General features: G+C 38.4%; 2 protein-coding genes across 3 annotated transcripts; one reads left to right on the plus strand and one right to left on the minus strand.

Moving 5' to 3' along the window:
* Positions 1-10,696: 10,696 nt before the first annotated feature.
* Positions 10,697-81,601, minus strand: AGTPBP1 (ATP/GTP binding carboxypeptidase 1; the record flags this gene model as incomplete). The annotated part of the gene is made up of 26 exons (XM_080638310.1): positions 10,697-11,972; positions 22,543-22,703; positions 28,133-28,309; positions 29,910-30,041; positions 30,385-30,514; positions 31,903-32,083; positions 32,795-32,948; positions 35,257-35,401; positions 36,030-36,117; positions 37,660-37,808; positions 37,898-37,984; positions 38,293-38,376; positions 41,811-42,520; positions 43,132-43,248; positions 44,237-44,331; positions 46,577-46,754; positions 47,197-47,405; positions 48,831-48,868; positions 50,334-50,427; positions 52,337-52,468; positions 52,742-52,888; positions 53,265-53,328; positions 53,717-53,784; positions 54,317-54,447; positions 67,456-67,523; positions 81,434-81,601. Coding segments are annotated over 26 exons (3,885 nt in total), but the record flags the coding sequence as incomplete, so codon positions are not given.
* Positions 81,602-89,523: 7,922 nt separating this feature from the next.
* On the plus strand, positions 89,524-115,915 carry NAA35 (N-alpha-acetyltransferase 35, NatC auxiliary subunit). 2 transcript variants are annotated; one of them, XM_080636721.1, is made up of 24 exons: positions 89,524-89,603; positions 90,351-90,427; positions 90,736-90,869; positions 91,663-91,696; positions 94,104-94,218; positions 95,332-95,406; positions 96,643-96,810; positions 97,636-97,702; positions 98,407-98,450; positions 99,026-99,076; positions 99,892-99,975; positions 101,788-101,902; positions 102,407-102,585; positions 103,508-103,567; positions 104,689-104,795; positions 105,025-105,091; positions 106,335-106,433; positions 107,756-107,934; positions 109,600-109,736; positions 111,132-111,199; positions 111,447-111,587; positions 113,908-114,030; positions 115,100-115,180; positions 115,797-115,868. In XM_080636721.1, exons 3-24 carry the CDS (start codon positions 90,746-90,748, stop codon positions 115,854-115,856), a joined length of 2,178 nt encoding a protein of 725 aa, XP_080492847.1. In that variant the 5' UTR covers positions 89,524-89,603; positions 90,351-90,427; positions 90,736-90,745; the 3' UTR covers positions 115,857-115,868. The 2 variants fall into 2 exon arrangements, with proteins under 2 accessions (XP_080492847.1, XP_080492848.1); XM_080636722.1 differs by lacking the exons at positions 89,524-89,603; positions 90,351-90,427 and having other exon boundaries at positions 90,808-90,869; positions 91,252-91,696; positions 115,797-115,915.
* The last annotated feature ends 3,808 nt before the right edge of the window (positions 115,916-119,723 follow it).

The raw sequence follows: 119,723 nt of genomic DNA on the forward strand, positions 1-119,723 counted from the left end.
CTTGGTGGTGGAGTGCAGTGGAAGACTTAACTATATGCTCCATATAAAATTGCACTAATGTAGTAATAAAGCTGCATTCAAGAACTCCAGAGCTGCCTGCACAGACTCTATTCAGCACCCATATGCTTATAAATGATGCAATCTGTATGTGTAATTTTTTTTTCCTTGCATCTGTGCCTCATTCACTGCAGGAAAGAGACTCTATACCCTTACTGAGTGACTATTTGATACGCTGTTTTATCCCTATTGTCCACTGTAGGGTCTCCTGCCTTATTAACTTCACACTATTCAAAATATTCTGAAACCAAAATCCCCAAGTTCCTTGCAGGACTCTTAGAAACAAGGGGTTTTTTTAAATACAGTGATGCTCATCACTGTATTTCTATTTAGCAAACTCAAAGTGTTTAAGTAAGAGGGTGGGGAGGTTCCTCCATTTTTTTTGCTGAGACCTGGAGTGTTGGTGAATTTAAGATGCAAAATAACTACCAATACTCAAGTGCCTTATGAGTACACTCCACGCATTCAGAACCAGCTCCCACTCCTTTCAAGTGTTTCAGTGATCTCAAGTCAGGCATTCAGGAGCTCATACTCACCAGCTCTGAGAAGCCAGGAGCAGGGACCTGGCTAACGCCACAAAGCAGAGGCAGTGGTGGACATCAAATCTAGATCTTCAGGCTGGCATTAACAACTGATGCTTTTTTGGTGTCTGATCTGTGCTTTAGTTGCCATGCAATTCGCATGGTTGACAGAAAGGGATCCTTCCTACCTACATTGAGCTCACTTATGACGTACTCTTTCCCATGTCACTAGCTCATAGTTTTCAAAGGCATTAGATGTTAAAACAAGTTAGAGTTAATTTTTTAAATTGCTTCTACAATCTGCTTAAATTTAGATTGACATAAGTTTGCATTGAATTTTAAACAGGCATATTTTGAAGTGAAAAATTATGCTCTGTGAATTTTTTAAGTTTCATTTAAATTAAAAAATCTGTATATAAGTCTCTACTTTTGCAAGAATAATAGAGAGGATATTCTCCAAAAGGAGAGTGCTTACCAGCTGAACATAGAGTAAACTGCAAAATTCATTGAGCTCACAAGTCTTCCCGCACAGAAGTTCAAGGTCAGACATCTGAAAAATAAAAACTTGTTCTGCAATACTGTCCATAGTTTTGGAGAACAGTAACATAGACAAAGAGGTTAGAATCAAGGCAGACAGACTATCTCAGAGCCAGGAAAAGGTTTAGTAGAAGCAGAAAAACGAGTATACCAGTGCCTACAGGATCAGGAAATTTGTGGGTACAGTGCAGGACTACTGTACGGTCTCTGATGACCACTGCTGAACAGGAGCTCGTGACCCAGGGATCACTCAGAATAACCTGTGAGAGTAAATCCAAGTTTATGAGGTTGCTTTACAGGAAAACAGGCCGAAGACATGCAGTCCATTAACTTCAAGAAAAGATTGAAAGAAAACTAGCTTCCACAAAGAAAAGATAACTTCGTTGTAATGATTTATGAACAGTAAGCAGATGAAGACAAAGTGAGATCAAGTGCTAGATATCAACAGTCAGATACATTAAAACTAGAAAATGGGATTTTTCCTTGTCAATCATCAGAAGTAATAATTAACAATTTAAGAAGTTTCCTCAGGATTCAGCAGCTCTCAGAGTCTTAACTCGGGGCAGAACTACAAATACTGCTCTCAGCCATCACTGATCAGCCTAAAACAGCAGCTACGTTATGACCCTTTAAGCAGCACTAATGAAAGTAATCGTGTCTCTTGTCCTGAAAATCTATAAAGTCTATGCTAATTTGCAAGCAAATCATATGCATTATACTTAAAAGTAGTGTCAAAATTAGCTCTTTTGAACATTTACTGCATGGTCTTATGCTACTCTCCCGAAAGTTACAAAAACATGGATTAATGCAGATCTTTCAGGTTTCCCCAAAACAGGAAACTTGCAGAACCTTCAGGCATTTGAACAAAAAGTACAGAAGGGAAGATTTGTGGTGTTAGCTGTAATTTCTTTCCAAGACAGCATTACTGCCAGCCTGCAGGTCAGACTATTCTGAGTGCTTCTGTCGTCCTCGTCCACTGTTTTACCAGCTTAGATTTCTATCTGTTAACTCTGAATTCACTATGGTGATTTAACGGCATCACTAGCACACCTATTAAGTCTTAACAGGCGTGCTGGATTTTTCCTGTCTTGTGACTGTAGCTATTTCCACCTAGAAATACAAGACCTGGCCTGTGGCCAGCTATTATCTCAGACACAACAAATGGAATATTTTGTAGGATAGAAAAAATGTAGCACAAGACCTTCACAGGGATAAACATGTCACAGCGCTTCATTGAAGTGAAGATATTAAACAATACTGAAAACAGCGACAGCATACATGGGGTAAAATATGATCAGTTAACGAAGGGGGGAAATACCTCTATCACAGCAGGGTTTTGGACAATTTCTGGTTGCTAGGAGCTATTTTGTTCTGACTAGGTAAGCCAATAAATAGCTCCTCATATCTTTCCTAGAGCTGTCAGCACTGGATAATGGCAGAGATAAGGTTACAAACCCTTCCCCTGGTTCAGTAGCACAGGTCCCCTGTCTCTTCCAGTCTGTGAGGAAAGAAAATTGTTCATCTGGAAATCGTGCCAGTGCATAGAAACATACTGGATATTTTTTCTATAGCAATATATCTTATTCTAGGTTATCACCTATATTCTATAATATAGGTATACCTATAGTATACCTCATTCGTAGATTAATCACTGACTGTTCAATAGATAAAAAACAACAGCATAAATTATACCAGAGGAAGAAGGTACAGGAAAACATTATTTTAATGATTCCTGGTAGCATTTCACGGCCAATACCTACTGAAGTACATCTCCTCCACCACTTCATTAGGACAAAGCCTGCCTCATCATTAGAGACATCTCATTCAAAAAGAGCAGTCACGAGGGAAATACAGTACAAATACCTCTAGTTGCCACTAATAGGGCTGCCTGGAAGGGCTCCTGCTCACAAACAAGGAGTGACATTTTTTGTCTCCTCCAACACTGCCACAGCTGCAGTGTGTACTTGCTGGTGTTTATTTGGTTGTAAGATATTAACTGGCAGCCAGATGTGTATGGTGAAAATAACAAAATTTAAGATGCATACACAGTAACTCTGTGCAAAAATAAGATATAGCTGCTCCCCGGAAGAGTCTTGCAGCTATGAAACATGCTACACTGCTGAATGCCATATGGACTGCTTTTTCACTTCTTTACAAAATTTCTCAAGGGATTATTCTGATAACCGGCATCATGTGGGGATGTGAATATTTCACATATGTAATACTATCGGGCAACGTGTTTTTAGTGTACTACCAGTCATCATAGCTTTTATTATAGCAATCAATATTTTATACCCTTACATGATGTATTATAACTGCCCTTCCCAATTTACAAACCTTGGGCTGGAAAATGGTACATTTCTTTCACAGTATTGACCTACATTATGAATGAAGCTTTAAAGTACATGTCTAAAAAGAAGAAGAAAAATGGGCTTGGGTTCGTGCTACACAAGGCTCTAGCCTTGAAGTGTCGGGTGGTGTTTTGTAGGAAACAGTACCTCCTCTTTTGTCAGTATACCAGGAAAAATATCTTTCCTTTCAAGACAGTACTGAAATTTAGTTAGCTTAAAAATGAATTATTTTGAGAACCTGAATCTTAGAATTCAGAAATAATAATTACTTTGTTGTACCTAAACTGTGTCACATCCCCTCTCCGTTTGTTTTTTTGAGGCACTAAAACCAGGTACATTTAAGATACCTGAAATCTCTTTGCCATCTCCTTAATTTTCAATCCATCACCACTTCTCTTTCTCTTTTGGCATAGTTTAAATCCTTAGCACTTAGAAGCATATATTGCTTTTCAGCTGGGAATGAGAAAATGGCTTTCCAAATTTCTTGAGAATTACTCAGCCCTCAGCAGACACATTTGGCTCATGTCTCTTTCTGCAAACCTCAGAGCTCGATTAACACATAAGGCTTTCTGCACCTAAGGCTGGGGTCTCAGACACATTCTTTCCACCCTCAAATTTGACACATACTTCTGAAGTTTTGTTGAAGTACTCCATTTGTATTATTCCATTCACATGAGCACCTGATAAGGGTGATGTAAATCATTACATTTAACAGTGATAACTTTTTGGATCTGGGTTTACGGTGATGATCTGAACATATAAGGCAGACTTATATCCCACTTTTGTAGGGAAAAAAAATTGCTTTCTCAAATTGAGATATTAATGATACAGCTGGCAATAATTAAAGATCTGTATGAATATAGAAGGGAGAATGGTAGAAATAGAACACAAAGGCCATAACCTAAAAAGATGCAATTACTTGGGGATTCCTAGCGCTCTTGCTCACAGAAACATACTGAATAATCCTGCTTCTGCAGACTCATGGCTCTGTTCCTGAAGGGCTAGTATTTTGTACAATTCACCCAAGTGGGTTTATGAGTGGTTATAAGACATGTTAGGACCCTTCTTTTGGGTCTGTTTGTTCACAAGTCTTATGCTGGGTGTAAACAGGATATACACAACATAAAAGCATAAGGCAATTACCCACTGGCTGGCATGTATGAAACACAGCTGGGATTTAGTGAGCTGCAAGGCAAAGTGCTAGTAGTGTGCTAACCAGCCCAAGAAGGCTCTGGGGGCCAGGCAGGCATTAGTGGCACAGGCAGGGTGGACTCTGGTGGTACGCTCAGCCCCACAGAGAGGTGTCGGTTGCCCACACACTGGCACTGGTGGCTCAGCCTGGAGACTGCCACCCAGATGTCCTCTGTTTTTTCCCTCAGATTTTTAGGCTGGTGTGTCCGCTCTTAAATTCGTGACTCATTGGTGATCACACCTCAACAACCCTGCTCCTACGTCCAGCCTTACCTTTCATACTTCTGCGGGGATGCTTTCACTCAGCCAGCCTCCACCATGGTGTGGGGGAAGTTCACAGCAGGGATTGTAGAGGGGGAATTTCACAGGCAGCCAAGGTGCCCCTTGGGACGTAACTGCCTCTGTTACCCACAGAATAGAACCAAAGGAGGCATTTCCTCTGTCCATCTTCTTCAATTTTCTTTCACAGCCAGCGAGTGCTTTGTCCATAGCCACCTTGCCCTGGTGGACAAGTCACAGAGGAAGGTGGTCACTCCTAAGCACTAACCTATATTACCCTTAAGATTGTCAAGTTGCAATTTATCTTTCTCTCTGAGCACAGCTCAAAGGCAGAGGAAAATCTGCCCACACATCATTAAGGTCTGTGAGGTGGACACAGCTACATGAACAATGTTAAGGTGAAGACTTCTTCCTCTCCTGTGAATAACAGCATTTTCTCCACAACAGGGAGCTGTGTGAGCGGAAATGCCAAATGAGTCAGCTTCCTTATAGAATTAGCTGACCAGGAGCCACCCCTGCTTGCGTACACCAGATTTGATCTACCTCCCTATTAAAATTTGGTTCCTGGTGCTTAGCATAAAGGGATTTGCGTAGTTAATATCTTCCTGAGCTCACTCATAGATCTGAAAATATCTTTTTTTTAAATACAGTATTTTAGACATTCAGACTTTGGACTAAAGGAACAAGTACCTGAGATACAAAGTAATGAGCTACTGTATTTTAAACAGATGATTTGGGGCTCCTTCTTTCGTTCTGGAACACACACAAGGTGTACATTTGATAACAGCAGAGTTTTTAAGTGGTCATGATTGATGTGGTTTATAACAGAAAGCACTGTCAACAGTGAAGTCAAACCCAAAGGAAGAAGAAAAGGACACTGGCTAATCTCAAGGTAAGGGACTGGCTTGACCAGACTGGATGCTTTAAAAGAACAAAGTGACCTAGAGCTGATGTGTATTAAATTGAACTTGTGTAGAAGTGTACACAAGTGCATGACCCATGCAAATTAAACTTGTTCCTTTTGTAATTATACACAAACTATAACAGCAAGGTGACTGTTGCAGAGCATCTGTGAATTTTGCAATGGTCTTTACAGAACAAAAAAACCCAGACATACATTATTTTGGAATACAGTCTGACCCAGTTTAGGACTTTTCATATGGCAGCTTACTGTACTAAATTAAATTAAGTGTGCTGCTGGATCAAAGCCAAGTACTAAGGCAGATGGTTGGCTGAGGGCTTGCGTGAGACACTGCATTCCAGTGTCTTCACAAAATGTACAACTGAGCCATTTTAATCTGTGGGGTCAGCTGGACTGCTAGTATCACTAGTAAGATTTATGTAAATATGCTACAATTAAGAAAATATTATACAGAATGTTAGAGATCATCTGTCTCCCTTACTCTGTGTTTCATGCCTTATTTATGCTGAAATCTTTTCATGTTCATTTTCTTTTGGGAACGAAGTGAGCATGAATACAATGCTGCCACCTGAAAGCAGTTTATGTTGCCTGAATAATTAGCTAGAAAAGACAACAGTTATGATTTAACCTTTAAAGGCTAAGTGAGACAGACTTGCTACGGAGCGTGGTCTGCAACCAATCAAGTGATGAAAGACCACCCTAGTGAAAAGTAGTTCAACTGTGAAATCCAGTAGCCTCCTAGAGCTGTTTCAGGTGCTAGGGTTAAAGTTAAGAAGACTGCAAGCTGTAAATGAACATGAGGTTTGGATTTCAGCCTGTAACGCCTTTCCTGGAAGGCAAATAATCTTGTGTGGCTCTCAAGTTTTAAGGGAAGCAAGACTCTTGTTCTGTAAAAACTAACCCCCTGCCTTGGCCATTTCCTGGCCATGGACCTACATGTTCTGGGGGTAAACCTCATTATGACCTTGGCAGCTTTTCTAATAAGCTTACAATTTATCTTTAATTGAGACACCTTATGCAGATCAGTTGTTAGAAGAAGACAGATTAAGCTGGAAGACTTCTGCAATAGTATTATATCGGTTTTTTACTCCCGTAGCCTTTTTCAGGGGGAAAAAATCCCAAACAAACACACAAAAGAAGTGAGTAGTAGAGTCAGGTATTCTCTAAATACATGACAAGTAAATCTAGACATTTTTCTTTTCAAGTGTGTAAGACAAAAGATAAGTAACAACAGTCTAGGGTTTGGAATAAAGTTCTAAGTCTGTACTAAATTGTGCAACACCTTTTGTACATTTAATATCTTACTTTCTTAAGTCTGGAGGGACAGTGCAAAGAAGAGTCCTATTTCAGGTCATTATAAGTCAATCTCCCACTCCATATTAACAACAGTATTTCATGTATGGAACTAGTATTGTGGAATTTCGTTAGCCAGGTTCTTATTCCACATTCAGGCCAGTAAAAATTTACAGTAATGCTATGTGGTGCTGCTAGTTTAAGTACGTATTCTTCCAATCTACCATGAAAAATGATGCATGTTAAATAACCACCTTCCAAGAAATAAGGGCACGTACTAAGCACAAACATCTCACGCCAAGAATGCTACATAGGCAGCAAAAAAGTAGCAGCTGGTTGGCATTCAGTAACCACATAATTTGGATCAACAAATCCTATGGTGTGCTGCTTCCTTTGTTGCTAAACCCCTAATTTTCAGGGATGATTTTTTCTGAACTGCTTCAAAAACTGCGCTAACAATATTATATTTTTTACAAAAAAAAAAAAAAAAAAAAAAAAGATTATTTGCACCTGACTTTTTATAACGGAAGAATTAAGGGCATCTCTTTCATAGCTATGAAGTATTTTACAGAGACTAAACAAATTCTATATATGATGCTGTTAAAAATATCCAAGCCATCCAGAATGCAAGATAATGCATTGTTTACTAGGTGTCAAAGCTGTTGAGCATTTCATATTTTGAAGCCCTTCTTTCAAAGCAATCTACAGTTAGTTTATTTAAGCAAACAAGAGGCCACATCTCTAATGCTTTACATCATGATAACCTTAGAAACATTAAGATCGAAAAAAGATATCCTTAGACTAATTTAAGAGTGACTGTGACTTTTATACACCCTGCAACAGTTTGGATAACAGAGTTTGTGAAGGAAGTTGTTCAACTTAAACTAACACAACAGACATAGTTAAGTAACCTGCATATGTAGTTGCAAAATTGACACTGATGATTCCTAGTAACCACTTGCTCATTTCAGACAGCTTCAGACAACCAGAAGATCTGCTTGTATCTTAAAAGCTTTCCCTCAAAAACATTGTCTCAAATCTTAAAATTGCTACTGCAAAAATATAAATAGTAAAAATAAATTAACCCTCAACTGCAGTCTGAGTTGAACTGCAAAGGAATTACTTACTAAGAAATTAACCTGTGGCTTCCCCAGATCAGATGAAAAGTCTATTGGCTGTGTAGGAGGGAGAATGTCACCAAAAGACTCCTTTTCTGTGTGCTCTGTAATGGCTTTTATTGTGGTTTATCCAAAGTCTTCCGAAGTTTTACACACATTAATGAATATTAAAATTTTTAAGACAGTTATAATTCAGTTTACTGAGATGCAAATGGTACTGTAAGCCTGCAGCACACTGACTTTGACAGAGAACAAAAATATCCTACTTTTTGAAATACACCCCAATTCTTACAGGTAGGTACGTTGCTGCAAATGCTATGACAAGAAATCCTTAAACATTACTAACCAATAATAGGGAAGCAAACTGATTGTAATTAATTCTTTATTAAGTACTTTTATTAATAAGTATTGTTACTTGGGCCATGCATAACAACACTGTAACAATTGTATCTATCACAGCATTACAATAGGAACTATCTGAAACCTTGAATTTTTGCATTTTGTGAACAGTGTTTACTGCTACCGCAGTCTTACTGAGATTCAAACCAGTTCTCCCTGATAAGTCAGGCTGATAAAGCAATCCACCTCCGAAAACAGTCAGGCAAGATTTTGGCACAAACTGCAGTAAGTTACATTACACCAGGGTATGTCACCAGTGAAGACACAATACCAAAATTTGTGCTGCAACTTGAATTATACCTGGGAAGAGAATAAAGTAATTCATCATCCAGCAATTATTTAGAAGCAAACCAGTAAGTAACAGATGTAGTTAACAATCTTGTTATTACTGGAAAAAGATATAAGAATATGTTCTCTTCCTAAATAGAATCAGTCATGCTTATAGTAAGAGCATCATTTAAAACCAGAAACACACTGGATTGCCAATGCATAGAATAAAAGTCAATTGTGCGGACAGGCTATGCTAGGTGACTGATCTGTGACAGTTTAAGAAGCTGTCATTCTTTGCTATCCATTCTGCCCATTTATTCTGGATGAATGCCATAGAAACAGAATGGAGTGTGTGCTCAAGCCTCAGCTATTCCATTTTCATCTAAATGTCAGGGTCAGGGGGGGAAGTAGACTGCGTGGTTCTGATTTACAGCCTGGGCTTAAACCACGACACCCACCAAAGCAGGTAAAAGGAAAAACCGGTATGTGTCTGCCAATACCACTGCAACAATGGCAACGTGTAGCAGCACAGTATAAACAGTCATATGAACAGTCTGAAGCTGCTACCACTGTGGTAGTCCTTCCCATGAACCGTCATCCCTGTGAACACAAACGGAGACTCTGCCTTTCAGAAGGCACGTTAAGAAGTGCCACAAAATGTGTAAGAGGTAACAGCCTTTGCATCTTCAAGAATGTGTAAGGTCAGGGCAAACCTTCACTCTTGAGTCAAAACTCAGACCCACACCTGCTAGACTGACATCCCGCATAATCAAACGCATACATTTACTCTTATGCACAAGCGCATTAGAATCTAGTGCAAAAACACATTATTGTTTTAGGAGAGTTACTACTAAACTGAGCCATTATAAAAGTTATGAATAACTCCTTTGACTAGACAAAAAGCTGTAGGAGATATGAGAAGAACAGACATGCATATTTACTCATGATGAAAACATGGTTTTGTACTACTAAGTCACAATTCTTTTTAAAGGAATGAAGTACATTTCTAGTCTTGCCTGTAGTATGAAAATAGTGTCCCAGGATTAATACAGGTTCATATGAAAACTAAGGAGAAATGTAAGTAAAAATTATTTATGTAAGGTACTGAAGTACAAATCCTCAAGGATGAAAATTCCTCTACACTTCCAATGCAGAGGGCTCCTCTTCACCAGGGTATTAAATAAACTTTCTTATTTATTGTATGTAATTCATGGAACACCAGCAAAGATAATTTTCACTAGAGAGAGAAACTTATAAAAGGACAAGAATGTAAATGTTTCGTTATACCCTTACATCTCAAATCTGCGTGAATATTAATATAAATTTAAGCCTTTAAACAAAAATACAGTAGCATACCCAAGGAATCAAAAACTCTTCCCCAGTTTCAGAATCAGGATAGTATGGACAGGCATCACCAAACAATGCTGCATTTGAAACAGCAGATCCTGGTCAAAATCTGTCTCCTGACTGAGAATCATTGATAACTTTCTTTCTTTAATCCTTCTACCAAGGGAACACTTCCCCTCCAAAACACAGTTTGATTTGCAACAGTAAACATTCACAAAGCTCTCATCAGTTAAAAACCTGTGATAACTTAGAAGTGTTATTCTTCATGCTTTTAAAGCCCTTGCACATGCAGCAGAAAATGTATGCCACAATTGGGTCACATCAAGTAAAAATAATTTGGGAAAAATATTTTTCACTGCAAAACATGTCAGTTCTGTAAAGAACAGGGTACAACTTCATTTCTCTATTAGATCTTATTCTAAGCAGAGGCAAGAGGTGATGAGAATTAGCAGATGACAGGAGATGAAGAAGTGTAAATCCTGTGCCTGGCAGCTTGACTTTAAACATGAATACAGAGTCACAGAACAATTATTCAGGCTGGAAGAGACCTCAGGAAGTTATAGTTCAATCTCCTTCTCAGAACAGGGTTAACACTGGATTGAGGCCAGGCAAAAGATGTTTAAACCAAAATGCACCTTCCTTCTTAGAGCATTTGAATTGGGTATATAGTTAATGTGCCCCCAGTAAAGTGAATGTTTTCTAACTACATGCATATTGAACGAGAAAAATGGAGCAACTGGGTAGCTGAACAGTGTACATATCTAACTGGTTCTGGTAGTCATGTACACTTACAAAACCCAAACCTCCACATATTAAACCATGCCTATTTAAAGGGATTGAGTTTTATACAGTGTATAGTTCTTACAAGCACAGGCTGTATTGATCAGTGTACAAAATTCCTAAACTGAATTCCTAAACTGAAATCACTTAGTACTGTGGCAGAACAATATAATTCTCAGAAGCAAGTGAAACAATTCATACATCGCTTCTGCATTTTTAATTTAGTAATTATTGAATAGTTCCAGAGCAGGCACCACATTACCTCAAACACAATTGAGTATCTTTGAAATAATGTGAAAAATAACCTCTTCACCTCAGTATAAAGACATACATATACAGACACATACATAAATTAATTTAGAAAATCTGTACATACGTATTTTTCAGGAAGCAACTCAAAGAACTATACCACAAAAAAAAAAAAAATCTGTACTCTGAAACACCATAAATTCTAATTAATTTTTATGGAGTCAGGGTTTAAGGACATAAAATGCCATGCGGTGATACTTAGTAGAAAATGAACTGGTTAATATCTATTCAGTGCTGAAAGAAAACACAGAACTCCTTAAATAAAGTAAATGCCAATTTATCAGAAATATTTATTGTCTTTGAGCTAGGCACACCCCAGTTATCTGTGTTTTCTTAAGTATATCCCCATGGTAGACAACATCATGGAAGTATTTGACTACAAAAGCCAAGATACTTCCTATTACTGGCTGCAAAGCTGGTTCAAGAAAGGAGTATCCTTGTTGAATCTGAGTCTGAAAGTCCATCTTCCTGATTAGTTGCCTCACAATCACCCACATTATCAGCTAATTCAATGTCTTGATCATCATTACTTTCGGCACTGTAATCAACTTCCTCAAGGAAGCGAGGTTCATCTTCATCCAAAACATATGTAGTGGGGCTAGAACGAACAAAAAGTTGCATGAATGATGTTAAAAGTTTTACTTGGAACATAGATTCAGATCATGCCCAGTCCATACCCTGATATACAAAAATCAAGAAACTATCACAGAAAAGGGGCAGCTTACCTGAAATAGTATTGAGTTTTTAATTGCACGTAAAAACAACTGGGAACTAAAATCAAGTTTGTAAGACCCTGAACTAGTCAGACATATAAAATTCATTATAGAAACATGCCAAGACAAATTAGATACACATTACAGACCTATGCTAATAGCTTGTAAGGACTTCATATAATTACAGCAGGATCAGAAGCTGTTGTAGAAGCATACAACTACATAAAGAAACAACAGTGGCTAAAGGATATAAGAAAACCCCTAAAAAACAGGTAAGAATCTAAAAATTCCATTGGGAAATGTCTGTATTTTATGAAAATACATTTTACTGAAAAGCATTGTGAGCAATTACACTGTACCTATCAGAGATCACAAAATAAGGAGTTATGTTTATGCCTACAACTAAGATTAAATTCCTATATGAATCACTGCACTCAAATCAGGTCCTCACACACACGCACACAGCTAAAACTTGATTTTTTTTACGTTAAGCCTTGCAACTCAGAGGCAGCAGATTTAAGGAACTGAACCACTGCCTACAGAATGGTCTTTGCTCTTTAACTAGTGACAAGAGGACTAACAGCTTTAGTGTTAACTGGAGAAAGGTTAAAATACAACTTTCTGATCTTCTCCCATCCTTAACACAGAGGAGAGGAAAAAAGTATGAAAGGAAGAGGAAAGAAAGCATTTTCCAGATCCAGTTTTCTAACCTCCCCTGGGACATATGAAGGTAACTGCTTAAAAGCACTAAGTATTCCTAAATATTTAATAAGTAATTTTATATTCAGATTAAGTCCTAAAAAGTTTTGTAATGGATTTTACCTAATAATTGAATCATACAGAACTCACACAAAACAGTGAGAATGTTCTTACTGAGAAAGATCACAGGGTACTTGTAGAAATGTTTGCATAGTAATTTGATGGGTTTTGTCTTAAGACACACAACAGCCTAGTCTGGCTGTGGCTTTATAATTAAAAGAATTTATCACTGCTTCTTTTTAAAGGTCTTTTAGGAGCTTAAGTGGACCACGTGAAAACTGCAGTGCAATCTATTTTCAATATACATAAATTTCACGGTATTCTTCCTCTACCTGTAGCCTCAATGACATTCTATACTGTCACATTTCGCATTGTTGACAGTTAATTCAAATACTGGCAGAAGAAAAATTAAGAAGAATTGTTAGTGCCAGCTTAGGGAAAAAAAAAAAACCAAAACCACACACACACACAAAACCCCAAAACCAAACCACAAAACCATAAACAGGCCAGAAAGCTTAAACCAGTAATAAAATTAGTTATCAAAAATTCAATTCAGTCATGGTCTCTGGATTTACATTTAAAACAATCTGAATCATGGCTCACTAAACAAGCTCTTACTCATTAAGCCATGCAATAATGAATGCTCCACAAAACTAAATGCTGTTAAAGATTATTTAAGCTGTAACTAGGGCAACAACCCACTATGTTGGTTAATGAACTGGTGCTTAAAACAAATTTGTTTCCATTTAGGAGAGACAAAGAGTGAGGAAAATAACCAGTATCTTTGCTAAGATGCCAATTTCATTTTACAGGTGGGGAACTCAACATACTATAAAAGATACATGCTTTGCATGAAGAACCTGTGGTAGAAGCAGCAAAGGAATACAGTTTTCCTGTGCTTCCATCCTATGACACTTTCTCCACTAGGGAGTCACTACCTACCCACACTTCTACTAAGGAAAAAGAAGTTGGAGGAAAAAAATTTAAATTTTAATTTATTTAAAGAACAAAAGGAAAGGAACTTCATCAAATGTATCACATTCCAACAAGTCCACCTTTTTTTTTTTTTTTTGCAACTTCTGCTTCTAATCAGTTGACACAGATACTGATTTGTTTGCTATTATATGCAAGAAATCCACACTGCAACTGCAGGACAGATTGTGTAATTCAATTCACAGGAAATTGAGCCATTAAATCTGAATGTTGGCCCAATATTAGCTAATAATTTTGAATGCTGAAACAGAAAACTACAATGAGCTATGTGAATAACAAATATTTTTTTAACCACTGACAATGGGATGTTAAAGTATTGTAGTAGGCACTTATAAAAATCCATGTTAGTGAGATATAATACAGAATAGTAAAGCTCTTAAAAAAATTATATCCTCTATTTAATAAGTGTCATTATTTGGAAATGAAACTCACATAGTTGATCCAGTTAAAAAAAAAGGCAACAAAACTTATTTTAAAGAAAAAAAACAGAACAGGACACATAAGCAAACCACATAGTTCACCTCTTTGAAGTGGTTTGTAAAACCATACAATACATCCTATTTTATAGTCATAAAACCATACAATATGTCCTATTTTATAGTCTTGAAAAACACACTGGTATAAGTATTCAATATATATATTTATGTTTGTATAAATTTATTTCACTTATTCATGTGTGTGAATAAGTAAATGTAGGAATGCCCTGACTTCCAGAAATTCAGCCACTGTGCACACTCTTGAAGTCAGTGTGTCAGATGTAACATATTTGCACTTGGATGTGTACATTCAAAACTCTCATTTGAAACCAAGGGTTGACTTTCACAGACATTTCCCATTTAATAAGAAAAAAAATTAAAAAATTACTTTTTATATTCAATAAAAGTGCCTCTGGAATATATGAACAGATCTTATTTTCAAAGCTACATAAACGTTTAACATAAAAACTGGCTCTGAAATCTGCCTCATAATAGTCCTAGCTTTCCACTACTATCCAGGACAATACACCACAACTTCTCAATCATTTATTATTGAAAACAAATTATTATTATTACACATATTAAATTTTTTTTTTTCACTTTCCCTTTCATGAGCCTTAATTCCTTACAAAATGGTACTTTCTACAGTCAAAGGAAAAACCTGTGTTACATACCACTCATGTATATTTGCTTTCCCATAGCATGTCTTCTTCTGACATAGCAAACATTAACCACGGATATTTAACCTTCCAGCAACCTTTATTCTAATGATTAGCATGAATCTGCAAAGTGCAATTATTACTTCACTGTTTTACTGAGTCTGGGTCACAAGAAATGTAGAAATCAAAACACCTGAAAATATTTCTTGCCGCTTAATCAAATTCTTTATTCTTCTCCCTGCCGCTCCCCACACTCAGCATATCTTGCAACAATATATTTTTAGCTGTCGTCATGCTGATTCTATGGGTTTTAATTTCCTAACTTTTCCCTTGGGCTGTTTCTAATTAACTTGCTCAATAATCCCTCTTCCTCTACTGCTAAACCTCCTACTTTTCCTTTTAAAAGGAAACCATTATTTTTCTCAGGTTAGCAGAGGTTGTTTATCAAACAGCTACAGTTCTGTAATGTAAGGGATAACATAATCTCTATTTTCTTTGAAGTCATGGCAGTTAAAAGAGAATACTATATGAAAACCTGAAGATTTGCAGATTCTATTCAAACAATACGTTAAGGGTAAAAAGATGAACTCCTAGATACCTGATACAATCCTGTGGTCTTCATGTTTATTAACAACTTTAAGAATAACCCTTTTATTTAAAAAAAGAACAGTATTCTCTACAGCACCTGCCATTGAATATATAAATGACTATAATTTTTTTCTAAAATGTCTTTTAATTCTTATTTTTTAATGACAATACCTTACTATGTTTTTTCTTATTTACATCAATCCTCCAAACATATTAAAAAAAAAACAACACATAACTTTTTTTTTTTACTAAAATTGTATTTGTCCCTTAAAAGAGATACTTGGACTTTTCATTATCCGTAGTGTTTCACACTGTTCCACACAACATCCTTATCTCTAAACTAGAGAGATGTCAATTTGATGGATGGACCACCCAGTGGATAAAGAATTGACTGGATGGCCTGTCCTGGGTTCAGCAGTAGCAGTCATTTTTCTTAGTCTTAGTAGCTGGTGCAGTGCAGTGTTTTTGACTTTCAGCCTGGGAATAGAGCTGATAACACTGATGTTTTTAGGTGTTGCTAAGTAATGTTTGCTCCAACCAAGGACTTTCTAAGTCTCATACTCTACCAGGGAGAAGGGGAAGCCGGGAGGAAGCAGAGACAGGACACCTGACCCAGACTAGCCAAAGAGGTATTCCATACCACAGCACGTCATGCCCAGTGTATAAACTGGGGCGAGTTACTGGGAAGGGCTAGATCCACTGCTCGGGTTGAGCTGGATATTGGTCTGCAGGTGGTGGGCTATTGTATTCTCTCCCCTTGTTATTTCCCTTATCATTATTATTGGTGGCAGCAGTAGTGGTTTGTGTTATACCTTAGTTACTGGACTGTTCTTATCTCAACCCATGGGAGTTACATTCTTTCGATTCTCCTCCCCATCCCCCTGAGAGCAGATGGAGGAAGGAGGGAGGGGGGGAGAGAGCCAGTGGCTGCATGGTTCTGAGCTACCAGCTGGGCTTAAACCACGACGTGGCCACATGCGAACAATTGTGGTCAATGGCTCAATGTTCAGCTGGAGACCAGTGGTGTCCCTCAGGGGTCAGTGTTGGGACCAATCACATTCAACATCTTTGTTGATGACACGGAGAGTGGGATTGAGTGCGCTCTCAGCAAGTATGCCAACGACACTAAGCTGTATTGTTCAGTTGACACACTGGAGGGAAGAGATGCCATCCAGAGGGACCATGACACGCTTGTGAGGTGGGCCTGTGCAAACCTCATGAAGTTCAACAAGGCCGAGTGCAATGTCCTGCACTTGGGTCAGAGCAATCCCAGGCACAGCTACAGGTTGGGCAGAGAATGATTGACAGCAGCCCTGAGGAGAAGGACATGGGGGTATTGGTTGACAAGAAGCTCAACAGGAGCCAGCAGCACGTGTTCACAGCCCAGAAAGCCAACTGTATGCAATTTCCTGTATAGTTTGTGCTCATTATCTCCTAGCCTGTTATCAGACACCGCTGGAAAGAGCCGGGTTCTGTATTCTTTACAATATTCTGTATTCCTTACCTCCCTTCAGGTATTTGTACACTTTGATAAGACACTCCCTGAGCCTTCTCTTCTCCAAATTAATAGTCCTGCTCTCTGAGCCTTTCCCCGCTCTGGGGGATGCTTCAGTCCCTTTTATCAACTTAAGGGCCTCTCTCTGGCCTCTCTCCTGTATGGCCACATCTGTACTGTACCTCTTCTACTGGGGAACCAAAAACCAGACACAGCACTCCAGGTGTGGCCTCATCAGCGCTGCAGAGAAGAATCACATCCATCAACCTGCTGGCTACACTCCTAATGAAGCCAAGGATACCATTAGGCTTACTAAAGTCAAAGCAGGCAATTTCCACTTCATTCCGCACATCTACCAAGCCAGTCATGTCATTGCAGAAGGTTATCAGGAAGCATGACTTCCCTTAGCGAATCTTTGTTGACTATTCACTATCTCCTCCTCCTTCATGTGGCTGGAGAAGCTTTCCAGGACTAGCTATTTCATCACCTTCCCAGGGATCAAGCTGAGGCCAACCAGCCTGTAGTTCCCTGGGTCCTCCTTGCTCTCCTTGAATATAGGAATGACATTTGCTTTCCTACAGTCTGCAGGCACTTGTCCCAGTCACCATGATCATTCAAAGATTATAAACAGTGGCCTCACACTGACATTAGAGCGCTTCCTTAGGACTCCTGGGTGCACCTCATCAGGACCTGTAAACTTAAGTAAATCCAGTTTGCTTAAGTATTCTCCAATCTGTTCCTCTTCCACCATTTCCTGGGTTCAGCTGTAAGAATTATTTTTTCCCTTCTTACTACTGGTGTGTAATACCAGCTACTAAGTCTTCCTTGCTCCAGATTTTCTCTAGTCTCTGGGTCCTTAGATTACTGGAAGTTGGTCTTGCTAGTAAAGACTAGGGTGAAAAAGGTATTCAGTACCTCAGCCTTTTTCATGTCCTGTGTCAACAGGGCTCCTACCCCATTCAGCAGTGGGCTTACCTTTTCCTTTGTCCTCCTGTTCCTGCTTACATACTTACAGAAGCCCTGCTTGTTGCTTCTGATATCCCATACCAGATTCAGCTCCAGGTGGACTTTACCTTTCCTAACCATGTCTCTGCATACTCAGACAGTGCCTCTATATTCCTCCCAGGTTACTTGTCTCTGCTTCCACCTTTAAGACACTTCCTTGACATGTTTAAGTTCTGACAGGAGCTCCTCATCCACTCTTGCAGGCTTCCTGGCATCTTTGGGTAAGCTCCTGCTCATGGAGATGGACTGCTCTTGAGCTTGGAGGATGTGGTCCCTGAATATTGCTTGCAGGATGTAGTCCTTGAATATCCACCAGTTTTCTTGGGCCCAATTCCAATGTGCTCTCCTCAAGCCCAGGGTTGTGATCTTTTCCCTGCTCCCTCCTCTTAGGAACATGAACCTGAACTCAATCAGCCAAGACTGCCTTCTGTGTTCACTTTCTCAACCAGCGCACCCTTGTTTGTGAGTACCAGATGCAGCAAAGCACCTCCTCTTGTGAGTTCTTGTGTCACTTGGGTCCAGAAGTTGTCCTCAATATCATCAATCCAAGGACATCCTGGATTGTTTATGCTCTGCTGTGACTGTCTTCCAGCAGATGCTGTGGTAATTGAAGTTCTCCAAGGGGACAAGGGCTTGCAAACAAGAGGCTGCTTCTAGCTGTCCACAGAAGGCCTGACCCATTTTTCGTATTTCTATACTATTCTTAATCTCCTGCAGAGACTCGCAGCTTCCCCAGATGTCTATTTCTGAATTTCATTTTTGTTTGCCATATAAAATTTTTACCTGAAGTCTAGACTGACTTTTCTTTGTAATTTAAGGCCATTAATCCTGGTCCTGTCTGCTCTAGAGAGAACAGACTCTTTGCATCTGTATTCCTGTATTTGAAGGCAGCTATCATGTTCTTTCCTCCTCCATTGCGTAGTTTTCCTTTTTTCTTTTTCGTTTTGATAAAGGTCTTGTGAGACAAACTGTAAGCATAACAATTGATTTTATTTGCCATAGTAGGACTTCCTCTATCATAAACATGGAATTTCATCCTGTGATTTCTCTCAAGAGCTTTACAGTATAAAATATTGCCCCTTGTTCTTCACCTTTATGTCAAGGAATATATCTACCCGAGGTGCGTTGTACAACTTTTTTAAAACATCTATACACTTCCTTAGCAGTTACATTCTTCACTTCTCAAATTTTGGCCTCTTTTGTCAACACTTCCGCCTCATCCCAAAGAACAACTGAAATGTCTGTCAGACAGTAAGCCTCTCATATATATAAGAATCCTAACCAGATTACCTTCAGACAACACATATTCAGAATCCCTGGTAACATATATAAGTCAATACACAAGAAATTGATTTTTTTTCCTCCTTGGGCTGATCCCTGTCCATGAGACAAAATTGACTGTATCTATGTTTTCCTATTCCAGGAGTTTAGGGCAAGACAGCTGCCTTCCACAGTTACCTGATCTTAGCCCCTGGCATAACTGGGTGAAATCAGATTTTCTGTGCTAATCTCTCTGTAGTGTTTCCCATTAAACTAATATGCTCCAGAAATGGAAAAGCAGGAAACCAGTTTCTAAAGCAAAGCAGGTAATTACATTAATTTATTCTAATGGACAACCAATGCAAGGAATAAAAGAAAAAGAATTAAAGACCATTAGCAACAACTAAAAACATTGGTGTTATCAGCATTGTTCACAGACTGAGAGTCAAAACCACAGCATTGCACCAGCTACAAAAGATTAAAAATGACTACCACAGCTGAACCCAGGACAACAGCTTAACCCCCCCATTCCCCCCCCGCCCCTTTGTTTTTTAAACGCACTACAGAGATAGTAGAATGTAGAAGAGAAGGGAGTCCAGGAGGCCTGGTCAATATTAAACCCCACTCCCTCCAAGCTCAAGACCAGTGTATCCCCATGATGAAATCAGGCAAAGGAGGCAAGAGACCTGCATGGAGGAGCAGAAAGTTCCTAGTAAATTTTAAACTCAAGAAAGAAGCGTATGGGATGTGGAAAAGGGACAGATTGAGTGGAAGTGCTACAGGAACATCATCAGGGTGTGCAGGGATGTGACAAGGAAGGCCAAGGCCCACTTGGAATTGAGCCTGGCAAAGGACAACAAGGAGGGCTTCTACAAGTGTATCAGCCACATAAGGAAGATTAGGGAAAATGTGGAGTCGCTGCTGAGTCAGATGGGTGTCCTGGTAACAGAGGACACAGAGAAGTGCTAAGCCACTGGCCACCATATTTGAAAAATCCTGGCAGTCAGGTGAAGTTCCTGATGACTGGAAAAAGGGAAATATAACCCCCATTTTCAAGAAGGGGAAAATGGATGACCTGGGGAAATACAGACCAGTCAGTCTCACCTCTGTGCCTGGCAAAATCTTGGAGCAGACTCTCCTGGAAGGCATGCTAAGGCACATGAAAAACAAGGAGGTGGTTGGTGACAGCCAGCATGGCTTCACTAAGGAGAAATCCTGCCTGACCAATTTGGTGGCCTTCTACGATGGGGCTATGAAACTGATGGACAGGGGCAGAGCAGTTGACGTCATCTACCTGCACTTGTGCAAAGCCTTTGACACTGTCCCACATGACATCCTTGTCTCTAAACTGGAGAGACATCAATTTGATGGGTGGACCACTCGGTGGATAAAGAACTGGCTGGATGGCCGCACACAAAGAGTTGTGGTCAATGGCTCAATGCCCAGCTGGAGACCGGTAACGAGTGGTGTCCCTCAGGGATCGGTGTTGGGACCGGTCTTGTTCAACATCTTTGTAGGTGACATGGACAGTGGGATTGAGTGCGCCATCAGCAAGTTTGCTGATGACACCAAGCTGTGTGGTTCGGTTGATACGCCGGAGGGAAGGGATGCCATCCAGAGGGACCTCGACACGCTTGTGAGGTGGGCTGATGCCAACCTTATGAAGTTTAACCATGCCAAGTGCAAGGTCCTACACCTGGGTCGAAGCAATCCCAGGCACAGCTACAGGTTGGGCAGAGAACAGATTCAGAGCAGCCCTGCAGAGAAGGACTTGGGGGTGTTGGTCGATGAGAAGATGAACATGAGCCAGCTGCAGTGAGCGCTCACAGCCCAGAAAGCCAACTGTATCCTGGGCTGCATCAAAAGGAGCGTGACCAGCAGGTCGAAGGAGGTGATCCTGCCCCTCTACTCTGCTCTTGTGAGACCTCACTTGGAGTATTGTGTGCAGTTCTGGTGCCCTCAACATAAAAAGGACATGGAACTGTTGGAACAAGTCCAAGGGAGACCCACGAGGATGATCAGGGGACTGGAGCACCTCCTGAATGAAGCTAGGCTGAGAAGGTTGGGGCTGTTCAGCCTGGAGAAGAGAAGGCTGCGTGGAGACCTCATAGCAGCCTTCCAGTATCTGAAGGGGGCCTACAAGGATGCTGGGGAGGGACTATTCATCAGGGACTGTAGTGACAGGACAAGGGGTAATGGGTTCAAACTTAAACAGGGGAAGTTTAGACTGGATCTAAGGAAGAAATTCTTTACTGAGAGGGTGGTGAGGCACTGGAATGGGTTGCCCAGGAAGGTTGTGAATGCTCCATCCTTGGCGGTGTTCAAGGCCAGGTTGGATGAGGCCTTGGGTGGCATGGTTTAGTGTGGGGTGTCCCTGCCCATGGCAGGGGGGTTGGAACTAGATGATCTTAAGGTCCTTTCCAACCCTAACTGTTCTATGATTCTATGAAGGCAGAATTACTGAATGCCTTCTTTGCCTCAGTCTTTACTGCTGAGGATGGGTCTCAGGAATTCCAGAGCGCAGAGGTAAGAGAAAAAGGCTGGAGAAAGGAACACCTCCCCCTCGTTGTAGAGGGCTGTGTTAGAGATCAGCTAGACAGACTTAACACCCATAAATTCATGTGCCATGATGGGATGCACCCACAGGTGCTAAGGGAGCTGGCAGGTAGTTAATCTGCCACTCTCCATCATCTTTGAAAAGTCACAGAGAACAGGAGAGGTGCCCTGTGACTGGAGGAAGGCCAGTGTTACTGTCATCTTCAAAAAGGGCAAGAAGGAGGACCCAGGAAGCTACCAGCCAGTCAGCCTTGCCACCATCCCTGGAAAGGTGATGGAACAGGTCATTCTGGAGGTCGTCACCAAGCATGTAGAAGAGAAGATCTGACAGTAGAATCTGGACATTACAAACATGCTAATCCTGTACTAGTGAGCAAATGATACTGGGGGATCCAGCCATCACTGAATGATAGATATCTATACATCACAACTGCTCTTTATACACTTTTAACCACTTCCTTAAGACACTCTTTTATTGTTACTCCTATTATTATCACCATCGAGATTAGACTTCACTTTTCATTGCTATCTGTGAATGCCAAGCATGAACACAAGTTCTAGTCTTTCTCAGTTCTCCAAATTCCAGTAACAAAGTGCAATTTTCCCTTGGGGAGAAAAAAAAAAAAAAAAGGAAAGAGTAGTAAGCATAATAAATGTGTGTTACCTTGTCACTTTACAGCTTGACTCCATCAGCTCATTTTCAATATCCAACAGACTAGAAGGCAGGCTGTATTCCAAAGGTGAGGACGTTCTTTTTAAACGCAGTAAGCCAACACAGAACTTTGCTCCCATCTCCTCCAGTTCTCTTGTCCCTATCTGCAATCCCTAATTTAAAAATAAGATTTAAAAATACAAAATAGGTATATACAGGTGGACCCACAGATACTGCAGAATTACTACTGAAAACACAAATTGTTATTTTATTTAATACACTTTCTTGTTATAGAGACGGAACAAATAAGAACTGTAAAGTAAAAACCTTGAAAAAATATCAGAGAAAACTCAGACAATAACTGCAGGATTCCTCTAAGGCTGAACAGACATTTCTGGACACATCCATATTTCTTTGGAGCTTCTTAGTATACACATCAATATTAACAGGATTTTACCCAATGACATTGGAAGAGAGACTGAGATCATGTGCAAGTTTAAAAGCATACATTATAAAAATCTGAGACAAAGTTTATAAAAAGGAATTTCAAATACAAGATTGTTCAACAGAGGCTCCACCAGAATGAAGGTGAGTAAATTCATACTGTAGCTGTAATCAAGTTCATTGCTAAGTTGGACACAAATAAGACTATTTAAGGCAACAAAGTTACTCCTCGACACAAACATCTCTTGCCTCCTGTAATGTAGAGGCTACGTGTATTAATTCTGAAAGTGTACATCCACACATTTAGTAACTAAAAACAACAAACATGAACTATCAAAAGCCATAGCTGTTTTCTAACTTGAATGATAATATACCACGGCATTTTCCTCTGCAAAGGGTATTTAGGAAATAGAACTTATATGATATTCTCCAAGTTTCCATATGGGATAAACTGTCCCTTCAGATAAATCCGTATTTCTAGTTTAGCCAGCAGTGCAGTATGGAGAGACAGATTCTCTAACCTCAACTACTATGATGAAGAGAGAATGATATTCTAGATTGACCCCCAACAGTTACGGAATTGGCTAGTACTGACTGCATATTCACTAAAAATTCATCGCCACAACCGAACTCAATCTTCCCCTTTGAAACTTCTGTATCTCAGGAGAATATGAAAGGAATTTAGTTTGGATCTTCTAAGCCTCTTAATGTAAAGGATAGCTAAAAAGGAGCTTTGACAAAACAAGCAGGAAAGCAGGAGAACCAGTAATTGGTAGTAAGCTAAGTCATCAAGCAGGAAAATACGTAAAGCAAAAAGAATGGAGTAGGATTTTTTTTTTACTATAAGCCAAAAAATGTGCACACGAGCTGCCACACTGACACTGTATTTTAAAATGCAAGATTTAAAAGGAAGCATTATGTTGTTCCAGAAATGGTACAGTCCATACATTCTTCGTGCAGTTCTGTTTTGCACAGTTAAGTGGAAAGTTTGATTTTATTTCTCTTGTGAGTTTTTTCCTTAGTAGTCTTCAGAAACAAAGTGGTTTTCAGCAACAAGAATGCTAAAGCTATATCCACTATACTAAACAGGGTCATCCTGCAGCCAAAATGGTACAGAAACCTGTTAGCAGTGAACAAGAGTTGGGTATTTTAGTATTATTGTTAACAGTAATACTACTTACCTCTTTTATAATGCTTTTGTGCTGTAGGTTTCAAAGCACTTTATTAATAAAGGAAGAATTATCCTCACTTTACTGATGGAGAAATGGAGGCAGAGAGGGTTGAAGCGATTTGCACAGTGTCTCACAGCATGTCACTGACCCCGCTGGGAACAGAAATCAGTCCTCCTCACTCTCAGTGCAGTACCTTATCCACAGAAGCCAATTTTATGTTTTTGTTTTGTATTTGTTTGCACATCAGAAACATTCGAAGACCCCAATCATAGCTGGGGCTCCACTATGCTAATCACAGGAAGACACAGCCCCTGGCCCAAAAAGATTAAAATAACATTAAGGACAAGAGGCAACAAGTATGCAGAAGAGGAAGAAGGGTAACAGTAATCTTACTGTTACACAGATTACTAATGTGCACAAGTTGATGGTTCAGAAACTTTTCCAATCATTTACTTCATCTGCTGCTGAAGAAGTTATCATTAGTTGGCAGATTCCTTATAGACAATGTAACAAGTGTATCTAAGTCGAAAACAGACAAGGGTACAGTATGACAGTGCAAAGACAATTGTTAGAAAGATAAATAGCGTGTGCATGTTCTGTGGCTGCTATTTTCAGCACAGCAGAAAGAGGATATAACTAATAGGAGACCTAAATGCATTCAACTGGAGGTGGAAAACTGTGAAACTTCTGGACAATAAAAGTTCAAACTTGCTATACTGAAAGGCCTACATACTTGCAGTAAAAGCCCATGCCAAAACAGATCTGCTTCTGTTTTCTTTATATCATAATGGAGAATGTAACGCCACACATCTGAGAAATACTGAATTTCTTAATCCATTGGTATTCTTCCATCAGCCAATTCTCTTCAATTCCATGAAACAACAGACCCAAATTCTGTTTCAGGAAATCAACAGTTGCCCTAAGGGACCTGAGGTGAAGTTCATTTTCACTGAAGCCTTCATTAGACTCCTCTTCTTGATCTCCCGATCACCTTCAATTGTTGCTTCAGTACCTTTAACTGTGGCCTACTGAAATCCTTCAAATGTCACAAGCATTGTTTAGAAGCACAAAGCATGTGTAAGTTGCTGGGTTTTGGTTGGTCTGTTTGGGATTTTTTGGTTGGTTTGTTTTTTTGTTTTTTTGTTTTTTTTTTTTAACATGCACCGGATTTCATTCCTTTTCCTTTACATTTTATACAACTGTCTTTTTTCTAGACTAACATTTCAGATGTCTGGTTGAAGTCTTCCTTACTAACCACATCATGAAAATACATAAATAGAGTGTCTCGGGATGAACTTGCTACCTGAAAGCAAAGATGCAAAACAAAGGCACAACAGACTGCAACCTCAAATTGAGAAGAATTTTCCTGTCATATTACTTCATAAATTGAAAAAAGCCATACAAAGATTTGGAGAAGCTAGTTGGACAGTGAAATATCATCTTCTTGTTCTGCTTTCTTATTCAGCAAAGGCCACAAAGATATGGTAGTTTCTGAGAACTCAATCTAGAGATTGAAGAAGCACAGTAATGAACTCAATCTAGAGATTGAAGAAGCACAGTAATGGACAAAGTCTGTTGACTGAATCATTGTCTCCTCAAGTCTTCTCTTCATGTGCGTCATATAATTGCCACATAATCTTTTCAATTAACTTAATTATGCAATGTTCCCACTGATTTCAGCTTTCAGGTTGTTTGAATTATTGAAGAAATTGTTCTTTTGTCTGGCATCTTAATTATCCTCCATAGGAGATCTTGGCGCATCTTTTCATCTGAACACTTGCCTTTCAATATCTTGAATTGCAGATGACTAACCAGTATTTGCAGCACTAATTTTCAATGCACCACAAAGACCCCATGCAAGCACTTTAAACAAGACTGCTTCCAGAAGTAAAATACAAGAATAAAAAGAAAAATTGATGTTCTGATATTATCCAGCTCTGGCAAAGACTCAGCATTGCTTTCACATAGGATGGTACCATTGAGTAATCCCCTTTGTGATACAAACAAAATTCAGTGATAATGCTAACCAGGAGACAGGGAAAGTGCTTCAGATCTTTACGCAAAACACACAGTCCAGTCCCTCAAATCTGAGCTGTCATATCCTCTGTGGTGGGAAATAGGAGGGGAGGGAGTTGTTACAGTTTAACTCCTGTCTGTGTTTTGAAATAATGTATTATGAAATGTGTCTCTAATTTATACTGCAAGTTTATCCAGAGTTGCTGGTTCCACACCCTCCACAAAAAAAAGCAAAAAAGACTGCACTGTTTCATCTCTTTGACCTTCTCATTAGAGAAACATTGCTCTTTTCTTATTCCACCTACGCATCTTGGCCTTTTAGGTACACTTTCTTAATAAGTCCGAGCTTCACCACAGTGAAGGAAAAATGAAGAATTTTTTCAGTATGTTCAGAGGATGACTAAGACCTCACAAATTGTTTTATTCGAAATAAAATGAATGACAGAACCAAAATCAGATGTCAACATGTAGTTTGTATTATATAGAAGAATGTTCTTCCCTTTTAAGTAAACAATTTTCCCACAGAATTCAGCCATTTTTCCTCTCCCTTACTGAAGAAGGGTTTTGCAGGCTAAGCATCTTGAAAGTTTGTCCACAAAGTATCTTCAATTCACCTTTCTGAAGAACTTTCTGTAGCAACACTGCTAAATCCATTAAGGTTCATGTTTAAGAATATGCTGGAAGTTTCAAGAAGCAAGTTGGTGAGTCATTATTTTGAAAGCTCCGTAATTATGTCAATCTGAGGAATAATGAAATATTCTTACAAAAGCAGGAATGCTTCTGTTGTTAATTGCCAAAATTAACTCCTTCAGTAGTTACAGAGGTACTGAAATGCCTGCCAAAATACCTGTCTTCCTTCTGTCCAGGGAGTTAAGCATTGGTACTTGAGTATACATTAATACATTAAATAACACCTTGTTCTAACTGTTTGGGTTTTTTTGCTACTGCTCTGCTCCCTGCCTTCTCTTGATTCCAGTCTTCTGACCCTCTTTTTGCCAAGCACCTTATATATTTGACGATGTGGTCATTTGCTTGATTAGCATTCCTAAACTATTTTCAAGCAGAGGAAACTGGAACTTCTTCCACAAATGGTAATTTTGAAAACTTGCTTCAATATGTATCCAGTGACAGAAGTTGAAGATCAGATGTTAGGGTGGTGGTTCTCCCTTTTTCCCCCTACAAATATTTTCTTTGAAGTAACTTTTCTACCAGTGACAAACTATAAGCAAGGTCACCTTCTGTGTTCAAATATTCAGCCCTGTTAACACTTGAGGAGGCAAACTGAAAACAAGTTTTAAGTCAAGAAGTCAAGCAACTATGATATAGTTATATATATATATATATTATATATATTATTTATTATATATATATATAATTATAATATATATATATATTATTTATTATATATTATATATATATTATTATATATATATATTATTATATATATATATATATATATATTCAAATATGCATAATTTGTAGTTCTGGTACCTGGTATGAAAACGTTTTGATTTATAAGCCTGTTTCTGCAACTACACAGGAAAATTCTGCAAGGGACACTACTAAATATCTGCTGAAGAACCATAAACAGTCATTTGCCATGTGTAAAGGAAATCTTTATTCTAGTATTGCCATTACTAAGCAATTTAATAATCTACTGGAAAGAACTATTCAGGTTTTTTTAACTACATGCATACTACTTATGTGTTACAAGCCATAATTAATATTAAATAGTGTTAGAACAGCCAATAAGCACAACATATGGCATCGAGGATGGTTATGTGACAGATGAAGACTATTATGCAACCTGTAATATTATATATTATGTCATTTCATTCCAACATTAGAGTACACAGACCTTAGAAGAGCTTTAGAAGCTTAAAGCAAGCAAGCAGGGTTACAGAACATGACACCAATCCAAATGAAAGAAATCATAAAGCAAGACCAATGTAACTGATATATTTTCTTACCTTATATTTGCCCTGGTCACATCCACATAAAGTGCTTTCCATTGTGTAGCTCCTTTGTACTCCTATCTCTCTCCAGACAACAACTCGCGCTGTTGATTCCTTAGACTTTTCCACTACAAAGCTGCAGCTGCCCATGCAGAAAGCTGGGGCAGTTTGACTCAGGATCTTGGGGAGTACCTACAGGACAGCAATTTGAAATATACAACAATTCTTTTATTCCACTTATGAAAGCAGGGGTGAGGGTAATACGCAATCACAAATTGTTATCAGAAAATTTTGCTGCAATTTGAATTAAGAAAATAAGAATAAAAACATTTCTCCATCTGAAGTTTTCATAGCCCAGTGTGTTCAAGTGACAACAGGTCTGCCACTTCCTGCTTACTAAGATAATCTTTTTCAGACTCGATCACTGAAATTTACTGTTAGTCATGTGGGTAAGAATCAGGATATAAAACAATTCTTCAGTTGATAACCATCTCCTCAAAATTCACCAAGCTAACTTTTTCCAAATTAAGTGTACTTCATATTCCATGTAATTAATTAAATTTAGTTTTAGACTGCTTCAACAATCCAATTTGCAGAGCTAAGACAGGCAGTATTTTATTAATACATAAAATTCATTCACATTTAGCAAAGGACTAGGTGCATATTTAACTTCAAGAATGTGAATCGAAGTTCAATGTAACAAATGCAGCTTTGGAAAAATACAAGAAACAGTTAAGCAAATGTAGGTATGTATGCAATGCTAAATTATTTCATTCTTTCCAGCTCTTATTTGTATCAGTTGAGCCAAAGCACATGGCTACTTTGAATTTTCTATTTCAGTAGCATATTATCAGCATAAGCTTGCCCAAACATTTCCATATGCATTTTTGAAACCCAAAAGGCTTTTTCTCAGAACTCTTTCTGACTTCTGTCTTCTGTGTGCTATGGTAGTGCAGGCTGAAGTGTTGAGAAGCAGAATGGCAACAGACTTAACACCCAGGAAATCACACAAAAAACAAAAATGAAGAGCAATAGATTTTACGTTTTAATGTGTATTTTCACACTTTTCAAGCTTAACTTTGGATCTTCCCAAAAAAGGATTTGGACGCATTAGGTTTTACAATTAGGACGCACAGGTTTACAATTGCCACAAGGCGGCAGTGGAGTTCTATGGGACAGAAGACAGCGGTAACACATTCTTTGAATTTTGGAATTTTTTGAAGCTTATACAATGTAGTGGATGTTGTTTGTGCAAGTTTATTACGTATATGTATTAGGGGTACATGCCTTAATTATGCATATTTATAAGAGGAACGTTCCCTATTTCCATACACAAAATTAAGTCTTTCTCAGAGCAATCCAGTATTTTATTTCCTGTTGCTAGTATATTGTTCACCATGCATAAATGATTTTCTCATCCAGTAGTTATAAATGCATGGAAACATATTTTCCACAGATTTACTATAATGGTAACACTGAACATAAAAAACCCAAAAAACCCCAAAAAACCAAACAACAACAAAACCCACATACAGGTACAAAGACCCCCGAAAATGAAGCACTCTACTAAGACTAAATCCCTAGTTATGGTAATACACAGTGTTGAAAGCTCTCAAAATACTTCCAAGTACACTTATGAGCTAAAAAGAGATCATTGTAAGTAAGTCTGCTTATGCTATAAAGTCACTATGTGCACACAATAATATTGGGAAGTTATTTGTAAATACAAGTTATTTGTAAAGCATATTCCAAATTCAAGTCAAGTGAAAAAAGATATAAATGTCAAACTTACCCTGTAACAAGGGTCTTCCATCAGGTCACAAGCAGCAGCATTAACATTAGTGTGCCACATTGTCTCTTTGATACTGCAGCCATACATAAATACATTCTTCTTACGAGAGTGACCATGATAATCACAATAGACCTAGAATAAATCATTTAGCAAAATAAACCCAAGGCATTTGGAATTAGTATTTTATAAAAGCAAGAGAAGAACAAATAAAAAATGTTATTTATACTATAACACAGCTCCTCATATAATTCACTGTGCATTAAGATAAAAACCATAGGATTCATTGAAGGAAGGTTTAACCTTCTATCCTAGCAAAGGAAATAGACCTAGATCTAAAGATTTGCAGAAGACCAGGTCTCCAAGACAAATTTGAGTGTGATGCAGCTCACAAGACCATATTAAAATATTTAGTTTACAGACTAGCTACATAAAAAAAGTTAAAGAGATTCAGAATTGTTTACACACACATACTCACCAAAGGTAAACGTTTTATAGCAGCCAGATATTGAAGTAACCCTTTAGCATGGTAAATAGTGGGATGCAGATCTGGATTTGGATTTTGCCACTGTCTGTTTAAATCTTCTCCACTTAAAGAGCAACGGTGGCTATTGCGGGGGGGTGGAAAAACGCATGATGTAGTCTGTATTATCATACTTTTAAATAAGCCTCCCCCCACCTCAAGTTTTCTTTGTCACCACTGCTTCTTTGGAAGAGTCTGGTAAGAAACAAACCAGTTTTCTAACATGCCAAATAATGTAAGTGTTCGGGGTTTTTAAAGCTATGTTATAAAAAAAAAAAAAAAACCTAAAAATAAATTAGAGGTAGCTTCCAATATGAAGTCAATTGTAATGTTTCTGAATTGCTGTTGAAACTCGACTTCTGATCCTATTCAAATGCTAGTTCAAAATCAGTAATTTCAAATATATGGTATCTTTACAGTTCTGGTGTTTTGATTTCTGTAGTATAAACACTAATGTCAACCAGAAATGTAAGACGTGAAACATGAAGGTGTTAAGAGAGAAGTAGCTGTGAGAAGAACAAACAAACAAACAAACAAAAACCCTCAACCAAACAAAAAAACCCAGCAAGCAAATAAACAACATCATTTCATTCAGTCAACTATCAACAAGAAATTTTAAAGTTGCAGAAATTCATGTTCAGGCAGTCATCTTCAATACATGAGCCTTAAGACTGTGTGTGCTGGGACAGATTTAATTTTCCCTGTACGAAAAAATTTCACTTGCATGCTGAATGATTTAATTCCAGGTGTTATGTTACATACATGTTTTTTACATATTTAAAAACATGGTTCTATTAAAATCTATAATTGGTTTGATTTTTATTTTATTTTGTTCATAAAACATCTTAAAAGACTATCCATAACTAAGTGAGAAAGAACTCAGAGTGGTATCAGAAAGTTCTGAAATATCCCTTGAGTTCATTAAGAAAGGTCAAAGAATTACTATTAATAACTTTAAAACAGGATACTCTTACCCTTTCTCTTGTATGCCTATTACCTTTCCCCCTTTTAATAACACTTGACAAGAGCTATTTCTGTAACAGCCTTCTAAATACTAAAATTTAAAAAAGCAAAATTACATAAAAAGCTCAGATACAAGAACTATTATTTTTCATGAGAACCATGAACTTGTTTTGCTTTTCCTAAAAGCAGCTGTGCTGTCATATAACACTCTACACATAAAGACTGTAATTCAGAGACAAATAAAATTCCATGTAAAATCACAAAGAAATTATTATCCATGAACAACTGAAAATACCTTTTATAAAACTGAAATTCATTGAGCAATGCATCTGCCTTTAAAAAGCCAAAAAATTGAAAAATCCTAGCAATTTTGTAAGTGTAGACTTTTTCATATTAAGTATTTTGTGTGTTTCTGAGATTAGATTGGATTTTTTTTTATTTACTTTTTTTAATAACAGATGCAATGACTTAGTAATACAGATACATATTTGTGAGTAAACTTATGCTTACTTTCCATTGATGACACCATCTGGATTGAGCATGGGAATAATTTTGAAAATATAAGATTCTCGTAAACATTGGGCACTTGGATTATTGCTCATAAGGTATTCCAGCGTTCCCTTCATAACCCAGCTTGCATTAGTCTCTCCAGGATGTACACGAGCAGATAGGAAAACATAAGGACGATTCCCTAAAAGAAGTACACATAAATGTTGCAAAAAACTATTCAACCTAAGTAAACCATTTGTTATTTGAAAAAAGAGGCAATAGTCAGTTTCACTTATTACAATGCAAAATACAGTATTTGGCAGTTGAGTACGATTGAGAATCAATATTATTGATGGAGCTTGCCAGAATATTGTTATATGGACTGCTAATCACAGAACTTTCACAATGGAACTTTAAATTCAATCATACAATCATATAGCCACAACTAGTTTGATAAGATGATAAGATGACTTTGATAATTTTTTTTCCAATAGCCAACAAAAATTTTGGGCTGTAGGAACAAAGCAGGAACACAGTCATAACTGAAGCGTACTTAAAATTGCAGTGGCTTAGATCCTGGCTTTGTGAAAGATTTCTTGACAAGCAAATAACCTGAGCATTTAGAGAAAAAAGTTACTCAGAAATCAGGTATTCTTTTCCAAGAAGTGTTGTCTGCCAAATGTAGCAATTGATTTAAAATGCATGAATATATATATTTTTACATATCCAGATATAAATATCCTTATTTGACTACCACAAATATTAAATACAAAGCAAATCCTGAATATTAACACCTCTAAATTTAATGTAATTAAACTTATTTTATGATGCACAACAATTAATATTAGGTTTTTTTCATGCAGAGCTAGTTTTACATTATTTTCAATTGATGAGAAATAAGAATCATACTTACTGAACTGACAGATATGTTCATAGTAATTAGACTCTGGCATGGCTGTAATAGTGACTAAGGGACAACTGTTGCCAGCCAGAGTCTCACAGAGAACATCTTGTCGAAAATATATCTGTTGCGGGTTGTGCATAGATTCCAGCTTCTGAAGATGCATCTTCATGCCAAAAATAATGAAAAAATACTTGAAATCTTTTGCAGTCACATATCACAATGTATTGCATCAATCTTTCTTTTTGTTGTTCTAAATTTTGATCATAATTTTGACTACAAAATATCATTCTCTACATCTCATCTTTATAAAGTCTATTTCTCGAACTGCTTTGAGGAAGATGAAGGCACAGAGCGTACTTTATTTTCTACCAAATGATACCATAAGGCCATGTGGAAGGTAAGAACCTCTGCTTCATTAAGGTTATCTGATCAGGGACTTTTCAGTTTTGCACTGAAATAATAAGTATAATAAGTAATGGGAGAAGCAACAAACAGGAACAGAAAGAAACAATCCTGATAGACAAGACGTAACAGAAACAATAGCAAAGACCAAAGTCTCAAGTCTCTTACTGAGACCATTAAGAATCTACAGGCAAAGCCTTGAAGAGAGACACACAAGGGACAAAGAAGAAATGAGAACATAAGGACTGGAGATATTCAAGGGAGGCCTGTGGGACTACACAAAAGCTTATGCACCTGATCCCTGCAGTCTGCCCTCAGTTACCTCTGTGCAGCCTCACTCTATCCTGTGCATGCAAGTGCTAAGTGGACTAGGTGCAACTAACAAGACAGGTGTGAGTGGGTTTTGGATTAGCAACTGGAGTGAGCAAATGTTTCAGCCTCAGTCGCTGGAGAAGCCACACCTCTTGGGAGCATCTCTGTGAGCAATGCAGACTTTATGTCCAAAGTGCCAGCTACTTCTGGCAAGCAGAGCTGGTGCCAGCAGCTGAAGCTGTAGGCCATGTAAGCACCCTTCAGTCTGCAGTGTACTGGAGTGGGTAAGGGTCTTGGTGTCCAGCCACTGCAGCAAGAACAGTGTGTCTCCCAAAAATTAGCTACTAGGGTGAGAAGGACAAGTGAAACAAGGGAATTGTCTCAGTGCCAGCACCTAGAGTAAGGACATGGGTTACAAGTCAGTGTGCCTGGTGCCAGCTCCTGGGGACAGAAGCAATCATATGAGCCTTCCCCAAAGCTACTGTGCAGAAGGGATGCATGTGCCATTTGCTAGCAAACTTCAAGATGGACTATGATTATGAGGCCACAGGTGGAGGCAGGGGTATCAAGTGGGCAGACAGTCCATGCTGGCATCTGAGGGGAACCACAAGCGTGGAGTCTGTATGAGATGAGTGTGCAAGTGCAGACATCTGTTTGCTACTGAGCATCAGGCTAGGCTAGCCTGCCAGTTGGAGGCCTGCATAGCAGGTTCAGAGAGACGGAATTCAGGCAGGGTTCTGGCATGGATGAGCCAAGCCAGTCATCCACAAATGTGCCTGTGCTTGTGATTCTAGAGAGGGGGTGGGTGTGTACTTTTAGTAGCAAACAGCAATCATTACCAGCTGAAGAAACGAAAGGGACTTGGGTGTCTGCAATTATCTTTTAAGCAAGCCCTGGTAGTGTTACACACAGGTGCAGTTGAAGGCAGCAACCTTGTCTGTGCCGGTTTGTGTAGCCAGCCGTGCTGGAGGCTGAGGGAAGTGCAAGTGTGTGTGTGTCTGTCTCTCGCAATCTGGGACACACAGACTCACTAGTGGTTGAACTTACAAGCAAACAGGAAAGCAGCAGCTGTGTCTACCAGCCTGGGACAGAGACCCCAGGTCCCTTGGCTGGGCTCCAGCAACAGGCAGAAGGAACTGCCAGGCCCCAGAGCTGCTGAAGGCAGCAGCCTTTTCTAACATCTTTTAACAGGCACCACTTCCAAGAGCAAGCAGGGTTTAGTAAAAACCTTCATTCAGTGCTCTTGCACACTGGCCTCTGAATTACCAAGTTCACTTTTACTGCTGCAACAGAAAGAACCAACAGACATTCAAGCCAAGAGTTCTGCTTAGTGCCAAAAGCATCAAAACTCTTCTTCACCAATTCATTATCCTAAAAACGTCTCTAATTGTCTTAAACATAGTAACTTGAATAGGTCAGTTATGAAGAGGTATGCGTAGAACAGCAGGATATGAGTCATTTGACCAAAACATAAATGCTTCATCCAATTAGCACTGATTCCAGTCAATTATGAATTACAATTCCCAGAAAGCCCATTTAGCCTGCAAGTATCAATTTTATTTTTCTGAGGACTGTTCTTTAAAATAACCTATACTCTTCACCAGTGTAAACACTCTTATTTTATGAAAATTCCCCATTTTAAAGAGCATTTTGACCTTTATAAAAATAAATAAGAATAATTCACTCATGAATGCTTACGTTTCACACTGCCCCAAAGTACAAATATTTTTCTATGTTACAGAACATAAACTTCTTACCTTTAAAGTTGAGTATGTATACGGATAATGGTAAGCAAAGTAGCAGACATCATCTTTATGTTGGAAAGTCACTGTGAATGTAATTGTGTAATAAGATTTTCCTTTCTGACCTCCAGCAGCAATTGAACTTCTTGAAAAGTGATTCCTAAGAGTAAAATGAAGGTAATAAACACATCAGAATATTATATTTTTTATTAGTGATTCTTCCTGAATACACATTTTAAGAGCCAGGAATATTTTTAGTGATTGTACTTTTCTTCTATGTGCATCTAGGTTAAAAACACTGGCTACCACTCTTTGTAAAGATACTTTATTATAGCAGTGACACACATTCATTGACACTGACCAAGAAGGGTAACGCATGGATATGCTATACTATCTCATCCTGTGTTCCAGGATTTGTGTACAATGATTGCACCACAGAACATAGAAGCCTAATCACAAGCATGTGATCCGTATTACTGGAAGTCACTATTAAGATTCCAAGTAAGCATGCACGTATACATTCTCTTAAAAGCTTCTCTAAACACTAAGCAGTTTCTAACAGAAGTATAAAAGATTATCAGCTTTAATATTAGCATTACGCTAATAAAATAAGACCCTATGCATTTTGATCACTTCTGTTGTTCTCAATAGTAATTCAGAAAGAAAACTCTGATCTCAACAGAACTACTAAAATAGAATTATCAAACTCAGAAGCAAACATTTCTCCTTAAACACTGTACCTCATATTAATCTTCAGTGTTTGCTGCATCTTTGATTGGTGTACTTACTTATAGTAACAAATATCTGTCCCAACACGAATCCAACATGGTCGAGAATTTAATGCTTCTTGAACAGAATACATGAGGGGCTGCATACCTTGAAGAAAAATTACATCTCACTTTAATACATAACATTAAACATCAAGATCTTGGCAGTAATAGACCACACCAACACTGTCAGTTTCCAAACTACCTATACTCATTTACTCACTATCATACAGTATATTTCATGAATGACTGGGTATTGTACACTCTTTCAACCAGCTGACAAAATATTCTTCCCCACTCTTCCCTCGTAACATCCTAATTTTCAGAAAATAAATTAAAGGAAGAAAAACAAATCAGACCCACAGCAGACAAAAATTAAATGTTTAAATGAAAGCTGTGGTTAGCATGAACAGTAATCTACAAGAAGCCTTGGGTCCCACTCCATCCACCTCACCATTGCCAAAGATTTCAAAGAGAATATAAAAAGTTGATACTATCCATTTACCTGGATAGCTGGAAAATAACTGATGTTACAGGACAATTATGTATTTTTTTAAAAATTAACTCTTTAAAGTTTGTATTTTTTTGAAAATATATTTGTAGTGAATTACTAATATGAAGTTAGAGTAGGAAATAATACATATTAATTGAACATTATTTACTAGTTACTGACTGTGTACTTAAACAAAACCAAAAGTATCAACTAAGTTTATGCAACATATGAATGAAGATCTAAGTGATGAAAATTAGTCAGTAATGTAAAAGCATCTTATTACTCGCCAAACTGCCTGGTATTCTTGGATTTTATCAATGTGAATTGCACAGTTGTGACAAAGAAGAATATGGTGTTACTCAGTTCCAATAGTTTGAGATTGGGGGTAGGGAGAGGGGAGCTTCTCCTCCTCCATCTTGAGAACAAATACCAGAAGAGCCAGGGAAAAAAAATTAAAAAAAAAACAAAAAAAAAAAAAACAAAAAACAAAAAACCAAACAAACCACGGACCAAATGGTTTTAAGCTGAATGACACACACACACAGCACCCAGACAAAGTGGCAGACAGGCATATTCACTAAGACAGTACTTTCGCATGAGTTACAAGCAGCAAGCACTACTCGCTGGAGACTGCAAGGGTCACATACGATGCCCAGCATTTCAAAGGAGACTTACTTTCCCTTCTCAAATAATGTGCCTCTCTTCCAATCAATGAGACAATACAGTTTGAGAATGTCTCCGCTTACTTTCACATCTGAAAATATACCTCTATTCAGAAAGGGATTAATGATGACAGCTGTCATTCTTCTTGTGCCTGTGTGGATCAACAGGCTTTGGTATCTATCCCCCTCTCCCCCACCACCCAATGAATGGTCTTAGGACAAATTTTAGCTGCAGCCACCAGTAATTTTCTTCTGCTTTTGCCTCCCTTACAAGAAAACTTCATTTTAAAAACAGACAGCCATTGTTTTAAGATACTTTTTTTTCTTTTCAACTGAAACTTGTTAAAACATTTTCTAGTAATGCTTTAAAAAAGAATCTGATCTGACAACATGAATATACGGCTGATCTCAGGGCAGAGGGAAGGAAACAGCTGAGCTGTCTAATACAGATATTTTTCTGCGTATTTCTTCACAAAGTATGGGAAATGTATCTTACCGTAGTTAAACTGACTGTTTGACTTTTCACAGTTGATGATGTTAAACCGGTAACCAAGGCCAGTTTTCATTCCACTGACTTCAAAGTAAAACCACTGATGATAATGATTGCTATTTATATCCGAGTTCAGAATTAGATCATATTCGTTTCTAAAGATTAACAAAACCAAATAAATGTTTTTTTAAGAAGCAGAAATAAAAGGCCTTCTGTGTGGAAAAAAAAAGTTGAAATATCTTACTTTCTGATCTGAATAACTTTGCGCAGGTTTCCAGATTCAAATTTGGAATTAAACTTCAAAACATCTGCTTCCTCTAGTACCAAACAACTGTAAGTAAAAAAAGGGACCAAAATGAACAAACTTAAATTAAAAAAAAAAAAAAATTAAAAAACTCCAAACTCATTAAGTTTATTTTAGCCCTCACTAGGTAATTCAGAAATTATTTTGAACCTTCCTCTAAATACAGCCTGGATAGCAGAAACGCTGTTACATTAGATTAAACATTCATTGAAGTCCGTCATAATAGTACTGCTTTAAATATTACAAATCATATCAGAGAGAAAGTAGAACAGGCTTAGTGTATTCACTGAATATAGTTTTTAGATAGTCTAAATTAGTAAGTTTAAAAAACTTACCTCACATTATCAAGGTCATAAACAACTCTGTCTATAATGTCATTTTGATGAATCAGTCTTTCAATATCTTGGGATATTTTTGTCCTACAATATCAAGCAGAGTGCTCATTTAAATTGTTTAATAGTGTTTCCAACTACAAAAGAGGAATTGCCGCATACGACGATGAAAACTACAAAGTTGATATGAAGACAGTGAGACAGATTTTCAGAGAGATCGCAGCATCACCCCCACTTATGTGCACAAACTGCAAGTGTTCTTAAGTTTAAACACCTGCATTCACAGCTGACTGAGTCCACTATTTGTACGTGAGGGAACTGAGTTTTCATGCACACAACGGGTTTTATCTTATGCAGAAAAATGCACCACTTCATACTTTATAGTAGAAGCACAAATTACTCAAACATTACTTATGTTAATGCTTTAATCAAGGACAGCACCTTATAACATTAGTAACTTAAATGAGTCCTACCATAACTAAAATTAAAGAGTTTTAGAGAGTAGGTTGTACAGTGAGTGTGTTAGTGCACTAGCTTTTCACCTCTGGAGATTTAGGTTCATTTATCGACTAGGTAACAAGTAAGAGTGAATTTGGTGATGTCAGCCAAATATCAGGTGTATGTTTATCCAGATCATAAAACCATTGCACAACTGGCAGTATCTAGGTCCTGGTTTGGAAAAGTAAGAATGTGTTGCAGTTCAAGAATGAAATATAGTGGCAGAGCTGTGTGGAAAAGCTTGCACAGCACCTGCAATAAGAAGAAAAGGAGGCAGATTAACAATGAATAATACAAGAACAGAGCAGTAAAGTACATTCAGGCTGAAAATTCTCTATTTAATTAAAATAAACATTGTTAACAAATGATAAAAAGAAGGTAAATGCATAACTCCAGTGCCTCTTATTAAATTAAAACTGGAAAACAAGCCACAAGTCTAATGTATTGACAAAATTGTAGAGGCTGACTCACCACAATCTATCTGATGAGGTTCCGCTCAGGGCAGAACTAAAGATTTTTGATCTTGCACTTGATCTTACAGAACTCCATAGATCACAGTGTGCCTCAGCTCTAAGGGGTCATAATACTTCGTATCATCCCAAGAGTTTTGCCAAGACAAAATCCATTAATATCAGGCATTCAAAACCCATAGTAATAATCAGTGTAGACAAAAGAAAAGAAATGGTATTCAAGATGCATATGAAAAGGAAAAGCAGTAGCTGACATTTTCAGGTTCCAAAAATCAAGATGAAAGAGAAGCTATTTAAGATAATTAAATGAAAAAAAAAAAAAAAAAAAAAACACCCACTGGTTTTGATGTGGAGCTCTCTGTTTATAGATTAGTCCTCTGTGGATCCTGATTTAACTGATAATCACTTCTAAGTGTGAGATGATTAGAAAAAATTAAAGTGTAGAGCAAAAAACAATCTAAAATTTCAGGAATAGAAAAAAGTAGGAATTTAAACCCAAACTTATAATTTTCTTCCCTAAAAGGCAGAATAATATAAAATACTTCAGTCACTCTCGATGACATTTTTCCAAACAATAATAACTGGGTGAAACATTTTGTGAAAATTACATGTTACTAAATGTAAATGAAAAAACAAAGGCACTCCAAGGCACAAATTCAAAAACATTGCAACTCCAAGCATATCAGAAGACTAAAAAAAAAACCAAAACATCCCACATCACATCTGTCTAATAAAAGTATAAAGAAAACCCACAAATGTCCCACCTCAGCCCTCCTGAACATTTTTTTAAATTACAAGGATGTATTAAGACAACCATTTGTTTTCTAAAGAAGACTTAGCTGAAAAACTAACTGCTTACATTAAGGAGAACACAAATCCCACTGAATGCCAAAAGTTCAGACACAGCTTTGTAGAAGACTGAAAAGCTTCTGCATGTCTCCTACCAAATTAATTTTCACCATCTTCCTATAAACTATAAATTCCTAAAAAGATTAAGCCCTTTATAAACAGGTTCCATTCTCAGAAATTTCTCACAGTGCAGTAATGAGACTGAGTCACTTGTAGAAAACTGAATTCTTGGAACAGCATACCTTAAAAAGGTGATGCAGGATTTTTTATTCAAGTTTAGCAATATTACCTGATATTTCATTCTTGTTTCACACAAGACCTAAAAAAGTTACTTTCAACACAGAAGATACAACAAAAATAAGAGATTTTCGAGTTAAAATAAAATATACTCCAGAATTAGAAATCAGCTTTATGTATAAACACTTGTGGGTTTCTGGTTAAAAGTGAGAATTAATACAGTGCTTTACATTTAAGAAGAATGAGCATCAGAATGCCAAATTCTATCTGGCTTCACTCTTTACTCTGGAAGATTCAGAATTACTAAGTACTACAAAACCGTCATGACAATTTGCAAGATTTTCTTCAAATGCAGTTCTTAGGTGATTTCTGATTCAAGGCTATCTCTTCGTCTTTATCAGAATCTTTCTAAAAAATAAGCTTATAGGGAGGATTCTTCTCTGACAACACTGAATGGTGCTTTCTAGTAACAGTATACTTATTGTATCACTAATGTTTCATCATTTGGCCATTTCTATAGAAAGATCACTTTTTTATGAGACATGTGAAACACCTGGAGGTTTTTAACTAGACAACCTAAAAACACTTCATTTCTTAATCACTTTAATGCTAAGCATAAATATGAAGAATCTCATAAAATTGGTTAAATTTATAAAGCTGAAGGCACTCAATCTAATAATTAAGCAAGTGGCAAGGTCTCATATCTACTCCTACATGTTCTGCTAACATGTTAATCTTTTTTTTTAGAACTTACTGTGCATATGAGCCAGCTCTTCATACTATCTCTGGAAATTATTCTTAAGAGTCACATCACCCTCCACCATCTTCTATTATCTCTTAGTGAAGAAAGAAGTGAGTGTGTTGCATTGCTTTTTGTGGTTTATTTTTCATTCTGTATTTATTGTGTGTCATTCTGCAGGATCTAACACAAACTGCATCCTCATCCTTTGTTACCTCTAAAATCTGTTATACTGCAATCACTAAAACCAAACATGTAAGTGTATTTATTTCTTAATTTTTCCCACTACATATTTTTGAAAGATAGCTTTGTTAGCAAAGAGAAGAGTTAAAATATCATTAAACTATTAACAGTCATATCTTTGTTAAGACCTGAAGAGAGCATTCAGGTAGGTTACTTGGTTTGTTTGCCTGGGCTTTTTGTGGGTTGTTTTGTTCTTTTACGTACTGCAAAACTTAAATGGGCATAATGAGAAGGCAGAAAGGGAGACTATAAATTAAACTTGGTATTGAAACTGAATTACAGAATTAACAATTACAGAATCAGACTGTGCTCTCGTTTATGGCTCTGCACTGACCAATGCCTACCCACCTACCTCCAAACCGCTTTTCACTGGAAGTAAATTTAGATGCCAAAGTAAACATTATATATGTGCCTGTTAATCTTACCGTAAAGGTTGTTTCTCAAAAGAATGAAAACAACAACAAAAAATGAGTGTGGTAACTCACCTTTGCACCCCATATAGCCTTTCCAGAATAGGCTCCTTAAATGGGGGTGGAATATGGCCAAAATAATCTGGATAGGCCACTTCTGAATATTCAGGAATAGACTTCGTGGTTTTTACCATTTCAATATAAAGATCACAGTCATGAACTGGTGATACATCAGAAACTTCAAGCATAACTTGTTCCCCTGGTGAACTAGATCTGGAATCCTCCTCCTCTGAATCCACTCCAGTGCAGCAGAGTTTTCCCAGGTGGACAGATGATCCTTCAAAGAGGCTACTTCCACAGGGTGAAACATGTTCACAAGGGTTACTACAAGCAAGTGTGGTAAGGCTAGTTTTGCTTTCTTTCCTTATTACACATGCTGTACTGTAATACTGATCATTTTTTGCACTGCTCTGCAAACTCATTCTGTCTAAGCCTTTCACAATTTCTTGGCTTAGACACTGGCAGGATGGAGATAGGTTTCTTTGATCATTTTGCTGATGTAAACTGCTGTCTTTGACACTGTCTTTCTTTGGTAGTTCCAGAAAGGCTGGCCTTCTATTGTATTCCTCTGTCAATGCAGGACTGCTCTCCTTCAAAGCATCTCCTTTTGTTGACTGTTTTGTTTCAGTAGAGTACTCCTCTCCCGCTGTAGGAACAACAATAGGTCCACTCAGATTTGCATCAGGTATAAAAGGCTTTGGTTCCTTGGAAACTAAATCACATTCCTTGAAAAATAAAAGAGAAAAAAAATAAAACTATTAAAAAAAATTAAAAAAAAAAAAAAGTAAACCATTCCTAAAGTTTCATTTGTATCAGAAACCTCTTTCATCATTTCTGAGATATGCTTTGCAATAGTCCAAATAAGTGTAATTTAAAAAATGACAGTTATTATATTTTAAACTTACAAAAACGTAGCAATGAAGTTTTAACTTTTACAAGAAGATAGTGTCAAAGTGACAAACAAGTAGTTCATCAATATCAAATTATTAACTCAATGTAATTCTACAGATATTTTAACCAACTACTTTAAAGAGGTGCACAGCATTTATGGAAATACCTAATACAATGAATCTTTGTCAAAATCCTATGTCCTTTGTTACTTTCTGCTGTATGCCATAATAAGACATCAGAAAAGTTTTCCTTTGTATCTGCCCACAGTCCCCTTCTCACACAGATTAAAGTAACCAGTAACATTTAACTAAATAATTTTTTAGCACTCTCATATGCACTCTTACTTTTTGGCTAGAGGAACTATCCACTCAAAAAAAGAATGTCGAAGTGTATTCCAGAGACAACCCATCATGATGAGGAATGTCCTGGGAATCATATACTTTACCTGAAAGTTTTCTAAAAGTTCTGGAAAGAATCGTTCATACATTTTCAGTTCTTCTAAGGGTCTTCCCAATTCCTGTCTAGGTTTCAGTTTATTAATATCAGTCTCAATATCGTCATTCTGAAAGAGCACCGGAACAAATTAATCTTGCATCCAGAATTAATAAACTTGTAAAATAATTATGTTTACCTTTTACTTCTGACATAGCCATGCTTTAAAAGTTGAGTATCACTCTTTTAAAACTAGCTGAACTGCACTTTTCACCATGAAGGTTTAAGCAACTCAGTTTTATTATCACGCCAAAGCTTCTATTTCAACAGAACTGCTACAAACATCTCCATTTTCTTGCTGTCATCCAAACGTATTATACACAGACATCAAACTACATGATAATCCAACTACTGCAGTCTCAAATGTGGAGATTTCATCTGACTGCAGTGTCAAAGGAGTAAGTGCTTCTGTAGAAGATACTCCCTTCCTAAGGGCTTATGACAGCCTTGAATATAATTTGCCATTTCAGTCCACGGACACACAATTCAATTAACTCCTGAGTGTGTGCAACATAAAAATACAGAATAAGGTAGTTGTGACCAAATGTCCTTTGATGTCCTGATCAGCAGCAAACACTTTCCAAAGTGATACAACAGTGCAAAGTCTGGTCTCTACCTCTACAGTTGGATGACTTCAATATTACCTTGCTAAAACACTTACCTAGTCAATCCCAGTACAGACTGATGGAAAAAGTTAGAGCAGCTACTGCATACTAAGCAGCTTAGGTGGGAAGAGCAGGCTGAGAGAAATACAAGTTGTAAAAAGAATACTGCTAAGAGTTTGCAGTTCTGCTCCACTGTACTCCTGTCATACCAAGTGTGAAGCAAATCGGTTTTGATAAAAATCTTGAAACAATCTGAACAATAAATGCTGATATTTTCAAGAAACATACACCTTTGGTTTCAGGAACTTTTTTAATTTTAGAAGCTGCCCTGAAAACTTCCTCAAAGTCATTTTAACGCTGAAAACATAGCTGTATGCATGATTCAAACAATTAAAAAAAAAAAAAAACACTGCTATGTCTGATTTTTGCCTGTTAATTTTTTCTCATACCAACCTTGAAATGTCGGTCCTTATCATCATTTTCAGTTTCCATTTCTGATTCTGTTTCTGCATCATCGTTATCATCACTTTCATCTACTACATCATCCACTGTGACAAAAAAAGTTTCAAGGCAGATTATATACTTAATCCTATACATATGTTAAAAAAAAAAATTCTATCTTCCAGGTTTTTCTTTTCTATTTACCACTTGAAAAAAAAACAATGTGAAAAACAATGAGTAAATAGTAAATATTAATCACTATTACCAGATTTACAAAAAAAAAACAACCAAAAACAACTTGCTTGTTTGACAATAGTGCAGACTCAATTTATTACATTTCCATACAGTTTTCAGTCAAAACAAAGATCTCTGGTTTAAACAAGCAAAACAAAAATCAAAAAACATCCAACACCCGAAAAAGCCCTACCTCAGCAAGTCAGGAGATAGCCATTAGTAATACTTTACAATGTGGATATGCCAAGAATATCTCAGCACCTCTTGAGGACAGCACAAAATGAGACAGCTCTCACATCTTTTCCCAAAGTTAGTAATAATGACCACATCCAAAAATAATTGATGTCTTCACAGCTTTTAATCATACTAGCTGGTATTGACCTAGTATCAGGGAACAGTGGGACAAAGCACCCTCTTCACACTTTTTGTTTTGCTTAAATGGTGCCTACTAAGCAAAACACTCAAGGAATCATCACTGCAGCTACTTAGTATGACATGTTGGGAACTAAATTTTACCCCCAAAACATACAGCAAGATGTTATTTTTTTTTTATACATGTGAAACTATTTGCACACTAATGACTAATTTCTACTTGAGTTAGAGACCAAGTACATTGAAGGACCTAGGATTTCCTCTTTCTTTAACAAAAAACAAGAAGCAAACTAACTGTTTACATGACTGATGAAAATTGAACTAACACCCTAATATGTGAAAGTGGGCATTAACTGCTTGTTTTGGCAGATATTCCTTACTAGTGGCAGATTTTATCTTTTTCTAGAAAATGCATGCAGTTTGAATGCTGGGGTTTGGTTTTTTTTTTTTGTTTTTTTGAGACTGTTTTTCATGCAGGAAATTTGCTGGTTGTCAGTAAAAGGCTCACTTGGATGTTTACAAACTATACTGATTTTCTAGTGTATTCACAATGATTACACATATTGCTTTTACAATGCTGATTATATAATATTATACTTTTAATAAACTCAGAGTAGTACCCATCCCAACATACTACATGTCTTTTGGTACACAAGTTTGCCATAAAACCAAAATCCTGTGTATCCTATTTCCTTAGGTTTTTCATTTCTTTTTTGATAGATAACAAACCTATCAAAAAAACCCAAACTATCAGTAGTCTACTTCAAAATAGATGCTACAGAATATAAAAATTACTGTACTAAGTAGAGGCTTCATTTCCATTGAATTTTGGAACACACTTCTAAATCCATTTTCTACTTTGAAGACAAAACAGAAACTCTAAATTCCTGCAGTTTGAGTCTGACCCACTTGAATTGAGCTAGACTCAGTCAGAAAGCTGTCTTCTTTCAGACCTACCACATCTGTTTCAGGAGATATTATGAACAAGAAAATATCAAAAAGTCTGACTTTGCCTCTTTATTTTAGAGTAAGTTTCTAACAGCAACTTCATCAGTTGCTTTCCTAGGTACAAAGCTGTTTCACCATATCTGAAAATGCATTAAACATTAATTATCCAAAAATATTGAAAGGTGCCAAAAAATGGATGAACCTATTTCATACAAAGCAGCATACAAATGTTTTGCAGACAAGTGTTGCCTAAGAGGCTGCAACCATCTGAGAAAGCAGTTCTACCTTTTTCATCATACAAATGAAGGAATAACCACAGTAAACAAAAAACAACAATGCTTCAAAACAGCACATTAATCAAAACTCACTACATCCAACTTATCAGACTAACAGAAAGAAATAAACGAATATACATGCCTAAAAATTGGAATGTACACTACATGACAGATCACATGGGAGAATGTATATGATAAGCAAGTTAAAAAGAGAGCCCATTTAAGTTTGTTGGCTAGTATTTACAACCTACACTTCAGAGTTTGACAAAAATCACATTTTTGCTCCTGTTTTATTTTTTGTCTCTCAGAAACACAACCACATATGTGCGGACAAAATTTTCATCTGTTAAAACTTAACATTATAAATTGGCACTCCACACGAAGAGCCACAGACCCCTTGCTATCTGAGAAGAGTCTCAGAGTCCAAGTTTTAGTGGAAAACACCAATAACTGAGATTGATTTTACCTTACATAAAGCAATGTTAGACATACTCAAAGACAAAACATTACAAAATTACCATACCATCAGGAGGCAAATTGTACAGTTGAGCCACAGGACCGCTGGCAGGAATAACTGGGAGTTGGAAATGGAAAGCACTTTTAATAGTTGGTAATGGAAGACGATTTTTAGGAAAACATTTTCTCATTATTAGGCTGGATGTGTTCACAAGGGGATCAAGAGTTCTTACTGCAAGGCACTCCTGTTAACAGGAAAATAATGAAGAAAAGAAAATAATCTCTCAAACTAATAGTGAAACTACATTTGTTTTACAGATTTCTAGAATTCACTTATAGTATTTTGTTTACAATAATTTTTACTAATGTCTTCTTTGAAGGCCAAAAGAATTTCAATCAGCTCAAATTCATATTTTTAAAATCTTAACTTCAAAATTAAGACATTTTTAAAAATTGAGATTGACAGCCCCTCCCAGAGACAGTCACAGCCAAATAATGGCAAATATTAATCTAATTCTCTACTCTTTCATTTCACTTTAGTCAAGTACAGAAAATAATCCTTAACCCCATAATCAGGTATGACCATAAACATAATAAAAGAACAATGACACATGTGAGGTAAGGATCTGTTTCTTAAGTCAAGGAGACAAAAACAACACCACAAAAATCCAACCGAGATGAACTTACTTGTGAGGTGTTATAAAGAATTTTCATCCCATTGGCATCAATGAACGCTTTTCTTCCCAATTTGATGTTTGTAACACTTTTAATGCACTGTAAAACACCTTTACGTATCAGCATATATCTGTGTCGACTATCATGACGGTGCCAATCAACATAAATCGTTAAAAGCACCTGCACGTATCCTCTGTCTACTGCTCTCCTGGCATTTGTTTCTTTATTAAAAAGAAAAAAAAGTTAGGAAAGAAAATTAAAAATTGCTTAATGACTTCAATATTACTTTCAAATAAAATCAAAATTCAAATCAAAATTATTTTTTTTACTCAAGTAACTGAATTGTTTCATTTAGTGTTTTAGTCATGCTTAGCAGTTTTACATCAATCTAAACAGAAATTACTGAATAAATGAGGTCAGTAGTCTACTCTACGAGTAGTCTACTCTACATTCTTCAGAATAACATATTTTCTTGGCATACCTGTCCACACAGATAGTGTAGATACAAGATTTGAAACAAATGTCTTAACACTTATAATTCATACAGTTTTACAGCAACTATCATTCATATTTGATAAAATCAAAATACCTCTACCCAAAATACTGCGTAACCAGTATGACAACTGGTTCTTTCACACCAGAGATTAGTGGTTTGATGAAAAGATTTACTTACATAAAGTGCAGGAAGTTGCAATGCCAGAATCCCTCAGGACTGAGTAAGACCTCAAAATAAATTTATTTTCTTTCCCTAACATTAAAATTTAACTGCCAATTCACAGAACAGAATACTGACAATAATTAGGAAGTATTTCTTTCTCTAAATTTCCCAAGAAGACAGTCCAAAATTAGTAGATACACAAATCTGTAAAACCAAGGCATCACACTGATCAAACATGAGAAAACTCAGCAGTCTGTAATAATCAGTACAGAATTTTACTGTCATTTGTCTGAAATGGCTTTCTGCAAATCTGATCACACATCAGCTCTTACCCACTAAAATTAGGAATGCTGTAGCTCTTATACAACTGTTTGGAGAGAAAGATATTTTAATCCCTGACAGTTACAATGCTGGTACAAAATCTGCCGAGATGACATTTGTCAGGATCCCTTGCTGCTAGCCGAGATAGGTAATGTCTGGGAAAAGACTGTTGTTCCGTTACCCCTAGTTCCAGTTCATGAGCATCACTGACAGATTTGTCATTAGGACCCAAGACCTAATTACTCAGAAAGGTACCTGAAGAAACTCTGTATTTTCCCCTGCTATCCAACAGGTATTTTCAGACATGTTATAAAGATGATGCACAGGAGTTAAGCTATAGATATCTGTTACTGAAGGGCACTGAAGAGGTCAGTGACTGCAACAGGCTATTTCTCCACCTCATATCCAGATCAGTTCTGCAGAATCAGCACTGGCTTTCTGCTGCATAACTGAAGAAACAGTAACTGATTTTTAAACATATGTGTATATAACACACAAATATTAGAGCATAGAGGGACTGCAGATAAAATTGTAGCCTTGTTTCTAAACTTCATAGCCTTGATTTTCTTTTGGCCACAGATTTAATATTAGTTTTGCTCTGCATATATATATATGAATACATACAAATATATATATCTCAACTTGACAGTTTCTTGTATTCACTTACTTGATTTTAGCAATGCAGCAAGTGTGTCTAAAGCAACCCTGTCAACATAACAAGAAAAGTCAAAACAGCAACCAACCAGTAAGCTTAATCTGCAACAGTGCAAAGCTATATAAAATATTTACTTCTAATATATTTATTTAGCACTTATCCTCATGTTTTCTGGGTTGCACTGTATCATAGACTTTGCTTTTAAAATTTGATTTCACTAAAATGTCATGCATTTCTGCTATTACTGAAATTCAATGGTGAAATTTAAAAATATCAATGCAATGGCTGTACAAGCTATGAGCCCTTGCAAAAAAAACCCATGACAATGTAATGTTTATGAACAATACTCAGTGGATGAGATACTTCTGAAAATCATGTCTTTATGCAGCAGCAGAACAAGTACTTCCACACAGCAAAGGACATTATTTTAGAAAACCGTAGGTGAAAACTGGCACTGTGTGAATATTGAAGAGTAATGCTCATCAGTCTGTACTACAATACAAGATTGTCAGTATAAGATTTTTCTTGTACGCAAAGATCTTGCCTCAATTAAATCAAGCTGTACAACTTGAAAACATATATACTTATTTTTACCCCCTTTGCACAGATAGTCTAAAATCAGATGTGCGAAGCCTGTTAACAAGGATATCATGATTACTCACATCATGGAATACTAAGTTCATATGCCTAATTTTAGCTGGAGCTTAAAGGCACAGGGCAGTTTTCTAAAAAGCCACTCCAGTGATCACAAATACCAGATTCAGATAACACAGCACTAATTTTTATTTGTACTGAAGTTAGAATATGAACCATGTGAGAGTATTATTTTGCTAACAAGATGAAAAATTCCAGTTACGTAATTCAAAAAGGTGGTAGTGTATAAAGAAAGGCTATCCACTTATCTATTTTTACCTTAAATTCTTAAAAAAAGAAAAAAAAAAAAAAACCAACCAAAACGGGGGAGGGGTCAGGGGAAATTAAAATCACCATGTTAAGATATACAATGATTTTTTAGGTTTTGTTTTTTTTTTTTTTTAACATAATAGCCAACTGACAGATATTGTAGATATTCCTATTCTGTTTTATGGGTTTGCTCTGAGAGTCTAGGAATTGCTTCGAAGTAAAACAAAAGGAAAATTCTATTGCAAAATAAAATAGTGTCATTTTAAAAACACAAAGGAGGTGTGGCAGCCAATTCAACAAATTGAAAAATGATGGGACTGTCTTGACCCGTTTGTCCTGATCCGGGGATTACTATTATACAGTTTCCATGCAGGAACATTATAGACAAAAAGTAACATTTATATTATTTTACCAGTACTGAACTAGAAATTCAAATATTTTGTGTTACTCTACTGGGTAAAGTCAAACTATTATCTTTGTGGTTCTCCCTCTAAACACCCTTTAACTTTCAAATACAAGTGAAATTTGATTTCTCTAATATTATTTTTCATTTACAAGTTTCGAAAAATATCTAATATTTTCTATATATTATATTAAAGAGACCTTACTTACTTCATAAGGCTAGTGTTCTTTTTACTAAAAGGGCCAATGATCTTAAACATCAGTTCTACAACTCCATTCTTTCCCAAGGACACTGCATTTACAGCTGGAAGAGTTAAAAACAATCCATTTTAAGACAATATAAGAAAGGCAAAAGTAAAAATCCATCTACTTAAACTAAATTACATGTGAGTTAATTCTGAGGTACAAAAATATTAGACATGTTTGTGCTTGAAGACATATCATGACAAGCAGACACTACTCTGAACGTAATTACTGTGACAATCCAATCCTGATAAAACCTGGAAAGGAAAAAAAAATTATTACTTTACACATAAAATTATGTACATATTCCAGCTCACACTTCTGCTTTCTTTGTTATTAAGGTACATCATAAAAAGAATTTTCTTCCAAAATATCTCACAGTTTATCAAGACAGCAGGGTTTCTTCAATTTCAAGTCTATTGAGTTTTATGACTTGCTATGATCCTTCTGTATAGTGATAGACAGGTATGTCCACCTGGATGTGAAAGCCAAGTGTTAGCTGTAAAATTTAGAAATGGTAATATATACAAGGCTTCCTGAGCTGCATGTTCTGCATATATGTTCTCAGGAAAAAAAAAAACAACAAACCAACCAACCAAAACCTATGTTCAAGAAATGGACACTGGATATACATATGACTGAAGCCAAATGCTCACTGAAAATACAAACTGCTGAAACAGGCACAGAAATTCAATTCCCAACTGAGATTAGGAATATGCACTCCTAACAAAATAGAGAGAGAGAGAGCAACTAAGAACTGACTTCAACATAACAAGAATGTTGTTATACTGTAGAATTTAGTACTTGAACCCAAGTAGCAATTTCATCATCATAAACAGCATCACACCACTGATACCTAAGAAAAGTTAGAACTCTATTTTGGTAGTAACTGTACACAAAATTTTAAACAAAATTTAAACGAAATATACATCAGAATGTAATAAATGCCTACTTTTTTCGGTTTAGAATGAGTGGGAAATACAGAAATACACCACTGATCTAAGCACAATCTAAATTAGAGACTCAGTACAATTCCCCATTTTCAGGATGAAGCAAGTTTTCAGCTAAGAACTATCAGTCTTAAACTCCTAAATTTTGTACCATATTAGCTCATTATCTGACAGCCCAACAGAATTAATTCTTTCACGTTTTGAAAGTAGTTGGACTTCATGAATTATAGGTGCTCATATGAAGGTCCTGAAAACATAACTTAGAGATCATCAAATCAAATCTCTTGGAGGAATGTGTTTATGTTTTCAATTTCTCACAATTTTTAAGAGGTTTAATGGCCATTTGGAACTCAAAAGAAAACTTATGAGAATCTGACAGTAAAGATACAGCAAGAATTACATTCTTTTCATCAGCTTCCTACTGCCTGCCCAAACAATGAATTAGGTTCTTGTGGAAGAACATTAGTCTACTAGTAGGGTACTTCAACACAAGGAATAAAGGAAACATTAAATAAAGAAGTAAAGTATTTCCTGTTTTAATTTAGCAGTAATTCCTATTTCAATTTAGCAATCAAGAATGAAATAATGAAAAGCAAAAGAACTATGAGCACGTATAATAAAGAGAATAATTATTTAATATGAAGTGCTTTTGCAAGCACAATGTTAGCTTTTCTAGTTTCGACCTTAAAGCATCACCATTGATGAAAATTAGATGACTCAAAATTCCACACATCCAATACCACTGTTAACCCTGCCAACTATATAAACCATATATACACACACACAGACTGAACAAAAAGATGTATAAACATGCTTCACAGCTTTTACTAGAATTTAAGCAATTTGATGATATAAAAAGCAAATTCTCAGATAAAAAAAATATTAAACCATCTAACATTAAACAACATTTAGATCCAATATTTTAACCATATCTAGATAAAAATATAAAAATATTTATATCTAGAAAAAAATATAAAAATATTTTATATCACATAGAAAATAATTGTCTGCAATACTTACAGCTGGTTGAGTAAACTCTTAATACTTGAAGACATGGCAATATTAGTCTGCGGTTCTGCAAATTCTGCTTCACTAAATTCAATGATATGTTTAGGGCACCATTAATTCTTGCTTTCATGCCAATCTTTTTGTCTGACATCAAAGAAACACAAGATCAATCACAATAATTTTGATTATTACAAAGAAACAAAAGCTAAATGAACTGTGAATTCCTTCTATTGATAATGCTAAGGCTTGGTGAAAAATAGATGCCCTTCTTTCCTTCCCTCTATTTTACTCCTATTGCTCTCCTCTACTAATTCTGCGTAGATGATGCTTATACCATAATAGAAAAAAAATTTTCAAAAGTGTCAATACTAAAATTGTAAAGTATTAAGACATATTATGTAAGTGTACTATTATCACCTTTCGGACCAATTTTCGCAAGAAGGGTATGAAGAAGCACCATTAATTCTTCATTTGGTGGGGAGTCTTTGCTGGCAGTCAAAAGCAGCTGTAATAAGATCTGCGTCCCTCCTTTACTGACCAAGATGTTTGCCCTCCGACCACCACCTAGGAATTAAACCTTAGTTGATATTTCTGAAGCCAAAGAACAATGAAGAATCTAAGTTAAAGTTATCATAAAAGAAGTCTTTAAAACAGCAATATTTTCTCCATATGTGACTACACTGTGTAAGAACATGCTGGACTTTGGCTTATAGCAACATAAATTATTTCTGTCTGATTGTCTGAAAGGTGACTTCAGGTTTTATGCGCTTTTTACTCTGTATACAAATCAGCTTTAGCAAAGATCAGGGGAAAAAAAAATAATCAAAAGACAACAAAACCAACCAAAAAACGAACACAAAAACAAACCTTCAAAAAACCACAAAAGTCTACAGAAGAATACAGGAATATAATCACAAATTGCTACTTAATGAAAACTTACCAACAGAAATTACCTCTATGAGAATATTCAATATATTTAGAATAGTTTGAGGATCTTTAGTATTCTGCAATAAAAACACAGAGATTTCTTTGCTTAATATAGAAGTGTAATACAGTGGTTTAGATACTTAAAGCTCAAAGAAATTGCCACCACTAAATCAAACAGAACTTATGATGTAACCACCCAGCTAACCATCCCACTACACAGCCTGAATTAATGACAAAAGCAATTAAAATCTGGTTTGTAGTGTGGAGTATTAATTAGAACTGATAGTTGACAAATAATTTCTTAGAATATTTATACACAAGAGAGAGTACTTAAAGACTGTATCTAATCATTACAGTCCCACTTTGAAGACTACCTAGGATAACAACATACTTAATAATATGAAGACCAGTGGTAAAATGAAAACTTCCTATGCACCCGTAACTACATAGATTAAAAGGATTTACCTCTAGAGTTGACAGGATAACTTCCATTCCAGTGGAGCCCTTAGAAGTCATCTCCTTCCTGGTTTTTTCTGCCAGCGAGAAAAAGACCATTTTTCTTTTAGTATACTAGCTTGCAGGGGGGAAAAAAAAAATATAAAAAAATCATATACAGATTGATCAGAAACCTGCACTGTGCAAATAACAAAGTCTACTGAAAACTGCATATATGTATATAAAACTGTAATAAATAAAAGACTTAAGTAATTTTAAAACTGATTTTTGCTTTCATTTATTCAATAATCTTGTCATGCCCTAAGGAAAAAAAAAAAAAATCAACTGTAAACAAAAGAAAATGTAAGAAATCTCTCTTCCAGACACTTCTACTTCTCATGCATATGAATTATTATTTAAATTATAGCTGTTTGAGAACAATTTGTAACCAATACTTTACCAGATGGCATTTAAACATGACCTTACATGGGCACTTTGAACAATCAGTGACAAAAATAGGATAATGAAGTTCACCAAACAGAAACAGAAATCAAAAGTCCCGCAACGAAGAAATACAAGAAGAAAGGCTCAAAAGGAAAAGTACTAAAACCACAAAACTTGGATACTTACCTTGACTCTGAACCAGATGAAGGATCTTTGAGGTAACATATCTGGCATTGTCTGCTCCTCCTAATACAGAGCCCAAATTGATCTTCTCTAGCTGTGACAGCAGAGACATAGTCCGAGAACTAGTAGAAACACTACAAGACAGATTTTTATGTTCATTTTTCCATTTAGATTACAGAAAAAGAACAATTAAAAACAGAAATCCATTGTCAGAGTAAGGGGAATGGCTAATGCACCTTCGTATTCTCTCTCTATTGGAAACCAGTCTTAATTCTCCTTAATTTTGGCAAATTTACAGATTTTGCAAAGCCTGCATTGCAGTTGAGTAAATTTATACAACAACATCTCCATAAGCAACTGCAAACAGGGAAATTGGTTGCAGCGTGTAACAAACAGATACAGGTAAAATGTTGATTACCTATGTCAATTAGAGTAACTTGTATTTTATAAAGTTTACCTTAAGTGCCAGGATACTGTATCAAATTTGCCATTCAAAGGAAAACTGAATACAAACAATGCCTAGGATTGTTTTTCTTCAGGCCAGTGTTTTAGAAGTGAAAGAAAAGATTATCACTCATGAAGTAAGCAAAATAACACCCACCAGTTGAAGATAAATAACACTATTTTGAAAAAAAAAAAACCTTTGGAACATGTCCAAAGCTATCATCAGAGTTTGGATTCACTTTGACCATAAGGGTATTTTGGCCTAATGTCGTAATATTCCCTTGAAAATGTATTTTAATAAAAGAAACACTTTCAAATCAGACATCCACATAGATAGGTAGATTACAAAGAATGAATGGTCTAGACACGTTTTATTTGTTCTTCAGTTTTAGATCATCACAATAATTATGAAGAATAGTTTTGAGATTCACATTTCTACGTGAAAGTAATTTTTAGACAAACATTTAACATGTCAATTACAGCCTTGTCACTAACTACAGGAAATCATGATTTCCAAGGATTAACTACCTTGACATTTCAGTTTTGTAACAGTAGTGTCCTGCAATAATCTACAATAATTCATTTTTACACATATACTGTTCTGACTATCTGCAATAAAACTAAAGTGTATAACATCAGCTTTATAAATACTGTCAGTTTTGTGTATAGCAATGAGGCATTATTTCTCCCTGATTTGTATTTCATATTTGTGAAAAGGTTTCACACTTAAGAGTTAACTCTACTAATAATTAGTTTAGATTTGGACAAAAATGTTAAAATAAAAAAAAAAAGGCAGGTGATGGCGAAGGTTGGACAGCTGTGAAAGTTAACTGATAAAACAGCTGTTGAGGAATCTGCTTCCACTGCTTTCATTTTTCCACACTGACATCTAAATGAGAAGCATAACCAAAAAACAATTACAGATTACAGATGATACTTACAAACTATTAACATCAGTAATAAGAAATGGTTACACTAATTATAGATCTTAAATAAAATTAAGGTTTATATTGTAAAATAAGTGTATTACCTTCTCAGTTTGACTTTGATTTAAAAGTTGGTTTTGATCTAAAATAAATCTGTTTTGGTTGCTGAAATATTATTTTCCATGTATATGTGCAGTATAATCCCTCCAATACTTTCTTATAATCCAAAATAATAAATAATAAAGCCATTATTATTTGAAGAAGCTTTGTTTTGTTTATTTCCACTTCTTTATTTATCCATTGAACTTGAAATTCTCCAAAATAAACCTAAGATTTTAATGAAATCTACAAGCTCTGTTGATCTGGTATACAAACTGACTAATTTCCAAAGGATACTATCTTCACCAGCTCCACAATCAAAACAAGTAAGAGTTCCGCCAACCCACGTATAATCCAATGTATAAGAGAACTGCTGCTTCAATTTGTGTGTGTGTGAATATATACATGTATACATATATATACATGTATATATATATTTTCATATATATATACAATATATACCACATCCACTGTGGTATATCATTGCTCTAGAAATAAATGTCATTTCAAAGCTGGAAGCAACTCAAGAAAGCAAAAATGATCCTTAAGAACAACTAAATTTTTGTAAAGACAGAATTTGTTTACAGGCATCAAAATTTCAGAGCTAACCTCAATTTTGACTGCCGCAGCCTGCAAAATTCAAGCTACACTGGCATATGGAAGTAATATACCATGTACAGAAAGTTAGCATCTGACATAATTTCTCCATGCTTACTAAAACCTCTAAAAGGTTTAGGAAGGGTAAGTTATTCTCTGCAATGGTGGATACAACAATTTAAACTCTAAGATTTAAAGGTACAATCTCCTCCTGGGGCCAGAGTTTCTATCAAGAGCAACAAGCACTCATTGCAGCATTTAAAGAGATATCTTTAGAATGGTTTTACGTTATTCATTTTGCATGAAGTCTTCCATCAGAAATACAGTAAATGAACTTCATGTCTTAGCATACCCAATAAAGTGTTCTTGAAAATAACACAAGCCCAGAGTCTCGCTGAAATGTGAATGAAATGTAAGTCCTTATTTCCTCTTAACTATAATGGAATTTTCTTCTTGAAACAAGAATTTTTTTCTTATTTATTAATATTCTACACTAATATACATAGTGGTTATAATATGACAGTTTTCCATGCATGCATGGTAAATCAAAAAAGCTGTAGGACAGGAATTACAGCAGCCAGCCTGACTGACTCTGATCCTGTGCATGATACTGCTGTGTGAGCCTATTTGACCTAAGAATAAAAGGGGAGCCCAAAGTGCAATGGGATTCTTTTTAATATTTGTAATATAAATACACACTTCAGACCAACAAACCATTCAGGATCCAAATCTAGAAAACAGCTCTCCAAAACAGAGAAGCACCATGGAATTCAGTATTTTTTTATCCAACAGCTAGGTGAACCAAGGAAAGAGTCAGAATGGCAGAATAAAAACTGTCCTGTCAGAGCTAAATCTGCTCCTACACTGCTGACACTGCAGAACCTCACATGAATACCCTGAACACTGTGTCCAGCCTTTCATACTGGATTTTTTTCCCACAATGTGAAGAACTTGTTACTAAAAGAGATATTTTTCACCTCACCCATTCTAAAGCATTCCCATAAAAACACCCTTTAGTCACCGAGGGTTACACTGAGTCTCTAAAATTTTTAGTTACAAAAATCATGACTAAGGAGAAAAAGAAGAACCTTCATAAGGCCATATAAACTATTCTCTTCAGAGTTGGATGAACATCACAGATGCTCTTCGTGACAGACCTATGACCAACCGGTCCTTAACTGCCTGCAAAAATGGTGATTAAATAACCAAAGGCAACTTGATTCTAACACTTTTATTCCCTTAATTTGAAAAATTAAATCTTACTATTTCTGGCTTTCATGACTACAAATGTCGTTTATCCATTCCAGTTGTATACCTCTCTAAGCACAGTACCATGTACATTTTTCCATCAGATACCAGTTTTTGCATTTCACAAGAGTATTTTGAAACCTCTTGGTCTTCCAATATTTTTGCAGATCTTTCCAGGTTCAAGTTTTCTGTAATTTAAATAGTAACTCTTTCTTCCCTTTCAGACCATTAGTCAAAGCTCAAAATATTTTCAGGCATTAACTAACCACAGAGTGAAAGAAAGAGCACACTCAGAAACAAATTGTGCACTATTTCCTTATAACAGCACAACTGTCTCTGGTATGCAGTCAGTGCGGCAGGGCACTTGGATGGAGCACTTTCCTTAAATTCCTGATGGCAGTCAGATGCAATGGTTATGTCAGTAAAGCTTTGTCCTGGGTTCAGCAGTAACAGTCAGTTTTTTTCCTTAGCAGCTGTTGCAGCACTGTGTTTCTGACTTTTGGCCTGGGAACAGCTGATAACAGCGATGTTTAGACTGACCAAGGACTTTGTGAGTCTCATGCTCTGCCAGGGAGGAAGAGGGGCCGGGACGAAGCAGGGACAGGACGCCTGACCCAAACTAGCCAAAGAGGTATTCCATACCACAGCACGTCATGCCCAGGGATGTAACTGGGAGCTACCCGGAAGGGCACATCCTCTTTTCGGTCGGGCTCTTTTCCAGCGAGCGGTATCATATTCTCTTCCCTTGTTATTTCTCTTACCATTATTATTACTGGTGGCAGCAGTAGTGGTTTGTGTTATACCTTAGTTACTGGACTGTTTTTATCTCAACCCGTGGGAGTTACATTCTTTCGATTCTCCTCCCCATCCCTCTGGGGAGTGGGGGGGGAAGTAGACTGCGTGGTTCTAATTTACAGCCGGGGCTTAAACCACGACAGTTCTTTTTGGCGCCCAACGTGGGGCACAAAGGGTTGAGATAACAACAGATCTGATCGGAGTGTGTCTAATCGTATTTGTGATAAGCATTCAGTGTTTTGGATTAATAGTCACTCGTCACAATGCTGATTTATTGGCTCTCAAAGTTGTTGGTTTTGATCTCACAGTCTCAATATGCCGTAGGTTACTTAGAGCCGGTATTTGCTGTGTTGGTGTTTTTCAAGTGTGGGGCTTGGGCTAAGGTTGTTGTCTCGTTGTATTTTGTGGCAATGACTTGTAATACAATAGAAGGATTGATCATGAAACTGATCTGGCTTGTGTTCCCAGTGTGGTCACCACCTTTATACTTTGGGAGGTATATAATACAAATGCTTAGCAACTCTACATATTTTTCTCCTTCCTGGGTGGTCAACCTATGAAGGAGACATTCTTTTACCCTCCCAGTGCCCCTCCCAGACTGTTTGCAGCATCGTTTGAGAGTTTAGAAATTTTTGAGTGGCCTTTTAATATTGTTGAGACCTGTTTGCTGATTGTGATGGGGATCACCATGTTGGCACGCATACAGAGTGTGTTTTGTCCACAACCATTATGTCTGATCTCAAGAGTTAAGCAGAGTCGGGTTTGGGTCTTGTCTGGGGTTAGACGACAAAATAGGGGGACTGCGAGATTTTCCCCGAGGTTGGATAGCCATGAGTGGCAGGGTGTGTGGGATAGTATGGGCAAGTATCTAGGCCAGTGGGCCCCTCCAGTGTTTTGGAATTTTACCACCGAACAACTGCAAAATCCAGAAGAAATAGTAAAACACTTAAATGAGGTGTGTTGTCATCCTGGTCATACCAGAGAGGGACAAATCATGTCAATGTGCTGGGGCTTGGCCTATGCTTACCGGGCCTTGTTCAACACTATCCAGCACCTTCAAAAGGGAAAAAATGTCCCTGGATCTGAGGGCGAAGCAACAGACAGCGCAGCTACTCCAGCTCCAAGCACAGCAGCTACACCACCCCCAGTGACAAGTACAGCCACTACTCAAACTTCAACTGCAACAGACAGTGCAGCTACCCCAGCGACAAGTACAGCCACTACTCAAACCTTGACTGCAACAGACAGTGCAGCTAGCCCAGCGACAAGTACAGCCGCTACTCAAACTTCAACTGCAACAGACAGCGAAGCTACCCCAGCCCCAACCACAGCAGCTACACCACCGCCAGCGACAAGTACTGTTGCTACTCAAACCACAGTGATGACTGCAGCTAAACCAGAGGACCAATTCGTACCAATATCAATTGCCCCTGTACGCAAGAGAAAAAGCAAAAAAGAGGCAAGAAGGGTGAAGCAAGATGAAGAAACAATGTATTCACCACCCGGGCCACCATCTGATCAGGAGTCATCATCACATGACGAAGAAGAAGAAGAGGTGACTTCTCGACCTCGGACCTCAACCGAGCTACAGAATATGCGAAAAGATTTTACCCGTCAACCAGGGGAGCACATCATCACCTGGTTGCTCCGATGCTGGGACAATGGGGCCGATGGTCATGAACTAGGAGGTACGGAAGCCAAGCAGCTGGGATCACTTGCTAGAGAAGGGGGAATTGACAAAGCAATTGCAAGAGAGAAAAGGTCCCTCAGTCTTTGGAGGCGGCTCTTGGCAGCTGTGAAAGAAAGGTTTCCATACAAGGACGATGTTACGAGTCGTTCGGCCAAGTGGACTACTTTAGACAAAGGCATCCAGTCTCTGAGGGAATCAGCCATCGTGGAGATGATCTATCACATCAAACCGAATAGCAGGGATATACCCATAGACCCAGATGAAGTCGAATGTACACCACCCATGTGGCGAAAACTTACATGGAATGCACCGTCATCATATGCCCATTCATTGGCAACAGTAACCTGGGGTGACATAGTAACACCAACAGTGGATGAAATGATTCATAAACTCCGAGAGTTCGAAGACAATCTCACCCCTTCCATCATCTCAGCTCTGGAAAAACTGTCCCAGGATGTCAAACAATTGAGGGACGATCTATCTGATTTATCCAGCTCCTCACGTGTACCAACACATGTTTCAGCTGTTAACAAAAGACGTCCTATTGTTCGAGAGAGAAGATATAGAAGGCAAACACCACGGGCCACCCTATGGTTTTACCTGCGGGATCATGGAGAAGACATGACGAAGTGGGATGGAAAACCTACTTCAGCTTTGGAGGAACGGGTGCATGAATTGAAAATAGGAACAAGGGTCAAGACTAATCATCCCATGAGAGCTGCGGCTTCAGTCTCTGGTGAGCAGGTTCCCAGATGGAGCGGAAGAGCTGATTTTACTCCAGCTCCTATGATAACGAAGAATAATCCCTTTCAATACGACTTAGGTGTCCAACGTTGTGATGACTGTTAGAGGGACCCTGCCTCCAGCCAGGTGGAGGTAGGGGACAATCGGATTTACTGGACTGTGTGGGTCAGATGGCCTGGCACATCAGTCCCACAGAAGTATAAAGCTCTAGTAGATACCGGTGCACAGTGTACCTTGATGCCGTCAAGCTGTCAAGGGGTGGAACCCATCTATATTTCTGGAGTGACAGGAGGATCCCAAGAGTTGACTGTACTGGAGGCTGAGATCAGCCTGACTGGAAGGAAATGGCAAAAGCACCCCATTGTGACTGGTCCAGAGGCTCCATGCATCCTCGGCATAGACTACCTCAGGAGAGGGTACTTCAAAGACCCAAAAGGGTACCGATGGGCTTTTGGTATTGCTGCTTTGGAGACTGAGGAAAATGAGCAGCTGTCCACCTTGCCTGGTCTCTCAGACGATCCTTCTGTTGTGGGGTTGCTGAAGGTCGAAGAACAACAAGTGCCAATCGCGACCACAACAGTGCACCAGCGGCAGTATCGCACCAACCGAGACTCCCTGATTCCCATCCATAAGCTGATCCGTAGTCTGGAGAGTCAGGGAGTGATCAGCAGGACCTGCTCACCCTTTAATAGCCCCATATGGCCAGTGCAAAAGTCTAACGGAGAGTGGAGACTAACAGTAGACTATCGTGGCCTGAATGAAGTCACACCACCATTGAGTGCTGCTGTACCGGACATGCTAGACCTTCAGTATTAACTGGAGTCAAAGGCAGCCAAGTGGTATGCCACGATTGATATTGCCAATGCATTCTTCTCAATTCCTTTGGCAGCAGAGTGCAGGCCACAGTTTGCTTTTACTTGGAGGGGCGTCCAGTACACTTGGAACCGACTGCCCCAGGGGTGGAAACACAGCCCTACCATTTGCCATGGACTGATCCAGAATGCACTGGAACACGGGCAAGCTCCAGAACACCTGCAGTACATTGATGACATTATTGTGTGGGGTGATACAGCAGAAGAAGTCTTTGAGAAAGGGAGGGAAATAATCCAAATCCTGCTGAAAGCTGGTTTTGCCATAAAACGGAGTAAGGTCAAGGGACCTGCACAGGAAATTCAGTTTTTGGGAATAAAATGGCAAGATGGACGTTGCCAGATCCCCACAGATGTGATCAACAAAATAACAGCAATGTCTCCACCAACTAATAAGAAAGAAACACAAGCTTTCTTGGGTGCTGTGGGGTTCTGGAGAATGCACATCCCAAATTACAGCTCGATTGTAAGCCCTCTCTATCATGTGACCTGGAAGAAGAACGATTTTAAATGGGGCCCTGAGCAACAACAAGCCTTTGAGCAAATTAAATGTGAGATAGTTCATGCAGTGGCCCTTGGACCAGTCTGGACTGCGCCAGATGTAAAAAATGTACTGTACACCGCAGCTGGGGAGAATGGTCCTACCTGGAGCCTCTGGCAGAAAGCTCCAGGAGAGACTCGAGGTCGACCCCTCGGCTTTTGGAGTCGGGGATACAAAGGATCTGAGGCCAGCTATACCCCAACTGAGAAAGAGATACTGGCAGCCTATGAAGGGGTTCGAGCTGCTTCGGAGGTGATTGGCACTGAAGCACAGCTCCTCCTGGCACCCTGGTTGCCCGTTCTGGGCTGGATGTTCAAAGGCAGGGTCTCCTCTACACATCATGCAACCGATGCGACATGGAGTAAATGGGCTGCACTAATTACACAACGAGCTCGAATAGGAAACCCCAGTCGTCCAGGCATTCTAGAAGTCATCATGGACTGGCCAGAGGGCAAAGATTTTGGAATGTCACCAGAGGAGGAGGTGATGCGTGCTGAAGAGGCCCCACCATATAGTAAACTGTCAGAAAGTGAAAAGCAGTATGCCTTGTTTACTGATGGGTCCTGCCGTATTGTGGGAAAGCATCGGAGATGGAAGGCAGCCGTATGGAGTCCTCAACGACAAGTTGCAGAAACTGCTGAAGGGGAGGGTGAACCGAGTCAGTTTGCCGAGGTGAAAGCCATCCAGCTGGTCCTGAACATTGCTGAACCAGAAAAGTGGCCAGTACTTTCTCTCTATACTGACTCATGGATGGTGGCAAATGCCCTGTGGGGGTGGTTGCAGCAATTGAAGCAGAGCAACTGGCAACGCAGAGGTAAACCCATCTGGGCTGCTGCACTGTGGCAAGACATCGCTGCCCGGGTGCAGAACCTGGTGGCGAAGGTACGCCATGTAGACGCCCATGTACCCAAGAGTCAGGCCACTGAGGAGCATCAGAACAACCAACAGGTGGATAAAGCTGCTAAGATTGAAGTGGCTCAGATGGACTTAGATTGGCAACATAAAGGTGAATTATTTTTGGCCCAGTGGGCCGATGACACTTCAGGTCATCAGGGCAGAGATGCAACATATAGATGGGCCCGTGATCGAGGGGTGGACTTAACAATGGACACTATTGCCCAGGTTATTCACGAGTGTGAAACATGTGCTGCAATTAAACAAGCCAAACGGTTAAAGCCTCTTTGGTATGGAGGACGATGGCTGAAGTATAAATATGGGGAGGCCTGGCAGATTGATTATATCACACTCCCACCAATCCGCCAAGGCAAGCGCCATGTGCTTACCATGATGGAAGCAACCACCGGATGGCTGGAAACATACGCTCTGTCCCATGCCACTGCCCGGAACACTATCCTGGGCCTTGAGAAACAGATTTTGTGGCGACATGGCACCCCAGAGAGAATCGAATCAGATAATGGGACTCATTTCCAGAATAACCTTATAGACACTTGGGCCAAAGAGCATGGCATTGAGTGGATATATCACATCCCCTACCATGCACCAGCCTCTGGGAAAATCGAACAGTACAATGGGCTGTTAAAAACTACACTGAGAGCAATGGGTGGGGGAGCTTTCAAGCATTGGGATACCCACTTATCAAAGGCCACCTGGTTGGTCAACACCAGAGGATCTGCCAACAGGGCTGGCCCAGCCCAGTCAGAACTTTTACATATTGTAGAGGGGGACAAAGTTCCTGTGGTGCACATGAAGAATTTGCTGGAGAAGACAGTCTGGGTTATTCCTGCTTCAGGTAAAGGCAAACCCACTCGTGGGATTGCTTTTGCTCAGGGACCTGGATATACTTGGTGGGTAATGCAGGAAGATGGGGAAGTCCGATGCGTACCTCAAGGGGATTTGATTTTAGGGGAAAACAGACAATGAACTCAATTGTACGCTGTTGCCTGCTATAGCCATCAACTAGAAGTCTGCAGGGCACCAGCGACTGGCCCTGACTTCCCTCCGACCATCATCCCAACACAGAATGAACTTTGATAGAACCGGACGAGTTCTACAGTAAAGGAACGATCAGCATCAGCAGACAACAATCCAACACTGCACACAGCTTCTCCTGCCCTGAAAGACTGTTACAAGAGATGGAGCCCAACATCATGAACCGAATGGACTCAGTAGCTTTATAGGAATTGGTCCGTGCACTAAGATAACAGTGCACTGAAATGAGAGTGAGGGTATATGGAAAATGTGGGATCTGAGCATGACGTGAATGGTATGGAATAAGGGGTGGATACTGTCCTGGGTTCAGCAGCAGCAGTCAGTTTTTCTCCTTAGTAGCTGTTGCAGCACTGTGTTTCTGACTTTTGGCCTGGGAACAGCTGATAACAGCGATGTTTAGACTGACCAAGGACTTTGTGAGTCTCATGCTCTGCCAGGGAGGAAGAGGGGCCGGGACGAAGCAGGGACAGGACGCCTGACCCAAACTAGCCAAAGAGGTATTCCATACCACAGCACGTCATGCCCGGGGATGTAACTGGGAGCTACCCGGAAGGGCACGTCCTCTTTTCGGTCGGGCTCTTTTCTGGCGAGCGGTATCGTATTCTCTTCCCTTGTTATTTCCCTTATCATTATTGGTGGTAGCAGTAGTGATTTGTGTTATACCTTAGTTACTGGACTGTTTTTATCTCAACCCGTGGGAGTTACATTCTTTCGATTCTCCTCCCCATCCCTCTGGGGAGTGGGGGGGGGAAGTAGACTGCGTGGTTCTAATTTACAGCCGGGGCTTAAACCACAACAAGCTTCAAGCACATATGTGGCATTTTAATGTCACTTTCCCACTCGTGGGACCTGTCACTCCCTCACACATGAAAAAACAGATGTATTTTCAAGAACAACTCAAACTACCTTTGGCTGTTTGAAGCCTCACGCATTTGAATAGTTCTTCCAGGATCTTTCTGTACAAAGAAGGGAAGATGGCTGACCTACTGCTACTCAGTTTCTCCTTCCCGACTCCTACAAACACAGCCACTAGGTTTGCCATTTATGTCTTTCACTACTTAACCCAAACCTCATGAGTTCTGAAGACAATGGACAATTATTGTTCTGGGATGAATTTAGACTTTCTGTAAGCATCCCAAGAAGTTTACCACACTTATTTGATCCTGTACATTGCATGCCTCAACAGGCAGCAAAACAGTTTCTTCATCCCACGTTCAAATGCCACAGTTAAAAACACCCTTCACACCTTTACCTTACTTGCAGAAAGAAAGAAATGAACAACCTTGCCATCATCCCAACTGTTGCCAAAGCATACAGCATGACTCTAGCTAATCAAAGAGCTTTGTGTATTTCCTTTTAGGCTAGGAAAGCTATGAGTAGATATAGAGGAAGCAAATGCTCAGACATTGAGGAACACAGGACATCAGGGGTTCGTGTTTGAGAGAACTCCCTCAAAAAGAAGACATCTTCTCAAAGAAAATTCCCTCACTGCAGAGACATTTCTTCCAGTCTCACCAACTATAAAAAAGTTTCAAGCATTTTTACTCTGTTTATGCAGAAGTGCTAGATTCACAAGCCTTCATTACTCACTGTACACTACCTTTGTTATGCAAATGCTACACTTTTCTAAGCGTCTCCTCACAATGAGAAAGATAACTCTACTGGCTGTCACAGCAGCTTATAAAAATTCTGTTATCTTAGAATGGTTTTAAGCTATTTATTTTTCAAGAAGCCTTCCAAAAGATAACAGTAAAATTAAAGAAGTCATCAGAAACTTTCAGTTTCCCAGCTGTGCCCTCCTTCCTCTGCAACTTCTGTCTGCAGTCAGCCAGCACACTGACATATCAGGCAGTATGTTCTTCTCCCACAGTGTGTTTCAGCACATTAAAAAAAAACTATTTTAAAGTAGGCAGGCTTCTCATGAGTTTGTTTTCATTTTATTCCAATGCAATCCATTTCTTTTTTTTTTTTTTTCCTCTCAACCACCTCCACAGTTACCAAATACTCTTTAGAGAGCTGGTACCTCTGATTAGTTCACAGCTATCTCTGCACAATGAATTCACCATAATTTATTCACAACTTAGGGAACAACTGAATTGCAGGGATGGAAACTTTAATTTCAACTCAATAACTAAAGAAGAATACAAGACACTTAAGTTGCCACTCCACAAAAATCTAATATTCTTTGTAGACTTTATGTATTATAACTGGCAGTATTTCCAAGAATACCCATTGCTGATTAAGAGTTTGACTTTGCTTATTGGAACGCCTAACGAACTAATATACCCTAAGTAGAAAATGTAATAATTTCTTTATATTTCTTTTGATCCATCTCTCACACAAACAGGAACACAGACTCTGATACCAAGCCATTCCACTCTAAGTCAGCAAAAGCAAACAAAACTCTACATGCAAGCATTAAAATTAAAGTTTGAAATTCATTCCAAGATATAAAATTAATCCATGGTAGGGCATGTCCTACATGCAAATTCATCCACTCATTTAGAAAACAAACAGTACTTCAAAGAACTAAGACTGAAGCCAAAATTCCCTATTTTGCTGCCTTCAGATTTTTTTTTTTTAATATGATAGATGGTTTAACCTTTGCTAGTTTAAGAGAAGAACAGGACTGAAAGTCTGTCAATAGTTTCCTGATGCTTATAGACATGGTGTTTTCCACAGAAAATCTCTTCAACTTTTTCCACATATTTGCTAGAACAAGTTATCATGAAAATAACACACAACTTTTCAACTCTTGAAATATTCTGTAATCTCACTCTTGTTTACCCTAGCTGTGTGTTGGATTGCAGAATTACTGGAGAACTATATGACAAATTCATGGCTTGTTATAAACTTGCCTTTGATTCCTTCAGTAGGATTTTTTTTATGTTTTGCCCATATTTGCATAAAATAAATTACCTGATAATTGTTTCAATGAAATTTAATGTAGACTTTATATTAGAATGTGTCTAACACTAACTGAAAATTTTAAATTTAGAAAGTTAGATACTAAATGTATATAATTTATGTTAACCAATACTGACTCCCTCAGTTTTTCAGTACATCAATTTACACATCCTTACTAAGGAACCATAACGTATTATTTATCTTATTATTAAGATAAAAATTGCCTTTTCATAAATCTCAAATAACTTGATGTTGAGAAGTTATAACTTCTATATTCATTTCTATATTCACTTCTATAATCACTTCTACAATCACTACAGTTTTAAATTTACCTTTTTTCAGATGTTCTTACTTTGTTCATATCGGAAGCCTGATTCTTCAAATCACCATCTCTGTTAACCTGGAAGATATTAAACAGCTACAAATTAACAGTATCTTTTGTTCTTTAATGATTAAATGCTACCACCATATTGGATGTCTTTACACTAGAAACGTTTAGCAAGTTAATTCACATTGATTGTGCTTCTCCCAAACTATCACAAGCTCTTGTCTCTTAAATCTATTTGATCCAGCTTTTAAAATAAACTATTGCAACAGAAGTACAGAGTATGATTCTGCGTTATAACTGAGTCCCACCAAGTGAGTCTGATTATAATAGAAAAAAAAATTTATCTAAGTTACTTAATAGACAATATTTTTATGCCCATGACAGAATTTCATTGCACAAATTTCCCTGAACAAAGTTTTTGCTGAAGCCAGTAAATACCCTTCTTTAAACTTACTTGACAATGTTGTGAGATGCCACAACCCACTTATTTCTGACTGCCATTTCATGTATCTATGGGATAACCAGAATTAAAGCCACAGAGAGAAACATGGAGTGCTTGGTGCTCTTATTTAAGCAAGACCTGAATACATTTCTTGGACAGAAACCATATCGTGCGAAGGGCTCGACTTTCCTATCCTTTTAAGGACACAGTGTCCTCAGGGTACACTGCTTCCTCAAATGGTGGCTCAAAGCAATTAAGGTTGAAGTCTACAGTACCATTAACTGAACCTCTCTACTTCCATTTGAGATCTAGTATGAGTGACAAATGTGCCCACTGTGAAAAAAACCATCATGTCCTTAAAGAACACAGTGGTCAGAATTTACTGGTTAGAAGACAGTAAAGGGAAAAAGGATATTCAAAAATGCGGGTGAGAACGAAGAAGACAAAGCACTTGTTCTTTTGGGGAAAGCAGGCAAGAAACTCAGCCAAGCACACACACAAACATAGCCTCCCCCAAGAGAAATTTGTAAAGTCCTCTCCAAAATCCTTGTTGTTCAACACATAAAATAATCAGGCTTTTATTACTGGTAAATTTCACTCTGCAATTGCTAAAATCTTAAAGCAGATGAAGTATGAAGGAAGCTTATTTCCAGACTTACCTGAAAGCAGGATGTTTTCCCAGCAACCAAAACAAGCAAATGTTCAGCTTTCCACAAGATTTTACAGCTTGAGTCAAGTTAACAGGTGCCCTAGATTTGTTCAAGTACTCTTCAAGTGTAAACTATCTTGATTTCCTTTAACGACAACAAACAGAATCATAGAATCATAAAATAGTTAGGGTTGGAAAGGACCTTAAGATCATCCAGTTCCAACCCCCCTGCCATGGGCAGGGACACCCCACACTAAACCATGCCACCCAAGGCCTCATCCAACCTGGCCTTGAACACTGCCAGGGATGGAGCATTCACAACCTCCCTGGGCAACCCATTCCAGTGCCTCACCACCCTCTCAGTAAAGAATTTCTTCCTTAGATCCAATCTAAACTTCCCCTGTTTAAGTTTGAACCCATTACCCCTTGTCCTGTCACTACAGTCCCTGATGAATAGTCCATCCCCAGCATCCTTGTAGGCCCCCTTCAGATACTGGAAGGCTGCTATGAGGTCTCCACGCAGCCTTCTCTTCTCCAGCCTCAACAGCCCCAACTTTCTCAGCCTAGCTTCATACAATAGCTGCTCCAGTCCCCTGATCATCCTCGTGGCCCTCCTCTGGACTTGTTCCAACAGTTCCATGTCCTTCTTATGTTGAGGACACCAGAACTGCACACAATACTCCAAGTGAGGTCTCACGAGAGCAGAGTAGAGGGGCAGGATCACCTCCTTTGACCTGCTGGTCACGCTCCTTTTGATGCAGCCCAGGATACGGTTGGCTTTCTGGGCTGCAAGCGCACACTGACGCTGGCTCATGTTCATCTTCTCATCGACCAACACCCCCAAGTCCTTCTCTGCAGGGCTGCTCTGAATCTGTTCTCTGCCCACCCTGTAGCTGTGCCTGGGATTGCTTCGACCCAAGTGTAGGACCTTGCACTTGGCATGGTTAAACCTCATAAGGTTGGCATCAGCCCACCTCATAAGCGTGTCAAGGTCCCTCTGGATGGCATTCCTTTCCTCCAGCATATCAACCGAACCACACAGCTTGGTGTCATCAGCAAACTTGCTGAGGGCACACTCAATCCCACTGTCCATATGACTGACAAAGGTGTTGAACAAGACCGGTCCCAACACCGATCCCTGAGGGACACCACTCGTCGGTAACGAGTCTCCAGCTGGACATTGAGCCATTGACCACAACTCTTTGCGTGTGGCCATCCAGCCAGTTCTTTATCCACGGAGTGGTCCACCCATCAAATTGATGTCTCTCCAATTTAGAGACAAGGATGTCATGCAGGACAGTGTTGAATGCTTTCCACAAGTGCAGGTAGATGACGTCAACTGCTCTACCCCTGTCCATCAGTTCCATAGCCCCATCATAGAAGGCCACCAAATTGGTCAGGCAGGATTTCCCCTTAGTGAAGCCATGCTGGCTGTCACCAAGCACCTTCTTGTTTTTCATGTGCCTTAGCATGTCTTCCAGGAGAATCTGCTCCAAGAATTTGCCAGGCACAGAGGTGAGACTGACTGGTCTGTATTCCCTGGGTCATCCATTTCCCCTTCTTGAAAATGGGGGTTATATTTCCCTTTTTCCAGTCATCAGGAACTTCACCTGACTGCCATGATTTTTCAAATATGATGGACAGTGGCTTAGCAACTTCAATCGCGAGCTCCTTCAGGACCTGCAGATGGATTTCATCAGGTCCCATGGACTTGTGCATGTTCAGGTTTTTAAGATGGTCTCTAACCAGATCCTCTCCTACAGTGGGCCTAAGGTCTTCATTCTCACAGTCCCTGTGTTCGCCTTCCAAGACCTGGGTGGTGTGGTCAGAGCATTTGCCAGTGAATACTGAGGCAAAGAAGTCATTAAGAACCTCAGCCTTCTCCAAATCCAGGGTAGCCAGCTCTCCTTACAGCTTCCAGAGAGGGCCCATGTTGTCCCTAGTCTGTCTTTTATTCCCAACATACCTATAGAATCCATTCCTGTTATCTTTCACATCCCTAGCCAAGTTTAATTCTAACTGGGCCTTAGCTTTCCCAACCTGGTTCCCAGCTTCCCAGACAGCATCCCTGTATTCTTCCCAGGCCACCTGTCCCTGCTTCCACCTTCTATAAGACTCTTTTTTCACTTCAAAGTTTCCTCAGCAGCTCCTTATCCATCCAAGGAGGTCTCCTGGCCCTCTTGCTGCACTTCCTTCTAGTTGAGACACAACACCCCTGAGCTTGTAGCAGGTGATCCTTGAATATCAACCAACAATTATTAGAGAATAGCTGTGTCCACCACAATGCAGAAAATTTCACGAATTATAAAGTCTGGATTATTTGAACCAGGTTGCAGGTCTTACTTGGGGAAAAATATTAGATTCTTGAATTCAAGTAGTCAAGTGCTGTTTTGCTTGCAGTGTTGACCCACTATCAGGCAGATGATGAAAAGTCTGCCAGTGTCAGTCGTGTCTACATACTATACTGTGCTGAACTGCTGTACAAGTGGAGCCAGCTACAGAGCTGAACTACCTTGAACTTCAAGGTCTTAACTTATTTTACTCCAAATTTACCACAAAGTATTTCAGTAAGCACAAATGCGCAAATGCTGCAGGTCAAGAGGAAAAGACAGGTAGGTAAGAAAGCAGAAGAACCTCTGGGGGAAAAAAACAGGGAGAAGAAGGGAGAAGAAGAAGAGACAGAAATGCACATATCAGCAATCCAGAGAATTGTGATGGAACACCTATGCATACTAAAGTATGCATAAATCTCAACAAACAAACAAAAAAACCCAAAAGACAAAGTATGCATAAACCTCAACAAACAAACAAAATCTCTATTCAACATTCTTCCAGGTGATGCAAAAAAGCCACTTTCAAACTATGTTAAAACTTTTAATATTATGCTTATTTTGAGTAAAGGACTGGTAGAAAGGTAACAGCAGAACGTGCAGAAGTCTCAATTTACACATACTTTTAAACACATTTAATGCCACTTGCCACTGGTAGCAGAGCAGAGGGTAATTAGTATCAGTTCTTCTGCATTTAAAAGACCACCACCAAAAAATAATAAAAAAAACCCAACCCCAAAACAAGCAAAAAACCAAAAAACCCAAAACCCCAACCAACCAAACCTCAAGTTGGAAGGGAACAGAGGTGACCAGAGAGCATTAGGCAGTTAAGCTTCAAGCTGATATATGCTGGATTCTGTGCAATCTCCCTTTGTCTTTTCGCACTGTCTGTGAAACATTATTCCACCTGTACTTCCACCCTCACAGGGCAAACAGGGAGCATCTTCATAGAAAACTTCTCCAGACAGGTAAAGCTTCAAATCAGAAAGCTGCACTGCTATAGTAATGCTACCAACACTAAGATAAACTAAATGGACTATAAGAAGTTTCGTATTACTTTCACCTTTTCCTTTCTCTCCATAAAAGCAAAGACAAGCATTATGTGACATGCATTTCCCATCCTCTTATGTGAATTCTTTGTCACTGAGCCACTGACTCACCTTCTCCACTGATCAATATTTTCAGCCCTGTGAAAGGTAGCCAGTCACTGGCAAAGCTCATGCAAAAGGGCAGAGGATATCCCCCCTATATTTGCCCTTCATGTCAGTTTTGGCATGTGCTGAAATGTAACAGAGTAACATGGAACCCAGACTTCTACTTCTTGGATAAATACTCTGACCACAAAGCTCCTGTGCAAAATGGTAAGCACTAGCACAAAGTGATTGTCTTTTGCTCAAAACAATGGCTAAAGAAATGAACTGGCACCGTTTCATTCAGGCATGTCTATTAGGTGTTACTGCGAGTGCCTGTTCAACTAGAGACTTGTAAGGACACAGCCTTCCTGAGTATTGATTTACATGCATTAGAAGAACACCAAGATGCTCAGCCTCTCAAAGCCAACAATAATTTACTGACACAAGTTAGGGAGTGACCTGCAGGGGACTGAAAGGTGAATTAGTAATTCTGGTAGTTAATGCTCCATGCCAATACCATTCTGCAGGCATAGGTGACTGGACTTCAGGGTTTCTGCAAGAAAACATGAAGGGATTATGACCAGGGTCACAGAATCCAGACCACAGAATCAACTAGATTGGAAAGACCTTTAAGATCATCAAGACCAACCGTTACTCCAGCGCTGCCAAGTCCATCACTAAACCATGTCACTGAGGGCCTCATCTACACGGTTTTCGAACATTTCCAGGGATGACGATTCCACCACATTTCTGGGCAGCCTGTTCCAATATGTGACTATCCTTTTGGTGAAGAAATTTTTTCTAATATCCAGTCTAAACTTCCCCTGGTACAGCTTGAGGCCATTACCTCTTGTCCTATCACTTCTTACTTGGGAGAACAGACAAGCCACCTCCCCTCTCTATCCTCCTTTCAGGTAGTTGTAGAGAGCAATACGGTCCTCCCTGAGCCTTCTCTTCTTCAGACTAAACAATCCTAGTTCCCTCAGCCGTTCCACACAGGATCTGTGCTGCAGACCCTTTACCAGCTTCATTGTCCTTCTCTGGACCTGCTGCAGCACCTCAATGTCTCTCTTGTAGTGAGAGGCCCAGAACTGAACACAGGATTCAAGGTGCAGCCTCACTAGTGCCAAGTACAACGGCTGGTCACTGTCTGGTCCTGCTGACTACACTATTGCTGATACAGGCCAGGATGCTGTCAGCCTTCTTGGTTGCCTGGGCACAAGCTGGCTCATGGTCAGTAGCCATCAATCAGCACCCACAGGTCCTTATCTGCAAAGCAGCTTTCCAGCCACTCTTCCCCAAACCAGTAGCGTTGTATGAGGTTGTTGTGGCCCAAATGCAGGACCCCACACTTTGCCTCGTTAAACCTCATGCAACTGGCCACAGCCCACCACCACCAACAACATCAACAGCCCAGCAACAGCAGATGTTGCTGCTGTTTTTTATTAACAGCCTGAGCCACAGTTCTCAAGTGAATGAAGAAACTTACAGGTTTGGGCTCCGCTTTGCTGACCGCCAAGTTTCGGATTTCCTCCCTTACCCCTGAATATCACACATCAAGTCGTTATGTACATGTTTCCCATCCAAATTCTTCACTGGTTGTGGCTTAAGCCCAGCTGGCAACTCAGAAAGCGCAGCCGTTCACTCACCCTCCCTCCCCCTTCCCCTGGCTCCTCCGGGTGGGATGGGGAGGAGGATCAAAAGAATGTAAATCCTACGGGTTGAGATAAGAACAGTCCAGTAACTAAAGTATAATATAAAACTAGTACTAATAATGATAATAATAACAAGGGAAATAACAAGGGGAGAGAATATAAAACTAAAATGAGATAGGAAAAGAAAACAATAAACACAAGTGATGCACAACACAACTGCTCACCACCCATCGACCGATAGCCAGCCTGACCTGAGCTGCGATCTGGGCCTTCTGGGTAACTCCCCTCCGTTTACATACTGGGCATGACATATTGTGGGACGGAATACCCCTTTGGCTAGTTCGGGTCAGGTGTCCTGTCTCTCCTTCCTCCTGGCTTATTTTGCCCACTTCACTGGCAGAAAGTGAGACTGAAAAGTCCTTGTTCAGGATAAGAGCTACTGAGCAACAACTAAAACATCCATGTGTTATCAGCATTGTTCTCAGACTAAAGCCAAAACATAGCACTGCACCAGCTACTAGTAAGGAAAAAAAAAAACCTGTTACAGTTGAACCCAGGGTGTGACTAAAAACAACAAACAAAACCCTTTTTTTTTTTTTCTTGATCTCACCTCTCTGATGCAGTCTGAACTGGCTCCTGATTCTTCCAGAAAGCAGTGTCTCATTCACATTTTAGACATTCATTTACTAAATCCACTGTTTTAGGGGAAGAGAAACCTACAATGCCATGTTTCAAAAAAATAAGCAGATAAATAAAAGTCTCCTTCACTTAAATCAGGCCAGTGCCTGTGCCACTTCTGTTTGTCTTCTCTCTTAGAGGAATCCTTTGTCATCATGCAAATATCAGGAATTTCACACCACCACAGAAAGCCACCTAATCACCAAATTTGCTGTCCATCATCTACCTAATAATGGAAAGAGATAATTTAAAAAAAATGCTACTAACCAAATGCTTTGCACGCATTGTCACATAGCTCTTCTTGCATCTTCTTTATGATTCTGTTACTTAAATTGATGCATGTATTTCAGGGAAAAGTGAGTACACCCCTTACCTATTGCAAGCTATCCAGGTGGAACTTCAATATGCCCCAAACAGCCACCTTTAAATAAAACTGACGAAATTAAATCAAACTCAGCACAGTAATGCATGGCTCAACTGCACCAGAACCTGCAGTTAAGTGTAGTCACTGCAAACTGTTTTCCTTTTAATCACTAATAGACAGTAAAGAAGGCAGACACGAAAACAAACTCCATCCCTTACTCTAACTTACAATCATAATAAGAAAAAAAATAAAAATGCATAGTCACCATTACAATATGTCAGCACTGAGCACTTTCATGATCGTTTTGATAACAGCACATTGGAAAGAGACTGTCATACGTTAAACACAGTAAACTCACATCTGAGGCTCAAACCCCTTATTTCAACCAACAGCAGCTTTGCTTTCATGGTTATTTTTCCCTCTTTTTTCTTTTTCACTGAAACTGGAGGGGTTTTAAATACACATTTAAAAAACGTGTCTATATTTTGGAGTCATACAAGACTATCTTGCCATCAAGTCCATTTTCTTGCAAGGGAAAACCTCCCCAAAATTTTCAAACAACTCCCATGGAAGACAAATCTACCAGCATCTGGCAAGCTAATGGCAAGAAAAATGAGCAGTACTGGTTCAACAGGGCAAAATGATTGTGCCACAAAAATCAGACATGCTCAGAAACAAATGTGTACAGATAAAGGCTATCTCTCTAGACCATAGGGGCTGGGGGGGGGAAAAAAAAAAAAAAAAAAAATCTCAGTTTTCATGTTACAATGCTTCTATTGGAAATCTCTTAGGGAAAACAAAGCTAATCTGACCGCTACTGAAAATGGAAGACATTCTGAGTTTACATAACAGAGTTCACATGCTTCAACTAACTAAAATACTTTAACATGGACAGGCATGTCTTGGAAGAATAAGTGTAACTAAAAAATGTAAACTATCTTTGTATTTTATTTTCTTAAACCCCTCTCCCACTCAAAAAACTCCACACCAAACGCACTCATCCCTCCCTTCCAAAAAAAAACCAAAACAAAACAACAAAATCCACCACATAAAAACACCTTAGAGGGCCAGAGACCTCTGAAATTTTAAATTTACATGGATGACACTAGGAGTTTGCAGGGAAGTACTTTGTAACTACACTCCAAAGAAGCCAGCTATTTTTAGGGAGAGAAACTAAAAAAGTCAAAACAAAGTATCAATATGCACAGTTTATTGATACTACTAGATCTGTTCTACTTGCAGTATATTCTATTTTCTGTGATTTTATTTTCCAGAAACTTGTTTTCTTAAAATAATATACTTTATTCAGAAAAGCCTATTTTATGAGTCTGTTTACTATATATTAAAAGATGTTTTATTATCATGAACACATGACTTGCAAAAACCACATATAAAATCATATTCATGAAGAGACAAAACAAAGCTTCAGTTTTACTGTATATATCTACCCTAATAAGTCTGCAAAAACCTGTAAGAGTGTTCTATGTATATTTTCATGTTTTGCTTTGTATCCAAAGCTAGGATCGTGTTATTTTTAAAGGCAGAGGTCAGTCTTCACTTACACTCATCATGGAGTTATTTGATTTGAAAGGTTAAAAAAAGTAAACATTAACAAGTGCACAGCAAATAAGTAATTTCTTTACTGTGTACTTATTTATCACGTAGTGGAAACAAGTAGATGAGCAAAATCTGTGTAATTCCTACATAAAAAAATAGTATGCAAAAAAAGGAAGGAACACCAAAGTTCAGGGAGTAGAACTATGTTAAAAAACAAAAGAAAGAAAACCCTGGGTATGAACTGAGAAAACACATAATGATTTAAAATTTCATAAATGCTAGGCAGAAAAAAAAAGCAAAATCAAAACCCTCCATAAGATCAGGTGATTGCATTCTGGGATATGCTTTCAAAAGACACTTCTACCTCTCAGAAGTACATGTGGATTCCCCCAGAACATACCAGAAACAAACTGACCTTTGATAGCATATCATTTCACATGCTCTGAAATCTCTGAAGCTGTTCATAAGTTGAAATATTCTTTTTCAAGACACTGAAAAGGCCTGTTTGAATACAGCTTTATAAAAAAATTACTGCATTCTTTGTGCTCTAGGCAACCTTAATTCCAATATACGGCTTCTAGATTACTTTTTTAAACATAGAAGTAAATTGTTAGCAGAAACAGATTATTTACCTGAATTTACACTTGTAGGAATAGGTATGTTCAAAATTTAGGATGAGCAGCATCATGTGAAGGGAAGCACCACTATTTCAGTACCAAAAAGCCAACCATTCAGAATGCTTGTAGAAAGCTGGTCAACACTGTGACAAAAACAGTGGGCCAAAACGCCGCAATTATCTCTGCACAATACAGAAAACTGCAGTATGTGACTTGAGACTACACAAGAAACATTTGCCAGGGCAGCACAGTGCTCTTCCTTTGGCAGCAGTAAGAACTAGCCACTGTTATTAATACAGTCATGTTGCTTCCATCATCCCATTTTGTACCATAAGGAGGACTGTGCCTTTCAAAATGGCTTAGAAATTATACCTTAAATAACCCCTCTGACCACTTAATCATTCACTCTTTCACGCATGACATATTGTTTCCCAATTCAGTGCCCCGAGAAACAACTTCCATGAGCATTTTTAACTGTTTTTTGACAGAAAACATTTTAGAGCTATACAGAGTAGCAAAGTTACTGGATGTGAACAATCTCCTTAACAAAAACATGAGACCTTGTGTTAGGTTAAAACTTCCACAGACTATTTTGAGATGCCACAGTTATTGGTACAACCTGCTTTGTATCCTGAAAGCTCAATCTACAGTACAATACATAAAAGTTTTGGTTATCTATGATCCAGTTCAAAACTCTAGTGACTGACAATCTGGGGAAATCCTTCAAACTTCACAACTAAGTTTCAAGTTGGCAAATCCTACACTGTACTCTACCACAATTAGAGATACTTTTCTTCCAGATGTAATTCTAACACTTCATATGGAAATGGCAGAAAATAACCCTTTAATAACTAAAGCTAACCAACTCCTCTAAGTAGGAAAAAAAAAATAAAAAATTCAATCTTAAGTTTTTGGTGGAAAATAATTTTCAAATTCAAAGTAAAATGAAAAATCTAAAAACCTTTACTAGTCAAAGAAAACACACTTCTGAAAATCAGCTACTGTCTTTTCCTTGTACCCTTTGCTATAAATATTTATTGCTATAAATATTTTTAGTAAAAACAAAAAAAGTCAGCTGATTAATTTACCCATTGCTGCATTATAGCAAAGTGTTGACTTTTTGACATAACTAGATAAACTGCAGTATATAATCAGACATTCAAAAGGACATACATAAAGCCTCACAGAAGATTGAAACACCAAATCCCCGTACAACAGATTGCCAACTATGTAATGCATCTGATTACCACCAGTACACTTAGCTGTAAAAAAAAAAAAAAAAAAAAGTCTGATACATGTCACCAAAAAAACCCTGCAAATATCTAAAAGTGACTCCCATGGAAAAGACAGAGAGAAATAGTTTTATTTATTGATAAAAGAGCAAAATAAGAAAACACTACTTCGTTTCTTGCCTGGAAAGAAGCTCCTAGAAAGTTACAGACATGACAAGCATAAAGTTACTCCTCAAAATACTACAAACTTGCCATTTCCAGGCTCACAGAGTATCACATTCAAAACTTGCATGATTTAAGTTGACATAAATACTGCAAAAGTCAGCTACTTGTTGCCCAGCTACCATAACCCTTTCATCAGGTAGAAGGTCAACAGCACAGAGAGGGAGAGGAGTGCAATAAAAAAAGCCAGGAGGGAAAGGACATTCATGGCAGAAACTAAACATTTTCCTACACCAAAAACTGAACAAGAACTGGAAATTCAGTAACTTTTCCCAGCTCTTGGAAATGCTTCACTGACATAGTGCTAAATGTCAGAGGTGCTTTCCAACATCTAATCCAGTGACTCCTCCTTTGGCTTACACCATCTTGATGGCTAAGGTCAGTCTGGAAAGAAATCAGCCCAAGCATCTAACCTTGCCTTTCACCAGCTCAGTTAAAGCAAATCTTCAAGTCTGGTTTTAAGCCAATAGAAATAAACAAACAACAAATAAAAATATGTGGCTCTCTGTTGCAGATTTATCTACTCAAATACACTTCGAGCCATTCTACCTCATTACTATGGAGAAACACAACCATCTCACAATCCATAAAACTCTCAAGAACAAGTCTTACTTTCTAAACCTTCATTTGTACCATTCAGCTTATGAAATACACCTGAAGCAATTAAAAAGTATTACCTAACTCCAGTACGCAAAGCCCTGCACATCCTGCTTCTCATAAATTGTAAGGGTTTCTTTTAAAGATGTAGTGATAAATTTTATGTGCCCTGTAATGTGTTAAGGTTTCAGGGTGACAGTTGCTGGACGGCCACCTCTGCAGCTGTTGCAAAAGTTTGGGTGCTCCCTTCTCTCCCCCACCTCCTCCCCACCCCAGTCTTTCTACATTTAACTGTTATAAAACTGTATTTCCAAATGTAAACCACACTGAATCGTATTCAGGACACACACTGAGTAGCTCATAATCTTCTTGATGCTTAGCACAGGATATTGGACAGCTAAGCTGTTGATAGTGCATGGCTTGAAAACATATCCATAGATACACTGCCATTACAAATCCCTTTTAAGCGCCCATACAAGCAGCTGCCTTGTTCAGTACTCCCACACTTGGTCCGACAACCATGACTTCTCTCTAAGTTGATTAAGGAGTTAAACACTTCAATTACTGAAGCTATACTCCAGGTTCAGGGTGACTTCAGCAGCATTCAGATCTTTTGGACATTAGCAATTCATGTTGCAGGAGCAATCACCTAAAAGAAAGCAGCTTGCAGATACTGGAATTCAAGGAGAAGTTTCAAGTAACACATTAGGAGCCAAAAAACAGGTGGTTCCCAGATAAGTCCAGCAGAGTATCTCATGAATTTTAAAGACTGCAAAGTCTCTAATCATAAGATACATTGCTGACAAGTTGCTGAGTGACAAGATGAATGTTTTCCCTAGACTAAAACCTAAACATGAGGTGAAATAGCAAGCTCCTTCTGTAAGCCAAGAGGACTTCATACATCCCTTCTCACAGGTTTTCCCTTGCTTCTCACACATAATTTCAGGGAATTTGCTCCTAGCAGCAGTAAGCTAACCAATATAAACCAGTGTTTTACCATCTACTACCAAAACAACTGACTATTTTTCAAGTTCAAAAGCTTCCATTTGAAAGACAATCTGTGACTTTCTGGAATATGAAAACTTAGTTATGAACACCGCCATCTCCAAAATTTGAACTGAAAGCTAAGCCTGAGATCAGATGTCACTTCACACAAACATGGATAAGGTATCACTTCACACACTAAGACTACTCCTGGCTCTGGGATCCTCTCCTTCCTCTTCAAAAAGAAAAAAAGAAAAAAGGAAAAAAAAAAAACCGAACAAAAAACCCACAACACAGAAAAAAACCAAATTATTTTTATAAAGTTTTCGGGGGGGGGGAGAGAATACTTCCTTTAATTTATGTTGGCATTAAAACATAAAAATAATCATAGTGAATTGAGACATCAGAGACTAAATCATTCTGCTGAAACAGGGGTATGGGATAAAATTATCTTGACCTTAAATAGGAAGGTCTCCAGAAAAGGAGATTATCTTGCCATTCCTCGGCCAAAAAAAAAAAAAAGCATCCCGACACAGCCTTGCACTTGCACCCACAATGCTCGTCATGGGGTATAGTTTCCAGAAAAACTCTTAGGTCACGAGTATCATTTCACTGAAGGATTAGCCAGAAGGTGGGGCTATCCCACCAGCAGCATCCTGTCACCCATCATTACACGCAGCAATGAAACACACACTGAAAGCTACCTGCAAAACTGAGAAGCCTTTTCATTAAGTATAACCCGTGAAAGTAGTTCGCAGATGTATTTTTCTAACAGGACATTACCCGTGAGAACACACTCGTTGGACAGCTAATTCCCTCATGATGGAAAAATAAAGACACACACAAAAAAATTCATACCACAAGGCTATCCAGAAGTTTCATGGGTTTACACCATACAGGTACACCGAATTTCACCTCTGCCTATAACATACCACAGAGAACTTACAGCTGCTAGTGTACATAACTGAAGTTCACCCAGGTCAGGATTCCTAAGCATCTGACAAAGCCCAGTGCCTGAAAACAGTTTACACTGAGAAGAAACACCACACCACTCCCTGATACACAGCCTATTTCTCAGATCCTCTCTGTCACGGACTCGAACCGACACCTAGAGAAGCACTTGCTGTGCTAGATTCCCACAACTGCAGTAGGAGGCAGGAAAATTAAAACACACCCAAATATTAAAAAAAGCCTCCCCAGAGAACCTTAAGTTCAGCGGCCGTTCAGCAGAAGTCACCCGGCCGTCGTGTTTTCCAAGCACTGCCTACAACAGGTTACCCGGCCGGGCCGGACAGGAGCCACACAGCTACGGCCTCACCAAGAGCAGCGGGACAGAGGTCATCCGTAACCTTTCCGCTTCGCGGAACGTAAAAGTTGTGTTGTAATGCCGACTCGCTGTAATGCCGAGAAGAGCCTCTGAGTGGGCCGCGCACAGAATCCGTGCAGTGCGAAAAGGAAACGTCCCCCCCTCGCGGGCAGACCCGACACCCCGGCCAGGCCCCACGCCAGGCAGCGCTCCTACCGTAGGGGCTGTACCACCTCCAGGGCGCGGATCCCGGAGAGAACGGCCGTGGCCACGCGTCCCCACGCACACCCGCCGCTCCCCGAGACTGATGAGGCGGCCATCCGGCACGGGGTGAATCCGTACGACGGAGGCCGGGTGCCGGTTAGGTGCCGACCGGGTAGGTCCCCGCCCCAACCCGCCTCAGTCCCGGCCCCGGTCCCTCCCCCTTGGCGCTTCGCCTTGCCCCGCCCGGCCCTGCCCCCACTGCAGCTCGGCCCGCGTTGCGGAGGACGATGGCTGCTCGCGGGGCTTCACCTCTGAGGCACCCGCCGTCTCGAGGGCCGGGGTTGCCCCGCAGCCGCCCTAAGGGGTGGGTGAGGCTGCAGGAGGGGTGCCCCTCACCCGCGGCGCTCAGGCGGGGACGCCCAGCAGCGCCGGGCCGGCAGCTCCGCGTTGTATCCCAGCCGCCTTCATGCGAGCGGCGGCAGGAACCTGCCTTCACCGCGACGCGTCACGGCCCCTCCTGCCGCGCCCCAGCCGTGCGCAGGCGCCGCCACCGCCGCAGGGGGAAGCACGTTGCTGGGCCTGTGCGACAACGCTGCCGGCCCGCGAGGGACGGAGCGGAGTCAAGCTGGCGGGCGGAGAGGGAAGCTGGCAGGATTTTCACCTTGCCGCGAGTGGCTTTCTCCTGGTTCGCCTCAGGCGCGGTGCTACCCCGCGGCATGGAATTGCCTGGCCTGTGGCCAGAGCCAGGTGGCGAGGAAGGGTGCGGGCTGCCTCAGGCTGCAAGAACTGGGAGGCGTGTGGGAATGCGGTGGTTGCAGGATTAGCATGACTACTCTAGTGAACCTGCCTCGCCGGGTCACCTGTCACATCGACTGCTCGCACCCGGGCTTCCTTCACTTACGCGGTCTGCTGACTCCAGCCATTGAATGGTTAGAATTGGAAAGGATCCTAAGATCATCTAGTTCCAACCCCCTGCCGTGGACAAGGACACCTCACACTAGCCCTGTCGCCCAAGGCTCTGTCTAGTCTGGCCTTGAACACTGCCGGGGATGGAGCGTTTACCTCTTCTTGGGCAACCTGTTCAGTGCCTCACCACCCTCACAGTCATGGGATCCCTGCTGCCTTGGGCACTGAGGGAGCTCTGGAGCAAGTAAGAAAACTCATTAATGATTTGTAAAAGCCAAAGGCTTAATTTTCTCCCTCCCTCTTCCCCTTCCCCTCAAAGTCTTTGCGAAAGAGAAATACTTAATAAGTTTAAACCTCTGCATGCCCAGGTTTGAGCTACTCAGTATCACTGCAAGCTGCTGCAAGAGAGCAATTTAATTCTCACTCCATGACACTTGTTTATCTGTAACAACCAAGGAGTCATATATCCTTCTTCATTAAGTTCCTCAAACGAAGAAAGGAAACTGCTTAGAATTCTAAGGTCATGTGTATACAAAGGAGAAGCAGCCCTTTAGTGAAAGCTGGTAAACTGAAATTCAGTTCAAGTCTCATTTCTACCAATAATACCTAATGATAAAAGCACAGTCCCCAACAGAAACATGCAAGGTTCTTTTCCCAATAACCATCTGCAACCATGGAGTTACCTGTTCTTATTCAGCAAAAAACAGATTTCAGGTCCTTTACATTGTCCACATTTTTATTTATCTTGTCATTCAAAATACATACACCTGGCTACAGAACTTGCAAATACTGTCTTACGCACTACAATTTATTCCATTCCAAAAGACAGGAATGAAGATATCCAAAGCAAGTAGATGTGCATTTTGGGTGACAGTTGGCAGCTCTTCCTTAGGCCTGATTCACCTGAAGTTTACAGTTACTGCTGTTTAGTGTTAGAAAGGCAAGTTCTGTTTGTACCATCCATGCAAATGTTCACAGATAATCTGTGCAGGGAACATAGCCAACTATACTTTCTCAACACGTAACAAAGACTTTACTGGCAAATAAGCAGAAACTGCACAAGTTGGGGGCAGGGGACTACTTTTGCATTGCTATGACAGACAGGAGATACCAGTCCTCCTACCTGGGCCTGGGCCTTGTTAAATATAGTATGACCTCTAGCCAATCAGCATCAGCCACTTTCTACCCATTAAATCAGGAAACTCAGCTAGAGTTCTGGTGGAGTTAATTCAAGTTTGAAGTGGTATAACGGTTTCTTTAGTCCATTATAATAAAATTTATGCATAAACACTTGATTACATTTATTAAGTTCCCTTCTCACCATATTAATGTGAATGAATATGAGTGATTAAGGCATCATCCTTGATTTGATTAGTCTCTTGATCCTTCTCCAGCAAATAACTGAATGTTTCTAGAAACTGTAAACCTGTTGGTTACAATCAGAAAATACACATGTATTTGGAAGCAGATTCCTCGCTTACCGGCTGTACAGGTTTCTCCAGTCTGAACAAGAAGAATGCAGATAATCAGAATGTGGGAATTTACCAGTACACTGGCAACAGATGGGGACAGTCTTGCTTCTTCTGTAACACCAGTCAGTCTGGATGACGATTAAGAGAGAATACTTAAAACAGCAAACAGTACAGCTACAAGTTTCTTGTGAAGTTCTATTCGTGGAATTATTTTAAATGCATAACTTTTTTAAAGCCAAGCAGAAGACATGGAATCAGCTCAAGTATGACTCAGGCAAAGACAAAAATAGTTTCATGCAGGCTCTGGCAAGGAAAGAGCAAATAAGGGGTGGTGTACATAAAAATCTCTCAAATTTTTCGAAGTTGAAGTCAAAGTCAGTTTACTTAAGTCAGTTAAGAAAATAATGTTTTTAAACAGCTCTGTAAGTGTCCTGGTACACAACAAAAATCAGCTCAAAATATGGTAATTCTGCACTAAAGAAAGAGGACACAATAGCAGATCCAAATTAAGACTGGCAAAAAGTGTAACTTCATTTCAGAAAAAAAAACAAGTGATAGTAACATGTCTAATGCAGCTACTTCTATTGTGAAACCCATTAATTTTACTCATTGTTAATGTAAACAAAAAATGCAGAAGATATACTTCTTAACAGGACAATCCAAACACTTAGAAAAAAAGTAATAAACCTATGTCAATTTACATACAATGTGGAAAGGCAAGGACATCAGTGGTGTCCAGTGTCGTAAACATATAAGCTGCCTTTTTAGTTTTCACAAATCACACTGCATTCATTTAGTATTTTTGACAAGGCAATACAAGCAATGAATCAAGCAACACTGGTGACGTTTATTCAGACGCAAGTTTTCAGATAAAGACAGGCTTCCCACTCCCGACTGCATGTTTATAGTCCATTAAATCAACATTTACTACTATGTACAGTATGACTTCCAGGATCAGACCATGCAGCTAGAATAATCACAAATTATGTTAAAAATTAATGATTATCCTCTCTGGGAGCAGGAAAAAGCAAGGAGAATGAGAAAAAGCTCTTCAAAATACTGTAACGGGTAGCAATGTGTAAGCATTATTGAATCCTGTCCTCCTCCCCTGTAGTTATCACCTGCTTACTCATTGTTTCCTATTAAATCTTAAGCTGCACTAATTAAGTGTACCTCACCAGTTTCCATACCTCTATGTACTGAACACATCCAGTCAGTTCGAGATAATGAACACAGCTACCAGCTCTCCTTAACTCTGTAAAACAACCACTCCCTCATTTGAAAGCAAATACTTGTCTCCACATACACACTAGATAATCTGTTTTGGCTCTTTAGATATGCCATCCCTTTCTAATCATTAGAACACTTGGTACTTCTCCAGCTTCTGTTCTTTTTCACCTCTGAGAAGATCTTTTGTGCTCTGTTACATGTATATTTCAATGCCTACAGAAACATTTCAGTTCAGCTTCACATCTGTGATTCATTCATCTACTCTTGCTTTTGTAACATTACAAATGAAATAATAAATCAATATTCTTTGCACAATGTAATTAAGAACATACCTATTTATACCCTGGTGGGTATTTTCGTAAAAGTGTTCTGGAGTTTGGGGGTGGGAAGAATGGCGCGTTGTTTTTGAAGGAAGGAAGGGGACAAATGTCTAAAGTGATACACAATGTATTGAAAGCTCAAACTAAACCATATGCCTACTAACAATCACATTTAATGTATATATGCAGGACATTAACACAAAAAAACCCTGACCAAAACCCAGAGCAAATCTCATGTGTTTCAGTCAAACAAGAACCTCCACACTCACAGTTAAAATAAAAATTCGTGCATGTCATTTCGTTTGTGTGCTGAGGGCAATATGTTGCTACTTTCATACCCTGACTATTATCATAGATATTTTTAGTTAAATAAATGCATCAGATTCTGACAGCTTGTATTAGGACAAAGCTGTCAGGTAAGTACTGTGAATCTGCAAACTGTGGCAGTTTTTCAGGTATTTTGGTTTAAAACAGACCCTTAACCTGAAACAATCTGAATCTTTTTGTAACTTTTTTTATATACAAGCACATTAAAGAACAGCAAGACTTAAAATAAACTTTGGCCCAGCTGAAAGAAACATTCTTTCTGTTTGTGAAAGCATTTGAATACTTTCATATGCCTCCATTTTCCTTTTCTCCCTGCACCAATTACTTCTGTTAATAAGGGCATCCAAATCAATGGTAAGCTCCTGAAAAATCAGCGATACTTTAACTAGTGTAAAAGATAACAAATGATCTCCAAAAATGTCTGATTCCTACTTCTTGCAATAAAGCTAACTGACAGTAACTTGCAGTAGGTGACCTGTCTTCCCACAATGGACTGAAGATGCTTCTGGGGTCCTGGAAGGTTCTCTGTGTCATTCAGAAAAGTATAAACAAATGATGTAATTTTGTAGAAACAGGTCAATTTGGGACTCTCCTCTGTTAAGATTCATGATCTTTAGAGTAAACAAAGAGGATTTAACTATTAAACCTGCTTCCATTTATTTAGCATGTTTTAAGAATCCATGCAGAGCATGAGGAGAATACATTATAAAAAGAGAAAACTTGTTAGTAAATTGTGTTTTCCACTTTATTTCACTGACCTTTGTACACAGTACTTCAAAGACTGCCTTTTTGCTTATGCCAGTCAAAGCTCCTTTTACAGGATTCTTTTTTCTTACATTGAACAGCAAAGGACAAGTTTCCTCATTTTTCCTATTAAGTATCCTTAAGAAATTCATCATGCTTTAGTATAGGTTTCTGCAGTGTAAAAATAGACACTCTGTATTACAAACTCATATAAAATACATCAGTACCTTCAAAATTAATGTAACATCATTTTGAAAAGACAAAAATAGCAGGTAGTCAACTGATTGCACCCTAAACTAGTATATTGTTAGCTGAAGCTTTCTTAAACTAAGCAGCCTATTCAAGTCAAGTATATGATGATGATGTGTTCTTACTGTATTACAGGAACAAAGATATTCAATTAATGTTGAAGAAAGTTCCTCATAACTCTTACATTTTATGTACTCTCACTTCAAGAAGGAAGCACACATTTTAGACACAACCACAAAGAATTATCTAGTTGCTTTTCTGTTTTGCTGAACACTGAGGCCTACCTTAAGGATCCTACAAGTATGTGCTTGACTAAGGAAAACAGGGATACTTTTGCATTAAACACTAAGGCATTTTAAATACTAGTAACTTGTCATCTATTAAAAAAAAAAAAAAAAAAAAAAAAAAAGAATTCTATGTGTGGAACCTAAAAATCAGTAAAAAGCAATTTTATTTCTCTGGATGTTCCCATGTGAGTATCAAAAGTACCAGAACTTAGATCAGTCCTTTACAGTGCTCTATCAACACGCTTCATTGTATCATGTCAAAGTGCTTTGATATTCTCAAAGCATCTCAGCTTAGGGGTTACTGCACTGAACATGTGTTAACTTTTAAGCTGCTACAGTCATTTAACACACACAACTTGCTGTTCACTTTTGATGCTTGGTGTTTTTGCAAGAGAAGTGGCAGTTGCTTACAGTTAGTTATGAGGCATCCATTCATTGGTTTGCTAAGAACTGGACAGAGATCTCCACGATTACTTCACAAAAGCCAGCTCATAATTGTCACCATTTAGCCTGTGCAGTAACACAAACATGTATTTGGTAATGAAAGCATTTGTGACAAAGTTTAAACATACCACCTTTTCAGAAACTAATTTTCATTACATATGGGGGGGGAGGGTTGTCAATTTCATAGTTAAATGATTATTACAGATTATTACATGGGCTATAGTTCTTCTCTCTTGAATTTAAGAATGGAATTCCCCAGAAAATCAACAGTCTTTCTACAGAACAGAGTGCTGGTCCAAGCACCACTGTTTTCTGCATTAAAGATACACCTAGTTTTCATCTACAGATGTTTTAACCATTATCAGGTTTAACAATAATGATCTGCTCTTTGCTGCCATAACCTTGAGATCATTACAAGATGGAGTTACATATATGGGGAAGAGAAGGCTGCATTAAGACCTCATAGCAGCCTTCCCGTATTTGAAGGGGGCCTACAAGGATGCTGGAGAGGAACTCTTCATCAGGAACTGTAGCAATAAGGCAAGGGGTAATGGGTTTAAACTTACACAGGAAAGATTTAGGTTAGATATAAGGAAGAAGTTTTTTACTGTGAGGCTGGTGAGGCACTAGCACAGGCTGCCCAAAGAAGTTGTGGATGCCCCATCCCTGGCAGTTCAAGGTCAGGTTGGATAGGGCTTTGAGCAACCTGATCTAGTGTGAGGTGTCCCTGACCATGGCAGGGGGCTGGAACCAGATGATCTTAAGGTCCTTTCCAACCCAAACCATTCTAGGATTCTATGATTACCCAAAAAATTAAATGTAAGTACAGTGCAGCTGTGAACCATCAGGCATTTCCAACAGCCACTGAACTAAATGCAATGCTGACATATGAAGTAAGTGCTGTCATTGGTTTAACAGGAGTTCATACTGAGCTTTCTCCTGTTACTTTCCTCCACATACAAATGCTCTGTTCTTTGAGCATACGATGAATAGAAAGGGTGATGGGAGAAGGTAATGTTTTCATTTTAAAATCTAGCTACTTCCTCATCACCCCAAAGGCAAAATCTGCTTAAGCTAGCCTGTATTTGGTTAGTAAATTAGATTAGCCACTGCCTTTTGCTGGCAATCTTTGCTAGAAACACTGGAAGCATTCAGTTTATGCATTTTGAAAAGAAAAATAAAAGATCCAACCCACTGTAAAACCGGCTCTGAAATGTAGTTCCCTTAGACATCTTTTGTCCGCTGGTTCCCCCCTGACAAAAGAGATAATCAGCATATACCAGTTCACTCTGCAGAGAAACAGTTACATAATCTCTAGCAGATCTGCTTCATTAAATCAGAGAGGACAAAAGGAAGAAGAGGAAAAGTCTGACACGGGAGAAAAATAAGGGAAAAAAAAATAAAATTAATTGCCTCGTCTTCAAAATTCGGCAATTCAAATTCGGCACACTGCCAGAAGGACCGCATAGCTGCGCCACCCGCCCCGCTCATCCACGACTCCCAAAACCCCGCAGTCAGCACTGCGTCTTCAGCAAGCTCCGATTCGCAGCGGGGTGCGACCAGCCAGCGAGAAGCCAGCAACGGGACCGAGATCGGGCACCGCGGGTGCCTGCAGAGCCGCGAGCTGCCAGCGGCAGCGCTCGCCGACAGCATTTGGGTCAGATCTATGGACAGAGACCCTGTGCTCTAGCTCAGGGAGGGCATCCCACCCGCCCGCACCGCCGTCAGGCATCAGGTCCTTTCTCAGTGTTCTGCCAGACCAAGCCGAGCGTTCCCAGCTCCCTGGTCTACAGAGAAAGGCTCCCTCTGTTCCTCCCTTTCCCTTCTCCCCCAGCCTCGCGCCGCTCTCACACAACGGGTGGCTCAGGGCATCCTCCTCAGCACCGAGCTCGGCGGACCCACGGCATCCACGTACCGGCTGACCCCAGCCCACCCCTCCATGAGGCTTCCACCTGCCTTCCTCATCCCGTACTGCCGCCCGGCCGCGAACCCCGCGCCCGCAGACCGCTGCCGGTTGCTGGCGCACGCGCGCACGAGCCCACGAGCCCAGACTGGAGGAGGAGTGCGCTTGCGCCGGGAACACCGAGGATAGGTTCGCGGGCTGGCAGCAGGGTGCGCGTGCGCGGGTTTCGGGTTCGCTCTGGAGGAAGGAGGGAGCGGGCGGGCGGTGCCGGTGAGCAAAGGACCGAGAGCGGCTGAGGCGGTGAGTTGCTCTGGGCCCGTGCCCCGCGCGGTGGTGGGCCGCCGCCTCATCCGCTTGGGATAGAGCCACTGCTTAGCGTCTTGCCAGGCAAAAACAGCCAAGGAGGGAGCATGGAGCGAGCCCGCGGCACTTGTGCCTCGCAGCGGTTTTGCCCCGCGGCGGGGCAGGAGGGCCCCAGAGGGTGCCTGTACGCGGTGGGGTAGGGGAGACACGGCATGATTCAGGCTGGCTGCCGCCTCTGTGCCTCGGTAGGGCCCGGGGAGTGACCGGGCAGCCGGGGACGAGACAGTGCCGGGCGTGGGGACGCGTGACATGTGGGAATAGGAGCGCCGGGAGGGTCTGGATAAAGCGGCCGTGGCGGCTTTGGGGGGGGCTATTTAGAGCTTGCCGGGCTCGAAGGTGACCCTTGGAAGATCTCCGACCAGGTAAGGGGAGCTTTAACGGTTCTGGTATCGATCGCAAAGACAGACTGACCGGCAGAATGTACAATCTTTCGGGGCTGCCCCGCGTATCTCAAGATTGCAAAAGCACAATACCCGTTTGAGATAACTAGTAGGTGGAAGTTTGGAAATTACATGCCATCTTGAAGTTGCTTAACATTCCTGCGGTAATTTTGATATTAGTTTCTGCTGAAGTCCGTAGAAATATGCCTGTTTTCACAAACTTGTTTAGATACACTTTGTGCAAATAACAAACATGCGGTCAGTTTTACAGTTCTCTCTTTGATTCCTTGTGTCTTTCTGATAGTGTGAAACAACAACAAGAAGATTGTGGTATCTACATCAAGAGGATTTGATACTGTTGCCCATTTGACTTCTGATTTGGTAAAACACACTTTGTAATGGCTCTGTTAAGGATACTAAAACTGCTAGAGTTCTGGTGGCCTTAGTGGAAGAGGTTCCATAGCCTACAGGGTAGTTGCAGAGAAATAGTGACCAAGAAAATTTTAAAATCATTTTTATACTTTTTTTTTTTTTTTTGGCTGGTATTATGTAATGTTACTATTTAACTGAAGTCAGGTTGGTTAGCCTCTCTTTCTCACCTGATTCTTCAAAAAAGATAAAAAAAAAGTCTCATAAGCACTTTCTCTAATTTGTACATAATGTGCCTTGTCTCTGATACGGATTTAAAGGTGCAGTATCATGGTTATGAAAGCATCAGTAGAAGATGATGATTCAGGATGGGAACTTGGTATGCCTGACAGAATGGAAAAGAGTAATACAAGCTGGGTAGATATAACACAGGATTTTGAAGAAGCTTGTAGAGGTGAGTTGTACTGCTGTGTTCTGAGAAGACTTGGAATCGTCCTTTGGAGGACTAAGTATAGTTTTTTGAGGTGTTTTAAGTAATAGTTTGGCTCAGGTTCAAACTACAGATGAATGGAGTACATTGGTTCTGTGTTTCCATAGACCTTCCTGTGTAAGTTAACAGTGACGTTGAAAATATCGGAAGAACCTCACCTTGCTTACTTTTCCAGGTTACATAAGTGTCTTTTTCTTGTTGTGTTTTTTCATCTTATGTACTTTTGCACCGGTTTTTATCTTTGCTTTTCTTTTTTTTTTTTCTTGCAATCTCTTCTGCCAAATGGAAACCTCATTCTTCCATGCATAATCAACACTGTTTTCTCCTGTACGTTTTCTGATCTTAGTGATCTACTGTTTGTGTACCTACAAAACACATCTAAAGCCTTCATTAAAAGTAAAGAGGAAAAGCAAGGTTTTCAGTAAACTTCCCTGGAAAAAAATCTGACTTCTGCATGAAGAAGCACAGAAAACTGTTGTTCTGTGTTCCAGGCTATTCAAATGCTACTAGGTAATTCTAAAACCCCTTTAACTGTTGGAATAGCAGAGAGAGACGAGCTAAAACTGAGGAACTTAGACTTGCAGTCTTGAAAGAGCTTTTAAGTGAAAGCAAATGAAGGCAGAGTAGTAATACCTGGTTTATGTCCCACACCTTGTTCTCTATTGGGATAAGACAGTTTGTGAGTGACAGGTGTGTCCTGGAAGAGTTGAACTAAAAGAATGACTTTAATTGCTTATCCTGTTCTCTTTCTTTGTAGAACTGAAATTAGGAGAACTGCTTCATGACAAGCTGTAAGTATGCCTGTGGGATAGTTCTGATTTTTAGATAGGGTTAGTGCCAGTATGTAAATATTTACTAATAAGTCATGCAGTATCAACTAAGCTTTTTTAAACTTTTACCTTAAATAAAACTGTTGAAGTATTTATAATATCATTTGTCTTCAGCAGTAGGTACAGAATGCACTTGTTAACATGCTGAACATTTCTTATTGTGCCAGTATTATATTTTCAGTTAATCAGTGTAGTTTAGAAGTTGGTAACACATATTATGATCAGTGGTGTTGACACTTTTGAGCTATTTTATTTGGACATGCTTAAAAAAAAAAAAATGCCAGAAAGACTTTAAGATTTTAAATCTGATTGCTTTAAATGTCACTAACAAGTTTAGGATAAAAATCAGTATGCTTTAAAATAACTCTTAAATGACATGCTAAAATGGAAATAGAGAGCTCTACAGATTAAGAAAAAATATATTAAAAAAAAGCATGTGATAAAGTCTTTCTGAATTCATTAAAACATGATGCAAGATTAACATACCTTAAAGATAAAATTGTTCAGCCACATGAGTCTTCTGAATAAGAAAAATTGAATGAGAAAAAAGTGCTTATTTAGTAGAATGGTTGGAATTGGAAGGGACCTTAAAGATCACTTATTTCCCACCTCACTGCCATGGGCAAAGACACCTTCCCCGGGCAGGGACACCTTCCACTACACCAGGTTGCTTAAAACTCTGTCTAACCTGGCCTTGATCACTACAAGGGATGGGTCAGCCATAACTTCTCTGGACAACCTGTGCCAGTTTTAGGAATAATAGATCAATAAACAGGATCACACTGTTAAATTATTACAAATTAATAACTACAATTATTAAATTACAAGGCGCAGTACAAGATGCTGTACCTGTTTCGGGGCAGTCCCAAGCACAGCTACAGGCTGGGCAGAGAATGGATTGAAAACAGCCCTGAGGAAGGACTTAAGGGTGTTGAGCCAGCAGTGTGTGCTTGCAGCCCAGAAAGCCAGCTGTGTCCTGGGCTGCATCAAAAGGAGTGTGATCAGCAGGCTGAGGGAGGTGATCCTGCCCCTCTGCTCTGGTGAAACCCCACCTGCAGTACTTCATTCAGCTTTGGGGCCCTCAACACAAGAGGGACATGGGCCTGCTTGAGCTAGCCCAGAAGTGGGCTATGAAGATGCTCAGACGGCTGGAGCACCTCTGCCATGGAGACAGACTGAGAGAGCTGGGCTTGTTCAGCCTGCAAGAGAGACCTTAGAGCAGCTTTTGCATACCTAAAGGGGGCCTACAGGAAATCTGAGAAGGCACTTTTTACAAGGATCTGTAGTGACAGGACACTGGGGAATGGCTTTAAACTGAAAGAGGGCAGGTTTAGATCTGATAATAGGAAGAAGCTTTTTACTGTGAGAGTGGTGAGACGCTGACACAGGCTGCCCAGAGAAGTTGTTGCTGCCCCATCCCTGAAAGTGTTCAAGGCCAGGTTGGATAGGGCTTTGAGCAACCTGGTCCAAAGAAAAGTGTCCCTGCCCATGGCAGGAGGGCTGGAACTAGGTGATCTTTAATAACCCTTCCAACCAAAATCATTCTATGAAATACAAGCCTGCTTAAAAATGTATGCAGGAATGTCACCAAGTAGTTACTTAGTAGAATCAAATCAGAGTTTTGAGGTATAATTTTATGCATGAGAGCATTTCAGATCAAATATGCTTTTCTGAGTTAGAATTCGTACATGTGCAATAACTTTTTTTTTATAATAGATGCTCATGTAGAAGTTTGGATCAATATTACATGTACCAAAAGCATACAGTTTGCATTTATATCCTTTCCGTCTGTAGGCCAGTCTTTCATGTGGCTCTCCTGCGGCTTTTATGCCATTACTACAAGTGATTCATTGTCACATGCTGGGTTTTTTTTCTATCAGTTTTCTTAACATGCCCATTTTAAACAAAGTTGGTATATTCAGTGTATCTTATTGTCAGTCTATGTCATCACTAGTTTGTGGGAGACATACCTTGCTTGGGTTTATGGATGTAGTATAATAAAAACCAGGTTGTCCATATAGTATCAGTTTGTTATCTTAAAGGTCACTTAACATGTTATGTCATTGAGGTGTATAGAAACGTGTGCATAGCTTTAGTAGTGGGATATTTGGCTCAGGACTGATTTTCAATTTTCAAAAAATGCTGAGTTTTTGTGTAGCCATCTGGTTTTTTTACTTGGAGAGATCCTCAAATTCATGAAAATCATGATCTCTGAAGATTAGTAGTGATGTTCAGATGCCTTTCTTTATTGTCTGTAGCCAGGATACAGTGTGCTCAGTTTGTTGACATAGGTTCTTTTACACTGTTTTATAAAGACTGTCTTGTATACAGTAACTTCATTCAGAACATATTTTTATTGGTGTTTTAGTTTTGGTCTTTTTGAAGCCATGTCTGCCATAGAAATGATGGATCCCAAGATGGATGCTGGTATGATTGGGAACCAAGTGAATAGGAAGGTTCTTAACTTTGAGCAAGCTATTAAGGTTTGTGTGACTTCTCTGATTTTGATGACACTATTTGTAAAAGTGTGATACAGTTTTGTTAAATGGCAGTTAAGCACAATTCAGCATAATTAGCGTTTCCAATCTTTACTTAAAATTAGTTTTTTCTTCTTTAATTTAGATAGCTAAGTAAGAAATAGCTTGTGATATTTACCTCTTTTCTCACTCACATTATCATAATGATGCTAACTCTTCCAGTGAAAAGTACTGTGAAATTGGGTGGTATCAATAGCTCAGATAAATACATTTCAGAAATGTTTTTTTCAAGTTACCTTCTGCCTCCCCAAATGTGTCTTTTTTTATGAAGATGTATCAGTTAGTTCCTCTTTAAGCTGGATGAAAACCAGCTTCCTTACAAAAGCTGGAAATTTACGTTTTATGAGACATAGTGGTTCAGTAGCCTTGAAGAGAAGCTGGCTAATTTAACGTTGTTAGTAATGCTTAACTATTGATACACAGTCAAGATAAATTGGTGAAGGGATGTTGAAAGACTTTGTTATTTTGGAAAAAATAATGCATTCACAAAAGGAAAAATATTTTTTATTGTGGATCTTGTTTTGAATGGACTAAGAGAACTTTGTCTAAAATATTGGTCATCTAAGTCATGAGAATGCATGCAGAGTTGCAAACGCTGGACAAATAAAATGAAAGCAATAGGGTTGCTGCTGCCTTGGTCCATACCTTGAAGGCAATAAATCTACAAATATCTGCGGTGTAAAACTCAGTCTTAAAAGAATAGGTCCTATATATTATTCCTTGTTCAATCTTTATTATGATTATACATACTGTTTTGTAATTTAAGTGTTGACCATTAACTGGCTTTGAACTTTTATTTGCTACTTGCAAATCAGAAGTTTTATTTTAGCTTTCTCTTTGGATATCTTTATATTTGGTCAGTGTTCAACACGATGGGAAAGCAAAGTTTTTTCAGAATTTGAGGTACGTTATGAAGTTGATCAGTAAAGATAATGGTGTACAAATCTTAAGTCTGAACTGAATTATAAAGTCCTTTTTGGCTTTACAAATAATAACTTGTATTTTGCCTTTAAACTTCTATAGTCTTAAGGTTTTTTTTTTTTTTCTTTATTTTCTAAGGATGGCACCATTAAAATAAAGGATCTCACTTCACCTGAGCTGGTAGGAATAATGGATACATGTTTTTGCTGTTTGGTAAGCATTTCCAGCTCTTAGCATTAAATTATTTTCCTTACAAAATATAATCCTTTAATCCAGTGTAAAAAATGAAAAAAACAGTAGAACTCAAGAGAAAAGACTGACCAAGCAGAAAATACATACTTAGTATTTTAATTGCCCTGTAGATATTTACGTTGGCTATTATAAGATGCATAATTTTAGTTTTGGGGTTTTCTATTACAAGAAATCATTATGGAAGAGAACTGGTAGCATTTTTAATTCTGTAAAAAAGTTTTACAATATGTGGGTTTTAAATGTATGCTGTCTGACTGCCTGCTGTATATTGGTGTTTGAATGTGTTGAAAAGTGAGTGTGCAGTAACCTACAGCACTCTTGCTCATTTCTGTGCAGCCAGTATTGACTGAGCTTACAGAGGAATTTTGAAGAAAAAAAGACAATATCTAAATCCATTCAGAAAAGGAATAAGCAAATTATCAGTTATTTGTTAATTGTGATTATTTTCTATGTATGTCTTAATTTCCTCCAGTAAATTACACAGATTATTTTCAAGTACTGTTTAAAATCACATCAATAAAATTACTTTAAAAAAAGAAAAAATCAACCAGTATTTAAAATTAGTTTAGTCCAAAAAGGTATGTAAAGGTCAGTGTGTATTTGATATGGTGTAACATAATTCATCTTCTCCCCCACTGCCCCATACTGACCCTTTTTGAAACAGATCAGTGGTCATTAAGAATCTGATCCTACCATGTTTTAAGCTGTTTCAAGATAGAAATTATTGTTTAAATTACTGAAGCTTTCCCTGTAGCTTAAAGCAGCATGAAAGTAAGAGAGGATCATGAAAAGAAGCTACAAGTTGTAGAAGAGAACATGCAGAATGTTCCTGAGTTTTTTCATAGCCAGTTGCATTTTTCATTCTGCATTTGTATAGAAGAAGCTTATAATTCTGTAGGTTTCTTAGTGTCATGTCTAAGTCACTGAGATTAGACCTGAACTGTGTGAAAGAGGTTCATCCAACATAGAATTTCATACTGTCGGAAGGTTTAGTAACTTACTGCCTGCCACAGCTAGCAGATGGACAAAGGCTGTGAGACCTTTTCTTGCCCTTTTTTTGCTAGGTGGAAGGTTGTCATGTTAGGGACTTCCTTAATGACTTACTGAAGCACAGTGAGATGGGAAAAGAATGGAGATATAACAATGAGGACTTGGCTTTCATGAGTAAAACATTTAATTTCATTTTCTTTTCCCTAGATAACCTGGTTAGAGGGACATTCATTGGCACAGACAGTATTTACTTGCCTTTATATTCATAATCCAGACTTCATAGAAGATCCTGCTATGAAGGCTTTTGCTCTAGGGATCCTAAAAATCTGTGACATTGCCAGAGAAAAAGTTAACAAAGCAGCTGTTTTTGAGGAGGTATGTGTTACAGTGGATGTATATGTAATGTTATACATAGCTCCATAATGCAAAAAACAATATATTGCAAAACAATATATTAGAGAAATTTGTTGCAGTTTGATTGAGTACTCTAGGAGCAGCAGTACATCTTCCTAAAAGTATTAGACGTATCTCTTTAAAATGCAGTTCTCTTCAGTGAAGGTATTTCATAATATTTCCTGTAATTCACTTGAATATTGGAGTCACAAATATTTTACTAAAGAAGCGATTCAAGTCTTGTGGCTAACCATTTGAAATCAGTGTTATTTGTGGTTTTCTTCCTGTTTAATTTTTTATTTTCCTACTTCAGATAGTCATGATTGACTTTTGTCTGAAATGTTCATCCAGCAGTGGAATCAGAGTCTGGGTTTCTGTGCTTAGACCAATTTTTGTTTCCTATGATCTTGGACAAGTCAGTTCTTACTGACTGTATGTAAAATTGATTAAACAGTATTTCGCATCCATAGTTCTTGTAACATTTTGATAGGGTGGGACTTGATGAAAATGTGAAGGGCATACTGGTATTGAGAATTTATTTAGAAAATAATTACCCCAAGCTGGATTTGGAGAGGAATGTCACCCAAACCACAGATATACTTAGTTGTGCAGAAGAAAACCAAACTTTTATACGTGGTGTAGTTAAACAAAAACACGTGAAACAAATCAAACAAAAAAGGCAACAAGAACACAACCCCCCAAAAAAACTAAACTGAACAAAAAGAAATCCCCAAATCCCAATTTGAAAATGTAGCTACTACTGTTTATATTTCACTACATATTGCTGCTTTGGTTTTTATTTTTTAGGAAGATTTTCAGTCAATGACTTACGGATTTAAAATGGCCAACAGTGTAACAGATCTTAGAGTTACAGGTACAGTTTGTGCTTTCTGTGTATCTATCTCTCTCTTTTGAACATGTTGGTTACACTCACACAAACCTAGTGAATTGTTAGAAATCTGATCTTACGTTTTATATTAGTCTTGTGAAAATTGGTGGTTTCGTAAAAAGACGTGTCAATTATTTTTCCTAGAAGAAAATATTCAGTTGTTCTTTTTAAATGCCTGAGAAGTGGAACGAGTGCTTTTAGATGTGCCCACCACTTGGCTGGGCATGAGCTCATCCAGGACTGAGAGAGACATGCACCACTGAGAAAGTGCATTGCTTAAATTCTTGTCTGCCTCACTATTTGTTTTGATCTAAACAGATAGCTTTTAAGGGAAAAGAAATCTAGTAGTTCTAAAGCTATGAATATGTATGTTGTTAGGTACATATGTAAGTGTATATGTTGGCCTTTTGTTGCATTATTTTTAATAAATGAGCTTTCTACTGAATTATTTTTAGAAAAATTGTGAAACTTTAGCTTTGGATCAGTAAGTCCAATGTAAGTTTTTGGATTTGTCTATTGTTGTAAGACATCCCTACCATTCCTCACAAGAATATTTTTTTGTGTTGTGTTTGGGTAGTGGGTATGCAAAGCACTAAAACTTGATTACCCCTGAATACTTTTCTCACCTAAGTGATGCAGGTGTACCTAGGAACGCTTTTCAGCTTTTAATTGTACTGTGACTTTTACAGGTATGCTAAAAGATGTAGAAGATGACATGCAAAGACGAGTGAAGGTATTTTTCTCATGTTCGCTTAGTCAGTTACACTTCAAGTATATTTAACATAGAGAGGGAGCTGGATTATGAAGAATGGGGCAGGTTCGTGTCACTAAATGGTGGGGTTTTTTTGAAGAATTTCTGTAATGCTGGTAGTTTGCCTGCTAGCTAAAGATGCTGAAGTCTTCAGACCTTGCTAAGCTCTTTAATAGTTGCTTCACCTACTAGTAGGTGAAATCATGATGTAGAATGTAACACTGGGCTGGGCACAGAAAGTATGTATTTCACTTCTGGCTATTATGCAAGTATGCTGTGTGATGTTAAAGTCACTTACTCTACTTTTACCACAACTGACAATATAAAATGTTCATATAATTTCCTTGTCTATTTGCAAAGTGGGCTGAGATAGGTCTCATTACTATAGGAGAATCTTGGATCATTCAAGAACCTAGATTATATATTAAGAAGTTTTGAACTTCAGAACTGATTTTTAGTATTATTTAAGAGATGAATGTTCTGAAGTGGGTAAAGGGATTTTCAGTAGCTTACCTTTGCAATTTTAAAAAAATATTTGAAATTCCTTTACCTTCCAGAGCACTCGAAGTCGACAAGGAGAAGAGAGAGATCCAGAAGTTGAACTTGAAGTAATTAATTGTTTACCTTTGTTATGGATTTCATGGATTAGTCCATCATTGCCTTTAATCAGTAACAGCTTGTGAGAATATGTGTCACCAGTGTTGCTGCATTAAACATGGCCCTGAACAAATCCTAGGCTAGCCGATAGGCTTTTATGCTTTGAAGAGGTACAGTTCTGGGTTTATTCTAAGGGCAGAATAATGATGCTGCTGCAGATTTGCCATTCATGCACCTGCCTCTCAAGAAAAAGCCATTAGCAAGGCAGGTGGTCCTATCTGTCCTGTACCTTCTTCCCTCTGTCTCTTCCCAGCAGCTTTTACTGCTGCTGGCAGCATCCCTGTCAAGAAGAAAGTAGGAAAAGTGAGTGAAAGCAGTGTTAACTCCTTCCAGAAGAAGTGATAATTGATGGAGTTGACGAGGCTGATTTAGAAGGGTGTGGGTTTCCTTTCCCAGTAATGTAATTTTCTTCAGAAGTTACTTTTAACAGAGAGCCTCAGGAAAAATGAGAGAAAATCAGCTTAATAATTTGTGATTGTTCACCTAAGATGAGATTTGAATGGCATTTGCATAGGAGGTAGCTGTACAGCCAATGGTTGTGCTTTACCTAAAGTATCTTAGTGGTTTTTGTGTTAGTGCTTTTCTGACAGCAGTAGAGGTTTCTTCTATAAATTATATAATTTTTCTTTAGAATCGTACTAGATGCCATGTTTTTGAGATGAGAGAGCATGCTTCAGTAAGTCTGTAGATTTTCTTTTTTTTTTTTTAATAACTTTAAGGATTTAATGTGTACTGCTTAATAATTTGCAGTATGTTTTTATTACAGCATCAACAGTGCTTAGCTGTGTTCAGCAGAGTCAAATTTACCCGGGTACTACTGACTGTTCTAATAGCATTTACCAAAAAAGAGGTACGTTAATTTGGTCTTTGTGTTCACATTGTGATCCTGTGAAATCCACATTTTTCATTTTCTGTGGTCAAACAATTATTCTGTAGATCTGAATTGATGTTGCTGTTAAGTAAATCATTACAGTGGCAACCATGGAGTTTTAGTTCATTTTTTTAAAAAACATAGGGAAGGCTAGTTGCTGATATTATTGTGGCATTGCAGAGAAATATAATACTTATTCTAGAACACTGATAGAAAAATATTTGAGTTTTGGATTACTGTTTTCACACACATAAACAAACCTTTTCTTTCTTGAGTTCAGTCTGTTTCTGTGGGGTTAGTTTACATGAGGCAATGTTTTGTCCAAGTCTAGAGAATTGTTAGCTTTTCCTTCTGACGTCGTGTGGAATTCATATCTAGACTTCTTTGGTCTGAGAAGCAGAATATAACAGCTTTCCAAGCAGGCAGTTTGCCTGCCTTTTTGCATATAAGGTTTCCCATTTGTTGAGGGGGGGAAAGAAGGAACCGCATGTTTTAGTGCAAAGGACTGGAATTACACATCACATAAAACAAAGCTTTTTGTTTGAATAGTTTTTTCTTCAGACAAGGATCTATCACTTATTGTTATTTCCATTTGCATAGAGAAATAAACAGGTTTCTTAAGTGGCATGGTTTGTTTTTTTTTTTTTGCTGTTGGAGCAGCCACTAACTGTATAGTTTAAAAGACCTTGATTAAATGAAAGTTTGGTGCAAGTATTTATCATTGATAAACATCAGTGTTGAGGAAAAAGTGATTGAGAGTAGTTGCATTCTGCACTAGTTATATCACAAATCAAACTGACACAGAAGTGATCTACATTGATGTACAACCAAATTCTGTGCTAACTACTATCAATTAATTATCTGTGCCAAAATCAGATTATCTCAGTGTTGCTGAAGTATGATTAAGTTATTTATATCATGGTTACATTGATTTGAATTAGATATGCTTAGCAGCTTCTTCTTTTGGTAGATGTGTGGATGCTATGGTATGTGAACATATATTATGCAGAGCTACAGGTTTTGTTCAGCTTCTATGAGATCTTCAGAGGGTTTTAAGCAATTTTTTTTTCTCAAGTCAAGCTTCAGTTTGACTTGAGATTTCAAATATTTGTAGTTCCATCAGGCATTTTTATTCCAGTATCTTTAAAACAAGATTTTAGTTTTTATAGAGAGCTATTTTAAATGGTACTTCGTTTGCTAACAGATTTGGATTCACAGGATGTCAGAAGATAACAGCAGAATATGAATCAGGATTGCTGATGGACATCTGGTATATTCTAATTTTATATAGTGATTTAACTTCAGTTGATAGGTTGTATTATGTCTGTGTTCTCAAGAATTCTGTCTTTTCTAATGATAGATTTTAATTTATTTTTTTTTTTTTTTTTCTCCTCTCTGCAGTTTAGACTTCTGTCCTACATAGCAGAAGGGTTACGTGAGGTTTTTTTTACACTCCCCTCAAATCAAAAGTAGAGGACTTGCGTGTAGTATATACTAGACTTTCAGCTGTAGTTCTTGTTAAGGCTCATCTTACATAGCGAAAAATACAGTGTTAAATGTATGTATACATAGGTAAAATATCAAGAACATGTTATTGCACAAAAATCTGGTTTGGTCATTGGTTTGGTTTTTGGTGGTGCGTTTTTGTTTTGTTTTGGGGTTTTTTTTTCCAGACCTGGTTGTGCACAAACATTAGAATCCTAATACTTTTTGGTTTTCCTCATTCTAGCATTAATTCTATAGTCAAAATATGTAGATTCATAATACGAATAACTGTTACTTGCCTTTCAGACGAGTGCAGTTGCAGAAGCTCAGAAATTAATGACTCAGGCAGCAGACTTGCTTTCTGCCATCCAGAATTCATTGCATCATGGTATCCAGGCACAGAATGATACCACTAAAGGAGGTACATATCAAATTTTACCTTTTTTTTTCTTTCTTAAATACGTTGTTTTGATATTTTTTTTTAAATACAGATACTAAAAGTTTATCGTTACTCACTTTGAACTAATACTTTTTATACAACCTGTTAGATTTGCATTGTTTGATCTTAATTTTATTTCACTATGGTTCTTATGAAATTAATGCTGTCACTTCAAAGCCAGAGGTAATGTGAACTTTAGATTACATGCATTGCACTTGAATCATTATATATACCATTTTGAAATAGGAAACACCACCTCACTGTCTGTACAAGTATACACTGAGGTGCTGAAGGCTGGGGTTTTTTTATTTAGTAATCATTGTCTCAGTTGGGTAGTTAGTGTCTCTGGGAAGTTAACTGTCAGCTACAAAATACCTTCTTGCTGTTTAATTTATATTATACTTTCAGTTTTGAAGTGAGTTCTGCAAACAGCTTATCTGGAGAATTTTTCTCTCTCTCATTTTCTCTCCCTTCCTCCTTCAATAGATCATCCTATTATGATGGGCTTTGAGCCCCTTGTTAATCAGAGACTGCTGCCACCAACTTTTCCCCGATATGCAAAAATAATTAAAAGGGAAGAAATGGTCCATTATTTCTCCAAACTAATAGACCGAATAAAAGCTGTATGTGAGGTAGTCAACCTGACTAATTTGCACTGTATACTGGTAAGCATGAATATTTCTTACTTACAGCAAAAAATAAGATCTCAAAGTGTAACTTGTAAAAAAAATCTTTCCATATATACATACTGTTTCTCATTGGAGAAGAAAGTGGGCTGTATGTATGTATCTTTTGGTAATTCTCATTTTTGTGTGCAATTTTTTTTTTTTTTTTTTCCAGATTCAGTAAGCAGTAATCTGCATATGTACCTGTTACACAAGATTACACTTCATACATGTTTGTTTAAGTATGAAATTCCTTGAATAAGCATAAAGTTAAGCGCCTCCTAATGCTTTTTTGCTTAAGTGATGTTATTCTCAATTACTGCCTATATTTATAAAAAGACACTTAAGTGCTTGAAATACTCTTTACCATGCAAATGTTCCCTGACTAAAAGCCAGTTACATCAGAAGATCAACTAGAATCTTTTGCTTTCCTATTTCCTGTTAAATTAATTAAAGTAGTGTTAGCTTGAAGCTTCTGGTACCAGATAAATACAAAAGTTTTGTAATATACCTGTTTCAGTTACACCGTGATGTTAACAGTATCTTTTTTTCTGTATTATTATCCTTCTAAATGGTGCATCTGAAGAAGAAAATTCAGAAGCTTTTTGTACTGTTAAATAACAAGTGGTTTAAGAAAAAACAGATTTTACCTTCATAGCATGTTCTCATTTGTTCAAATTATTCATGCTTTTTTTTTTTTTCAGAAGTTGTGTAAGCTATGTTATCTGAATGTATACATGTTTGTGTATACAAAATACAGGTGTATTTACATAATTACATATATATAAAAAATGCAAATCCATGCATTTGCAGTTTCAGTCCATCCATTATTATATGTATAATAACATAAGTACGTGTGTATATATAAAAAATCTGGCATATTGACATGAATTGTCTTTTTTTCTCCCTAAATGTAAATTAGGACTTTTTCTGTGAGTTTAGTGAGCAATCACCATGTGTTCTTTCAAGATCCTTGTTACAGGCAAGTCCTAATATATGTCTTTGAGTAAAATACTTATACATCTGTTACAAATATGGATTCATCTTATTTTTTCAAATATTATCTGTGTATCAGTAATATATAGTAAATAATTTTCTGGAGATATGTAAATATTAGGTATATGGAGACATGTTCTGATGTAATTTTTTAAAGCACTTGAATACTGTTGTTTAGATAATGTTAATACATGCTAATTAAAGCAGAAGGTGTTAAAAGTTTTTTCTCTGCCATAAGGCTGGGCTTGTACACATATTTTTATGCTGTTCTCCTTATGCTGTCTCAGTTTGGGGCTGGGCATCTTCCCTGTTTCAACTGAATTTCATGTATAGGCTGCTTCTATCACTGTAACAGTAAAACTGATGGCTAGAGCAGAACAGACTATTACTTTTCTTCTCACTGCTTTGCTTAACTTTGAAAGCATATTGTATATTCCTGAACTGAGAATAAATACCTCCCTGTAGGAGATTTTTATTTGACTATGGTGTCCCAGGATGTCAGAACTTCTTTACATTTGATCCCAATTAAACCACATATGAAGCCAATTAAATGTAACTATTGGCAAGTAAAATGTTTGGTCTGGCTTTCCACTACATGTGTTTGTGCATGGCAGCAGAGCTTCTTTCCCAGCTGCTGAAGAACCATGCAAGAAAGGGACATGGCACTTATGGAGGAAAGTGGAATCAGCATCAGACATAACCAGTGAAAGTAGTAGTATATACAGGGGTAGGAAAAAGTCTACATTAGTCTGAAGATCTACCTTTATCTGCTTCCAGGGAAACCACATAACTTATTTTGTTAATCTTCAGAAACATCTGTCTAATAAATCATCTTTAAAGTCCAAGAAATAAAATCTTTTCACCTGCACTGTCTTATGCAAATAATAGAGCTGTATTTTGTGTCATGGGAACACCACAGAAGTGACGGATCTTAATATGCCTCTGTTTCTGTCTGTAGCTTTGTACCTATCTGAGCCATTTTAATTCTTAAAGCAATCTTACAGGTTTCTAATAGAATACAGGTGCCATAAGAGCTTTCTGTGTGTAATTTCTGAAGCATTACTTTTAACTTAAAGCATGTTTCTAAAAACACATTTTCACTTTCAGACAACTTTTCTGGTGGATAACAAGAAGGTGTTTGGCACACATCTCATGCAAGACATGGTAAAAGATGCTTTAAGATCTTTTGTCAGTCCTCCAGTACTTTCTCCAAAGTAAGTGGATCTTGAGTTTAGTTGCATGTGTTTACATGTCTGAAAAAATATTTCTGCTGACAAAAGCAAGGACAGACATACAAAGAGCATGTATGTTTTGTACTTAGTGTGTATATATGTATTAGTGCTTGCGATTTGCTGTTGCTACGCTCGTGTTTCTTTTTTAATTTTGTGCTATGTAGACTGACATTTATGAACATATCTGTGTATGTGGACATTTTCCTTTTAGGTGTTGTCTTTATAATAGTCACCAGGCGAAGGACTACATTGATTCCTTTGTGACACATTGCGTTCGGGTAAGCATTCATTCCAATTGCAGCGTGTTTATGCGTATGTGAGAACTTCCAAGGTTTATGTTTGAAAATGAGACTAATTTCTTTAGACACCTGAAATGAAGGCAAAATTATAGAAACTGGCCATCTTAGAATGGTAATGCTTTTTATAAGCCAGTGTAATTTTTGTTGTTTCTTTCCTGTACTATGCTTCCAGACTTTTCACTAACATTAAAAATGTGCTTTATTAAAAATCTGCACCTACTACCTCTCTACAGGGTAGTTTCATGTCACAAAACAAATGCATAGCGCTGGTAAAAACAGAATTATTTTTACACTCTCTCCAGTTTAAAAAATTTAAAAATTGGTTTAGAAGATTCAGTTATTAAGAGACACAATGAAAATGTAAGAGAATCATAGAACTATTTAGGTTTAAGAGACCCTTAAGGTCATCAAGTCCAACCATTAACCCAGCACTGCCAAGCTCACCTCTAAACCATATCTCTAAGCACCACATCTACAGTCTTCTAAATACTGTCAGGGTTGGTGACTCAACCACTTCCCTGGGCAGCCTGTTCCAATGATTGACAACCCTTTCAGTGACGAAATATTTCCTAATATCCAGTCTAAATCTCCGCTGGCACAGCCTGAGGCCATTACCTCTTGTCCTATCACTTATAATTTTGGAAAAGAGACCAGAAACCTCCTGGCTTCATCTTCCTTTCAGGTAGTTGTAGAGAGTGATAAGGTCCCCCCTGAGCCTTCTCTTCTCTAGACTAAAAAACCCCAGTTCCATCAGCTGTTTCTCACAGGACTTGTGCTGCAGACCCTTTACCAGCTTCATTGCCCTTCTCTGGACCTGCTCCAACACTTCAATGTCTCTCTTGTAGTGAGGGGCCCAGAACTGAACAGAGGATTTGAGGTGCAGCCTCACCAATGCTGAGTAGTCCTGCTGGCTAATACAGGTCACTTGGACACATGAACTTAGGCATAAGAAATCTCCCTCTCATCACAGCCATTCGCTTCTGAATTAGATTACTAAAGGATGCTCTCTCAATATTGTTTACTTGTGTACAGAGAAACGGGCGCTTCTTGTATCACTCCAGAGAGCTTGCTTGCCTGCTAGCTTGCACTCCGTAGGGAGCCTTAAGGAACCTACCTCCTTATATGGATGTATAGAACAGATGTCTAAATAGATATTATAGTACTCCTCCTGCAGTTTTCAAAGTTGTATTGAAAATTTAAAACTATCCTTTTTTTCTTTCAGCCATTCTGTAGTCTGATTCAAATCCATGGACACAATAGAGCTCGTCAGAGAGATAAACTAGGTCACATTCTTGAGGAATTTGCTACCCTTCAAGATGAGGTAATGTCCTAGGCAGCAGGCCTGCAAAGTTTTCTTTCCAGGTATATTCCTACCAGAGTTGAGCATGTGGTAGTAGATTCTAGATGAATGAATCAACTCCTTGGTCCTAAAATCTTTAGGACAAGGATTCCTAAAATGCATCCCAGGAAGTCTGTAGGTTTCATCCGAAGACTTTTTAGGTCTCTTGGACAAATGAATTACATTTTAAGATTAATTTTATGTAATCCCACTGCTTGTAGTCTCTATCCTGTTTATAACTGTCAGTCTGCAAGATGTAACCAGGGTGAGATCGATGAGCTGTGTTTATCTTTTATTTACCTTTGAAAATTCAGTCTTGCAGCTATGTAACATGTAAACTGAAAAATTTTGTAACTGTTTCAAAATATATGTGTAAAATAATAACTCAAAAATGTGCTCTGATTCTGAACATTTCACAAGAATGGGGAGTGAAATATTCTAGGGAAAGGTATATTTTCACTTGCCGGAAATGTATTTCTTCAGCAGTGAAAGGCATGAAATAATTAAATATTTTCCAAGATGTGTGTGCTAAGGAGAACAGTTAAGGAACTTGGAGGGTGGTGGTGGAGGGGATGAGATAATTTGTGCTTCAGCTTCTCTCAAGGTGATTTTGTTGAGAGTTTGTTGCAGTCCTGCAGCTGAGACACTGTTTTTTCACTTTGTAGCAGGTTATATGGATTGATTTGTTCATGACTACTGGTAACCTTTCAACTGGGGGACTTAATGTCTTCCATATAACTACTTTTGAAGGCTTAATGTCTTCCATATAACTACTTTTGAAGGCTAAGCTGGTCTTAGCAATGGTGGGCCACTGTGTGTCTTGCATGTTAAGCTTATAAATTTTTCAATTTTAGATTTTTCAATGCAGGTAGTTTTGTTTTGGGTTTGGTTTTTGTTGTTGTTTGTTTTTTCTTCAGGTAATTATTGCTGGTATAGCAAAATGAATAAAAGCTTGAACTAGATTGAGTTTCAGTGTTAATGTGAATGCTAACAATTTATATATAAATACTTTTTAAAAAATGAAATTTAAAAAAGCTATTATTGCTGTGATATCATTATGCAGAGCAGCATTTTTATTTCTCTGTGCAGCGGAATTTACTTATGTGAATAGCTTTCCTGTTTTCTGACAGCTCCAGACTGTATAGGTGGCAATATCTGTAAAAACGTATTTCTGTCTCATAATAGGGAGTGTGGCTTCACTGACCCAATTTGTATTCAGATTTTTATTTCTGGCAGAACTTGGATGCTGTTTCAGTTAAATGCACTTCCTCCTGTATCTCTTACTTTGCTCTCTTTTTCAATAGGCAGAGAAAGTAGATGCAGCACTCCATAGTATGCTACTGAAGCAGGAACCACAAAGGCAACATTTGGCTTGCTTGGGCACGTGGGTCCTATATCATAACCTTCGTATTATGATACAGTATCTTCTGAGTGGATTTGAGTTGGAACTTTACAGTATGCATGAATATTACTACATATATTGGTAAGAGGATGCTTGCTTTGACAGCTGTTGGTGAAGGGGTGTTCCCACAGAGCTGCAAATATTGAAAGGAGGGACTTCAACTATGATTTCTTTTAATCTTGCTCTACACGGTATTTAGTTTACTTATTCATAAAATTACAAGTGGTGGGAAAAAAAAAATCTGTTGGTCTCTTTTCTAGACTTACTAAGTAGTGTACCTGTTTTCTTCCCTGAAAGGGTAACTCGCTGTCATGTAGCTTTTTAAAATTGTCTTCTAATGACAGTGAATGAAAAATATGGTGATTTTTTCAGACAAGAAAATGCAGGATGAAAGCAATTCCCTTTATTCTTTTCTGATTTTGCAGTACAAAGATCAATAGTCTTGTTGCTCTCTAGTATTTTGAAAAAGATCTTCAGAGTTGTGACTTCAATCTGAAGGTTGACTACATAAAAATAATGTTTTTATCCTGTGAGCAGATTTGAAGAGACATCTGCCTGTAGTGAAAATGACTGCACTATGTAGATTCAAAATACTCTTTATTTTTTGCACTTCTGTTCACATTACTTTTGTAGTTGATTACTTGATCCAAAAGATAAATGGTGGTTTATGTCTGATTCAGCATTAAAAATTTGATGTTGAACTTTCCTATGTTAAGGGTTCTGTACTTTGCTGGTTTTGGATGTGTGTTTCCTGTAAAGCTACCAATAAGCTCTTACTATATAAGCTGTAAGTGTTCTTTCTGAGAGATTAGACTGGTTCAAATGACTTGAACTTCATTATGTTTCTATGCTGTTTCATTAGTGGATTGACCATTAAGTGGGAAAATGAGCACTTCAGACAGTTAGCAGATGATGGCAATATTTTTTAGGTATACCTCAATAAGTAATACCAAGTTCTCTGTAAGACAGTATTTTTTACCTGCCTGTGTTTCCCCCCACCATTTTAATTAAAGCACTGTTAACGGGAGCAGTCATGTCAACTGCTTTATCTCCTTACTGTGAGAGAATAGAAGAAGGACAAATAGAAAAAAAGAGGAAATTTCTGACAGGGAACATGCAAATGAGATTCACATTTATTTCTCAGCAATTTTCATTCTGAATTATGACTTCTTATTAAGTATTATGTCTTCATGTGCTCCAGATCTGTAATTTCTAATTTTTTATCATTTTTTTTCCTCTTCCTTTTGATTTGAAGTCAGTCAAGAGATTGGACACTCTTCTGCTCACTAAGAAATCGCTCTTAAAGAATTCTTAAAGATTTCTTTTAAATCTTAAAGAATTGCATGGGTTCCTCAAAAAAGTAGTTCCTAACAAAATTAGAAAAGGTATGAACATAGTACCTTTTTTAAAAATGCTTCATTTGCTAGTGGAAGGAAGAATTCTAGAAAAAATCGATCTTATACAGGTTTTGAAATAATAAAAAGCTTAGACTTCACTTAGTGAATGCGTAAGAAACTCGCACGCCTTGAGCTGTGTCTTTGAATCTGTGTAATGTCTTATTTGAAAAGCGAACAACAGATCACAGACTGTTGATTTCAGACATGCAAAAGAGAGGTGTAAGTGCCCTAAAAGTTGTCTTCCACTGTTACTTCTTTGAGTACATGATGTGGCATTCAGTGAGCATGTGCGCATTATGAATACGTTTTTCACTGTAGTATGTAACACTACTTACTATTTTTACTGTAGGTATCTATCAGAGTTCCTGTATGCATGGTTGATGTCAACACTGAGCCGTGCTGACAGCTCTCAAATGGCAGAGGAGAGAATAATGGAGGAACAACAGAAAGGCCGTAGTAGTAAGAAAACAAAGAAGAAGAAAAAAGGTATCTGTGTGTAGAGTGTAACTTAGACTCTCATTTTTCCTCCGCCTTTATGCAGTCATGTAGAACTAAAATTCAGAATTTAAAGAGTCAACACTGATGTGGTTAGGAAAAATGTCATAAAGTTTATGAAGGCTGAATGTAAAACTTTTTTAGTTAAAAAGTCAGTGCCTGTGTAAGAGTTTCCCATTTATGTATTTACTTACTTTTAAATATGTCTTCAGGAAAAACCCAGTCTCATATATATTCACAGCTTCACCAGTTGTGTTATATGTTTGATCCTGTGAGATGTAATTAACAAGTCCAGAGGAATTACCTATACCTTTCCACAGTCTGTAATTCCTGTAGAATTGTTTTGTTTTTTTTCTGTGACTAGCTAGATTCAAAGACTAAGCTTTCTGTGTATTACTGTAATTTCTGTTTGGTTTCAGAAGGTATTAAAGCTGATATCACCAGCTTTAATAAATGGTTGTCACTGTTTTAAATGGTATCATTTTACAATGGTGAGTTGCCCTGTTTTAATTCAGTATTAGTACTGATTTGCAAAGCTCCTTTAGAAACTCACACTTTCTCTGGTGTACATGTGTAAGAGAAGATGAAAATTTCCCTTCCTATGCCATAGCAGTCTCTGTGATGAGAAATGCAAGCCTGCTACCTAAAAAGTGCACTCAAACCTTTTTGATACAGATTTAATACAGATTTGCCATGCCTAAGTGGCTACTAAGATTGTAGTATGTTGGAGTTAGCATTAACATTGCAGATAAACACCATGCAGAAGCTTGCTTCTGTTCTTTGCTCTTCCTTCTTCTTTGTGTGTTTATCCTTGTCCCCTTTTCAAGGGGAACAAACAATTAGATGTGATTACCTTAAGATCATATCAACTAAATTCCTTTGTTTCTCAAAATTTAAAAATTACTACTGTATTTTATACTTTTTAAAAAGGTGCCAAGTGTGGGGCAATTTGGCACTAGTTAAATGCTGGAAAGTAAAGGACAGCTTATTATCAGGATAAAAATCCTTTCTTATTAGGATAAAAATGCTTTAACCTTTTAGTGTCAAAGTTTAAAAAACAATCCATCAACTAAGCAAACAGGCCTCTCAACTTCAATCTTTAAATTCTATATTATTCTTAAGTGTTGTATAATAACACTAACTGTCTAGGCCAGCTTATTTCATGGATGTCAGTGTTGTGTTCACGTGACTCTTAAGATGTAGTGTAATGAGGAGCTAGGTGAGCAGAAATGCACATCCATGCATTTTATGCTTCAGTTTTCTTTATTTTGAAATCTAATTGAGAATTTTATATTTTTTGTAAAATTTTAAAGAATTGTTTCCATCTGAAATTATTGTATGTACTTATGTTGAATTAAAAAAAGAATTTTTGTGTGAAATTTGCAGTTCGCCCTCTCAGCAGAGAGATCACCATGAGTCAAGCATACCAAAATATGTGTGCCGGGATGTACAAGGTAATATGTTTGTGCTTGCTGAACACTGGCTTCAATTTTTTTTCTCTGTAATAAGTATCAAGCATGTGCTGTATGCCTTTTTTATTTTTACTGGGAATGGAAATTAAGTTCAGTTTTACAGTGTGATATGGTATATTTTCTACTATTTTTCTATCTTACCAGTTACAGCTAAACCAACTTTCATTTTGTTCACAGAAAAATACAACATAAAGCTAACACTTCTTTATATTTATCCATTCCTTTTTAGACAATGATTGCATTTGACATGGATGGCAAAGTAAGGAAACCTAAGTTTGAACTAGACAGTGAACAAGTTCGATATGAACACAGGTTTGCTCCATTCAACAGTGTTATAACACCACCACCAGTCCACTACTTGCAGTTTAAAGTGAGTATTCTTAAAATGTGGTGCCACTCACACTTTCGTAAGTAAGTCATTTACTCACCTGCTTTAGATGTTGTCATTGTAAAAAGAGCCTTTAATATCTCAAAGTTCGTATTGAAGCAGAAGCTAAAATGGCAAGAAGTTCTAGCTTTAGTTGTATGCAAGAAAAATCTATTGCTTTGAATTCTTTTGAAAATTAGACTCCTAGATATTTAAAAATTGGTCTGATCTGGTGGTTTGAGATGCTTGTGTTGGTTTGCATGAAAATATGATCTCTTGGAAGCCTGTTCTCAGACTTTTTGGCTGCAGTTCATATAGCAGCATGTTTCTATTACTACAGCAAGCAAACAGGAAAAGGAAACTAAAGTAATTTTGAGTATTAAGTAACATAAGTGTTGGTTGGAAAAGACCTTTAGAGGCTTGTCTTGTCCACTCTCATCCTTGAAGCAGCATTACAGATCACGTCAGCTGTGTCTTTGTCTAGCCAAGTCTGAAAAAAATCAAAGGATGGAGATTCTCCAACCCTTTTGAATAACCTGATCCAGTTACTTTTCTGGTCCATTTAGTCTGAGGATAACCAGATTGAGAGCGACATTACTCACCTGTTTTCCAAATATCCAGTCTGAATTACCCAAGCTGCAGTTTATCACCTTTCCCCCCATGTTCTTTTGTCTGCTGTTAACAAGAAGCATTTGCCTTCTGACAGCTCTGTAACTATCTTTCAAGTAGTTGTGGTCTGCTATTAAGATTACCCACCAGCATTCTGGTCTGTTGACCTCTCCTTGTGGGTCATAGAATAGTTAGGGTTGGAAAGGACCTTAAGATCATCCAGTTCCAACCCCCCTGCCATGGGCAGGGACACCCCACACTAAACCATGCCACCCAAGGCCTCATCCAACCTGGCCTTGAACACCGCCAAGGATGGAGCATTCACAACCTCCCTGGGCAACCCATTCCAGTGCCTCACCACCCTAACAGTAAAGAATTTCTTCCTTATATCCAATCTAAACTTCCCCTGTTTAAGTTTGAACCGGTTACCCCTTGTCCTCTCACTACAGTCCCTGATGAAGTCCCTCCCCAGCATCCTTGTAGGCCCCCTTCAGATACTGGAAGGCTGCTGTGAGGTCTCCACGCAGCCTTCTCTTCTCCAGGCTGAACAGCCCCAACCTTCTCACCCTGTCTTCATACGGGAGGTGCTCCAGTCCCCTGATCATCTTCATGGCCCTCCTCTGGACTTGTTCCAACAGTTCCATGTCCTTTTTATGTTGAGGACACCAGAACTGCACACAATACTCCAAGTGAGGTCTCACGAGAGCAGAGTACAGGGGCAGGATCACCTCCTTCGACCTGCTGGTCACGCTCCTTTTGATGCAGCCCAGGATACGGTTGGCTTTCTGGGCTGCGAGCACACACTGCCGGCTCATGGGTCATGTGCTCTAGACTCCTAGCCATCTCTGCATCTCAGCATCTTTCTTGACCTGAGTGGATCCAACACTGGATGCAGTATTTTGGATGTTACAGCACAAATATGGAGTATAGAATTATAACCTTCCTTGATCTGCTGGCCATACTCCTACTTCATAGTCCCATATGAGGCTTGTAGTTAGAGCACCTTGTTAGCTTGTGTTCAGCTTGGTGTTCACAGTAACTTTGCAACTCATCCAGCTGGTTATTAGCCTCTACTGATTTGTGGGGTGTTCTGCCTCAGGTGCAGAAGCTTGGGTGTTTCTTGTTGAACTTAGATTTCTGGTGGCCAGACTTTTGTTTTTACAGGTCTGTCTGAACTTAAATGGTGCTATTTTGTATGCCAGTCACTTTCCCTAATTTAATGCTACAAATATTTGTAGGGGAAATTAAGACAATCATGACTTTCTCCTTGTCATTGAGGGGTTTTTTATCCCTAAAGAAAAAAAAAGTTGCAAGTATCAAAATTGTGTAAAATTAACTGTTCATTCATTTGAACAGTTTCATTATCTTACTTGCTGTAAACTTAATTTGAGTAAATAATACTGTATACTTTTTTTTCTCTCCTGTTTTTTTCCTGCAATTTCACACCCTGATGCATGGCACTATTAAAGCAAATTAACAAGTTCTTCAGGAGATTGTTTTACAAAGAGTATGGGAAGTTTATTGTATTTTGTGGCACTATAATCAAGCACTGTATTGCTGCTTGGCTTTTGCCATTTTAAATGTTTTCAACTGAAGTATTCTTAAAATATTATTTAGATAACTCCTTTCTTCGATATCCTTAAGTATCTATGCTAAAATAAATTTGTTGGCAGCTGATTTTAATACACATATATATATTTCTGCAACATGCTAGGAAATGTCTGATTTAAATAAGTACAGCCCACCTCCTCAGTCATCGGATCTCTACATGGCAGCTAGCAAACACTTCCAGCAAGCTAAAATGATTCTTGAGAATATTGCTAATCCAGACTATGAGGTAAGACTGAAATATTAAATATTAAAATTTATGCTCATAGTAGAATAAATATTTGTTTTCAGCTGGATCTGCTTGGGATCCAAAATATACTTTGTCAAAATGCTGAGCAAAGCTGGGTGCTTTGATTAAGGAGTGGAGAGAGGAGAGTGATGGTGTCTTACACAATGGTCTGTTTCAGGTACATTAGATGACATAATCAAGGTTGTGCTCACTGTTCCAAAACCTTTCCCTGCTGAGTATCTTAAATAGTAGATAGCAACTTAGTTCCATCTTGCATGTTTCCTTCTGGTCCTGTTGTAAAAGTGTATCAGTTTTACCAGGAAGGTGACACATGCCTCCCTCACTTACTTGGAATCTAGTAGTTCAGATGTATTCCTGAGAGGTGGGAAAAATAGTTTTCAATGTCATCAGGCTGAAAAGAGGATTGTGTCTAGCACTTGCTTCCTGGAGCAGTTTTCTCAGCACTGGGCTGTAAACACAGTTAGGAATTTCTCCCTCTTTGTCCATCGCTTAAAAACTAGGTGTCTGTGACTGCATTTTGGAAAAAGAGGATGTTCATTCTGGTGCATCTCAGTGGGTTAAAAACAGTTATGGGATTAGGTTCTCCTGAGAATGTAGGAATCCTTGCCTGTTCCCTGGATCCCAGTTGCATTCACACACAAGTCATCTGATTGAGGCTCACCAGGGTAGTTATGAGTGTGCCCAAAAAAGCCACCAGTTTGATACTTGAGTTTCCCCTTCTCACTGTGTCATACTGTTGGGAGTAGATGCCTAAAGGCTGTTTAAACCTTTATTTGGATGAGTGCCTTGGAACTCGCCATAGCATGGAAAGCAGTGGTTTCTGTGGTCTGTTGAATTAAAAAAGTGAGTATTAAAATAAGCATTCCCTTTATTAAATTTCATTAATCCAGCTTTTATACTTAAAAGCAAATCCAAAATGTCTCTGATCTCTATTAAACTCATACTGTAAGAGGACTGTTGTAAAGCATGTAAACATTTGAGTATTATCTCTGAAATACTTCTGAGATCACATCTTTCACTTGAAAACTTATTGCTGTCTTGTGTTTAGGTCAATAGAATCCTGAAAGTTGCTAAACCCAATATTGTGGTCATGAAGCTGCTGGCAGGAGGCCACAAAAAGGACTCCAAGGTAAGAAAATGCCAGTTGAGTTGAACGTGAAATGTAGTGTTACACACAGTGTTACACACAGGTCTCTTACAGCTGAATGAACAGATTCAGGCCACAGTTACTCTTAACTCTTAAAAGAGTTGGGAAAGTAACAATCAGTTGTTCCCTTGGAAATAGTTTGATGCAGTTATATAAGTATGGAATACTCTCATTTCTAAATGTTTGGAAAAAAAATTGGGAAGTGCATGTGAGAGGACGTGCGAATACGGGCATTCTTCAAGAACGGGAAGAACACAGTGGGGAGAGTGCTAGTTATCAGGATTAGCAGGAGCCATGTGGGTCAGAGGGAAGAGAGGGCCTTCAGACTTCCTGCAGAAGGCTAACCATAGAATAATGAAGGAGCATACTGGAGAGGCACACCAGCAATCTACAGCTGTGTGCCCATTACTACTGGAGAATGATTGGCATACCCAGAACTGGGCTGGAATATTTTCCAGACATTAAAGAGCTAAGATTATTTTTTTCCCTTTTTTTTTTTATTTAATTTTTTTTTTCTTCTATCTGCAGGGTATCCCTCATTTAGAGCATTAAATTCAGTAGTACTGCTGTATGATGTTTTTAAATATCTTATTTCTAGGTTCCTCCAGAATTTGACTTCTCCCCTCATAAATATTTTCCTGTTGTGAAGCTTGTTTGAAAGACAAGAGAGTAGGATACCAACTACCAGACAGTAGGATATCTGAGCATAATCTATGTATCAGTTAACATCTGCAAGATGAAATATCTAGTACAGTATCCAGACTGAGGGGGATCTCCAGGATAGAAGTACTTTTACATGGAATATCTATACTCATCTGTTATGTGTTATGACAACTGCTGTTTAAAGTGGTTTGTATGAAGTTTATAGATGAAGCTGATTTTAATCAAATGCATTGTTGAAGAATGTTATATTTTAATTGATTTTATTACTGATTTATTCTTTTTAATTTTTTAATGAGCACTGACAAAGTGGTTGTTTAGGAATTTAGTAACATTTGGGACAGAGTAAAAATAATGCAGTAGAGGCTCATGTCTAATAGGAACAGCAGAGCTACTGAAATTCTGCTTTGAACCAAACCACTTGGAGAAATTGTGAGGTTCCATTATTTTTGCTAAATTGCATCAAATTGTCTCACTTTGCAAGTAGGAAGACTGGGTTCTTTTCTTGCAAAGTCCTTTAAGCTAAAACAAACTTTATAGAAATTAAGAGCAGACAAAACCTAATAATTTAGCTCGTACTGTGCTGAATTCAGTGGTTTTTGTTTTACTGGAGTAAATTGTGTAGGAGGTATATTGTCTCAAATGTGGAAGTTGTCCTTGAAGACAGTGAGAAATGGAGTAAGTCACTCCTAGTTGCAGTTTGTTCCTTTGTCTTTAATTGTAATGGTACTAATGAGTCTGCATAGCTGAACACTGTGATAGTCACTAGCAACATAGGAACGCAAGACATGAGGACTGTATTTTTACTACTCTGCGGGGTTTTTTTGGGTTTTGTTTTTTTTTTAATCCTTTTGTTACTTTGTCATTGCAAAAGGAATTGCTCATTTGTTCCATTGCTCAGTCAGCTCTTGCATGACCTTCATTTTCTTGCTCTGACTGCAATGCTGCTGCTGGATCCTACTACCTTCTGTAATGGTTGGTATAGGTAGAAATCCCAAACAAGAAGAGCCCCAAACCTACCCTTTCCTTCGTGGAACAGGTTATTCTCCTGTGTCAAATAATGAAGGCAAGGTTTTGCGCTGAGCAACCTTCTGCTACAAGAGATAAAAAATAAAAACTTTAAAAAGCTGACTTGCTCTTTGATAAATCATACTACCCAGTCTTATCTGGGCCATATAAGGAAATCCTCTTGGTCTGACTGTTTTGGACAGGACAGTTCTTCATTTTGGTGCAAAATTAACTCCTTCCATAGTGATGTGCTTTAACTGCTCCTTGACAATGCAAGACATTTGATAATTTTTCCTAACATACAGTTGTACTGTGGAGTGATACCATTTCAGCTCCATCATCTGAGCAGCAGCACTGCTGAACTAGAGCTGGAACGCAGTGAAGATCCTCAGAAGTGGAACACCTGCTTGCCTGCCAGCAGTTGGCAGCTTGAAATTGAAATAAGCAGCAGTACTGCCCTGAAAATGTTTTTCCTGATTTCTCTGCAAACTAGGTTGTATACCATTTTAGATGTTTGTGTATGATTAATGTACTTCTGTATTGCTGTGAAAGTAATGAAAACCATGGAAAATGTGGCTGTAAAGTTGGCAAACTGGCTCTAGGGCAGGCACTGAGAGTTCATCTGGCTTTTACTGACTTTCAGTGAACCATCACAAGTCTTTTAACTGTCTTAAAAATCTTGATCTACATGACAGCAGCTCAGGGGTAGCCTTTAGTATTTCTCCAAAGGAAGGAAGCAGAAAGTATAAGAGAAACCAAGTTCCACATAATTTACAAAACTAAGGAAAAAATTACACCTTTCTAATTTTCATGAACATTAAAAGTGTATAAACTGTACAGAATAAGGTGAGTACACAGCAGCGAAGACTATTTTTATTTTAAAATGCTTATCTAAAATGAAGTTTTTAAGAAACTTCACTAGCAAAGACTAGTGTTATTTAACCCCAAGATGATTACAGCAAAGATATTTCCCTGCCTTAGGCAACTAAAATGTTTAATGATACAAAACATAATGTAAACCACAGTTCCAAGTGAATCTATTGTTTTGTTCAACTAAAATTCCTTTAATTTAAAATTGTATGTAGCAGACATACCTCCTTTTCTCTCCAGATTACAAGGATGTGTTTTCCCTGCTACACCGGCTCTAGCAGCCCAGAACCATGAAGTCTGACTTTTAAATAATGAAAAAACAAGAGTATCAAAGAATTCAGTAATGTAAGTTAGTTCTTTTCTTACAAGAATTCAAGTTACATGTAGCAAGACTGTCAGTGAACTGTTTACATATTTAGGCTTAATAGGCACCATTTGCCTTGAGCTCTGCATTTCATCTGTGACAACTCATTCTTCATATACAAATGAACCAAACTTCCACATGCATATTTAGGCAGCTTAAGTAAGGTACAGGAGTTGTAAACTAATACACTAAGGAATGACACAATGAAGTTCATTGAGAGAATGCCAAGAGCCAGTTGTGGGGCTTTATTGTATTTTTGAATTCCTGGTTAGGAATCTCCCATGCTGTCTTGACAGCGGTTGGTTCATATTCACAAGGATTGCTCTGAATACAGGTGTCAGGCTTGAGAACTTTCAAAGAGCTGGCTACACACTGCAGGCACCAGAAGGAATTTCTAGGTTATCACAAATAAACTAGTTTCCAGTTTACATTCAACAAGTTACAGAAATGACAAAGGCTACAGAACATTAGCAATAAGATACACTATACATAACATAGGACTTCACAGAACTGCAGCTCCACCTGTGGGAAACATTGAGGTGTCCATAAATGCATAGTCTAGTTTACCTTCGTCAGAAGTCCAGCAGAGAATATTAGTCACTGAACAGCTGAGATGATTGCTGTTTTACAAGGCAAGCATTTGCCTTTTTGCTTTTTAGCAGAAGATAATAGCTGGTTGGAGTAAAGAGTAGTTGTAGCACACCACTTCAGATAGCTTCTGTCATGAAAAGTTCATGAGATGGAATTTTTACTCTATAAACTTGTGCAACTGAACCATACTGTGGTACACATCTTGTGAACAGAGGTCTAAACCAGCCTCCTCCCTGGCTTCTCTCTTAATGAGAGGACACTGTTGTCCAAGTCCTTCTTTCTTTAACCTAAAAGCTAAGACCACAACCAGGTTCTTGTAGGTGCTTTGGCTGGTTATAGTGTAAATCAGTAATTTTTCTTCAGAGGCCCAGGAAAATATATCGTACTGCAAAGTATCCGAGGATTACGATCATGCTTTTGAAGTCTTCCCACATTTCAATAAAATGCACCAGAACAGGCACAACAGTGGTAGACAGCAGCATGGGTCATTTTTCATCCTTCCCATGGTATGTTAAGTTAGCTGCTCTTAACCTCCTTTGAAAAATAGGCTGGAATTTCTCCACTGCTCAGGGGGAAGATCTGTCCTTGGCAAAGGACCCTCATGTACCACCAGTGCACAGATACTGTTACTATAGTATGACTGTACAAGTTATCTGACTTCAAAGTTACTACACTTACTGCTAGCTGGTTTCAAATCTATAATCAGTAGGAAGGAAAGAGTTACTGCAGAGGTCAGGCTGCTTTTCAACAAGCCTCCAGAGATTTAAGATTTTTTTTTTTTTTACCACTGAAACAGTACTAAAACTTCACAAGAAAATACTACTTCATTTAGGCTCTTACTGAAACCTTGAAAAGATAATCAAAACATTCTCAGATCACTTTGCTGTCATCCTTGCTGCATGTATATGAAGAAGTGACTTAAGCTGCATCATGAACTTCCTGTGTTCGCAACCTCTATCATTCTTTATTATGCTCAGATAAGTGGTTCTTCACGTTTTCAAGGTTTTGAACTAATTAGGAAAAAAAATGGTA

The sequence above is a fragment of the Psittacula echo genome (assembly GCF_963264785.1).
Source record: "Psittacula echo genome assembly, chromosome: Z".
Lineage (NCBI taxonomy): Eukaryota > Metazoa > Chordata > Aves > Psittaciformes > Psittacidae > Psittacula > Psittacula echo.

Bases quoted from the DNA above. Each gene is read 5' to 3' on its own strand.
- NAA35 (XM_080636721.1), top strand. From the start codon at position 90,746: ATGGTTATGAAAGCATCAGTAGAAGATGATGATTCAGGATGGGAACTT. The intron at 109,737-111,131 runs GTATCTGTGTGT...TGAAATTTGCAG, and splicing joins AACAAAGAAGAAGAAAAAAG to TTCGCCCTCTCAGCAGAGAG. The intron at 114,031-115,099 runs GTAAGACTGAAA...TCTTGTGTTTAG, and splicing joins TTGCTAATCCAGACTATGAG to GTCAATAGAATCCTGAAAGT.